We start from the raw sequence: 144,179 nt of genomic DNA on the forward strand, positions 1-144,179 counted from the left end.
ATATATATATATATATATATATATATATATATATATATATATATATATATATATATATATATATATATATATATATATATAGTATACATATATAAACGGAGAGAGAGAGAGAGAGAGAGAGAGAGAGAGAGAGAGAGAGAGAGAGAGAGAGAGAGAGAGAGAGAGGGGTTGGAGAGCGGCTGACAATGTGTGTGCGTGTAGTCAGCCCAACCTTTTCCCCAAATAATTAGGAAATGGTCCTTTTATTCGTTCGCTCTGAAGACATTTATCAACTTAATCTTCCTCTCCCTCACCAAGCTCCTCCCTATCTCCTTATACGCCCCTCCCCTCCCCCAAATTCTCCCTACCTTGACTGTGGCTCCCTCGATACTATTTGTGAACGAGTCGCCACCCAGTTCAAGGTCTAGGGGGGAAAAGGAGGTCTGTTCACCTTTGCCTCAAAGTTCGACCGAGTTCGAGCATGGAGTCTCGCCGAGAACAGACGGGCTGTTGTCCTCTCAGTCAGGTCAAGGGTCAAGGAGTATAGCGGAGAAAAGAGGTGTTAATGCGACTCTGATTTTATTTTTTGATTGACATTTGAATTAAACGTCGTCTCGTGAATACGTCGGGTCCCCGTAGGTGCACTGTAGGCAATACTTAAGGTTCTTTGCAGCGTCTCTTCGGCCCCCTAGTTGCAACCCCTTTCATTCCTTTTACTCTACCTCCATTCATATTCTCTCTTTTACAGCTTACTTTTCACCCTCTCCCAACAGTTATTTCATAGTGCAACTGCTATGTGTTCCTCCTTTTACACCTTTGTAACCTTTCTTTCAATTTTCCTTTCAGCGCTGAATGACCTCATAGGTCCCAGGGCTTGGCCTTCGGCCTAAATTGTACATTCTATTCTATTCTAATACCGCCGAGTCAGTGAAAATTTGTGAACAAGATAGGATATTGCCATTTCAGAAAGGAGTGATTAGCTCTTCAAAGTCTGTTTAAAATTTATAGGCAATACAGTATTAAAGTCATACGCAGAGAATCAGGATATGTTAGAGCATTATTTTTCTCGTTTAAGACAAATGGAGGGATGTTACGAACATCTTTTCCTTGGACCTAGCTCCAGGTGACTGTAGTCTTGCATCTGATACGTATTCGAGTACATGTGGCACTTATTCCTTTCCTTATGCTTCGTTTCTCGGTCTTTCCTTAAAGGATGTTCCCAAAACCCACCCCATCATCCTCATTGCTTTTCCCGTCACGCCTGGGTGGGCGCCTTTGGTCAAGTTGTGCTCCATGGCTACTGTGTAAACATACGCTCACCGCTTTCTATTTATTCGCTTATCACAAACATCAATCAACAAACACCTTCCCCTTTCCATCCACAAACACCTTCCCTGTTCTTCCAAGAAGCTTTCACTCCCAAACGGCTGCTGCTGCTCAGTCTGTTTTTTTTTATTTTTCTTTTTTTTTTGTTTGTCTATCGCTGTTTCAGTTTTGTTACCAGTTTTGGGTGAAGATCTCTCCTGTCTCCTCCGCCTCTGCTTTATTGGTTTTCATCTCTCCTGTAGGGAGTTACTGCCGTTAGTACACCTCATGCGGAGCACTGTAGGCCTTACTTAAGGTTCTTTGCAGCGTCCCGTCAGCCCCTAGCTGCAACCCCTTTCATTACTTTTACTATGCCCACGGTCATATTCTCATTCTTCCATCTCACTTTCCAGCCTCTCTTAACAACTTTATAAAGTGCAGCTGCAAGGTTTTCCTCCTGCTACACCTTTCAAACCTTTTTACTTTCAGCGCTGAATGACTTCGTAGTTCCCAGCGCTTGGCCTTTGGTCTTAATTCTACATTCTAGTCTAGTCTATTCTATTCTATTCTATTGGTTTTCATCTCGAGCGCTCTAGTTTCCGAAATCTATTGTCATGCCTTAATTCTCCTTTGTAGATCCTCGTCTTACTGGTATGACTTGAATCATCACCAAAGAGCAATTCAGTGATCCTCCCATTCTGATTGATTTACATTGAGCATCCTCCGCATTAACTCAGAGATAGTGACTTCATCATAGAATTTCCTAAGTAGGTTTTTTTTCTCTAGGTATTATTGATTCTTCAAGTTCCTCAGAGGACACGTTTTCTCAAGCAACATTAGACCTACAAGCCTTCGCTTTTAATATTTTTTCGTGAAACATTCTTAAGAGTGCACGTTACAGGTACATGTAGCAGTACTTCTTAAAACCAGTCTTAGGTATATTCTCTCTCTCTCTCTCTCTCTCTCTCTCTCTCTCTCTCTCTGACTAACATAAACATTAATCAAGTACTTATTATATTTTAGACAGTTACAGACTCCTTTTCCTAATTGTCTCCTCTTCCCCTTTTGTGGACATAAGTCTATTTTCCGGAAAAAGTGACAATTATTCATTACACATACTGTCAGGAAACAGGTCCATCACCCAGTGGCGTACTATCCAACGTGCTTTCGTTATATTATATGAGATTTCTGGTAGTCCCCCAGTTCCTCATTGGACGAGTCGATACCGTTCTCAGCTAGCATTCTGCTGGTCCCGCGTTCGAGTCTCCGACCGGCCAATGAAGGATTAGAGGAATTTCATTTCTGGTGATAGAAATTAATTTCTCGTTGTAATGTGGTTCGGATTCCACAATAAGCCGTAGGTCCCGTTGCTAGGCAACCAATTGGTTCTTAGCCACGTAAAATAAAATCAAATCCTTCGGGCCAGCCCTAGGAGAGCTGTTAATCAGCTCAGTGGTCTGGTTAAACTAAGGTATACTTAACTTCTGGTAGTCCCTCTGCGCTGTCTACTTCATTCGTAATAACATTGTCAGTTGAATTTCATAGCTGGATATTTTAAGAGTGACCTTCTCAAGCTTCTCTCAAATTTTCAACATTCAACATTTCGTCGTTTGACGTTAAACATTTATTTCCTTCTTGTTTGGTTCTTATGTTGGCTTCTTCCCCGTAGGGGGTTAGTGCCGTCAGTACATCGCATTACTAAAGGTTCTTTGCAGCGTCCCTTCGGCCCCTACTGAAACTCTTTCATTCCTTTTACTGTGCCTCCATTCATAATATCTTTCTTCCGTCTTGCTATCCACCCTCTCTTAACAATTATCGCATAGTGCAACTGCCAGGTTTTCTTCTTGTGAAACCTTTCAGACCTACCTACTTTCAGTTTCTTTTCCAGCCCTGAATGACCTCGTAGGCCCCAGTGCTTGGCGTTTGGCTTAAGCTCTATATTCCATTCCATTCCTTATGTTGACTTCTTCCACCAGTCATCAACATATCCCGCGCTTATCCATTTTAATTCTCTCTCTCTCTCTCTCTCTCTCTCTCTCTCTCTCTCTCTCTCTCTCTCTCTCTCTCTCTCTCTCAGTACTTTTTTGAATGTCAATCTTTACCATAAATGGCAACAGAACCCCGCCTCGCCAAGGCAGAGTTCCAGAATCGATCCCGGACGAGGAAAAATGAATTGGCTCCGTTGCTTGAAAAAGTCCACCGTACCTCTGTTGACTTAAGTCATGAGAGCTAAATACCTGGAAGCTAGTGGACTGTGGTGTGTTGTAGCCATAGCTATAGTAACTTGGCACGCGGACACACACTGTGCACATGCCCATATATATATATATATATATATATATATATATATATATATATATATATATATATATATATATATATATTATATATATATATATATATATATATATATATATATATATATATATATATATATATATATATGTATAACTGAATCACGAAAATATGGAACATGATGAATATATAAATCAAGACAAAATCCACGAAGGACGACAGTCGAAAGGCCTCGCAGCACTTAGTGTTTCTCTTTTCTTCGTGGATTTTGTCTTTGTATATATACATATGTATAAAATATATGTATATGAATATATATAAATATATATGTACAGTATATATATATATATATATATATATATATATATATATATATATATATATATATATATCACATATTACCACAGGTGAAAAATAAGAAACGGGGTGTAGGACCTACACCCTGTTTCATATTTTTCACCTGTGGTAATGATAAATGAATTACGTACAAAAATGATAAATAATTATTATATAAAATACAAAAATATGATAATATATATATATATATATATATATATATATATATATATATATATATAGAGAGAGAGAGAGAGAGAGAGAGAGAGAGAGAGAGAGAGAGAGAGAGAGAGAGAGAGAGAGAGAGAGAGTTAAGTATGTCTTAGTTTAACCAGACCACTGAGCTGGTTAACAGCTCTCCTAGGGCTGGCCCGAAGGATTAGACTTATTTTACGTGGCTAAGAACCAGCTGGTTACCTAGCAACGGGACCTACAGCTTATTGTGGAATCCGAACCACGTTATGACGAGAAATGAATTTCTATCACCAGAAATAAAGAGAGAGAGAGAGAGAATGGAAACACCCTTTTTTTTTTATTATGATGTCGTCCATTTTATACGCTTGCTCTAGTCATCTCAGGCAGTTTGACATTTTGGCACCTGAGTAGGGATGCTGTTTGCGTCGGTTCGTCTGCGGCCTTCCTTTGTGTCTGTATAGTTAAATATTAAGCGATTTCTCAGTATTGATCAAATGGGTAAAGGTCAGGGATACATGTGCCTAGTTCCAGAGTCCGTTCGGAGATCAAAATATTTATTGCTGGCGGTTTCTCTCTCTCTCTCTCTCTCTCTCTCTCTCTCTCTCTCTCTCTCTCTCTCTCTCTCCTGCGCGTGTAAATAAGTCATAGGCTGTCATTAAAGCAGCTTGCCTTGGAAGCATGAATAGCCAAAGCCCCCTGGTGGTAGACGCCGAAGTAAACTTTGATGTGAAGTCACGTCTTTACAGAATTCTCCCCCCACCCCCACCCCTACCCCCTGGTCTTTACGGAATCACACACAACCACCCCCCAACCGCACACACACACACACACACCATTTCACCAAGCTTCGTCCTGCCTTCCTCTCTAGGAAAGTATTGCTATAAGCTCCCATGTTGATATAACAATTCTTTTTTGGTTGGAGGTATTTCAAGTTTTTTTCCTTTAGCTTCTTACCTCCGTAGGGGGCTTGTGCCGTCAGTTCACCTCCGCACGTGGTGCACTGTAGGCATTACTTAAGGGTCTTTGCAGCGTCACTTCGTCCCCTAGCTGCAGCCTCTTCCATTCCGTTTACTGTACTTCCGTTCATATTCTCTTTCTGATATCTGACTTTCCACCCTCTGTAACAATTGTTTCATAGTGCATCTGCGAGGTTTTCCTCCTGTTACACCTTTCAAACCTTCTTACTTTCAATTTCCGTTTCAGCACTGAATAGCCTCATAGGTCCCAGCGCCTGGCCTTTGCATAAATTCTATATTCTATTCTGTTCTATTCAGCCTCTTACCGCTTTGTATGTTTCGGTGCTTTTTCCATCTTTGCTTTTTCCATCTTTGCTTTTTCCATCTTTGCTTTTTCCATCTTTGCTTTTTCCATCTTTGCTTTTTCCGTTCATCTTTCTGTAGGTTTCAGATGGTTTCATATGAGAAATTTGGTTCTTTACATTTAATCCTTGACCTGGACGCCAAAGGGCGAAGGATGTGCTGGTATAAGGCCAGCTTTATCTAGACCAACCAACCGTTACGTTTTTATGTTCAACATTTATCTCTGATCTCAAAATATTTGTTCTCGTAAATTTGGATGTTGGCTCTCGATTTCCCCCGCGTTGTGTTGTGCTTTGTTATTTATTTTATCAATACTTTCTCTATTTTCTAATCTTTTTTGTGATCTTTGCGCTTTAGCCTCGTTGATTTTTTATCTTTTTTTTTTTAATTCGGTTTTGGAATTTCACACATTATCCAGCGATACGATCATGTCATAGGCCAGTGAAATCTGATACTGTAATTTAACGTGTGATTTTCTCCACATTTTCCAGATCTTCGAGAGATGACTGGATAAAAATGCCGTGACCTCATTTTATTTTGACCTGTTTTCCTTTAAAGGGTCTCTCTCTCTCTCTCTCTCTCTCTCTCTCGTTTGATCTGAAGCTTGTTAGAATTCTCTTGCCTTTGATTTGTGATTTTAGTTTAAAAATTCTCTCTCTCTCTCTCTCTCTCTCTCTCTCTCTCTCTCTCTCTCTCTCTCTCTCTCTCTCTCTCTCTCTCTCTCTCTCTCGTTTGATCTGAAGCTTGTTAGAATTCTCTTGCCTTTGATTTGTGATTTTAGTTTAAAAATTCTCTCTCTCTCTCTCTCTCTCTCTCTCTCTCTCTCTCTCTCTCTCTCTCTCTCTCTCTCTCTCTCTCTCTCTCTCTCGTTTGATCTGAAGCTTGTTAGAATTCTCTTGCCTTTGATTTGTGATTTTAGTTTAAAATTCTCTCTCTCTCTCTCTCTCTCTCTCTCTCTCTCTCTCTCTCTCTCTCTCTCTCTCTCTCTCTCTCTCTCTCACACACACACACACACACACACACACACACACACACACACACACACACACGTTTCCATGCAAGGAAAAGCCAAATAAAAAACAGCCAAGAAAGAAACTTCAACTGAAGATCTTACCAATAGATGGCTGCACGGGTCCAGGCAGCGGCGTCTTTTGCAGGGAACGTCGAGATGCTTGGCTGGAGAGATAAAAGTGAATAACGAGGAGGGAAAGGCCCATGACGTTTCTGGTGGGGAAAGGGAAGGGAACGGGAGCTAGAAGGGAGGAAGAGAGAAGGAAAGGAAAGGGAAGACGGAAGACTTCAAAAATCGAAGGGAATATAATGGTTGGGGTGGGCGGGTTGTATTGCTTTATTAGCGGATTTGCAAAGTCATCCTTAGCGACACACTTTCACGAGAATTTCTCCCCCCCCCTTTTTTTTAATGGCTACTGGGCTGGTGGCAGATCACTTTCGCCATCGTTATATTAAGTAATTTTGGTGTAGGTCTATGCGAAGAGCTTAAAGTTTTTTTTTAATCATTTAGATATGATATTTTAAATGTGTGCACCCTTCCCTTGTGTGTGTGTATGTATGTATATTATATACACACACACACACACACACATATATATATATATATATATATATATATATATATATATATATATATATATATATATATATATATAATGTATGTCTGTATACAACATTAACCCTTGTATTTCATGAAAGTACTCCGTGGCTTCAGTTCCCTTTATGTCGTTTGTGTAAAATGTACCAGTGATTTAAATAAAGAAAAAGATCCAAGTTATGCCTGTTAAAAATTCGTTACCTCTAAACCGCTACTATTTTTATCCGTGGAGTGGTTCGTGTCACAACGATATCAGGGAATTTAGATTTTTTTTCCTCCCAACGTATATCATTGTTTTGGTTTTATCGCCGTGTGTTCAGACCTGGTTTTCATGACGTATCTGAATATGGACGTTTGGCCTGCTCTAGGTAATTGACTATAGCATTGATTGGACTCCCCATTCTGAAACTTTTCCGCTGCCACCCTGAAATTGCTGACAGAACTGCCTGCGTTTCTCCTGGAACTGCTAACAGAACTGCCCGCGTTCCTCCATGAACTGCTGACAGAACTGCCTGCGTTCCTCCATGAACTGTTGGCAGAACTGCTTGCGTTCCCCAAGGAACTGCTGACATAACTGCCTGCGTTCCTCCGGGAACTGCTGACAGAACTGCCTGCGTTTCTCCAGGAACTGCTGACAGAACTGCCTGCGTTCAACCAGGAACTGCTAACAGAACTGCCCGCGTTCCTCCATGAACTGCTGACAGAACTGCCTGCGTTCCTCCGGAAACTGTTGATAGAACTGCTTGCGTTCCCCCTGGAACTGCTTACATAATGCTTGCGTTCCTCCAGGAACTGCTGACAGAACTGCCTGTGTTCCTCCAGGAACTGCTGACAGAACTGCCTGTGTTCCTCCAGGAACTGCTGACAGAACTGCCTGCGTTCCTCCAGGAACTGCTGACAGAATTGTATGCGTTCCTCCAGGAACTGCTGACAGAACTGCCTACATTCCCCAGGAACTGCTGACAGAACTGCCTGCGTTCCCCCAGGAACTGCTGACAGAACTGCCTGTGTTCCCCCAGGAACTGCTGACAGAATTGTATGCGTTCCTCCAGGAACTGCTGACAGAACTGCCTGCATTCCTCCAGGAACTGCTGACAGAACTGCCTGCGTTTTCTCCAGGAACTGCTGACAGAACTGCCTGCGTTCCTCCAGGAACTGCTGACAGAACTGCCTGCGTTCCTCCAGGAACTGCTGACAGGACTGCCTGCGTTCCTCCAGGAACTGCTGACAGAATTGTATGCGTTCCTCCAGGAACTGCTGACAGAACTGCCTGCGTTCCCCCAGGAACTGCTGACAGAATTGTATGTGTTCCTCCAGGAACTGCTGACAGAACTGCCTGCGTTCCTCCAGGAACTGCTGACAGAACTGCCTGCGTTCCTCCAGGAACTGCTGACAGAACTGCCTGCGTTCCCCCAGGAACTGCTGACAGAACTGCCTGCGTTCCCCAGGAACTGCTGACAGAACTGCCTGTGTTCCTCCAGGAACTGCTGACAGAACTGTATGCGTTCCTCCAGGAACTGCTGACAGAACTGCCTGTGTTCCTCCAGGAACTGCTGACAGAATTGTATGCGTTCCTCCAGGAACTGCTGACAGAACTGCCTGTGTTCCTCCAGGAACTGCTGACAGAACTGCCTGCGTTCCTCCGGAAACTGTTGGCAGAACTGCTTGCGTTCCCCCTGGAACTGCTGACATAATGCCTGCGGTCCTCCAGGAACTGCTGACAGAACTGCCTGGGTTCCTCCAGGAACTGCCTGCGTTCCTCAAGGAACTGCTGACATAATGCCCGCGTTCCTCCAGGAACTGTTGACAGAACTGCCTGCGTTCCTCCAGGAACAGTTGACATAACTGCCTGCGTTCCTCCAGGAACTGCTGACAGAACTGCCTGCGTTCCCCCAGGAACTGCTGACAGAATTGTATGCGTTCCTCCAGGAACTGCTGACAGAACTGCCTGCGTTCCTCCAGGAACTGCTGACAGAACTGCCTGCATTCCTCCAGGAACTGCTGACAGAACTGCCTGCATTCCTCCAGGAACTGTTGACAGAACTGCCTGCGTTCCTCCAGGAACTGCTGACAGAACTGCCTGAGTTTTCTCCAGGAACTGCTGACATAATGCCTGCGTTCCTCCAGGAACTGCTGACAGAACTGCCTGCGTCCCTCCAGGAAATGGTGGAAAGCATTCATTCCGAAACTGCCGCAGGAGACATACTTTCGAAACTTGCTTTGGAGGAGATTTATCTCCTCCAAGCGGGTGAAAGGAATTTATTCCTCGATGGCGGCTGATAATATTCCCCTAGAAACCATTGGGAGAAATTGGCTTCGCTCTTGGGTAGGAGGGGAATGTGTATTCATTTGCATGATTTGTATAATCGTACAGACTTTTTTGTTTATTAAATGATGATATAAATAAGAGTAGATGGTAGTAATTGGTGATATATTTTCTTTTCGTCGTCACCAAAAGCAAAAAACATCACATCTGTTTGACGAGAGGCAGAATTTATGCTTGACTGCCTACTCGTTCTGTTAACAGGTTTTGCTCTAGAAATTTTACATGTTGTATTCGTCGCTGTTTTAGTTCACCCTTTTTACTTTTGACATTGCTGGTGCTGGTCAATTTAGAATTTTAAATTTGTTGTTGTTGTTGCTGTTATAAAATGAAATGTAATGGTTTTCGATTCAGGTAGCACATAGCTTTTTAAGTTTCTTTTTAATTTTATTTCCTCTAGTTCTTAATTGTTTCCTGTTCTCCAGTTTTTTCCTACTTTCCTGATTATTCTAACTTCCCTGCGGCATGGTAATCGCATTCAACTTCATTAGCCAAATATCCTGGAAGCTCACCAAATCTGTTTTATCATATTCCTCAGTACTAAGCGGGTCCGGGATCGCTCGTGACGTAACGGTATACCCCAAGTGGAGTTGCTCGCTCACCTGTAAAGTTCAAGTTCGGGTCGCCGTCTACAGAGGTCAAAGGTCATTCACTGCGAGCTGTCTTTTTCCTGTTGTTTTGCTTTCGTTAACTCTTCTCATCCCTCCCCCTACCCATTCATATTTCTGCTATTACAAACGCTTTTGTGTGTGGGTGTTTGTTTTTTTTAGTCTGTGTTTGTTGTTACGTATATAATTATTGGCTTGTGTTTTTTGCGGTGGAGATTGTTCGTGTGTGGTGTGTGTGTGATTTTTTTATATAACCATGGATCTGTGTGATTTTCTTATAATACTAATGTCGTGGTGTGTGTTGTTTTCCTTCCAGACTTAGAGATTGAGAGTTGTTCAGCTGTGACGTACTTTTCTGTGCTATTAATTTTTTTTCCTCCTTCTCCAAGAATAGTTATGTTATTCTTTGTTTCGTCGACTGTTCGTCAGTAGGTTTTCTCAGACATGACAAATTTCCGCACTCACGTTCCCCTTTTCTCTCTTAACATGACATGGTATCGTTCTATATACATATTTTTTTCCGCATGGAATGTCTGTTTTCACTGTGGAAACATTTGGGCGTAACGCTGTAGAATTTTGATGAGAGAATGGTGTCTGTTTACGAAGACGAATAGTTCAGGCTGGTATTGTTTTCATTTTTTCGACGTGTCTCTCCACTTTCGTCATTTGATGTTGCGTAAGTGAGAAGACTTGCACACACACACACACACACACACACACACACACACACACACATATATATATATATATATATATATATATATATATATATATATATATATATATATATATATATATATATAACATATATATATATACATATATATACACAATATATATATATGTATATATATGTATATGTAAATGAATATATATATGTATGTATGTATATATATATATATATATATATATATATATATATATATATATATATATATATATATATATATATATTATTGTAAATTAAATATTATATCCTATTGTTTTTTTATTGCTTCGTGATGAAAATATAACAATTCGTGTTAAATTATTAATGTACATAAATATATATTTATATTTATATACAAACATTTACATACATATATAATATATATTTTATATATAAATGAATATATATACACATATATTCATTTAAGTATGTAAATATATGTGTAAAAATAAATATATATTTATATAGATAATTTAACGGTAATTTAACACGAATTGTTAAATTTTCATCATGAGGCAATAAAAAAAACAGGATATATTTAATTTATGGAAAGAAAGTAAGCTTGTTTAAAGGAACTATTCTATTTTCATTACTAGGGAAGTCAAAAAACAGTAATATCTAATATTTAATTTGGTTTAAGAAATTAAAAAGTCCATAAATTCTAATTAAAGGGAACCGTTCTATTTTCATTTTTAGGGAAGTAAAAAACAGTAATATCTGACATTTAATTTGATGGAAGTTTTTTAAAAGATTATCCGTAAGCTCTTATTAAATAGAACTGTTTGTTACTGTCGCTAGGGAAGAAAAGTAAAAAAAAAAAAATGAAAGTAAAAAACTAAAAGGAAAAGAAAAAGTTAAAAATCTAAATTCAACTTCTGTTTAGGAATGAGTAGACGAGAAGGGCTTCCTAGAAATAGCCTTACATATTCCAAAAAAAAAAAAAAAAAGGCAGCGAAGAGGAAAATGAGTGGAGCCAAATTCCTAGGTAAACGAGAGAGAGAGAGAGAGAGAGAGAGAGAGAGAGAGAGAGAGAGAGAGAGAGAGAGAGAGAGAGAGAGAGAGAGAGAGAGCATAGTCATTCCTCTTACATACTCGAGTGTCTTTAATTCTTAGAATCGTCCTTATGATAAACATTTACTTACCAACGAACATGTAGAACCATAATTAGAGAGAGAGAGAATATGTATTCTACAGTTCTGTTCATTCCCTTGTACGATAGCTATCTACTCGAGAGAGAGAGAGAGAGAGAGAGAGAGAGAGAGAGAGAGAGAGAGAGAGAGAATATGTATTCTACAGTTGTATTCATTTCCTTGTACGATAGCTATCTACTCGAGATAGAGAGAGAGAGAGAGAGAGACAGACAGAGACAGAATTTAAAATATGTATTCTACAGTTCTATTCATTTCCATGTACGATAGCTATCTGAGAGAGAGAGAGAGAGAGAAAAAAAATTTTAAATATGCATTCTACAGTTTTATTCATTTCCTTGAACGATAGCTATCTACCCGAGAGAGAGAGAGAGAGAGAGAGAGAGAGAGAGAGAGAGAGAGAGAGAGAGAGAGAGAGAGAGAGAGAGAGAGAGAGAGTTATTGTCAACGGAAGGTCAAGTTATATCAGTAGGAAAGAAATGGCTGAAGTTTTCCGGTTGGATCCTCTAATTAAAATGTCAAGATTCTAAAGAAAGAGGACAACTTAAGAGGCTTTGCTTCCTTGATTGTTCCTCTGGGGTCTTAATTAAACGCTGTCAAGAGCACTAGAGGCGGGCCTTCACTAAATTGCATGCTAAATTATATATATATATATATATATATATATATATATATATATATATATATATATATATATATATATATATATATATATATATATATATATATACACATATACAGTATATATATATATATACAGTATATGTATATATATATACAATACATATATATACAATGTATATATATGTATATAATATATATATACAGTATACATATATATACATACATGTTTTATATATATATATATATATATATATATATATATATATATATAATATATATATATACAATATATAATATGTATATATATTTGTATATACTGTATATGTATATATATGTATATATACTATATATATAACCTGTATATATAATATACAGTTATTCATATATAATTATAATTTCAAATATTAGTCCGCACACTTGCGTGTGCAGAATTAATGACATATTTTCATAGATATATGACCACGTGGAAATGACTTGAATTCTGTATTAAGTACAAACCACGAATTTAGCTCGTATTATGCAGCAGAGCCGAAACCAGTTCCTCTCTTCTTGGCCGAGTGGGTTAAGTCTTGGTTTTTCCATGTGCCAACCCTAAAATGCATGGGTTCGAAACCGTTCACAATAGGTTGTAGATCATTACTAAGTTACAGTGAATTCAGGACTAATAGTTTATATATATATATATATATATATATATATATATATATATATATATATATATATATATTATATATATATATATATATATATTATGTATATGTCTATATTTATTTAATAAATGTATATATATTTATATATTATATATATATTTATTTTAAATGTATTTATATATTATTATATAATTTATGAATATATATATATATTATATGTGTGTGCATATACTGTACACATAAAAACACATTCGTAAAAAATGCCCTAGCACACGTGTCCTAGTAGGAGACTGTGCTTACATTATTCATTCAGTTTCTCGTAATGTCTAAACATAATCGTATAGCTAAGTGCAGGTAGCGTCGACTAACAGCATAAGTTGGCGGCGAAAACAAGATGAAGAAAAAACTTTTTCCTTCTCAACGCAAACATTAAAATTCTCAGGTTGGACGCCTGTAAGCGCTTTGGGCGTTCCTTGGATGGGCAGGTGTACTTTAAAAACCCCCTTCTTTTTTTTTTTTATGTAGGACGCATTCAACCTTACATCATCACCTCTCCTTTCAAACACACACACATACACACGCACACACACGACCGTGTGACATCATGGATCTTCTCTTTTTGTTTAAACGTGGAGGTGAATTGAGTATTCAGGGCGTGGGCGTGCTGGCGTTAAATGAATGGTTGGTCACTCATGGGAAACAGAGTTACGGGTCGTGCAACAAATTTGCAGCAGAGAACAGGCTTATTTTTTCACGTTTGAAAAAAAAAGGGGGGAAAAATGAAATGGAAGTCACGAAAAATATCATGCGTAATGTTGAACGTTTATTTTACTGCTTCCAATTGAATATATTTTGAGTTTTTTTTTTAAACAGATTCAAATGACGTCATGCCTCGAGGGACTGTAACGGAATTCCTGATGTGACAGTTTCATAATTTTCATAAATGTATTGCAGAATGAAGCACTGCAATGCTGGAAGAAATTAGCTAGAATGGCGACCGAGGAAAAATGTTCCTTTGCGCTTGCAACATACTCTTTTTTTTTTTCCTCTCTTGTAGCAAATTTAAATGCCGTTTAATTAAGTCTTGAAATCCAGTTTTCCAAGTTCATATTTTCAGTGTGTCTGTTCAGTAGTCCCTCCACATCTGAAGCTTGTTTATAAGGAGAAAGTGGAAAACAGACTTTCAGGTAGCAGGAAAATATTGGTTTGGAACTGACATAGTTCAGGTTAATAGAAAATGAGAAAACTGCACTCATTAAGTGGGAGGAAATGAGCGGACCGTCATTGTGCCTTGGAATACTCTGGTGAAAAGGTAGAGAGAGAGAGAGAGAGAGAGAGAGAGAGAGAGAGAGAGAGAGAGAGAGAGAGAGAGAGAGAGAGAGAGAGAGAGAGAGAATATATATATATATAGAGAGAGAGAGAGGGTATTGAGGGTAGAGAAAGAAAATATTGAGAGAGAGAGAGAGAGAGAGATTATTGAAGGTAGAGGGAGAGAGAGAGAGAGAGAATGTTGAGGGTAGGGAAAGAAAATATTGAGAGAGAGAGAGAGAGAATATTGAGGGGGAGAGTGAATATTGGAGAGAGAGAGAGAGAGAGAGAGAGAGAGAGAGTAGAGAGAGAGAATATTGAAAGAGAGAGAGAGAATATTGAGAGAGAGAGAGAGAGAGAGAGAGAGTTTATGAATACTGAGGAGAGAGAAGAAATGGGGAGGAAGAATATTGTTACAGGTCTTGGGTAAATTGTGTTGCAGGTCCTGGGACCGGTTTCCTGTCTAGGTCACATTTTAGCGGTCCAGCCGCCCAGAGTCTTAAGTGCTGTACTGTACCAAACACAGCCACGGCTTTCTTTGCCTACCGCCAAAGCGTTGTAGAATTTGCGGTGTTCAGTTCACCCTGAGTTAACTCTAAGAAGTTGTTTTACACTGTCTTGATAGTTATAACTATTTATCTTATTTATAGTGGTTATAGAAGTTTTCATTATAGAACTAGTTGTCATTTGAAATTACCACAAATTTTTTTGTTATATTTATAGTGATTGAAATTGACTTCTTTTGGGGATATTGTTGAATAAAAGGGATCTTTACATGCTAAATATATTAACAAGGAAATTCTCTACAGTTTTGCCAGCTCTTAAAAGTACAGATTTATATGAACTCATTCATCTCAGGACCGCCTTTCCCTTTGGTATAATTCATCCAAAAATATCATCTCTAGCGGAATGCGTTCCGTTCGTAAACGGCAAATCTCATTCAGAACTCAAACCTTGCGTATCGTTATGCGATGCATTTTTAGTTTTCTGTAAAAGAAAAATATTGGGCCGGCTTTGTCTGTCCGTCCGCACTTTTTCTGTCTGCCCTCAGATCTTAAAAACTACTGAGGCTAGAGGGCTGCAAATTGTTATGTTGGTCATCCACCCTCCAACCATCAAGCATACCAAATTGGAGCCCTCTAGCCTCAGTAGTTTTTTTTTTTTATTTAAGGTTGAAGTTAGCCATAACCGTGCTTCAGGCAACGATATAGGATAGGCCACCACCGGGCCGTGATTTAAGTTTCATGGGCCGCGGCTCATACAGCATTATACCAAAATCATCGAAAGACATGTATTTTCGGTGGCCGAGATTATACGCTGTAGCGGCTGTACAGAAAACTCGATTGCGCCGAAGAAACTTCGGCGCATGTTTTACTAGTTTTTAATAACGTTAAATTGTAATGAAAGAGAGAGAATCTCCTCCTACGGTTAAAATTTCAGTCGGGGCGAAATTCGTTCTGGTTTTTGCGAGCGAACATGAAGTGCTGTCAAGCGCAGTGCGTTTCGTTTTTGTTCGTTTAATCGCAATTAGGCGAGATTCATATGTTACGGCATCCTCATTTCGAAAGGTTTTTTCTTTCTTTTTCTTTTTCAGTGTCCTGTTGGGCACGCATGATCGATGGGGGTGGGGATGGGGCGTAGGGGAGGAGCTGGATTGTAAAGGGCAGGGGGGGTGGTGACAGAATGCAAGTTGGTCAATGGTGTTCCAGATTTTTTTTTTTCATGCTTTTGTTTCGTCCTATTTTTTCGTCCTGTAAATTAGAATTGATTCGGTTGCTCATGTCGTCGAGAGAGAGAGAGAGAGAGAGAGAGAGAGAGAGAGAGAGAGAGAGAGAGAGAGAGAGAGAGAGTGTGTCAGGAATGAACAGTGTGAAAGAAACGCTTTTCCATTAACGTTTTTATTTTTTATTTTCCCTCGCGCACCTTTGTCAACCAGAGCTAATTTTTGTAATGTCTCTCAAAAGGGAGTGAGGAAGAAAGAGGAAAGGTAATTCTCCTCCACGCGAGATCTCTTAGTCTTCGAAGCGCTGCAGAAGAGTTTGTAAATCGAGCGATATATTTGGGAATTAAGCCGGGATGGTGTAAACGACAGAAATGTCTGGCTGTTGGTGGGAGAACCTATTTTGGCCTTCAAAAGAAAGTATTGAAAATCAATAACGGCAAACGCCGTGGTTTACGTATTTTGCCAGAGAGAGAGAGAGAGAGAGAGAGAGAGAGAGAGAGAGAGAGAGAGAGAGAGAGAGAGAGAGAGTGAGAGTGAATACTGAAAAGAGAGAGAGAGAGAGAGGGAGAATATTAAGGGTAGAGTGAGAGAGAGAAAGTTGAGGGTAGAGAGAAAGAATATTGAGGGTAGAGAAAGAAAGAATATTGAGAGAGAGAGAGAGAGAGAGAGAGAGAGAGAATTTGAGGGTAGAGTGAGAGAGAGAGAATTGAGGGGTAGAGTAGGAGAGAAGATAATATTTAGTGAGAAAGAGAGAGAGAGAGAGAAATGGAAGATGATAGGACTCCGAATGCATCAAAAAGGAAAAGTTTTCATGGACCCGGAGATTGTCGCAGTGCGCATGCTCTCTGCGATTCCATACGACGATGACTGCCGCGTCTCAGAAAAAGAGAAAGTGTTTGAGGTTATTCAGTCAAGTCGGGGAAAAATTGCCTTCAAGACTTTGCGAAACGACAATCGTCCCTTCTCGATGATGATGACGATAGAAGAAACTTGCGCATTCCTGAAGGTCGTAAATGAGTAAAATAACACAGTTAAAAGTCTTAAGTATCTGGAAATTGTGGTGCTGAGTGACCCTCATTCTTGATTTACGAGTTTCCTAGTAGTATGGAATGTGTTGTTTGAAGGATACTGGTTATATATATATATATATATATATATATATATATATATATATATATATATATATATATATATATATATATATTATTTGTCTATCTATCTATCTATATATAATGTATATATATACACATATATACGAATATGAGCAGTTCTTTAGTTATTTTCCAATTTGATTGCTTCATGCTTTATTTTCACCGTGACTGCGACCCACAACAGTCACCATACCACCAAGTACAAATTCATTGTTCAGGGCGCAATAAATCTGTCAGGTAATAGCAGTCAAGCCGTTTCCCCTTCTTGGGATTGAACTCCGGTCGCTCGCCTGTTTGGACTGAGTTGGAAATATGGATCTCAACTAATAATAATATTAACTTACATTAAATCAGCCATATGACGATGCGAACGTTAGGAATAGATAAAATTAACATAAATATCCTAGAAATTTTCATCCTAGAATTTGAAAGAATGTAGGGACCTAGGATTAACTCTACTTCCACGCTTATAATATCCTAAATATTCTCTTAATTCTCCACTTGTAACCGTTTTATAAAAATCTTTGCATTTTTTGTGTGGATAGACTTTGAAATATGACACCCGGAATAATTAAATTTGCGGTTTCAAGAGATTATGGAAGGCTTAGCAACAATCTCTCTCTCTCTCTCTCTCTCTCTCTCTCTCTCTCTCTCTCTCTCTCTCTCTCTCTCTCTCGTACCTAGCTTTTTATAACGTTATTTGATACTTGAAAGTTTCTTTATATTCTCCACTTTATCACACACATTCTAAAAGAGGTTTTACTTTACATTGCGGTTTTAATGTTACTTTCGCGTTGCTGAATATTCTACCATAAACGGATTTATTGTATCATTTTGTTGGTGGCAACAGGTATGTGAACATGGTAATCATTCAGATGTCTTTATTTTGTTTGGATAGCGGTATTTATGATTGAAAGAACTAAAAATGAATAATATAGTTATGAATCAACGCCGTCACATAAATCAACTCCGCTCATTAGAAACGACAAAGATGATAAGGTGATTAGGTTAACCAGGTTGGTAATTCTGTTGATATGCCTTCCACTTCCTGATGAACATTGAATGTACCGCAGTAGACTGCTAAATATCATGTTATACTTGTAAAAGTTGTCACAGATATTGCGCTGACATCTAAAAAATTTTTTTTTATTTTAGGAAACGGTGTGACAAACAATTTTTGTTTTTTTACTTGATCCCCTAGATCCAAGGATGGCTCTCATTTGATGTAACTTGCTAAACAGAAAATTTACGCAGAGTTGTTACTAAACAGGAAAAAAATGTCATATATTTAATATTTTCTTAAGCCACGAATATCTTTTTATATCCGGTTCACTATACCTTGGGGATGACTTGCACCCAAGGGGAATTGTAACTAGTAAGCGCTGGTGACGAAGCACTTATCATTTAAAACTCCACTTCGGTGCAATATATTCCCAAGGTGTAGTGAATTTAATATTAAAGGCTGTGTATGGCTTAATATTTGTGATTTTAAAAAAGTCTGGATGTATGTGACAAAATGTATGTATATATATATATATATATATATATATATATATATATATATATATATATATATATATATATATATATATATATATATATATGTATATATATATATATATATATATATATATATATATATATATATATATATATATATATATATATGAACAAGTGATGTGTGTATGAAGATATATATACATTCAAAATATGAAACCACACATATATATATACATTTGGTGTATGACTTTTCAAAATCCAAATATTAAGCCACAACTGGTTTCTCCTTAGTTGTATTAAAAACAATATCAAGTCCTCTTGAAGATGCCGTAGGAAAGATATAAATTCGAAAAACGTCCTTTAATAGGATTCACTATCCTCGGAAGGAATATATTTTTTCATTCCGTGGAATTTAGTTGATAAAATCGTGAACCAGCGAGAAACATTTGAGGGAATATATACTCGGGTGTTATCTAGGCGATATCCACCCCACCTCTGCCATATCTGTATCTGTATATATCTATTTATCTATCTATCAATCGATCTATCTATCTATATACAGTATATATAATAATACCGTCCCGTGGGGGTATATATATACTGAATACCATCTCCCATCAACACAAATACATATACCTCTGCCACAAAACACTTTGTTTTTCCGTGCAAAGCATCAATTAGCATTCCAAATCACCGCCCTTTCATCTTCCCACATTACGACTATTTTTCTCCCCTGCATTTCTCCTCTTCCTCGAACCAGCGACCCTTATACTCTCTTTTCACTGGTTTTCATCTAGCGTCGGCGTCGCTGGTTCGTCCTCCTTCCTCTTGGTTCTTTCCCCTCTGTTCTTCCCTCAATCGCCTCCGAAGGTACCTCCTTACCCTCGAATTACGTGGCCAATGTACAGTAGGTTCCCTCTCTTTGTCTCTCCGTCATTGCTGCCAAATCCTCTTTCCCTGCCCCTCCCCGACTATCCATAGACTCTTTAAACTGCGTGAGGGTTCTATGAATGAACCACGGTGATGTATTATATATATGTATATATATATATATATATATATATATATATATATATATTTATTTATATATTTATATTTATATATATATAAATTATATATTATAAATATGTATATACCGTATATATATATGTATATATATGTATATACACTTGTATGCCTGAACTAACAGAACAAGTGATGTGTGTATGAAGATATACCACATTCAAAATATGAAACCCGGGAGTATGCATCCTAACTGCTTTTCTCTTTAGTTGTATTAAAAACAACTTCAAGTCCTCTTGAAGATGCCGTAGGAAAGACCAAGGGCGAAAACCCTCAGGATTCATATCCTGTTTCATTCCGTGGAATTTAGTGGAAATCGTGTCTAGAAACATTTGAGGGAATATATATATCTAGGCCTATATCTATATCTGTATATATCTATCTATCTATCTATCTATCTATCTATCTATCTATCTATATACAGTATATACATACGGTATATATATACTCGTACACACAAATACATATACACAAAACACTTTGTCTTTCGGCAAAGCATCAATTAGCATTCCAAATCACCGCCCTTTCATCTTCCCACATTACGACCTTTCTCCCCTGCATTTCTCCTCTTCCTACGACCCCTCGTTCATTTCATCTAGCGTCGGCGTCGTCGTCGTCCTCCTTCCTCTTGGTTCTTTCCCCTCTTGACTACCCTCGAATTACGTGGCCAATGTACAGTAGGTTCCCTCTCTTTGTCTCTTTCATTAAAAATCCTCTTTCCCGCCCTTTATAGACTCTCTAAACTTGAGGGTTCTAGTGAATGTATTATCTGTATAAATTATATTATATATATATATATATATATATATATATATATATATATAAATATATATATATATATACACACACATGCACGCATAACAATGTAATTGACCTCATTTATGCATTAAAATGTGGTTTATTCTTCTCTATGTCTAGCATAGTGACATATTACAGTCGTAGCACGGTGTTATATTATGAAGCTCTCTCTCTCTCTCTCTCTCTCTCTCTCTCTCTCTCTCTCTCTCTCTCTCTCTCTCTCTCTCTCTCTCAATTTTCAGGTGGTGAGACTCCCAGAATGATATTTATTTTTTATATTGAGGTTTCCCCAGATAATTTCTACCATTTCTCACGCATAACGATGGCCATTTTGAATGACCGTCACGCTATTGTAAGCATAAGACTTTCTCCCGTAGTGACTTTGCAAGCATTGAGTGTTATTCCAGACATCTGAACCGCCAAATGCTCTCTCTCTCTCTCTCTCTCTCTCTCTCTCTCTCTCTCTCTCTCTCTCTCTCTCTTCTCTCGCCGTCCATCACTTAAGTTTAAAGGCCTTTCCTTGTCTTGACCATCTGAACCACTATCTTGCTGCACTTTTGGGATTTTGTCTTGGTGTGGAGTTGATTCTCTCTCTCTCTCTCTCTCTTTTGTGTTCCTTTCCTTGGATTCTCTCTCTCTCTCTCTCTCTCTCTCTCTCTCTCTCTCTCTCTCTCTCTCTCTCTCTCTCTCTCTCTCTCTAGTGTTCCTTTCCTTGGAAGCCGCTTTCCTCGAAGGATTGAATTCGCGTCTGTATAAGGGCGCTCGCACCCGGCTGAATTCATGCATTTCGGGATGAATCTCTTGATTGTTTTCATAGTCTCCACGCGCGGATGCTCACTTTGTTTCCGCAGTAATTGGTTTTGAAGACGATGTTTTCATGTGTGTGGACAGGTGTACGTGTAGGTGTATGTATGTGTGTATTGTGTTGTGTAGGCTATAGTTAGTATGTGATATTTAGTGTATGTTCTCTTGATTGTTTATAGTCCAGTAACACTTATTTCTGATTGGTTTTGATGATGTTTTCATGTGTATGCACAGGTGTAAGTTTAGATGTATGTGTATGTGTGTATTGTGTTGTGTACAGTATAGTTAGTATGTGGTATTTAGTGTCTGTTGTATTGATTGTTTATGGTCCAGTAACACCTATTTCTGATTGGTTTTGAAGACGATGTTTTCATGTGTGTGCACAGTGTACGTGTAGATGTATGTATGTATGTATGTATGTATTGTGTATTGTGCTGTGTATTTAGCATGTGATATTTAGTGTATGTTCTCTTGATTGTTTATGGCCCAGTAACACCTATTTCTGATTGGTTTTGAAGACGACGTTTTCATGTGTGTGCACAGGTGTACGTGTAGATGTATGTATGTATTGTGTATTGTGCTGTGTATTTAGCATGTGATATTTAGTGTATGTTCTCTTGATTGTTTATGGCCCAGTAACACCTATTTCTGATTGGTTTTGAAGACGATGTTTTCATGTGTGCACAGGTGTACGTGTAGATGTATGTATGTATGTATGTGTGTGTGCGTATTGTGCTGTGTATTTAGTATGTGATATTAAGCGTATGTTCTCTTGATTGTTTATGGTCCAGTAACACTTATTTCTGATCGAATTGAAGCAATATACGATGGCAGACCGTCCGTCCGTACCACTTGACAAGTGACAGTAGCCACTTCTGGTGGGCTTCCCATGAGAGAATTCCTCTTGCCAAATAGCCGAGAGATTATCTCTGTCGAAAATACGATTTTTGTCTTCCTTTTTCGTCGTATCGGCCTACCTCCATCTCCTCTTCTCCCTTCTCCTCCTCCTCTTCCTCTTACGAAAGAGCAACAGGAGGGAGGAAGGAAGGTTGGACGGGAATGTTAATTTTGAAGTGCTTTGAATATTGGCCCACCATCTCTCTCTCTCTCTCTCTCTCTCTCTCTCTCTCTCTCTCTCTCTCTCTCTCTCTCTCTCTCTCCTCTGATGTACGTAACATTGTTGGCAACAGTGGTCATTTTCCCGATGCAAGCAGCTGTGACTTATTGCTGCTGTAATAAATGGGTGTGTGGTGTTTGGTGTTTCTCCCGTTTCGAGTTTCTGCGGAATTTCGTGTGGCAATTTTTTTTTTATTTGGAAAATTGCTGCCGATAGAAAACAGAATTGTGCTGAACAGGATTGCCTTCTGCTCATTTATTGTTTATATATACACACGTGTATGCACACCCTAACACATATATATATGTATATATCATATGTATATATTATATATATGTATGTGTATATATATACAAAAATATATACACATATATATAATATATATATATATAAAATATATTATATATATACACACATACACACACACACACACGTACACGTACACGTACACGCTTCACTGAATATTCAATAAAAATTTTTCCTTTTTACGTTTGGAAATTGTTTTGGGTCAAGATTTTTATTCTCGCTGTTTTTCCACTTGCGCGAGCTAATAAAAATTGAAATTTGCCTGTGTCCACTTTCCCTTTTTTTTTTTTTGTATAAGCCAGAGAGGAGAGAGAAAAAATACGTTCAATTTCCTCTGTGGTTTCTTAAAGCTTAGGGCAGCTTTAAACGCTCTATACATTTCCATACTTCCTTTGTCTCTTCTTTTGAGTAGGCGACTTCTTTTCATCATTTGTTAGAGCTGTGCCTCTGGAATTGTTAAAGCGTTTATTTTTTTGGTGTCCTCTTGATGATGGGACTTTCATTAATATTTATGGTATGTATGTTGAGAGAAGAACGAGTGTGTACAGACACACACGTACATATATGTAATGTACATAACTTATGTATGTATATATACTATACAGTATATATAATATAAATTTTCATCATTATATTTGTATAATGAGGCTATCAGTCGATAAACACGCCAAGCGCCATCCTGGGTCAAAGTATTTTTTAATTTAATTTATTATATTTTAAAAATGGCACTTGGCATGTTTCTCGACTGAAAAGCTCATATATTTTATGTATACCTGTGTATGTATGTTTGTACGTATATATACGTTTGTGTTAGCACACACACACACACACACTTGCCATCTCAAATGCCCAAGTTGATCATGGCATTCGTAAACAAAATGCTGAGAGAGCAAAGCCCACGTGCGGATATTCCACGTTTATCTTGCGTCTCGCCAATACATGAATTTGTCAGGCGACGTAATCCATTTCCCGAGGCGAGTCCGCCATCGGTCGCGGGTCTTGAAAGAGAAGGAAGTCTTCCATTATTGCTCCTTGAGAAGATGACCACAGCTGCTGCTGCTGCTGCTGGTGACCCCTTGGTTAAGTAGGACCTCTTGCGGATGCGACAGAGAACTACTAGCTCTGAAGGAAACGAAGGAACATCCAGGAAGGGACTCTTCAGGTCACGAAGTAAAGTGGGTGACGCCATTGTCGTAATTGGAGTCTCCTCTCGTTGTTTTCCAGCAAGGAACAGAGAGGTTGTGATGAAGGTGGCGAAAGGACAGTCATTTTGGAGAGAGAGAGAGAGAGAGAGAGAGAGAGAGAGAGAGAGAGAGAGAGAGAGAGAGAGAGAGAGAGGTCTTCAATATCATGTAATCTGTGTGGTAGTAGGAATCTTGGGAGTACTAACGACTAATTAAGCTTCGTCGTCATTTAGTATTTCGTCAAAAATTAGTATTTTGCAAGATTCCAGGAAGCTACATAAGAAAGCAAAGAAATCACGCACAGCATGTGGTGAACCAATTTGTGATGCCTATTGTATCTCTGTGATGCCTGTTGTAACTGTGATGATTGTACTGTACATCACATCTGGATGAGGTAAAAGTCAAACTCCATGTTAATGGTGCTTCTGTGTACAAATATGACTTGTGTTATGCTTTCTCATTAATGATGTATGCTGAGCTAACCTAGAGGTAATTTGTTTGACTGATAGAGGCATTTTTAAGTACTAGGCAGCATAGATGAAAGGTTTGACAAGTCCGATTTCATGCATACTGCAGATATCTGCCTCCGAAAGTTAGAGCCTTTGTTGGTCTCTCGTGTAATTCTTGGCCCCCCGGTCCACGAGGGGTTAATGAGGTTATTCGTAATCCCAGATGAGGTAGACTAAGAAAATGTTCCCCACAGTATTGACTGACCCGGTTCGTTGAGGAATTAACAGCAGCAACTAGCTTTCTTTTTCGCTCTACCACCGAACCCTCATCATATCTTGCTGTAAAGATCTGTATAGTTTTACTTCTCTGTAAAAGAAAACTACTGTGCCGGCTTTGTCTGTCCGTCCGCACTTTTTTCTGTCCGCCTTCAGATCTTAAAAACTGCTGTGGCTAGAGGGCTGCAAAGTGGTATGTTGATCATCCACCATCTAATCATTAAACATACCAACTTGCAGCCCTATAGCCTCAGTAGTTTTTATTTTATTTAAGGTTAAAGTTAGCCATAATCGTGCTTCTGGCCGTGGTTAAAGTTTCGTGGGCCGCGGCTCATACAGCATTATACCGAGGCCACCGAAAGATCTGTTTTCGGTGGCCTTGATTATATGCTGTTTCGGCTGTACAGAAAACTCGATAGCGCCGAAGAAACTTCGGCGCATTTTTTACTTGTTTGTTAAATCAGTGATTCACTGTTTTGAAGGTCTGCCGATCATTATCTTAAAAAATATCTTAATTACTTCTCCCTTTAAGGTTTTCTTTGCTTAATTTCAACGAAGAAGGGAAAAACTGTTTTGAGTCTCTCTTGGTACATTAATGGACAGAAAGGAAGCTGCATTGACTTTATTTTCAGTGATTTTAGTGCTTTGAAAGCAGAAGTGTTTTTTTTAAATTAACCTTGGATTTTGCTTCCGTTTGGTTGCTTAATAAACATAGCAAAGACTTCAGTGATAAATAAAAAAGTTGTACTAGGAAAGCAGTAAATGAATAAGTTACAGAGTAAATAGAAAAAAAGCTGTACTAGAAAAGAAATAAATGCATAAGTTACTGAGTAAATAGATCCTTTAACTGAGTAAATAGATCCTGTAATGAAAATGTCCAAATGCTAAAAATTATAATTCCGAAGGCCCCTAACTTAAAAGAATAATATTTACAAACCCGTACAAGTTACAGAACTGTAAGTATTATTATGCGGGAAGCAGACAATAATACATATTTGAAAAGACACCTTGTTACATGCAGTAGCTCAAGCATTTAAAAGCGTTGTTCGTTTTGAAACGAAAGTTTTGGAATATCACTTCAGTCATTGGTGATGGATAGAGACAATAAAGAAAATACAAGTCAATGTTCATGCACAATGCGCCTTTTGAAATCCAGTGAATGTGAATGTGAATGGACCAGACTTACATAGGTAATGCATACTTGAGTCGCTGTTCAAAAGGAAAGTGGCAATCTAGGAAGAAGTCTTAAACAAGAGCAAATATTTACTACAGGGAACGAATTGTGTACGTCATCTGCACTGAATATCGAATTTTCTTAATAGTTGGTAGACTCAGCTGAAGTAAATTTTATTCTTAATATTAGAAAATACAAATCCAGGGTCGAAAGTAATAATCATATTTAGATCGTGAGTAATGCAATCGTGTAACCACAATTGAATAAATATCCTTGCCTCCTGTTAGGCACAATAAACCAGTCGCTTGACCGCAGTTGATCCCCTCCCGCTCCCCCACTCCTCAAGGATGCCTTCCCCCTCCTTGACAGACCCTTCCTCCTTCGATTCGGTGACCTCAGCCAAAAGAGCCACCGGTGAAAGGAGCAGCAAGTTTGTCCACAAACGCACGAACGAGTCAACCAGCGGCTGAAGATGATCCCACATCCCATTCCCTTTCCCTCCCTCCCTCCCTCCCTCCCCCTCCCCCTTCGTCCGAAAACAAACACCTTTTCTTTAGTCTAGCGCTGTAGCAGTTGTGGTGTGGTTTGGTGTGGGTGGCTTGCGCTTCCAGGATCCTTTGGATCGCGCTGCCCTTTTATTGGATCATGGTTCTGGAATCCTTGGGGACTTTCCTGGAATATTCCGCGAAATCTTGCGTGGCAGCGATGGGAAAGCGGCTCGGCGTAAACAAGGTAGGATTTGAATTCAATGGAAGTGGAGAGGCGAAAGATATTGAATTTTCTTTTTTTATTGGGAGGGAAAGACCACTGCTTGTGCAGTGAGATCGCAAAAAATACTGTCGAGAGAGAGTTTCAGGAGCAGCTAAAGAAGTAGGTTCACTGTAATAGCCAGTTCTCTCTCTCTCTCTCTCTCTCTCTCTCTCTCTCTCTCTCTCTCCCAGTGGCGAAAGTTGAAAGCAGATTACTTTGGGCTTAAAATACAATTGAGAAAGCATTTATTTATTGTTTCGTTGTCGGAAGTAAAAGTGTTTTCCACGTTGTTGTGTTAAAAACTAATGGGTTATTTCCTTGCGGTGCGTTAAACTTCCGGTGTTCAACTCTTTTGGTGTGAGGTTGCTAGCCCCATGCCCTTTTCCACCAAGGCTGTGACTCATTACTGTTGACTGGCCGCCATGCACTTAATTTGCTTCTTAGGACAACAGAAGCACTGTCTTTCAGGAAACGGACCCAAGTCGTGTGAACGGGATCACATTTATTATTTCTTTTATTGACAATAGTTTTCTTTTTGTGACTTTTGACGTTTTCGCTAGTAAGACTGGATACAACTTTGAAATGCATTTTTGCTGCTACCTTGATTATCGTTTGCTCTTGGCTGCACAGGTCTTAATATGGAAGAAGAAGAATGTAGCTATAGGATCGTTCTCCTGCTCATCTTCACTCAGCACCTTTCTTAATTCACCAGTGTGACTACTTTCTCCTGTCTCTACTTAGGAATGCGGGAGGCCTTGGAGCAGTATTAGGCTTCGTTATTAGTTGCTGGCAACTCACCGCCGGAGAGCGTTACCAGAAATCTTTTCCTAACCTATTAGTAATATGCTCAGATCATCATCGTTTTCGTTTTAATTTTGTCGCAGCTTTACCACTTTCATTGGTCTTTTTGTGTATATTTCGATATGAAACAGTAAGAGATTTGTTGAATGAGTATCACTATTTGATCTTCGTGGAAACGTCACAAGACTGATTTAAATGTAAACTCGACGTGTCCGGGATAGCACGCTCTGGTACATTACCTAGACTTAGTCGTTATTCCAGACATAATTGATTTCAGGGGAATGACTTGTGTTTGTATTTTCGCCTATATTCGGTTGGTTATTTTAGTAATAAGGGAATTCTCTGTAGCTGCAGTGCTCTGCTTATATTTTTCTTAGTGCGTAGGGCTTTCTTCATTGCCAAGTGTCCTTCGTTCTTCCGTTTTTTCTTTAAATTTCCCGTTACTTTGTCGGTATTTCCCGTTAAGGCAATTTCTGTCAACACCTACGCCTCTTACAAATTAAGTTTAAAAGTTGAGGTATGAGATGTTCATATCTCTCTCTCCCATGAAATGTTTTCTTTTCGGTATTGTGTGATAGTGGGCTGTAATTTACAGAATTTATTCACTGAGCAAACGGTTAAACTATTTTGATAATTAATAATAATAATAATAATAATAATAATAATAATAATAATAATAATGGTGTAAATGTACTCGTAGTCATTTTGCTCCTTAATGTGAATAAATTGCCACCATAATTTTTTTGGTCTTACCACATATAAAAAAAGTAAAACAAAATAAAAAAGTATGCCTTTCATGACTCGCCAAAGACGAAATAGGTTTCAATTCAGTTTTCGTTTGAAAGTGCCGGAAGTTTTTTTTTTTTTTTTTTTTTTTTACCGATCCAGGTTATTTGATGGACAAATTTGTAAAAGTCCAGTTAGTGCTTTTGACAGTTTGGTCGGGAAGAAGGGAAAATGGAAATGTGTGAAAAAAAAGCGTTGGCTTCGTAATACTTTTAAAAATATAACTCAATCTTTTGGGTGACTGATCAGTTTATTTTCATTTTTTTATTTTAAACCACCCATTATGTTGGAAGTTTAGGAAATGCAGTAACTCTGGAATTGGCACGGCTCTTGCTTCTACAGCAGATCATAATTTAGTTTTCTTACTTTTCAGAAGACTCCTCTCCTATTTTTTAAAAATTTCCTGCGCTTCAGATAGAATGCCGTTTTCCAGAGGCTCCGCTTTTAATAAAGTAATGAAAATCCATAACAAAACACTTTATTTCCATGTTATTCATTACTATGGCCTCTTTACTGCGCCAATTTGAGGACTACATATCCGAAGAGTAGACTGTAACTTGTTATGTTATGCGCACTGAGTCAGCGTGAGGCTTCAACCTCAGAGTTTTCTTGAAATTACCTCCGTCACACTCCAAGATTGCAGAGAGATTCCCGGGAGAGACTGATAGTGTTGTTCCCATGGGGTTGTTTCCGTAATTTTCGTACATCGTTCGTAGTTTCAACTCCGTCATTCCTCCAAGGTTAGTGTTCGTAATAACGACATGTTTGTGTGGCGCAAGCAGACTAATAAAAACTAGCGAAAGGGGAAGGTTAGAAATGTATATTCATGGATATTTTATGTCATTGGATAAGTAGTAAAAATAAAAGACCAGTATATGTTTTGATTACAAATGATAAACGAATACACAGATTATAAATAAGTGGGTCAGTGAAAGCAAAAAAAGTAAGAGTAAGCGGAAGAGTGCACGTGAGTGTACTCCAAAGCAAGGCAGTTCAAAACATGTAATCTGTGGAAGCCTATTGCACTTAGGCTGTGGCAAAGTCCATGGTTTTGAGATCGACAAAGAAAATCCAAACAGTTGAGCAAAACAATGCAAGGATGGGATGTCGCCCTCACTCGACCCAGCTACCATGTTATCTTCATTCAGCATAAAATTCCAAACTTTTGACTTGCAGACACACTTCCGTGCAAGAGCATTTGCGTCATACTGAAAGTGTTGGCAACGCTTCGTGGTCTTTTAGCATTCCTTTAAGATGCTCACTTGTTGCTGTAATTGTTGTTGTCTGTCTAACCCTAGAGTAGTCCTGCTTATCGCTTGCCTTTGGCAGTCATTTTCGGAAGCCCTCCCATGGACACCCACTTTGTCTAAAGATATGAGTTAGTTTCGTAAAATGAGATTGCATTTGCATCTTACGCAACATTGTTACACATCCGTTTGTTATTCGGATCTGCTGCAAGCATCAAATCTGTCTCCATCTTGCCGTCATAAGTTATTAGAGATGTGATGTTACGTTATGGCCTCTTAAATAGAAAAGAATGTTATACATATCCATGCAACCCATCATTTCAATGCAGTGTATTTATTCTCTTGATAAATCATTGCGCCTACTCATCGGTATCATTAAATTTATGTTGATTGTAGTTAGGCTTGAATATAATAATAATAATAATAATAATAATAATAATAATAATAATAATAATAATAATAATAATAATAAATGGCCCCTACACAGTCGTAATAAAATACTCAAGCCAGTCATTTCATTGGAAGCCCCGTGCATTTAACTTTTTCCTTAAGGCTTCATTCCTTGTGTAACATAAACTTTCATTCACTGTATTTGACCAAACCCAAAGTTTTACCATGTTTATGAAAGTTGTAATTTTTCATTGATGTTTTCTTAATTTGTTTATTGTAGACATTTTGTCAGTTAATTTTTTTTTAACTTATTTAGGGCGATGGAGAATCTGCACCAGACACGCCTCCACCAGAGACTTCTCCAGATGAGGCCATGCAGACATCCTCCGACTCGGCCTCCACCCCCACAAAAGTCCCTGGCACACCCACCAGAAAAGACACCAAACAGAAGTCGCAAACATCCAAAAAGTCCAAAATCAAGACCAGTGCCAAAGAACAACCTCTCAACTCGCCTCTAGAACTCAACCTGCATCTAGATGGAATGTCTGTCATGATATTTACCGTGTCATTCCTGACGAGGATTTTCAGATTAGAATCTCCAAAAGGCATTGTGTAAGTGGAATACAGTCGTTATTAAATGCATTTGCATACCTGTTGTATACAATACCGTTGCCTTATCAAAGCATAAACAGCCTTCCATAATGCATAAGGCAGAGGCATGTACTTGTTTCGATTTTGTTGTTTAGTGTCAATTATTATTCATATAAATCACTAAGGTTTACCGTAATAGTGATTTGCCTGTATGGTGTATAATAGCGATGACCTTTTTATTAACTTACACTACTCTTAACTTTTTTAAAGAACAGTTACTACAAAGTCAAATGTATTTGTTTTGAAGGCAACTATAAAAACTAGTGCTTAGCACGAGTATTTGTCCATCTCCCAGGAATGCTGTATATGTAAAAAACTGATAATAGTAAATTTTCAGCAACTTTATTGTAATCTTGGTTTTAGTGGCTGAATTGATGATTGTTGATAGCTTCTTGTCAGGTTATACATTATCAAAGGTTCTCTCTGTGTTTTTATTTTGTGTGTAGTTTTTGTATGGGCATTCTTTATTAATATAAGACATTGTTTATTGCATGATTTCCATTTCAGTAAATTTAGTCCAGCATCAGTTATACTTTTAATTTGCTTATTAAATTTGTGGCAGTAATAACTAAAATTTATGTAACTTTCTTTACTTGGTAACTGGAGCTCTTTAATAATTAACTCATTTTAGTTTTCTTTAGGAGAAAATTATTGTGCGGGCTTTGTCTGTCCATCCGCATTTTTATGTCCGCCCTCAGATCTTAAAAACAACTGAGGCTAGAGGGCTGCAAATTGGTATGTTGATCATCCACCCTCCAGTCATCAAACATACCAAATTGCAGCCCTGTAGCCTCAGTAGTTTTTATTTTATTTAAAGGTTAAAGTTTGCCATTATTGTGCTTCTGGCAGTGTTATAGGATAGGCCACCACCGGGCTGTGGTTAAAGTTTCATGGGCCATGGCTCATACAGCTTTATACCGAGACCACCGAAAGATGGATCTGTTTTTGTTGGCCTTGATTATACGCTGTAGTGGCTGTACAGAAAATTCGGTTTCTTCTGCGCATTTTTTACTTATTTATATATGTCCTCAGGTTTGATGAGCTTCACTACGGTAAATATGCTGGGCTCTACATGCAGAATACCTTCTTCTTCGATTCTCAGCCACCTCTTGGCAAGCAGTTGATTGCACTTGCTGCTTATCTTGCTGGTTTTGACGGTGAGTCTCTGAACTGCTGATTATTGCATTTGCAGTTCTGTATCTTCTTTTTGATCTTCCAGTGAGGCTACTTTTTAAAGTATTCTCACTTTGGCTTCTATGTATTGAACAAATATCTGTCTTCATGTGCTTCTAATTTTCTCTTTGAATTGCTAGTTGTAAATAAGTACAGATATGTAATTAATGGAGTTTGTCATGAAGAATTTTCCAATGTTGTGTAGCTCTGTTGAGCTACATTAGTTGCTGTACTACTAAAAGATTGTAACATTTTAAGTATACATATAAAATTTAGTTCCAGCTGATATTCCTTGTGTTTTGACTGAAACAGAAATAGCATCAGAGTTTTGCTCTATTATTACAGTATATGAAAACTTTCAGTCCTGAAATATGTCATTTTGATATTATAAAGCTAATCTATACCTTACAGGGAACTTCAAGTTCGATCGCATTGGTAGCCCCTATGATATGACCGTCCCAGTTTCTGCCATGCGTTTAGTACCATCATTCTTTGGTTCTCTTCTGATGCCTACTGTGTACAATGTGATGTTGGAGCTTGGTGTCTCTCATTATGCTGGTGCCCTTGCTACTTTCTTGATGATATTTGGTTAGTAAAGATATTGTAATGAGAATCTTTGTTTCTACTGGCATACTTTTCTAGCACTGTGTAAATAGTTTTCCTGAGTTTTATGTATTTCACTTATGTTGGGTAAGTTGATTGGTAGATTAATTCCACTGGGATCGTATTTCTTGGACATAAAGAGTGCTTAAGAAACTTATTACCAGTTTTATGTTATATTATCACCTAATATGTATTAGTTAAAAGTCAAGATTTTTCCAAATTTTGCAATATATTTTCAGATAATGCCATTCTTGTGCAATCTCGCTTCATGTTAATGGAAGGCATCCTGATGTTCTTTGGGATGTTTGGTCTTCTGTGTATCTTGAAGTTCCGTCATTTTTATAAGCAACCATATAGCTTGCCTTGGTTTGGTTGCTTGATCATGGGGGCTGCGTCTTTAGGTGCTGCTGTCTGGTAGGTCATTTCCCATTGTTTCACATATCTATTTTAGCCCCATGTTTTTATGAAAAGCGCCATGTCAGTCTTTTAACCAACAACCTACATCAGGTATTGGAAACAGATCCTTTTGCCAAAATTCTTAACTCTGTCAGGCTAAATTTCTCTGACTGGATTATGGTAGTAAAATGTGAACTGTGGATTGATTTTGGTTTTGTATTCAGGATTAATTGTACTGCAGTTCTTATGCTTAAGTAAACTAATGGTCATGATTTATGATGTTGATATTTTAAGTAAGGCTTTTTTTAAGTACTGTTGTAAGTAAGTATTAATTAAAAATCTGATACATTTTTAACTGCCTAGAATCTGTCGTTATTGAATGTAAGAAAGTGAGCAATAATTGTTCATGTACCCAGCTCCATATATGAATTGTGATATGTTAAGTTTTGAAAATCTGTATATGGAAGATTTGAGTATGTAACTGATGCAAATTGTATGGGAACGACAAAATCAATTATTACAGTGATAGAGTTGAATTGACCCAAAACTGGAAAATAATACCAGATTATTGCTAAAGCAGGAGGATTTTGATGTTATTAGAGAGAACTGCCAATGGGGATTATTTCCTTAAATATGGTAATCCAGTTATTGTACTGCACATAATGAAGGACAAGACCATAGATGAGAGCTGAAGGTGCCTCAGTAGAATTTGCATAAAGGCCCTAACTGTATCTGAGTGACAAATATGATAAGCAGCAATATGGACTGATACAGTTGCTGTTTACTTTCAAGCCTAGTGCATTGGCAGGTTTTATAGGAAACAAATATAGTAGCATTAAATGTATAAAGAGTGAATCTAAATAATCCTTAATGAAAAAGGTGGTAGGAAAATAAATAGTCATGTAAGATGTCGCTACAAATAGGGTAAAGTACGTGTAGCCCATTTGATTACAAAATAGTGGGAGTAACCAAACAGACAAGAAACTGAAAACTTTTATTATTAAGAAATTAGACTTTAGGTAGGGAGTCTATCTTGAAAGGTCTTATTCTAGATCCTGTCAAAAACATTGAAATGCTAAGGGAAGGGATGTAAAATTTCCTAAGTTTACAAGAAAGAGCTTTAAATAATAGGAACAATGTACTGTATTATGTACCTGTTATTAGTTTTATTAATTAGGCTATTACAGTATTTTGTATTTTATCAATTCCCATTAATCATGCAGAAGAGCCTTGGAATAAATGTTTGATTTTACTCTACAGGTATTTTGATAGAGAATGTTGTGATTGTACCATAATATATATTATTAAATTAATTTAATACAGTGTTAATTTATCCTCAGTGTTCGCTACTTTGGAATCTTTACCTTCATCCTTGGAGTGGGCATCCTGGCGAAAGACTTTTGGACTATGGTAGGAGATCGTCTCGTTTCAGATCGTCAGCTTTTGGGTCACTTTCTTACAAGAGCATTCATTTTCATCACCATTCCAATGGCTTTGTATGTTACCTGTTTCTGTATTCATCTGAATATGCTCTACAAGGCAGGACCTAATGATAATATTATGACCTCTGCTTTCCAAGCAAGTCTTGAGGTGAGTGCTTGGACTGTGATAAAAAGTTGAAAAACTCCACATTTTTATGATGGCTGATTATTGAAAAACCTGTCCTAATTATCTGTATAATTAGAATGTTATGGAATACTTGGTTTCCAGTTGCAATACGTACTCCTATTCTTGTCATGGGTTTTAATTCCAGTTTGAGTGAATACACTAGTACAGTACTGTGCTGAATGGTAAGAAAATATATTTTGTTCCTCAGGGTGGATTAGCTGCTATTGTTGCCAATCAACCAGTGAAGGTGCTTCATGGATCTCAAATTACTCTACGACATACTCATGGACGAACTTGCTGGCTTCATTCCCATGATGCTGTTTACCCTGTCAAATACCCTGATGGCCGAGGATCTTCTCATCAGCAGCAAGTAACTTGCTACAGTTACAAGGATGTAAACAATTGGTGGATTGTTAAGAAACCAGAAATGTAGGTATTCTGTTCTTAATAGTTACCTGTAGTAAGATTTCGTATAATAGCAATATGTTAATTTACTCAATTCTTTAGTATTATAGTAAAGTATTAGTTGTTTATCGGATACATGAGGGTTTTGTGTGATTCATTTTATTTTGAGTGATTTGTTGTACAGAAAGTAATTTATTTTGCAAAACTTGAGAATGTTATATTTTGACAGTTATATTTTGATATTTCTTTTCATTAACAGTGAGGAACTAGTTGTGAGTGAGCCTCATGAGCCCATCAAGAATGGAGACATCATTGAACTTGTACATGGCTTGACATCTCGTCTACTGAATGCTCATGATGTAGCAGCTGCCATGTCTCCTCACAATCAAGAGGTAGAAGCGAAATAAAGGGTTGCTAAATATTTTGATGCTTAAAATAAATGCATATTAAAAGAAATTTAATGGAATATTTTTTTATCTGTACAGATGCAGTGAATATAGATAAAACTTTATATGTGGATTTAACAGTATTATATTGTTGAATTCTTATTACTTGTAAATACTGTATGATAAAGAATGTGTTCAGCTTTCAGCACATGTAGAAGCCTTCTGATTACTGTTTTTTCTATTTACAGGTTGCTGCTTATATTGATTATAATGTGTCCATGCCAGCTCAGTCCCTGTGGCGTGTAGACATCCTAAATGGAGATGCAACTGATGGTTATTGGCATGCTGTTGAGAGTCAGGTAAGAAAAATTGTCTTAAAAATCTGATCCACTTATAAAAGTAGAAATGCTGTACCTTTGAAGGAGTAAAGAACTGATTTGTATATCTATTTTGACATATATAAAACACTGATTTAGCTGTAAATCGGGACTTTTGTATTACTGCATAGTGCATTGGAAAAATGGAAAATTGAGCTTGTCTTTATCATAGTACAGTAATATGATTTTATGTTTATATTTATTAATGCAGTAAAGATCTCATGAAAATATCCTGTTTAGGAGTTAGGGTGAAAAAGAGATCACAGTATATATTCTGTAGTAGCAGAATTTCTTTGTAATTCAAGTTATTGGCAGTTTGTAACTTCAACTTATTGGCAGTGGTTGCTTAAAAAGTAATTCTTCCACAGATTCGCTTGATCCATCTGAATTCAAGCCAGGCTCTTAAATTCTCTGGAAGGCAACTTCCAGACTGGGGTTTCAGGCAGCATGAGATTGTTACAGATAAAGTAACTGATCAAGAAGACACTATTTGGAATGTAGAGGAGCACCGCTATACTCGCAGTAAGTAGCCTACAGCACTAAATTTTTGGTTTTTTACTCAATTTATGTTGAAATACCCTTTAGTACTGTAGTTATGTGAGCGTTGGATTATGGTTTAGTTTGACTGAGGTATTCTAATCTATGGCCTTGAATATATATGGCAATTGGGTAAGCCTGTGGTGGTTTGGAGGTCATTTAATTAATTTTTTATCATATTCATAGTCTTTTGTTTGTATTTTTAGTGGTTTTCTGCCATTAGAATAAATATTCATATACTGTAATGCAACCAAATTAAACAGAATTACTCTTCCATGCATTTAAAATGTTCCTTTTTTATTTTGTCAGTTTAGGGGCACCAAGCTCAGTAATTATATTTGTAATACTGTATACATAGTTGCACTATCCATTCATGTATTTGAACAGATTTTTATATCAACAGAAATATGAGGAAATGAACATTAACAAAGGTATTTTGAAAAAGTGAGGTGCAAAAAGATTCAAAAGAATTAAATTCAGATTTTAGTAATGAGGTCCTATTTAGTGCTTGTTTAACAAAAATAATTTTCCTGAACAGTTGACGACAAGAAAGAGAGAGAGAAGGACCTGATTCGAACTGAAATGATACCTATGGAACGCAAAAATTTGACATTCTGGAACAAGTTTTATGAACTCCAGTATAAGATGCTGTTCAATAACCAAGAAAATGTAGCTGGTCACATGTATGCCTCAGAACCTTTAGACTGGTTACTGCTTAAACGGGGTGTTGCCTACTGGATTTCTTCTAACAGCAATGTAAGTAATGCATGACTTGTATATTAATTTGTAATACCATATGAGTAATATTCACAGACTTTAAAGGTTGTACCCTTGAAGCAGTTGTAACTTCATATAAGCCTTTTCGTAGGGGTAATGAATTTGTTTGTAATTTGATTACTGTAAGTAGTATTTTGTTGCAGTTCTCACGTTTTTTGTCTTTAAGTATAGAAGTGCAGTAAGTCAGACAGTCTATCATACATTTTTATATAGAATTCTCTTATTTTTTACAGGCACAAATTCACTTCCTTGGTAACGTGGTAACTTGGCTGTCAGGCACATTAGGGTTGGTTGCTTACCTTGGTCTTTTTGTGTTGTATTTGTTGAGAAGACAGAGAGCTTGCTATGACTTGCCAGATGATGTATGGAATAAATTTTGCACTTTTGGAGAGGTAAGATTTCTCATTTTTCCTAGTACAGTAATTTTTCTCCTTTTTTAGGTTCCATAGGTTTTATGCTTATGATTTCTTGATGAACAAATTGAAATTTTAAGAGAAATATAAGACATTGTGTTCCAAAGTTTTTACACTGCTAACTGTAATCATACTTTCAATAGTTGTAAAGTATATTGAGACTTGATAACATCATAAGCTTGTGTGTACTGTTTGCTTTTTAACCTTTGAACAGCATTTATTACAGTACCAGTTTATTGTAATTTCAAGTATTCATTCATGTAACAGTTAAGCACTGCCAGAGTACATAAATACTGTAGGGTTTTTTATAATTTACTAAGTATTAGACTTAGTTGAACTTAGAGTAAATATTAAGTGTGTATAGGGTCTTAAGACAATGATACATTATTTTAGACTCATGATTTTATTATCTGTAATGAGTATACTGAGGCTTGATAACATCATATGCTTGTGTGTACTGTTTACATTTTAACCTTTGAACAGCATTTAATACAATACCAGTGTATTGTAATTTCAAGTATTCATTCATGTAACAGTTAGGCACTGCTAGGGTTCATAAATACTGTAGGGTTTTTGTAATTTAATAAGTATTAAACTTAGTTTGACTTAGAGTAAATATTAAGTGTGTACAGGGCCTTAAGATAATGATACAGTAGTTTAGACTCATAATTGAAAGGCTCGTTACCATTTTACTAGTGTCTTTCAAGCTAGACATGAATGATCAGACTGTTAGAGAGATGGGGCTAACAGGATAGTGATGAATGGGGAGGCCCAGAAAGTAATGGAAAAAGGTCATACATGGGGGCTTGGACCAGATAAAAATTTAGGTACAAAACGACATGAGAAGAGGGAGATGCGATTTTAAAGAATGTCTAACCCAGAATAGGGAAATTTTGATGTGGAACTGTTAGTGATGATGATTAAGGGTAAACATTGCTAAGTAAGTCTGAGGACAGTAAACCATAATTACTGGTCATTAGTAAGCTTATAACTTGAAATATCTTAATAGCAACAAGTGTGTACAAGTGCATAATTCAACTTGTATTGGAGAGTTTATATGAATAGAGTATAAAAAGTTAAATTTGTGAATAGTATTCACTTAATCACATCCGAAATGAACAAGTTTTCAGATAACACAAGGTAGGACAAAATTATAAAAGGGCAGTAAATTTTTATTCATGTGTAGAAAGTTACTTGAGGTTATGGGGTAGTTATCTGAGTCCATCTAATAAAGTGTGTATATACTATAACATTGGTCATTATACATACATTAAGATAATGATATAGAATCCTGTTATATTTTGAGATATCCTCACTTTCAGTCTTTTTATGTATGCTAAATTACTTGGTTACCATTAGTTAATTTAAAAAATTATCTCACACTTGAAAATTCATCCATCATCCTTTTCAGTAGAGTAGCTGCCTATTGAGTTCTCAGTGGATTAACATATGCTTAATTTTTTACTTTTCCAGGTACTTGGTATTGGTTATGCAATCCATTATTTTCCCTACTTCCTTGTTGACAGAACTTTGTTCCTCCATCATTACATGCCTGCCTATATGTTTAAAGTAAGTTTTCTTTGATCAGCATTGACATTTTGCCTTTCAGTCTTACGATGCTGAAGCATGTTGTTAATATGTGTGTGTTCATACAGTAACCAAACTATTGCCATATGTAACTTGTGCTTCACTTTGAAGTCTGTAACCAGATACATACGAATGTTTAATGAAATAAAAACAATTTCATGCCACGCTATGGGAAAGACTCCCACATCTCTTACCTTCATGTTATTACCGTCTGCATCACTTGCTGTAAAGTTTTTGTGCCATTCCTTTCGTTCTGCTTTGTTTCCCTCCGTCTGTGTTTTGTGGTTATATTTGTGTATGGAATGTCAGATACTTCCCCACCACCATCATTCATGTTTACATCACTCTTAAGGGGGTTGAAAAAATAAGATGATGCATGTTTTGTTTCCTGAAATATCAACACTATTTTTTTTATGGCAGTTTGCCCAGTTAAAGAAATATACAAGTGTCAGTGGCAGCTAATGTAAAATGCTTATATTTAGATGAGATAGGTCACACAAATTGCTCTAGTGTATGAGAAATCAATGCTGTATTTATGTGTCACGTGTGCCAATTTTAGCCAAGATCTGTATTGATTTCAGAGACCACTTGAAAAGCAGTTAGGTTAGTGTGGTGGTGTGTACCTCCCTCAGTATATCATCCTACTTATTTTACCTCAATTTATGATTCTTTTGTCTTGCTTGAACTTATAACTGCAGTATTTTTTCTTGAATTGGTTTCAAGTCCTGAAAGATGTTTCTCTCTGATTCCTTTTTCATCCATTCATCCATGTTCTGTTTCTCTTCTGCTGCTCTGTACCTATCTTGTGCTTCTGCCTTTGCATCTCTTCATGCCTCTGCCCTTTGTCATATTGGTCTGTCTCCTGAAATGTAAGTCTTCCCTTCTCTTCATTAATTGGATGCCCAAATCTTTCTCGCCTTTCACTTACTTTTCATTCTCCTATTACTCCTTCATTCGAAGATTGTGTTCTGAGTCTTTCAAAATCAATTATAGTCAACAATATCTTTCCAGACTTTCCTGCCACTTTAGTTTTGGCCATGGTTTCTTCAAAGAATCAGGCAGAATCTTTCATCTCAAGTAAGACCACTGAAGATGGACAAGGTGCTCAGATTAGTAGTAGCTGCTTATAAACCTGTGATCTGGAACTCTCACTGCTCTTTCTTTACCATGCTACAGTATTTGCCTTGCCTCTGATTTTGCTGCTTAACTATTCTAACAGTGCAACTGTATGAGCTACTGGCTGGTGATCATACTTCTGACAGAGCCAAGAGTCATGCTCTTGTTAAGAAATTTTGTTTTTGAGGTACCAGAGACCACTATTCTGATTACCAGGAGTTTTGTGATACTCACTTGTACCATGGAAGTATTGCTGCTATTGCATCTGGATCTAAAAGGTGCTTCTATCCACTCATCTACCTCTGGTGGTGATAAGATGATCTGATGGAGGTAGCCACTGGTTCCCTCTGAACTTCTATGTTAAATTCCTTGATAGCCTTTTTAAATTTTACTAAATTGTTTTCTCTGGATATAAAGTAGGCAAGGGAACTTTAGAAAGGCAATTCTTAATGTCTGTTTTATATTTCTATATCTAATAATTCTGCATACTATGAGCAAAAGCTAAATTAGAATAAACAAATCATATTTTATTAAAATTTTTAATGTGGTGATTCAGAATCTTAATTTTTTTTTTTTTGGCCTTTTCTTTTTGAAAAATCTAAATTTTCGATTTAGTATTTTAAAAATGTGTTACAGTAAGATCTATAAATAAATATTTTTATACTTTTCAGTTGTGCCTTCTAGCTGCAGTGGTGGAACATGGTCATTACCTTATTGCAGACTACTTGAAGGCTCCTAGGTTAGCCAAAGTTTACATTGGTGCTGTAGGGCTATGGATGGCTTCAATTCTGTATGTGTTTTGGGTCTTCTCTCCTGTGACATATGGCACTGTTGACCTTACTGCAGATCAAGTATTGAGTTTGGCTTGGAGGGATACTTGGGATCTCATTATACACAAGTAGTGATATTATACATTAGGATAAGATGTCATATTTATATCATGTTGTGCTGTACTTGCATAGTATTATGCGGAACTATTTTTGTATGTATGCTGCATACTTTGAAGTTATATAAAATGTGTGATTGGCAGTTGTACATTTTTAATTAAAAAGTTTGCATCAATTGTTAGCATACTTTTACAATGTAAATTCTATAGATTTTTGGTCATTGATAGAATTTGATATTTTTGTCTTCCACTTGTTTCAGCAAAAGAATAAAAATTCAAAAGAATCTCAAGAACCGGAAATAATGAAATATATGTAAATTGAGCGATGAATTAAATTTTTTATGAAAGACCTGTAAGTGGCCGTGTTAGGTAAACTGTGTGTGATAGTGAAGTGAAGAAGAATTGTACATTTTACCTGATTATGTGATATTAGCATGAATGTAACACTTAATACTACAATTTAGGGTGTTGGGATCAGTGTTATTCTTTATACTTAATTTCTATTTTTGTACTGTTGTTACTTTCAGTAATAAAACTTTTCTATACAGTTATTTGCATTGACCTTTATTTATCCTTTTTGCATTTTATTATTATGCTACTATAATGCAATATGCAAAAAAAGAATTTGAAAACCAGGCCATCTTGGACTTGCTGTATTTTCAAAATGTCGCATTAAAGTGGTAATATATATTCTGCTGTGTAGTTCCATTCCATCTATGTTGCCATGGTAAGTAATTTAGATCTTTACCTTTGCTGTTGAGAAGTAGCATTTTATAAGCAACTTTTTTTTTTCCCTTGCTTGTCATAACCATATGTTCCAATATACTTAATCTTTGATGTACTCTGAATCTTTCTAGCTATTTCTACAAAATTCTCCTCAGATCTTCTGACCATTTCTGTTATTTCTGTAACTAATTTCTCTTTATCTAAAATGATCTGTTTTCCCCAGCAAAACTGTATGCAGTAAATTTGGGTGTCTTTATTATTAGAAACATGTCACCACAGAAATAAAATGTTTAACCTTAAGTTTTATGTGACACATAGTAGATGTATTATATGTGTTTTGCAAGATACATCCAGCCTGAGCAACATTGCTTACTACCTTTTGTTTTTCATTGTTTCTTTTGCCCTCTTCCGACTTAACTGCTCTACTTTCTAAACTTTACCTTGTTCAGTTCTCAATGCTCATTTAAGAACAAATCCATCATCTGATCTTTGTGAAAGTCTGTCACTTTCTTGCATTGGTTTTGTTAAATTTGTAGATGAATGGATTCAGTTACCTCCCCTTTGACATTTAAATTTATCTATTAGTATCTGTATACCTATTGAAAACAAAAAACTAGGTCCGTGTGTTTCAAAGAAAATCAACCACCTCAATCATTTTCAAGATGCATAGCTCTTCTTAGCTAATTCTTTGGGAAAATTATTAAACTTTTTGCAACACTCAGTTTTCAAATATTTAGAAACAACAGTAACTTGTTACATACAACCAGTAGAACTACTGCTTGGCATATGTAGTGGGAACCTTTCTTTTGTTTATTTAAAACCATTGGAGAATTATATAATTATAATGCATATTGTCGTGCTGTAAAGCAATTGCTTTTGGTTTGCCTGTTTCAGTTGGCTGTGATGTGCTTGGTACTACTTAAGCAAATAAACTACATTTTATTTAGCCATGTCTGCATGGCTTGGTAGTTTTTCAAAGTGAGTTATTCACACAATGTACCCATGACTTTACTTTTCCTCTCTAAACTTGTTTGTTGCTTTTTACCCAAATGCTTTCCACCTGCTACTGTAGAGCAGCATGTCTCTCTTCTGTATCAATGGCTGCCACTATTCTACATTTCTGATTGGGAAGAAAGAGCTAAGGGTTAAAATCTAGAGAGACTGGGTCAGAGAAGGCTGTGGTGCTGATGAAGAGAAGAGTGTCCAGCTAGCTTGTCGAAGCTGTAGTTATTTATGTCTCTCTTGCTGAGGATTTACTCGTTAATGTACTTCCTCTGGCTTTGCCTCCCAGACAACCTGTGATGCTTGCAAATAAGATTAAGCTGGCTACATGCTAGTGCAGGCTTATGGTCAAAGAGCAAGCCCATAAGTCATTCAATATGAAGGTGATAATATGGACATGAATGAGTTTTATAGTGATGGATGTTTTTTCGCATACATTACTATAAGTCTCGTTCATGGACGGCTATGGTCATACGAAAATGATGGTCTGGACAGCATGATCTTGTCACCTGAAATCAAACCTAACAGTAATCAACAAAGCCAATATAGTTAGGTAAAGTATTATTGCATGAAGATGGCTGTATTATGAGTGGTTTATGTGAAGTTAAATCACTATTGAAAAGTTCATTCTGCTGAATCTTTGAGCTTAGGTAGGCTATAATAGAATTACCGACACGAGAAACGTAATGTATGATACGGCTTGCACTAAGAGCAAATGTCTGTGCTTGAATAAAGCCTACTTAATCTACAGCAGGGAATAAATTCATTAGAGGTAAAGTCAGACCCTATATATAGTAAAGCCTTAATTTTTACTCCAATTTAACTTTTTCTTTATTTGAACCTTATTTTATGGCCTTTTAGTGTGTTGTTTTACCTAAGTAAATGCATAGATATTTTGCAATGTAAAATTACAAGTATGCAATATACGCGCAAAAATTAACAAATGACAACAAACAGCACTGATCTAAAAGTGTCAAGAGTGAGACTTCCTGTACAAGCATATGGCAAACCGCAAGGTCCATTGAACCAGCGCAAAACGAGGAAATGAGAAGCTTTACAACAAGAGGAGATTTCCTAATTCAGCTAGGCTGAATATATTGCAGTTCCCTACATACGTGGATTGTTTACGTTTATTGTTATTGCTGGTAATTGACCTTTCTGCCTGGATGGTCACATCACCAACAACGAGTACAGTCTCCTCGCTAACGAAGAAAGAATAAAACGCCCCAGAAAATGGAATACAGAAAGGAGACGATGTTCCACGCATGCGCGCTCGTTCAGCGTATTCACCCAAGTGTAAAGAATGTCAAGATGCTCGTTGAACTAGCAAACCCCTGCTGGTAACTAGCTGAGAGTTAGCCAAATGCAAAATATTTAAGTTAAAGAGTGTGAAAGAATAAAAAAATAAACCAAAATTACAGAAAAAAATGTGTGCGTTTGTGAAGCCAGTCTATGACTGAAATATGAGTAGATACACGAGAGGTGACACTATAAGAACAAAACTAATCCAGCCGTCCTGCTTTGTTAAAATTCTGTTCTGCCGGAGTAAAATTACCCATCCGGTTTTAACAGGATTTCTAGAACAGTTTCTGTAGGAAGTTGTGCTGGACTCTCTCTCTCTCTCTCTCTCTCTCTCTCTCTCTCTCTCTCTCTCTCTCTCTCTCTCTCTCTCTCTCTCCCCTTTTTGTAGACAGTCATTCAATATTCCCAGTTTATTGTAATTTATCGTGATGTTGCTTGTTCTCATTTACAGTGTCTTTTTTTGGACTCTCAGTGTGTGCTAAATAGCAGGATTATATGCCTACTCCCGTTTCGTTACTGTTGTTTCTTTGGACAGCTTACTATATCATTCCTTGCATTTTAACTTCGGTTTTGTATTAATCACATACTATATTCCCATCGTAAAGTGTGATCGATCTTTTTAATGGTTGTCTTTGAGTGTCTGCCAGCTTTCACATCAGCAAGTGCACTTACTTGGCAAGGAAGAACTTAAGAACTAATGGATGAACAATTAAAGAAATATTTATGGTTTGTGGTCTGTGCAGCTTGCGAAGTCCTGCACTCTGCACTATCTTATTTCTCTGTTTTCTCTGAAACTGAAGATTTTGTGGAGAAGTATTTATTATTGCCAGCCTGTACACACACACACACACACTATATATATATATATATATATATATATATATATATATATATATATATATATATATATATATATGTGTGTGTGTGTGTGTGTGTGTGTGTGTGTGTGTGTGTGTGTGTGTGTAGATAGTTAGATAGATAGATAAATACAAAGGAAGACTCGACTTTCTACTCACACTCCTTACCTCAGGATACATCCTTCAGTCTGGAAACCTTGAATTCAAGGGCATTTGATCGTAACGTTAGCTCTAATAATATACTCATCAGTATCTATGGAGTGTATTTACTAAATACTTTCGGGAAACTCTAAACGAGAAGTTAGAAATTAATATATATTTATATTATCCAGAATTTCAATTCTTTACATACTAGTAGTGAAAGACTTCTGACCTTGATAGGTTTTATGTTATCGCTGCTGATTTTGTTGTTACCAGTTTTATAAGAGACTGTGTGAAGGAAGTGTTGCACAGATAAGATTTTGTCCAGCAGTGTGTTTGGTTTCTTCATATTTAACTAGTTTGAGTTGTCTGGTGTTCATCTCATGCTACTTAGACATATACACACATGTTTGTTTGCAATATGTTACGTGTTTATGTTCAAATACATTGTACAGTAGGCCTATATGTAAATTTTTGACACTCACTGTTTAGCTGAATAGAGTTTATGTTGATATACATATGTAGGCTACATTTGTAAAGCATGTTACCTGTGAGTATATATGCATTGTTTACAATAACTTTCCGTTCTGTCAAGCGAGACTAAAAAAAAAAAAATGTGGTTTCTTTCCGTGATCGCGGCGTGACTACCTGTGGCGCACGAGTCTTATAATTGTGAATTGTGTGCGATTTCTTTGATACAAAGGGACTTACTCTAAATGAAGTTAGAGATTATATTTGTCCCGGAGACGCAACGACGGAATCATGGAATTTTAACATATAGCAAATAATCAGAGCGCAAATTATTATATGTTTTCATTTTGTCCTACACCCAGTATTTATTTATCTTATTATCTGCTTGGGACATCTGCAAGCATTTGTAACTTTTATCGGTACCTCAGATAACTTTTCCGCTCCTTACGTTTAAGACTGAAAAGTAAATGCACTACGTACAGCTTGGATTGACCTTGTTTTTTACTCTCGCATTCTCTTCCTCTCCCTTAGCCCTTTTTTGATTTTACACCTTTCTCTATTCAAGAGAGGAATAAAAAAATATATGTATAACGAAGAGGCCTCACTAACGACATGGATATGCACTAAAATCTTAAAAGTGCTCCAGAAAATATAGGGCTTCACATAATCGAATCCTTTCTTCACTTACATATGGTGATGTTAGGTCACAGTTAATATGGAAAGTGACAATCCTGGGTCATTTTGTAGGAAGTTTTGTGAAGAAAAGAACGAAATGCAAATACACATAGGAGATTTGGTAATGTATTCTTGCTTTGATTTTCACAAATAAAATCAGAGGCGACCTTAGTTTTTTATAATTACCCCTTTCAACATTTGTATTTGCGATAGCAAAGTATCTTACGTTATGCCATTTCAAGTTGCGTTATAGATTTCTGATTTTAACACTTCATCAGCGAACTCTCCATTCGTTTCCATATCCAGCCACATAGGTGTAAATGTTCTCGCTAATTTCTTGCCATGTAAGCCACTTAACTAGAATCTTAAGAGTGAAGAATACAATACATGTTTTGTCACTTACAGTAGGCTATATACTAAATCTGATGGGGGTGAAATATTATACTTCGGAGGAATGGTAAGCTAATAGCACTTTTAAAAGTCAGTGGAAATCGTACATTCTTTGAAATTACTGTTGAAAGTAAAACTGGAGGAAATAAACTTAAAAGAGGCAAAATCTATGTAAATCTTAAGAAAATCTGGGATTTCCTATCAGTCATAGAGAGATAATACAAAAACATGGCATTGCCGAGTGAACCTAATTGTAAAGCGTAGAATTTAGTATTCATCACTTGTCATTCATAACAGCTGGTAAGAGCTCCGATGGCGGAGTTACCCAAAATCTATAGTCGATCGAACAACGTCACAGGTGAGTTAGGCTCGCATTGTCACATGAAAGAAATAAGTCTGGTGATTTATATGTGTAGAATGTTGCGGACTTCCTTATGAGAGATGTGGCTTGTTTTGGATACCATTTTTTTTCATCGAAGTATTTGGCTACGGAGAAAGGTTTGTGTTATTGGTAAAGCCAGCCTATTTGGCCCTTTGGTCACCTGATACCACTCGTGAAGCATTTAACCATCGACATTCCATTGTCAGTAGGCTAGTTAGGAAAATAGTGAAGCTTATATTGGTATTGTCACACGAGTTACCAAAATATTGAAACAACGCAACCTAATAGCCTACTTATCTTTATTTCTTGAATGGGTTATTGGACAGCTCCCAGATTTACTTTAAAGGTGCTTTCAGTATTAGAATTGCTGTTAAAAGTGGGACCTCAATGCCAAATTTAAGTAATAACGTGTTCAGAGTTTTTATTTTAAGTTTCATGCATTCAGATTTGTTGATTATTGTATTTGTTAAGAAGTACCTGTAGAACTATAGGGTAGCGCCGCGTCGCCGATGGCACTATAACTTGACTTTTTCTACAGTTTTTTGGTTGCTAATAAGAATTTATCTTTCATTTTTGGTGATCGAGTCTAATTAACCTGTAATTAACCCCTGAAGTCCATCCAACAAGGGGTTTCCATACGCGATCTTCACAAGACAGAGCACGGGTACATCTGTTTCGAACGGTTCATATCCCATCCGGCAAGTGCAATAACTTGTTAACATATGGGTACCCCCCCTGGGCCAGTACTAAACACGGCGGAGGGACATTCCATTTGGCCGACAACAAACAGATGCACCGCCAGTATCAGAACCCCTAAAAGTATAGAAAAAACCAGTTGAAAAGGTAAAAACAGGCGCGGAGCTAATATATAGAATTACCGATGTACCTCTTGACATGTAGGCTAGCCTTTGAACTTAGGCTAACCTCCAGTGAATGGGAAAGAAATTGATCATATTGATCAAGAATTATTGCGAACATTACATTGAGATATGGTAACTAGCTTAGTGAGCTTTACTCATTTAAATATACACTTAACTTTACTGCTAATATTTAAAGACATGGCATATGTAGATGATACTTGGCAATTTGGGAGTTCATGATCTTTCATGATAATCATAATTGTAGAATCTGGCGCTGACATTTTATCTACCTTTGGTTTTAATCTGTTAAGAATACTCTCAGCTTCACTATCTGGTAGTCTAGAAATGATGAAAATTGTCCATAACATTATGATTTTCCACATGGTTCTATAACTCTTTACACTCAATTTCCTGGGACGACTCTGCTTAAGATGACATGCACTTTTCACATTTTTACTTATGCTATGTGATGTCCTGAATTGAACAGTTCTTTTTATTGCCATTTCCTTGAACAGGTAATATCTATGAAATCAATGTAACAGCCCTTCCTCTGGTAGAGTAATAAATTGCCTGTTCCATGTTAGTATGTACCCCTCTTGGTCTCCATTTGAAGTCCTGCGTCAACTTGCTCAATTGACATATGAAAACCCTTAATTTAATTTGAATTATCAGTAAGATACACCTTTTATGAGTATGACTGATCTTGACAGACCCTCAGATTGTTGGGAAGTGGTTGACCCTCAGAACAAATGAAGATATAAATACAAAAGGCTACAGTTTAGACACATTTACAAAAAAGGTTATTAGGTTACATGACAAAGTAACTGTGTACAGGGTTATAATAAAGGCCTTCCCTGATTATCAGCAGTCATATCTGAAACTGTGCTCAATAGAAACGTATGTTGTGGCATTGCATAGACCATTTCATATATTTTTTCTGTACATGTAGTGCTGCAGTTACCATTATGAAATGGGAGTCCATGTATTTTATGGTATCACAAGCCAAGATTGCCAGTTCCAATTCATAAACTACCAGTCTAAACTTTTTATACCAACCTTTGACATTCTCAGCACTGGGAAGATTTTGTTTCATGATATCACAAAACACCTTGGAGGTTCTCTTTCATGGACATCAACCTTATATTGGTAATTACACCTCCACATATATAGAAAAACTATTCTATGGATTGGATTATGTAATGACAGAACATTCATGCTTCTTTTATGACATAGATGTTTATGATCAGGGAAGGACAATATGATCACTGTGCATACTTTTTGTAATTTTTTAATCATTAGGACTGGTATAACTAACAGGCTTCTTTTTTCCTTAGGATTAGGAATGGCGAGGCTGCATCTTCTCGCGTAGGTAGAGCTAACAATGGAGGCAGGAGGAAACAATGTGAACCTAAAACTCGGGCAGCAGTTTGATGGACACACCAACCTTAATAATAGTTCAGAAGTTTTTGATGTTGTTGTTGATCCTTTGACAGATTTCAAAGTAAGTTTTGTCTTACTTTTTATCATGAATCTTTGCAATACTGTAGCTACTGTATTAGATATTTCTTTTACAAAGAAAAAGAAAAAGAAAAAGAAATGTGATACAGGCAGTGTGATGTTTACTGTAAACCTTCTGAGACACTAGGGGTTCCCAAATTCATCTTCGGCAAATCACTCTCATTGACTGCTTATGGAAATAGTAGTGTTTTAATTTTTTTGCTTTCTGTGTATTAATTGGTCTTGGGTATGCTGTCATATTTAAGCTGAATACACAGGAAAAAATAAAAAGTCAAAATGACACATTGAAGTTATCCAAAAATTTTTTAAGAATATTAGTGGAATCTCAGTGCTTGGAGATGGGATGATGTCACTAAAATCATGAAGGGACACAGTACTGGCCATGCTTATTTATTTTATTATTGAGTATAATCATATTGTAATTTAACAAGGCATTTAGGCTGTTGGTGTATGTTGAAAAGTGTTGTGCCCCACACCTTGTTACTTGAATTATTCTTCTTTGATTAATTTTGAGGTGTTTTTATTATTATATTAAATTTAGTATTGCAATACACTCCCTGAACACCTGAATTAGCCCTTAATCCCACTAGCCCAAACAACTCTTAACTACCCATCCCACTATAGTGGGAATTTTAACAGTCAGCGTTACCAACGCTGCAGGTAAAATCTTGTCACTTGAGCTACCATAACAAATGGTTGGCAACGCTGACACAGGTGTGCGCCGACACGCCCCATTTTTGTCAATTGCTTTTTGTTCGCGCTGCTGGAAGGTTGTTTCCTTCTGCAGTGCGAGGTTTTAATCCTATTGCCTGACTTCTCTTTGTATTTTGGACTTGTGGTGAAGACCTGGATTGGATTTAACGGTTTTTTCTCCTGGATTTTCTGGATATCTTCGACGTGGAACGTCTTTTGGATTTGGACCCGCTGGTTCCCGGTCTTGATTGTGTGTCACGGACTTTTCACTTTCTACTACTGTGCCATCGGCTTCGACGTCGGCCTTGACTGTCTACGACGGTGGACTCTGGCGCTCATCGCTTCTTCCTGCAAAGACGGATGAGTACCTTGAGACACGATAGACATTCCGTCAGGTATGTAGGAAGGTTAATTGTGATGTCAGACTCATTGCGATGAGTGTTCCCATTGGAAGGCACAAGAGAGGGATGATTACATTCGTCATCGCAAGTCTTTGGCTCGTAACGGTGGCAGACGTCGGTCAGATTCTCGTTGCCTCAGTGTCTCAGACTTCTGCTACAGATCAGTTGATGGGTTTAGTGAGTTCAATGGTAGTCAAACAGATAGAGGATAGGATTGCAATTAGTAAGGAAAATTCAATAGCTAGTCGTCTTCAACATTTCTCAGATAGGGATAATAGTGGTATTAGGATGTCTAATTCTTCTTCCTTTTCAGCTCCCCTGCCTGTTCCAGAACCAGCCCTAACGGGTGCTGAGGGTAATGGCAGAACCGCAAGCCTCCGAGTGGGTAGGGTCTGCCGGCCCCCTCGGCGCGGAGCAGGCAGTGAAGGATCCCCCCCTTCCAACCCCCTTGTAATATTGATAAATGTAATGTTGATAATGTTTGGATCAAGATCTAGGTGTGATAAAAGAGGATAGGTTTGGTAGTGAGGAGAAGGTTTTAACGGTGCAGTGTTGTTCTCCTGAACGGGTTCTGGTTTCGGGTTCGAGTGGTTTTTGTTGTGTTCTTACAAGAGTTTCTCCATCTCTTCTTTCGACCTGGCTCAGTCTCAAGTCAATGTTTCAGTTACGTGGGGCAGAATCCTTCTGCATTTGCTTCTAACTCACTTCCTACTGTTTTCTAAATCTCCTACTGTAGTTTCCCCCTTCCCTGTATTTTCTACTCCTCCATTTAGTAGGGCGGATTATGGTGTGTCCTTTTGGCTTCTAAAGTAATTTATGGACCTGCAATTGGCTGTATGGGTTATAAGACGGATGGCGGGGTTTTTCGACGGGTATAGACCTTTGGCGAGAGGATATATTTTTTCTTGAATGTTTTCTCTAACATTAGAGAGTATGTGACACAGTAGTGTCCAGAATTCATGTTGGATATGTTTTCAGGATTATATAGGGAGGCCAGATTCGGTGTACCTTCTTTCCTTTTTGTTCTAAGTTTTCTTCCTCGTTATCTGTCGCTTCATCTCCTGCTCCCACATTCTCTGTTACCCCCTTTTCAGTCTCCTCTTCGGCCCTTTCTTCTTCTGCTCCGGTCTTTCCTGCGGCTTCTGCATCTTCCGTTTTCCCTCTTCCTTTGATTTTGGTTTTCCTCCTCTCAGGTAACTTTTTTTATGCATCTGCTATTCCTATGCCTCCTGCCTTTTCCTTCCTTAGTACAGTCTTCTCTGGTAGGAGGAGCTTCCGGACAGGCGAAAACCCTGTTTTTGGCAGATTTTGGCCGCAGGGGTCTCTTGTTCCATCCCTTCGGGTATGCGCAACCCCGTGCTTCCGCTTCATGCAGCTGTCCCGATAGCATCAGGTATTTCACAGGGTCTTCCCGTCGAATTCCAGTTCGGGTTTGCGCTCCGCGGTTTTGGCAGAGCATGCGGTACTTTCTTCGAGCGGTCCGCGGCTTTCATCGCCTGCATTTTCCGTGGCGGTAACTCAGGCTAGCTTCTACCTCTTTCATTCTCTCTCCTTCATCTTCTTCCGTCCCTCTACAGCGGTTTCGTTTGTGCATCCTCCCCCAAGATTTAACAATGTTGGTTTGACTACTCTCACTTGTCTTCCCCTTGGTTAATAATGGGGAATCGGCTCCGGGTTTTTTTATTGGTTTAGCCTTCTCTTCCCGGGTGCGCAGCATTCTGGTTAGGCTGGTCCGATTGCGGACTCTTCATCGTTGTCCGGGGCTTCGTCCAGTGCCTCCTCCTTTGTCGGTCTTAGACCGTTCGGACATTGCGGAACAGGATTCTTATCCGTAGGTGCAGGAGATTCTGGCGGACTTAGAATGTCCTCTTGCCAGCAGTACGATTACGGACACAGGCTTGAGTATGTTACTTCATCATACCCTCAAGCAAGAGCTCCGGACCTCCCGATTTTGAGGTTTTTATGACACTAAACCAGCTCCTGCCTCTTTTTCGTGTTGGCTGGTTTGGTTCGATCGGGTTAGCCAGGCTTTGGAGGAGGCGGATGTTCGCTTGGCATCAGTAGTTGCTTCTAATAGACAGCACTCTTCTGTTCTCTCTCCGAGTAGGACGACTTACGCAGTCGAGGTAATCCTTCGGCAGGCGCCAGGTTGCCCTCAACGAATCGGTTGAGGCATTCCTGTTTAAGTCTCCGGCATCGTTTCAGCTCGTAGGGACTTCTCTTAGGGAAGCAGGTGCTTGGGGGTATGTGTTGCGCAATCAGACTGAGGCTCTTGCGCATTCTTTCTGGATGCGGTTCAAGTTATTATAATGCGGGTTCTAAAGAGTGACGGCTATGTCCCTTCGGATCCGTGGCTGTTGGCAGCCTAATTATTTATCTCGAGGGGTTTGGCTCACCAGGCGAAAGCTTTGGCTTCGTCTACGACGTTTGGAGCAAGAAAAGTCGAAATTTCTATCTTGGTCATCTTCCCCCTCAGTATCCGGACGTTCATAAGAGGGATTGCTTAGAACACCATTAGCCTTAGCTAATTCTTGTTCAAGGATGATGACGTAGCCAGTATGATGAACATGGTTTCTTCTAACTCATGTCTCCGGTGTCGGCAATTATGCATCGTCGAGGATACAGTGTTGAAGTATCGAGACGATATAGTGTGTTGAAGTATCTAGACGATACAGAGCGTTGAAGTATCTAGATGATACAGAGTGTTGAAGTATCTAGACGATCGTTTAACTGGCCTCCTCTCCAGAGGAGCTAGTAAGAGCGAGGGAATTCTATGGAATTCTTAACATATTCAAGTTAAGCGGATTCTCTCTCTTCCTCTGAGGGTTTTCACAACCCTAGAGAGAGTCCAATCGGTCCTTCAGATAGAGGGTTCCCGTCCAACAGGGAACGGCCATTACCAGCTTGGAGAAGCTTCTTAGGGAGAATGTCTCTCTCTCTCTCTCTTTTAATTCCAGGGTCTCGTGTCCGAATGCGCTCTCTCTTCAGGTATGTCTCAGGAATCGCTGGGACTTCCACAACGAGAACGCTGTTATAGTCGGGAGCGATTCTTGCCTGTTGGATCGTTTGTGGTAGTCAGAAATGCATCTGACAGGGGAAAGGTCTATCGACTCCCCTCTTCTGACGTTCATCTGTACACAGATGCCTCTGATCAAGGTTGGGAATCAACCTTGGAGGAATCCTGGCCTCGGAACGAGAGTACAGTAGTCAATAAATCTTCGAGAAAATCAATGCTGTAAAGGAAGCCATCAGTTGTTCTCAGTCTTAGCTCTACAGAGTAGTGGCTATGTTTAGCGACAGCATAATTGCTGTGTCGTATCTGAAGAACTCGGAGGGGAACAGGCTCACAGAACTCAATACTATACTATAGCACATAGTCCTGAGAGGGTGCGAAGAACGAAAGTGTATCTTCTTCCCCAATTTATATTGGGAGTCTCAAGGTACGGGCAGATTCGCTGGGTCGCTCTCGTTCAGGTATTAGGGGGAAGAGTGGACTTTGACTCTGGAAGTAATATGTCAGGTTCTCCGGAAGTGACCAGCAACTGTCGACTTATTCGCGACATGATTAAACCATCGTCTTCCGGATTATTTCTCTAATGGTATCCCTATTTCAATAGTCACCAAGGTGACGTTACAAGTTGGAATCACATGCAAGTGTACGCCTTTCCTCCATCCGGTCTCATTAATCAAGTAATAGGGAAATTACGGGAGAGTGTCAAGATGACCTGGACTCTAATAGCTCGCCTTAACACGCTTGGTTTCCGGAACTCCTAGAGCTCCCTACGGAAGTTCCGTTGTTCCTACCAATGCGAAACTACTACTTCTCAGATGACTGCATTCTTTCTGTTATTTTCCAAACCCTCGCGTGCTGGACCTAGTTGCAAGGCAACTGTAGAGAGAGCCGCTAAACAGTCCGGACCCCCTAAAACTGTGCCTAAATAGTTTTCTTTTAGATTAAGTCAATCCGCAAGCCTTACCAGGTTCAGCTAGAATGGTATAGAAGTTAGTGTCGTGAGGAAGGTCATTCCATCTCTTGACCTTCCATAGCCAAAATAGCGGATTTTTCCTTTATTCCTCCGGAAAATCAAGTCTTTCATATTCGGCCATTGCTGACTACCGCTCAACGATTAGCGGTATATTTAGTTTCCCCATTCCTGAAGTTTCAAGTAGTAAGATAATCGTTGATTAAGTTCTTGTAAGATTGAACGCCCTGTTTTTTTTGGAACCCTTTTGGGACTTACTGGGAAGGCCCTTTTTGGGACTTACTGGAAGTATTTCAAATATTTATCTTGCTTTCCCTGCCGGTTTTGAACCTGTTGAGAAACTAAAACGTTAATAACACTAATTTGAAGGTTGCCTTTTCCTGCACCCAGAGCATTTAGCTTCAGAAACGGTTGCCACGACGATTTTCGGTTACGGTGGGCGCAAGCTTCAGAAAGACCGCCTGTATTTATCTTGCTTTCCCCTGCCTTTGAAATGAAACTATAATTTGACACTATCTTTTCCGACGGCTTTAGCTTCAGCTAAAGGGTTGGGTGAGCTTCAGGCACAGAGTGGGTTCCTGTGTGAGAATGATACATATTTGTTAAAACTCTGCGACAGAGTCGAAGGTTCGTTTCTTCTTTATCTGCGAGTGTTCATTACTGGTGATCCAGCGGAGATACCTTTATGTCCGGGAGGAGCATTAAAGTCTGTTTATCAAGGGTTGCGAAACTCCTTCCGCTTCCGCACACTTGTCTCTCCTCGAATCCTTCCCGTCCACTGTCTGAGGATGTGATTAGTTACTTTGGAGGGCTTCTCAGGATTGTTCTTCGTCGTCTTCAGCTCTGTATCTTTCCCGACCGCACAGTATTCGGAGTATGTCCAATTCATCTTCCTTTTCCCAGGAATTATTTACTGCCGTCTATTCTGGAAGCAGCTACTTGGAAGTCCATCTCAGTGTTTACTCATTTTACTTAGTGATGTTCGATTCGCCTCACAGCGTTTAGCGGCGAAGTCTATTATGTAGGGTGCGTTCATTTAGCTGAGGGGGTATTAACACGGAGGTTCGGAGGGTTATTCTCTTAAGGGGGGTTTACACGGTCAAACGGTTCGTTGAACGCGGTTCGCAGACCTGTGTTTGAAGTGATGTTCGAACGTGTGAATCGGGTATTTGGTTGTCGAACGGTTTGAAGAAGTCTGTTCGAGCCTGACTTTGTAGGGGGGGCTTCATTGTCCTCAAACCGTTTGAATGTGAGAACGCACGTCGAACATCAAACTTCAGTTTATAGTTGTAGTAGTAACAACAGTAGCAACACCAATGACTCTGAGATCATGAGATGTCGCACTATTTTGCACGTGTAGCAGCGAAGTCTATTATCTAAGGTGCGTTCATTTAGCTGAGGTGGTATTCGCTTAGTGCGGAGGGTTATTCTCTTAGGCCACATTAGCGGCGAAGTCTATTTTCTAGGGGCGTCTATTTAGCTGATGCGGTAGTCGCATAGTGAAGAGATTCTTAGGTTGACCAGATAGAGGAATTCCTTTTAGTCTTTAGAATTCTTAGGCAACAGTGATAATATAATCACATGAACTTAGGTTTAGTACGTTTTAAGTATCTTAGTCTTTGATAGTTTCCCTACGAGAGTCCAAGGGGGTACTCTAGTAGGCTAGGCTATTTCGTTGGCACCGAGATACTTCTTCGCTCGTCGATCGTCAGACATTATCCGGGGGATCAGCGGCTCGGCACACTGCTTCATTTCCCTCCATACATGAGAGGCTATGAATAGCCACATGGGAGGTCACTGTACTCCTCCATACATGAGAGGTTCTGAAGAACCACATGGGAGGTCAACGGACTGAGACAGTACGGATCTGACTGGCAATCAAAGTACTTTCCATCATGTCTCATCACCAAAAGCAACGATTGATAAGGTGAGTGTTTAACTAGATAGGTATCCTAGCCGAGAGTACTGACTTGACTCGATCAAGGTACTCTCCAACATGTCTCTTCACTGAAACCATTGATTGATATGGTGAACGTTTGGCTAAATGGATATCTTATGCAAAGCAGATTGGTGAGCTACCATCTCTGCGGTTGTCAAAGGGACGTGCAATAGAATTGATCCCTCCTCCTCTAAATGTTGTTAATCGGGCTAATTCAGGTGTTCAGGGAGTGTATTGCAATATGAAGTTTTCATAATAAAACTAATATTGTAATACTTACCTGAACACCTGAATGATTCCCACCCTCCTTCCCCACATCAATTTTGACCTTGAATAAAGCAATTAACGAAAATGGGGCGTGTCGGCGCACACCTGTGTCAGCGTTGCCAACCGTTTGTTATGGTAGCTCAAGTGACAAGATTTTACCTGCAGCGTTGGTAACGCTGACTGTTAAAATTTCCACTATAGTGGGATGGGTAGTTGAGAGTTGTTTGGGCTAGTGGGATTAAGGGCTAATTCAGGTGTTCAGGTAAGTATTACAATATTAGTTTTATTATGAAAACTTCATATTTTCACACAACAGTTATTATACATGGAATTTTGCGCATAATCTAAACACAGTACTGAAGCAATTTAACATTTTAATTATTAAGTATAAAATTTTTTAGTGACTGTCCTTTTGACAGCTTCTTGAAAGACTACAGTACTATTATTTTAATAATTTTGTATTTCATAAATTGTTCAAGTGTATCACATTATGATATGATAACCTTCATGCTGTAGAGTTTATAAATATGAAGCTTTCTATTATGTGTTTGTGTCCCGGAAACACTGACATTTTTGTAGTCACAAATAATGTCATAAATGTTTAATAGTGAATCAATATGAATATTACATACCAGAGGGGAATTATAATTGATATGTGTGTCTGTCCCAGCCAGGGTTTCCAAATGGTTAAAGTAAGCCCCTTATAATTGTATCTAAACCAAAGGCTAAAATTTGATTCCTTACCAGAGCAGATGCACTTACCAATTATAGTTCCCCTTGTATGCAAGTTGTTACCAATGTATAGAGAATTTGATATTAAATGCTTTTGGGGGATGTATGCGGTTCATGATTTGAAATGCACAATACTTCCCTCTATTTACAGTTATGACAATAATTTAAGATATTAAAGGAAAAGATAAATGGAAAACCATTTTCCACATGAAGTGCATGAGTAAAACTTTATATTTATTGCACCAGGAATATGTAAATATGTATGTAATGGGTAATGCATGACTTAGCTAAAGCAAACAAAATTACCATACAGTGTTTGTGTGTAAAACTGTTTGTTGGTAATGCAGCTTAGTGCAGTGCTGTACTAAATACAATAAGATTTTAATGTGATTTGTTGGATTACTCTTGCTAATTTTTTTTACTTTTTTCTATATTATATCTCATCAGGGATTTTTTACTAATTAGTATTAATCATCATATGTAATATATTTTATCAGATGTCTTTATTGAACTTATAATTTATGTTAGAAATTAAATGCATACATTTTTTAAAGTATTAGTGTTGAAAATTATCTCAGTACTGCAATGTGTGGATTATGATGGAGTGTTCAGTGTTAGTACATAGCATGCAAGTTTTATATATGTAACTTACCAAGTAAGTACATAGCTATTGTTTCTACTTTCCGGGGCAGCTCAAAATTCAAAAATCATGGTAGCGGTCTTTTGATGATTGGATATCTTCATTTAGTGAAGTACTTTATTTTTGGTAGTGTTCAGCTGTTATTTAGCTTAGCTGATATTCAATTATCTTTATTGATTTGGACCTTTTGACCAATTACGTTAGATTCTAGTTTGTCTAGCGTTAGGTATTGCAGCAAAGGCTGTAAGATTAGACTCGCTTCAGCAAAGTACGACACTCATACTGTCTGTAGTTCTTGTAGGGAGCAAATTTGCTCGCTTGATCTTAATTGTGAGGATGTAAGGACTGGGATAAAGGGAAGTGGAAGACTTTGCAGATCCACTTAGATGAATTGCAATGTGACTGACTGAGAAAGGTTATTGCTGAACTAAGGCTTCCGCTAGTTCAATTAATTCTCCAGGAATTGATATTGCTTCCCTGCCCATCCCTTTGACACCTGTGACGGCATTTTCTCCTATTTCCAACCCTCCAACTTTTCCTGTTACTCCGTTATCTGGCTGTCATTCTTCTGAACCCAATGCCATTGCCAGCTTAGAAGTGCGTGTGGATCAAAAATTTAATTTATTGGTTAATACTGTTTCCCAGACAGGGAATTCTCTGAAAGTCCTGATGGACAAATTTAATAGTGTTGGTCCAGTGTTGAGTGCAGTGTCAGTGGAGGGGGCGGCTGTTCGTCCCACTGATGCTCCTAGACCAAGGTCCCTGCTAAACTCCCCTTGCTCACCTGGGAGGAAGCAAACTGGCAGTCCAAGGGAGGTTAGTGGGGTTTGCCCACGAGCAGTTGGTGCCTCATCCGAACCTGTTGTCCTCCAGTACCAGGCTGCGGAGGACCGCTGTTGGAAAGGCGTCAATTTGGATGTTCATACTTTATCGTCTAGTGATTTGGACTCGCTTGGGCCCAATAAGCGCAGTGGGCGCTTTGCGAAGGTTTCGAGGCCATTGAAAAGGCCGGGTGCTTCATTAGAAGTTGATTCGCCCCATCTTGTAAACAAGCTTTAGAGAGGGAACATAGCACACTCCCTTCGTGTAGCTTTTGGGAGTCGCCTATTAAAGATTATCGCACCCATTCAGAGTCCAATGAGCGTCCTGACTCCAAAAGAGTGTATGCCAGTCCCATGTATTGATGTAAAGTGTCTGAGTGCCCAGAATCTGAAAGTGTAGTATATGAGTGCCCAGTAGAGGATCATTCTGTGTTCGAGCACCCACCGTATGAGCATCCCATGTCCAAGCGCCCATCGTATGAGCACCCTGTGTCTGAGTGCCCAGTGCATGAGTGTTCAGTGTCCGCGCTTCCAGGTCGTGGGTGCTCAGTGTCTGAATGTTCCGAATTGGAAGGTTCAGTGTATGAATGTCCAGTGTATTGACATCAAGTCTCCGAACACCCATCGTATAAGTACCCGGTAGCTGAGTTCCCATCATTCAGGCGCCCAGTGCCCGCTAAAAGTGTTGCGGTTTCAAAATATGCTGTGTCCGCTCTGTTAGTGAGTGGACTTCGTTGGCGCTGATTCAGCTCTGACTGGATAGAGTTCTGAGCTTACTTCAGAAACCAGCTCCTGTAGTTCAAGAACCTACAGGCTCTCCGATGTCACCCGTTTCCTCCGACGAGGAACCAGTGGAAGAGGAACAGTTTACGTTGAATTATTCGGCTGTGCTCAGATATTCCCTGGTATGCTATCCTTTGTTCTTCTCTCCAGCCATCCCTTCTTCTCCAGGATCGGCTTTTTGATGTGACAACCTGCAGGAACTGCCAGATTACCCCGTATTGTTCTGTCTCCCTCATTGAGGAAAGCCTTTGCCCATATCGATGAATGGTTATCGGAAAAGAGGGATGTTTGGAAATTGGTGTTCTGTATGCCTCCCTCTCGTTTGATACGGCAGAAGTATCTGTCATATGCAACTGGAGAAGCACCTTCCTTGGGAGTCTTTGCTTCCTCTCAAGGGGACTTCTCCAGTCTCATAGAGGCTTCTCGTCGCTCTGCTTTCTCCTGGGCAAGAATTCTTTTTACTGCATTGGAACTGGACCATCTTGTTAAAGATATTTTAAAGACTTCGAGATCATCAGCTTTCTTGATTGGGCAGTCAGGGCTCTAGCAAACAAGATAGAAGACTCCACCACACTTCAGGAGAGCTTCGCTTCAGACTGGTTGGGGGTCCTGGCTTGTGCTGATAGAACAGTGAGAGATGGTGCTCAAGAGTTGGTGACCCTCTTTACCACAGGAGTTCTGAAGAAACAGACTTGTGGTGCTTGTTTACTGTGAAGGGAGTCACACCCTCTCAGCGCTCATGTCTTCTGTTGGCCCTTTAGACAAGACTAGTTTATTCCCGCAAGAGGCTCTGGAACGAGTAACAGCCAAACTCCAGAAGAAATCTACACAGGACCTTCTCGCAGAGTCCACCAAGAGGACTAGGTTCCCTGCACGAGCTACTTCAACTGCCAAATCTGCTAGGACATCTTTTCCGTTGCCGCAACAGCCCTTTCGAGGTACTAAAGGTCGATTCCAGTCCCATCCTAGATCCAACCTCCAAACGACATGACCCGTCAAGAAACCTATCACTACGTCAGCCCCTCGAAAGTGAGTTATCTATCCTCTGTGTTCCAGTGGGAGCAAGACTTCTTCATTTTTGGACCAGGTGGAAGAACAGGAATTTAGAGCCGTGGGTACTAAAGGTCTTAAAAGAGGGCTGTGCAGCCTCTTTCAGGGAGAAACGTCCCTTAGTAACCTCTCCCATCAGCTTAACGGCCTACTCAGTAGGCTCGGAGAGGTTTTCGGCCCTGTCTCAAGAAGTTTCAGCTCTACTCAAGAAGGAAGCCGTGGAAGTGGTTGAGGATATAGACAGAGAGGGGTTCTACAACTGCCTCTTCATGGTTCCCAAGTCATCGGGAGGATGGAGACCTGTCCTAGACGTCAGTGCTCTGAACTTCTTCGTTCAGACAACAAAGTTCAGAATGGAAACGAGCCAGTTGGTCTTGTCAGCCATCCACCAGGGAGACTGGATGGTCACGATTGACATGTAGGATGAATACTGCCACATTCCCGTTCACCAGGATTCCAGGAAGTATCTGAGGTTTGTGTTCCAGGACAGTCTCTTTCAGTTTCGGGCGCTGTGCTTCGGCTTCTCCTCCGCTCCTCAAGTCTTTACTAGAGTTGTCGCCCCTCTGACAGAATGGTTACATCCAGTGGGGATAAATGTCTCTCTCTGTACTTCGACGACTGGCTCCTACGCTACCCCTCGAGATCTCAGTGCACGAATTACCTGCAGAAGACACTTCGACTTGCTCAAGAACTATGACTATTAATAAATTTCAAGAAATCTCAACTAGTCCCAACTCAGTGTATTCTATATTTGGGGATAGTGACAGATTCTCTGAATTTTTGGGCTTTTCTGCCCCAACAAAGAATTCAGAATTGTCACAGAAAAGTACAAGACTTCATATCTTGCCCATCCTGCTCAGCCAACCCTCTCTTCCATCGAGAAGTTTGTACCGTTGGGCAGGTTGCACACCAGAGTGTTGCAGTTTTACTTCAAGGCCAACTGGCTCAGGAAGTTTTTCCCTGGCTCGTTCATCTTCAACATTAACCTCAAAATCAAAGAGGACCTTCGGTGGTGGTTGGTGAAGGACAGGTTTGCAACAGGGAAGTCTCTGTCTCCAGTGAGCCCCGACCTAACATTGTACTCAGACGCCTCAGATCTGGGTTGGGGGCCTCTTCTCAATGGCATGGAGGTTTCAGGAACGTTGTCTCCAACTGAAAGGAACCCTCACATCAATGTAAAAGAATTAAAGGCAATTCATCTAGCACCTCAGTATTTTGCAGCGCAGACTTTCAACAGGACAGTGGCGGTCCATTTGGACAGCATGACCGCTCTGTCCCACATCAAGAACCAAGGAGGGACTCGTCCTTTTTCGCTTTACAAAGCAACCAAGGTTTTTCTTCCATGGGCACTAAGCAACAAGACCCGAGTTGTGACCTGCTTCATCCAGGGGAAAATGAACGTCCAGGTGGATGAACTGAGTTGTGGCAAACAGGTTCTACCGACGGAGTGAACACTCAATTCACAGGTGTGCATCAACTTGTGGAAGCTGGGGAGGAAGCTGTCAGTAGACCTGTTTGCGACGTCAAGGAACCATTGCCTTCCTCTGTATTGTTCTCCTGCTCCGGATCCTCAGGCATGGATTGCTGCAGGATTGGTCAGATCTCGACGTATACGCCTTCCCTCCCTTCAGCATGGTGAGGGAGATATTGAAGAAGTTCAGCACTCACAGCAACGTTTCGATGACTAGTCGCTCCCTTTTGGCTGCACAAGGAGTGGTTTCCAGATCTCCTAAGCCTACTGACGGATTGCCCAAGACTACTTCCTCAGAAGAGAAATCTTCTCAAACAGCTGCATTTCCACAGATTCCATCTAGGGTTATCCATTCTCGCTCTGACGGGCTTCAGACTGCCAGGGAGCTTGTCAGAGCAAAAGGATTTTCAAGGAAGGCTGCAGAAGCATATTACTAAGTGTAGGCGATGATCTCCTGCTGCAGTCTACCAAGCCAAGGGACAGTCTTTCAGACATCTGTAGCCCAGATTGCAGATTTTCTGTTATTTCTTAGAACCTCGAAGGGGTTAGCAACATCCACCATCAAGGGTTACTGGGCAATGTTGAATTCTGTATTCAGGCATAGAAGAGTAAACCTTTCTTTGAATCAAGACATTGACGACTTGATAAAGTTTTTTAATACTAGTAAACAAGGAAAACATTCAGAAGTCGCTTGGAACTTGGATTGTCCTTAAATGGCTGTCAGGACCACTGTTTGAACCTTTAGAATCATCCTCGCTTAGGAATCTGATGAAGAAGACTATTCTTCATGGCCCTAGCTATGGCTGAGAGAGCTAATGAGCTACATGCTATTGATAAGAGAATAGGTTTTACTCAAAGTAACGCTGTATACTCGCTGATTTTGGGTTTCTTGGCCAAGAATGAGGACCCGACTAACCCTTAGGCATGTTCCTTTTTGATCAAGAACCTGTCAAATTCTGGGCCCAACCAATCAAGAGAGAGTCCTCTGTCCTGTAAGGGCCTTACGAGTTTACCTAGAGAGAACCAAAAGTCTTAGAGGTTCCTCCTCACACCTTTGGTGTTTTGTGAAAGACCCCAGTCGTCCATTATCCAAGAATGCATTGGCATTCTTGTTAAGGTCTGTAATTTCGGAATCACATTCAGGGGTTCAAGAGGATTTTCTGCCCTTATGTAAGGTCAAGGCGCACGAAATAAGAGCGGTGGCTACGTCTTTGGCCTTCGTAAGTAATCTGTCTCTCTCTTTAATCTTGCAATCAACATCTTGGAGATGCAAGTCAATGTTTGCTATGTTCTACCTATGTGATATCAAAACTGTGTACGAAAGATGTAGTACCTTAGGTCCGTTCTTCACAACTGGCATGGTATTGGGAATGAAGGATAGGAGGAATGCCTTCTTTTTCCTCTGTATTCTTGAATAAGGATAGTTGCACTTCTCGGGAAGTCTGTTGAGCACTGGGTTGTGAGTGTCACCAATCTTTGTTTTTTTATGGTTTTGGTTAAATGTTGTGATGGTGTAGGTTAAGATTTTATTTGGTCTTTTTTCTGTTGTACTGCAAGGACATATACACATATTTATTTATGTGTCTTTTGGATTGTAAGCTTTAGCAACCTGCGATAAACTCCTACGTTGCAAAGCACCCACTTAAGTAGAGGCGACTCTTCTACAGGTTGGGAGGAGCTTTGACCAGAGGCAGTGCCTGTCTGCTGTTGCTCCCTCGCCAGGTAAGGTTACAATAAGCATTTCATGATGCTTGCTAATTTTTTATTCCAAATTCTTCTCCATATCTAGGTTCTTTTTTGGGTAGTATATGTCCATTCATCCCACTGCCTTTCAGTGTGGGATTCAGCTATGTAATTATATGGTAAGTTACTCATATAAAAATGATATTTTTATATTAAAATAAAGTCTTATATGTACTTACCAAATAATTAATGATCAGAGCCCTTCCTCCTCCCCTCTCATGGGCATAGAGCATAAACGAATTGAGCTCTTTATCTATGTTGTACCTGTTCTTCCCCAAAAGTGGGTGGGACAGTCTACCTACACCCAAAACAAAAGAGCGCTACCGCAGTTTTTGAATTTTGAGCTCCTGTGTAAAGTAGAAACTATAGCTATGTAACTATTTGGTAAGTATATATAAAACTTTATTTTATTATAAAAATTTTTTAGTTTAGGCATGATTTGCATGTGTTCACTTTTATGAAGTACTGTATGAATTTTTCTTGCTTCATTTTTGTAACACAGTTATTTTGTTTTAAAAGGTTATTGAATTAAGCAGTGAACCATCATCACCTCAGCAGTCTTTCAACTTACCGTCATCTGTTACCAGTCATCATTCAGCATCTGAAGGTACGCTTCAGAATTTGTCTCCAAAGCCACCAACACCCTCCCCTGAAACTTCCAGCCAGTTGATGACAGGAGAAGTCAACAAGGCATCCTCCCTCCCTTCTAGTCCCTACCATCCTGGCCGTACATTGCGTAACATTTTTGGTATGAAAATGTGTGATGAAGAGTTGTGTAGTTTTAGCAAGTGTATACTAGAGAGTGACAGCTAATCCTTTATTTTTTATTGTAATAATGAAACATAAGTTTACAAAATTCCCAAACTGCTACTCTCAGATGTGAGCAAAACATCCAAAGTGAAGTAGCATTTCATGAGGCAAATTGCTGAGGTTAAAGGAATTAGTAAGCCATTACAGACAGTTCTTTACTTGCTTGTTGCTTGAGACTTTTCTACCTTGTCTTACTCTTCAAATTTCTTACTGCTTTGGCTGATTTTAGTTTATTTCAGAATCATTTTGGAAATTTGTCATAGATCTCATTTTGATATCAGTAATATAGTAATTTTGAAACACTAAGTTTTGGAGATTTTTAGGTACAAAGAGAACAAAGGTAATTGGTGTAAAACAAGAGGTAGAAATAATAAAGTAATACAATTGAAGTTGTCGTTCCATTTACCGACGTCCTCAAGGAATATTGGCTGCTATTATCTTGCTGCACCTGGATAGAGATGCAATTTTTCCACTTTTTATTTACCTGTTTAGGAGGATTTGTCAACTCCTCCAAGAAACCTTAGGCGTTGCTTGCATTATGTGCAGTATCCTTGAAGTTCCTGCTTTCATGATAATCCACTGCCTCTTTGGAAGGAGTGGCAACTATATGTCATGGGAAAGAATTATGTATTCTCTGGCACCTAATCGTTTTACGTAAAGCAATGTATGTTTTACTGGAACTAGAGGTGGTGTTCAGAGGTTTTTTATTGACTTGTTTTAAGATGTGTTGTTGAGCTTTAGTGAGTGATTTATGGGATCCATTTGAGGAGAGGTGGTTTGTTCCTAAAGAAAATTGGCAGTTGAAGCAGGATCAGACAGTTTCATCCTGTCCTTAGAAATTAGGGCCTTTTTATGTAATCATGCTGTGCCTGATAACTTGTTCATTATCTGGAGTTCAAGTATTCGCACATCCATTGGTTGAAATAATGATTTTAGGTAGTACTAAAAGAGATGACCATGGAGTTCTATTATTATCAGAAAAGCCTAGATAATTATATCTTCCCAGTATTCAGCCAAGATTGGAATGGTAGCCTAATTGACTAAATACTCTCCACTTTGCCATGTCCAGTGTAGAAGTGTTATGCAGAGCTGCTACAGCCCTCATGAGATTAGTTTCATTATTTGCATGTGATTTAGCCAACTTTGTCAGCTTACCTTATGCTTGTACTTCAGTTGCTAGATGTTTTTCAGTCAACATTTGCCTCTCTTCATAGATACAAAAAACTAATGCAATCCAGAAATCCGTAAGAGTACTCAAACCTTCTGTTTAGGTTATGTTGTTAGATGGTGGGAAGATTATCTAGTAGATAGCCATATTGCTGTATATGGAAATTTATTACACATCTCTAACTTATCAATTGCTACTTTCAGTAGGAGTGAGCAAAAATTTTTTTAGGTTTTTTAGTCCTGCCATTTGCTTAAGAGACGACATATGGTTTTTTGACACTAGTCTTCCCGATTCCAAATTTTCAGTGACGAGCTCACTTTCCTCTGGAGTGTGCTGTTTTTTCTTGTGTAAGGTAAGAATTTTTACTAGTTTAGGATCCCATATGAAATTTAAATTATTCTTCATGTTCATGTAAAATCTGTTGTTTCATATAGACTACTGATAACATCACGCCATCGTATAAAATACTTGTTACAATAGGCAGTCCTGTAAGTTAGTGACATTCTTGGGTCTTTAGTATTATAGACAGATGTGTAAAATTGGTACTGTACTGGTATTTCTCCCCTGTAATTTTCTAATTCTGCTGTAACTGCTGCTAATTTCCTCGTTAGATGAAGCTTTCACTTGGATGTTATACCGGAGTTTGGGAACAGTGTTGTAGCAGTTATAAACATTTTTTTATAATTTTTTTATTTTTAAAAGTAACTAGGCTAATTCTGTTAGTGTTGCAGGTTAATTCACAGTAGAACTCACTGGGTCTGCTGACCTCTTGAAATCTTACTTTGACTAGAAAAGTTTGGAGTTGCTTAGTTTTTTGCAGTAGTACTGTATATGAATATTTTCCTATTGACTTTTTGGCCGTGTCATAAATGATAATTGTGGGATATGAGTGATACTAACAATGAGTGCTAAGTGTTTTTTATATGTATTAAAGTTTACAGGGTGCATGTGTGAAGGTTCTATATTTTAAGTATAATTTTTTCTTCAATTAACAGAAGTGTTCTCATTGTGTGGCAATACTGTAGTAGTTGTATATAAGAATTGGTTTGCTCTGAAATCAACTAATGTTTAAGAATGATAGCATTAATGGAAATTTAAAAACATTAATTTTAACAGTTTCATTGAATTATTTAAGAGGTAGAACTGCTTGGTTTGCTAAAATTTATGAAAATTAGTACTAAATTTGTTTTGGAAATGCCCTATGAATATGGTTGTATCAGTGCTCATAGTATTTTTGAAAAAAATTAGTTTTTTGTAAGGCTGTTAATATTTAAAAATTTTCTTTTTAAAGCTGAAAAATTGAGTGATTTTTTTTAGTACCACTTATTTTGTAGTGTATTGATACAATTTTGGGTGGGTTTTATTTTTTGAAACCTTGTGGAACCCTGTACTCCTAGGAAAATACATGGTTAAATTAGCTTTCATTCCTGTATTTGAGATAAAAATTGTAAAAGAATTTGTGCGTTGGGGTTTTAAAGACTGCTCTTTATGTCCTGCTCTTTATGTCTTAGGAGTGTCATATTATAAGTTAATTTTTGAGGTGAAACTTACCGTCTATCATTTAGCTTTATCTGCGACTACTTAGGCGCGGGTTCGACAAGTGCTAAAATTGAAACAATCGTTAACGATCCCTCCCAGTAGTTACTACCCCACCCTATAAAAGGGGGGGGGCGGTAAGACAACGAATGTTTTGGCTGCTCATTCTACTCTTGTTGATACACAGGATGGCTGTGTAGACACGTGCTCTGAAGTTTGGTTTGTTTTTTCATGGTTATTGAATTGGATCGTCTAGACTGAAGTTTGTTGTTTCACTATGGATTCTTCTTCTCAATCTTCCTTATCAAAATCTGTTAGATTTTGCAAGGTAAGTGGTTTCAAGACCGGATTGGTTTCTTTGAAGTATGATACACACGAATTATTCGTTGACCATAGTGGGGTAACTTGTTGAGATCATTGCAGGGAATGGTCTTTGCACGAGATAGAGAAGATGGCCTGATAGTCCTGGGGTTCCCAAACGAGGACTAATATCCCAGGATGTTCATGGGCTGTGCCTTCTGTCTCCTGCCTTTGCTTCTTGGTCCTTGGTGGTCAAATGCAGATTGCTCTTACCTAAAGACATTCATGGTAGGGTGAAAAGGTCTAGGCCTTCGCTTTTGAATCCGTTATCTCAAGGTTATTATAGCGATTATTCCGAACCAGGTAACTAATTGAGTTCAGCAGCGAGTGATGCCACTGCACCTGCTGCTGCCTCAAGGAGTCTGGAGTCCTTAGTTAGGCATTCCTGTAGTAAGCGTTTGAGCCCAGATTCCCTTTATGCTGACGATAGTCCAAGTTTTGATTTCATCAAGGATGCAGGTATGTCTGCTTCCAAGGCTTTTGTGGCTTTTATGGGCTGTCTTTCTGAGACTAAGCGTGTCAGACATTTGAGGCCACAGGAAGCACTGAGTCCTCGAGAGCTTTTGCATGGGTCTTCGTCAAGGCTGTGCCAGGTGTATTCTAGGCCACATGCCGCCTCAGCGAGCCTGCACTCTGCCTCATCGAGTCTGTATCCTTCCTCATCAAGTCCGAGGGAAGAGTTGGTGAATCCTCAAGAGATAGTAGGCCGTAGAGTTTCTTCGGGGCTGCAGTCAGTGTCAATGATATGTGAGTCTTTGAACAGTAAGAGGACTGAGGAGGTAAGTGCAAGCAGATGAGTTCTTAGTGGCATCAAGGTGACAAGTCACGCTTCTCATGTGTTGGAAGGTAAATCACTGTGGTTAAAGGGTTCTCACGCTCCTGTGTCAGCTGCATTTTCTCAGTCTGATCTTGAGAGAGACCGTTCTCAGTTCAAATATTTACCAGAGTGGATTAGTAGAATTTTAGTGCTGGGTCTTTCAAAACCATCTGGTTCTGAGGCTTCTTCGGTTGTCACAGATGAGGAAGACTTGTTTATTAGGCCCAGCCCTTCCTCTCAGTGTTCTCCTTCTCTTACTTTACCCTCGGATAAGGAAGAGGAACACTTAGAATCGGTCACCTCAGGTTTTAAGGAACTGGTTCAGTTGTGTTTGGACAGATATCTACAGTTCTTTTCAGTGGAGCATTCTAATACTGCTCGCTCTCTAAGAGCTTCCAGGTTGGGGTCTGATTATTCTCCTCTCCCTTCCTTTTAGGCTATCAGACTCTATACGTGGGAGATCTGACTCTATTGTTAAGGCTTTGCTTAAGAAGATCTCCTCTAATGGATCCTCTCTTTTGTCTCCCTTCATGCTAGGAAGTCACTAGTGTATTGGACAGGAGAGTTTCTCCGTGATTTTTCTGACTATTGCATCAGGTAGGTTGCATTTCGCTATTTCAGAGGCTGAGAATATGTATAAGAGTTTGATTAATGCTATCAAAGCTATGCCCTTCAGTGAAATTGTAGTGAACATAGTTGAACAGTGCTTGAATAAGTTTGGTGAACTTCTTCCTCCTTTGGCCAGGGATCCATTTGTTAAGGCCTCAGGGTTTTTAGCTTCCCTAGACAAGGTGTTTCTTGATGTGATATGGGAGCTATCCCATGTTGTGAGCAACCTTCAAGTTCACAGAAGAGAGCAGCTTTGCTCTTTGCCAGTTCCTTCAGCCTCTCCCCTTAGTAAACAGTTTAATTTCAGCACATCTTTTGGGGAAGATTATTGATGAAAAATTGTCTGTGTCCATAAGCTCAGAGACTGAGAAGATAGAGAATAGGTTTTTTATCCATGAGTCCCAAGCATCTTCCCCCTCTTCTAAAATTTTAAACGTCCTTTGGGCAGTGCTACCTCCTTTACTAGGTCTTCCTTTCCAAGTGCTGGAAGGAGGAAAGTATCCTTTTGCCAGCAAAGTTCTAAATCCTGTTCTGCAAGGGAGGGAAGTTTATCTCCTCTTATACGTATTAAAAATTCAAAGTCTAATAAAGATAGCTCCTTGAGCCCTTAGGTACCTGTGTGGGGGGCAGGTTAAGCCTCTTCACTCAATTATGGGATTGCTTAGGGTAGATGCTTGGTTAAGCAAAAATACTTTTGGAAAGCTGTTGCATTCCTTTCAGGAGTTCGCCTCCTCTGTCAATCCAGCCCATAGCCTTTCGGTCTTAGAAAGGCAACCCAGAGAAGAGAAGGTACATGAGTCAAGAAGTCTCTTCTCTGTTAGGGAAGGCAGCCAAAGAAAAAATACCGGATGCTTCACCAGGTTTTTACAAGAGGCTATTCCTAGTTCCAAAGGCAACGGGAGGTTGGAGGCCTGTCTTGGACATTTCCAAGCTCAGTCTCTATGTCCAACTGTCTCCTTTTTCCATGGAGTTGGCCTCCACGGTCTTTGCCACCTTGGAGAAAGAGGTATGGATGTTTATGGTGGACGTGAAAGATGCGTACTTTCATGTCCCCATTCACCAACGTTCAAGAAAGTTCCTACGCTTTGTCTTTTGGGGAAAGACTTACCAATTTTGAGCTCTTTGTTTTGGATTAAGTTCAGTACTTCAGGTTTTCACCAGGGTCTTATCCCCCTTCACGAAATGGCCTCACTTACTAGGAGTAAAGATACTTCTGTACCTGGACAATTGGATTCTCATTGCGAAGCCCAGGGAGGATTGTCTGAGGGCAAGAGAGCTAGTTCTAGGCTTAATGAAAGCTCTAGCGTCACTGATAAATGTAGCGAAGTCTTCACTGGAACCATCTCAAAGAGTGACCTACCTGGGCATGGTGATAAATTCTGTTTTTTTCAAGGTTTTTCCTATACGTGCTTGAGTAGGCAATCTCTTGTCAATCACTAGCAAATTTGCCTCCTCAGGAAGCATGCCAGGCAAATGCTGGCTGTCTCTTTTAGGTGATATGTCTTCTCTGGGGAAGTTAGTCCCAGGTGCTTGACTATGGATGAGACTGTTTCAGTTGAACTTGAGGAAGCACGGGCACAGAGAGTCACAGCAAATCCATGAGTTAGTGCCCTGGAACACAGATCTGTTCTGTTACCTTAGTTGGTGGATGTCTTAAGTGACACTGCTTGCAGGGAAGTCTATAGAGCCCCCAAGCCCAGACATTTCACTGTATTCAGATGCCTCGGACAAGGGCTGGGGTATAGTTATGGCGAATCAGATTGTTTCCAGATTATGGTTACCAGTTGAAATAAATCTGCAACATAAACTCCAAGGAGTTGTCGGCTACCCAGAAGGGGCTGCAGAGGCTGGAAAGTGCAGTGACCAACAAAGTGATTTCTGTCTTCTCGGACAACTCGGCATCTCTGTCGTACCTAAGAAGACAAGGGGCCATGAAATCAGAAACATTAGTAGCCATTACCATGGATTTACTCCTCTGGATGGAGGAGAGGGACATTGTCCTAATGCCTCAGTTTGTACCCGGTCAATTGAATGTTCTGGCAGACAAGCTAAGTCGTCCGAGACAGGTACTCCTCCACGAATGGATGTTAAACGCGACTGTGTGCAAGGCAATTTGGAAAGAGTTCAGCCAACCTCCCTTCAGTCTCTTCGCAACGAAGATGAATCATCGTCTCCAATTGTACGTCTCACCAGTTCTGGACCCTCAAGCAAGGTCAGTAGACGCTAAGGCTTTAGACTGGACAAACCTATTCGTATATGCTTCCTCCGTTTCCGGTGTTGAAGGAAGTGCTCAAGAAAATGAAGGAATCCTGGAACACCACCATGACTCTAATCACACCTTGGTAGCCAAGTAGGCATTGGTTTACAGACCTCTAGAAATGTTGATAGAAGTTTCCAGACAAATGACCTTTTTTGGACAAATCTACTTCGACAGACAGGGACAGGAAGGCTGCACAAAAATGTCAATGTGCTTCGTCTGACCGCTTGGAAACTGTCGACAGGCTCCTCAGTGCTAGAGGCTTTTCAAAGTCACCTAGGGACTCTGTCCCCGCTGCAAGGAGAAAGTCCACTAATATATTATATCAGAAATAGTGGGAACTGTATAGATTATGGTGCAAGTCCAGGAGCAGTTTATGTCTTCACACCAGCATTGATAATGTAATTAAGTTTTCGTGATTCTTAAGATATGTGAAAGGTTTGTCTGTTGCCTCCATCATAGGCTATGAATCCATGCTTGCTTCTGTTTTAAGGCATACTGGATTTGATATTTCAAAGGATGTTGACTTAAGTGAAGCTGTTCACTCATTTCACCTGGAAATGCTGAAGGTTCTTCAGAAACCTCTTTCATGGAACCTAGACGTCTTACAACACCTTAGAGGCCCTTCTTTTGAGCCCCTGAGAGAGGCTTCTCTCAAGGCTTTTTTTTTGAAAACCCTCTTTCTAGTGGCCTTGGCTTCAGCCAAAAGAATAAATGAATTGCAAGCGATATCATCGTTAGGGTTTTCATGTACTGGAGCAGAATGATCTTTTCTGGCTTCCTTTTGTGCCAAGAACGATGTTAAGGCCAAAGCTCTTCCTAGAGTTTTCTCTATCCCTTCGCTAGAAACTCTAACTCTTGCGGAAAGAGAGCTAGTTTTAATGCCCTGTTAGGGCTGAAGTATTATATGTCCCATCTTAAACCTGTCAGGAAGCTGTTTAGGAACCTGTTTTGTTCAGTCAGGAAGCCTGAGTTTCCTATGTCTACAAATGCCATGGCTTTCTTGGTTAAGTCCTTAATTCTGAAGGGACACCATGCAGTCTCTCCAGAGGTTTGTCCTCTTTTGAAGGTGAAACCACATGATGTCAGAGCAGTTGGCTACATTTATTAGTTTTCACCAGCACCTCTCTCTAGACCATCTAGTCTTGGCAGCACAGTGGAGGTGTAGCTCTGTATTTGTTTCCAACTACTTGAGGGACATTGAGATCCAGTACGAAGGCTGCCGTACGCTAACACCTCTGGTTTCAGCAGGGGAGATTATCTCCTAGTCTTTTCTTTGTGTCACAAACAGATAAGGTTCTCTCTAGCTACCTTTTTCCTGGGTAAAGGGGAACTGTATGTGATGAGTTTGTACATGGTAGTTTACTCAACTTTATTTGGATCATTTTGTCTGTAGTTATCCTTGCTTTGTTTGTTCTTGGATGAGGGCAAACAGTCTCTCTTTTTTTTTTTTTAGGGTAAATTATGTTATTTTATGTAGTAGAGCCATGGAGGAAGCTACCCTGAGATGATTAAGTACCACTTTTCATCCAACTTGGGCTTGTTGTTTTTGGTGTGAGGTGCCACAGCAACTTGATTAAGTAGGTGGTGACTCTTGAGGGATCATAGTTTAGTTGTTGTTGTAGCTCCCGTCAGCTCTGCAGACACAGGGGCCAATAAATTGCCATTCTGAGTTGAACATCATCAACCAATGGCCACATTTGGGGTTCACATTCCACCTCCTAAGATAGCAGATCTCACTTATAAAGATCCTCATCTGACAAATACTTGCCATGGAACCACATTCCTCAGGTAAGCAACAGTGAGGATAATTCAGTTATAGGGAATCTCTTGTCCGCCTCCAGCACACAATGTTGGAGTCAGCTAAATGATAGAGGATAAGTTTCACATTAAAAATAATGATTTTTATGACAAAGTCAATATTTTAGGTACTTACCCTCTATCATTGAAACCCTCCCTCCTCCCCTCTTAAGAGATTAAGAGTAGACTGAGCAACCGAAACATTTGCTGTTATGTAGGGTGGGGGAGTAACTATTGGGAGTGTTCATTAACGATTGTTTTAATTTTAAAACTTGTTGAACCTGCTCCTAAGTAGTCGCAGATAAAGCTAGATGGTAGAGGGTAAGTACCTAAAAAATTGATTTTATCATAAAAATCATTAGGTATTTTTAGTGATGGGCTCCTTTATTTTTGTCTATCCACAAGTTTTTTATCTTGACTTTTGGTGTGGACAGAGGGACTTATAAATCACTTTTTCTGTATTAAAAAGTTTACTTGCTTGAAACATTTAAAGACAAATAATGATAATGTAGATGCATAATTTATGACCCCTTTTAATTATCATTATAAATTTGTATAATGAGACCATTGTCCCATCCCCAGACTCATTTGGCTTCCCCAAAGAATTTGTGCTTGGATGAGTAAAAAATAGAGTAAAAATAAAGAAGTTGGACAGCTAGATAAGAAGAGTTCAGACGATGATAAAAAGTACTGAAATGCTTATACACATGAATGATTGTTGTGCAAGTGGTGCATGGAGAAGCTGAATTTAATATGCATGTATGCTTATGCAGAGAATTATATTTTGAGCCAGCCTATGTTTTCTTGTTTATATTGGTGTAATTATTGTTTTGCAATGATGTTAGCAAAGCCTTAAAGAGGTATTTTCTTATTGAGTCAGCTGGTTTACAGTTTCTTATTTATTCATCATTTTACAAAAAATTTGAAGTGGTAATGGTATCCAAAAATTGTAGGAAATTTATAAGATGAGCTTCTAATTTATGGCTGGTGTACATATATCCTTAAGTATGCATTTTTAAAGGCTCCAATCTGCTTTCCAAGTCCAACAGTTTAAGAGCAGCATTGTGCACAGTGGATTAAACTTTTTTCAATTCTCCATGGGCATTTTGATGTGCAAGTCAGAGTTAGGTTTTATATGAATTAGAAGTTTGTGAAATAAGGTATAAACTATTTTGTCTTTTGGAAAAAATTTCAAGGATTTTATGTCACATTAGGAATCGTACTTAGTGCATAAAGATATTAGCAAGGATAATGATGACAAGATTATTAACTGCATAAAGAGGTTAGTGAGGACAATGATGAAAGGATTATTTTACTGTCATTGATGCATATTGTGTAAAATTTATAGTTTTGGAATGTAAAACTGACTAGGGATGTGCTTTACTGCAAAAACAATGACACCCCAACAGAACACCTATATGGGCTGTAGAGGGTCACCTTTGCCAATTGCCCCTCAGACTTTTCCCCATTTAGCTGTCCAACTTCTTAGACATGGTTTTAATTCCATTTTCTTGTTGCTTAAAACCAAATCTTTCGAGTAAGCCAAATGAATTTAGTAATGTGACCAAGTGGATTTGTTAACCTGTGAGGTATAAACAAAGCTCAAGCTCTTTCTTTACCTTACATTAAAATGTAGTCTATTCAAGTTTTCATAGCAATACGTGGTACTGAGGTTACTTATTAAATATCAGTTTTTGGTGTTTTCTTAAAAGAAAATTATTTTTGGTACAATAATGCTAGGCATTTTAAGTCTTTTTTTCTAATTACACACCCAGTGGGTTAAACTCCAGTATGTACTTCATAATAATGATAATATTACAGTAATGATGATGTACTCTACCCCTAATGTCTTCTATCCCCTCCAGCAAAAGTGACTGTTATAATGAGAGAACCAAGCACTGGAATGTAGTGACACTTTTTTGTAAATTTTTTAGTTACGTTGTAAAAATATAGCATTGCAATGAAGTTCACATTCAAATTTTTGATTGCTTTTATATATATGTATGTATTGTGTAGTTGTTGCTTTATATCAAATGTTTATATTTCCTGTTAGACACAAACATTTGGAGCAGCGACGTAAGCTTATCTAGCGGTAGTGGCACTAGCAGCACTGGTTGTGCGAGGGATAGGGCTGGTAGTAGTGGTGTTGGTGGTGGAAGTAGTAACCATCATCGTCTGGTAGTTCCTGAAGTCCATCGATTTGGCTATAACCCACCATGTGCAGGTTCTCCCCATGACCTGGCTTCCTGCCCTGTAGCCTCAGTTTCAGCTACTCAGAAAGGTCCCCAGGTGAGGAGATCAACCTTTGGAATTCTCTTTGGTACCCTCTATACTTTGTGTCATAACCAGGAATAATTTGATCCTGTACAGTCAGATAAAAATTCTTGATTTTACCATTGACTGTAGATAAAGTTTTTCATTCATAAGTACCCATTTTTTATTTGATTTTGAAAATGAATTTTAAAAGCTTGCTAATTATTGCTTGCATGCTGTCACTACTGGAAATACACCACAAAAGTTTGCAAGTTTTAGTGTTTCTAGAACTGCCATAGAGTTAGTCCAAAAATTTCCTTGGCTAGCAGATCAACTACTGTACTTCTCATGAAGCTAGATAAATGAATTCTGCTGAATCCATGCTCATGTTGGCAGTAGTATAGATAAGTTTAACTTATAAATTCTCGTAAAATAAAAACATTGGTTAAATACATTATGCTTCAACACATTTTTGTCAAATTTCACTTTGTTTATCCTAAGAAAATCTAATTCCAACTACTGCTGCCACTTTATTTGTTGGCTTAAATTCCATACTTTCTACCATGAGTCTGCTGTCCTCTTGCTTGAAATCTGTATTGTGATCCATTTTGCTGTAAAGAATCGGGAAAAGACCATTAAATGCCAAATGCTTGTTTCAAAGTACAGCTACCATGTGTAAAGAATTTTACAATTTTTTATTTCTCGCTGAATATAAAATTGGGCCTAAAATATTTGTTCTTCTATCCTGATTTTTCTAGTCCTGGGAACAGTTTCTTCAGTTATTCAAGAAATTATTTTTCTGCCAATACTTATTTTTCTTTCGGTTTAGCTGGGTATTACTGTGATGAGCACTGAGTTTAAAAGATTAGTTTTTTATGATATTGAGAAAATCCAGTGTTTCTGTGGAATACAAGAACTGTTTGGCATGTTTAGGATGATTTTGTATATAGTAATCCATTGGTTATTCAAAGTACAGTAATTGGGCCAAGCCATATTGGGATGTTGGAAATATCAGATATATGTACAGTACATAGTCATCAAGCTTTGCCTATCACAGACATTAGCACAGTTATACAGTATTTTGTGTTCTCATGGGAAGATTATAGAAATGCAAACAAAGGAAAGGAAAGGTGACCAATTTTTTATATGAAGTTTTACAAAATACAGTAGTGCTGTATGTTTAATATGACAGGGAATACATTGTGCTGCCAGTTCACATTTAATTTTTAGATTTATGCCTTTTTTTTGTTTGTTCCGACACTATATACAAACCGTCGGTTCTTTACATTAGGAATTACTTTCAGCATAGGCTGGAAACAGCCGTTAAACTCTTGAGCAAGGTGGTTAGGCAGTAACTACCGCCAGGTAGGCGGGAATACCTGCCTGCCTGGATGTAAACATTCCAGTTTGCCTTTGGCTGTCATGTGTTGCAGACTTGGCTTCGGATCTCTCTGCCTGACTGTCGTTAAGCGCTTATTATCTTGGTGGGATCTTAATGTATTTTTCTGTATATATTACGTGTGTTTGATATTTATTAATACAAACCCACGATTTGTGATAACCTTGCTTAGCCATCGTTCCCCTGCGCTGTGTCTTGGGTTTGATGGCCAAGGGCGTATTTAAAGGAGCGTAACCGAGTGGTAATGCTTCTCTTCCAGTAGTCCTTTATTTAGATACTGAAGGCGTTCCCCTGTACGTTCGGAGATATTAGATTGGGACGTAATATCTTCGCTCCCATACATTGATTGGGAAGTAAGAGTTCACTTCCCTTCTGGGGCTCCTGCCCTCTGTGTACAAGGGCATGACTACTTCCTTCCTACTTGTGCTGAGTGTTGTTTTTCACCGCCTGCGCTTAGAGGGTTGCGGGGTGGGTGGGAGGTTGCAGGCGTCGTCTGTAAGTTATGCTTCCATGGCGCCCTTGGTGGCCTCCCCCCCCCTCCGTCTCCCCTTTCTCCTTCTCCTTTGCCCTCCTTGCTTGCTTGTCATGCAAAGGCTGCGAGGGGGGGGATGGCGGGCGGTCGGGTGACCTCTTCTTGGGTACCTCCTCTCGCTGCGTAGAGCAGTTACCCTCGTAGCGAAAGGAGTTTCCCTCTCTAATCAGCTTTGCTTTTCTTTCTGGTTGACGGTGAGCATTTCAGACAGCAGTAGTTGGCTGGATATCTCAGGGGATATCTAGCATGAAAGAGTCCCGACGTTCATTTAGTGTTGCTTCGGGATCGACCACAATACCTGACTGGATGACATAGTTCCATGTCGGGATCGTTCCGACTCTGTTCCACCGATGTGGAGCGATCGCTGTCATTGCTGGCCTTCATATATGCTGTGGCAATTCCTCTGGCATATCTGTGGTCCATCTGCTCCTGCTGTTCCCTGTGTTGTACTCCTGTTAACTCGATGACAGTCTCTGGGCGGCTCTTCCTGGTCTCCTGCTGCAGCTGTCCTGATCGTTCCTGTCACTGCAGGTGACTTTCATGTGACGTTCCTGGCTGTTGCAGTAGCTCCTGCCTTCCAAACTGCTTCCATAGCTCCTGCATCGGCTGTCTTGATCATGCGTACTGCGTCTCTTGGTGGTCGTACCCTGGGCCGCTTCCGTTGTATTCCTGCCAGCTGCCCCGGAGGTTACGATGTCCGCCATCCTGTAGAAGATGTTGGCATGAAGGTGAAGGAAGTCGCCCTGTGGAAAGTGATGTTTCTGGCGGTTGCAGTAGCTCCTGCCTTCCGAACCGCTGCCGTAGCTCCTGCATCAGCTGTCCTGATCACGCCTGCTGCTTCTCTTGGTGGTCGTGTCCTGGGCCGCTTCCATTGTGTTCCTGCCTGACTGCCCTGGAGGTTACCATGTTTCGTGTCCACCATCCTGTTGGAGATGTTGGAGTGGAGGTGAAGAAAGTCGCCCTGTGGAAGTAGCGCCGTCTTCTTCATCTTATCTTCAATTTCGTCTTCTGCTGCCCCTTCCCTTCCTCTCCCAAGGTCCAAGGGGGTCCCGGGAATTGGACAGACCTCCGTTGGCCGAAGGAGAGGAAGGCTGCTTCTTCCCCTTGATGCCCTTGGACGTCTAGGGACTGCCTCCTTCCGAGGAGGCAGTGGGTCTCTCGTTGGCTCTTCCCGACCTTCAGGTTAAGAAACCGATTTGCATACCCCTGGGTTTAGTGTTTCGGGAGCCACGGGCGCGCAGACCCCGGTTTGCGATCCCGTTCCCAGCCCTAGAGGTTTGCCTCTAAGACGGGGGCTGCTTAGGGCACTCATTCGTGAGCCGCTCTGAGTCCTCGAGATTCTATGGAATGGAAAGAGAAACCCACAAGATTCTTATGTATAACTTGTTTACTGGTTAATATTTACATATTACACTGATCTCGAGCACTTTCAGGTCCTAACTGTGACCCTTTTTCAAGAGATGAGGTAGTCAGGCTGGTGCTCGAGATCAAAGTAATATGTAAATATTTACCAGTAAACAAGTTATACACAAGAATCTTGTGGGTTTCTCTTTCCATCTTCAGAAGAAAACTGAAAGAAGTTTTTGTTTGGTTCATTCTATGGAATATCGAGTGTCCCAGTCTGGTCTGTAGAGTATTTCCTCAGCCCAGTTCGGGAGCAGTGCGAGAGAAAGGGCCGAGGCACCCAGGTGTCTCAGCTCTTCCTGACAGCACCACAAGCACTCCCCAAGTGCTTGCCAGTGCTCAGTCGGGTTCCCAGCCTGGTATCTCGATCCTGTCGGTTCGAACACCAGAAGAAGCAGGGAAGAGATTCCCTTCGGGAGTCCTGTGGGACTTCTAAGGGGCTGACTCTCTTTCAGGAGACAAGTTTCTCTCGTTGGCTCTTCCCGCCTTGGGGTGGGAACCAATTTGTATTCTCCTGTGGGGTCTGGCGTTTCGGGGGCCGCGAGAGCGCGGCTTCAAGAGGCCTCGCCCTCGTTGCCAGTCTTGGAAGTCTGCGTCTAAGACTGGTTCTGTGCCTGGCTCTTTCGATCTCTTAGAAAAGTGAAAGCAGCCGCTCCCTATTTTTGGGAATCTTGTGGTTAGCTCGAAGTCTATGAATCATGAGCGCTCTCCTGACAAGAGGCACAGGACGAGAGAAAGTGCTGAGATACCCAGGTGTCTGGGAGCCGAGACACCAGGTGTTTGGGAGCCGAGATGTCAGGTATCTCAATACTGCCCGCCAACTGCTTCGGTTGCTCGTCCGGGTTTCATACTTGTGTCCTGCACCTTAGGGTTCTAGCATGCAGGGTAGCAGACACAGAATTCCCCTTTGAACCTTCTTCTCAAGGGGCCTTGGCCTCGAAGGAGTTTAGGGTTCAGGAAACTAGCAATAGTTCACGGCAGACGAGTTCCGCCCTGTCCAGTTCCGATTGTGTTCGGGCGATTGGCTCGGCTCGGCTCGGCCCCTGGTCGTGCTTACGAGACTGGCTTGGCCCGGCTTGCTCGGCTTGCTTGCTTCGCCCAGCCCTTGGTTGTGCTTGCGAGAAGACTGGCTCAGCTCTGCTTGGCTCGGCTCGCCCCGCCTGCCTTCCAGTCCACCGCATACCTCCCAGTCTGGATTGCGTTCGCTTGATCGGCTCGGCTCGGTGTGGCTCGGCTCAGCCCCACTCGGTTTTTTCCGAGTCGGGTTCTCGGCTCTGTTCGAGTGAACTTTTTGCTCTTCCCAGGAAAGCACTTTGCCACGGCACAAGCACTCTTCTTTCCCCGTGTAGTGGTAATCTCCTTCGGTTGATTATCGCTCACGGTCCACTTCTCCTGCTGGTCTTACTGGCAGGACAGGTAGGGGTACTCTTTCTCCTCACCTGTTCTCTTTTCCCCTCGTTTGTTCTGAGAGGCGCGAGATGGACAAAGAGAGCTCTTCGGAGTTTGGCTTCCTGGCGTGCTTTGGTTGTCAGTGCCCCAATTGTCTCGTAGTACAACCAGGTAGCCGAGGAGGGTTTCATGGGATCTATCAAGGCTCCCTCCAAGGGGAGAGGTACAGGAGTTTCATGCTTCAGAAGTTTTGATTGCCCTCGTTTTTTTGGAGAACTTTGTGCTGATTCGTCAGCGCGAGGATCCCCGGGACAGGACTGTGACTCCCCCAATGAATAATCTTCATCGCTCGCAACCCTTGCAGTTTCCGAGGGGCTGAGAGTGTCGGGGCCACCGTGGTCCTTGGACAATGGCCAAGCCCTTGGGGCCTTAGTTATCTCGACTCGATGTAGAGTTCAAGCCAGCTCCCCTCAACTCCTAAGAAGTCCCAGGCTTTGATAGAAGATTGCGGAACATAGCCTCTCCTACCCTTCTAGGAAAATGCGCATAACTGTGTCTCTTCCCACCCTCTTTCCCATAAGGGAGGTGGGAAGAAGGGAAGAGAGAAAGAAGTATCGACCGGGAAGAAGTTTTACTACTGCAGATTCCTTGATGCAATGATACTTATCAAGTCTCTGGAGCTGGCAGCGACATTACTGAGACCTTGGAATGGATTCCTCCAGGAGAAGTATCTATTTCCCTTAGGTCTTGGCAATTCTTTTCATCCCACTTCCTCTCTTGTGCTCCCGATTTGGGAAATGCCAGCCCGGCTAGAGCTAATTGTCTCGGTATCCTGTCATCTTGCAGAAGCTTCCCCATGGCGGAGAATGGAAGTCTGCTTCCATTCCTCTGTCCATCTTTCCTCTTTGAAGTATGAGGAAGTAGGTAGGCTAATGCTTGATTGAAGGAACCTTCGAATATGCTTGCATATTCCCCTCACATCATGTGTCTACTTACGGATTCACTGATCGAGGAATAGGCTCACACCTGTAAGACTTTGTCTTGAAGGTGTGTGACTGAGACCATTAGTACCTTCTCATTACCATCCTGGGCTCAGGGCAGCCTTCTTGCCTTCCAAGAATTCAGGATGAGTTTTGCGACTGGTTCGTTGAACAACAAACTGCAGTAGTGGCATTTGTTGACAAACAAGAGAGAATCGTTTTTTCCTCCTGTTTCATCTGTCAACATTTGCAGGTACTCGAGTGTTCTATAGCTCACTCGACATCTCAATTAGCCAGATGCATCCCCGGTGGGGATGTATTGGCAGGCGAGCTTGGCCTTGGGTTTGAGTGATCGGGATGGAACGTGCTGCTCACTTGAAGATTCACGAAGAGATTGCTCGACTGAGAAATCCCTACCATCTTTGTGTTGCCTCCCTGCACAGGTCGGTAGTTTTTTCTCACTCCTTCATACCAGACCCAGGAGCCGCTACAGCGAGGCATGCTGTCTTTATGGGAAACTTGATATCTACATTTTTCCCTCTGTATTTGTCTGTTTCGCTGGGGGTTCTCAAGCATTGCTCACCCCAAGTTACAGACAAGTGCTGGAAGACTTCGCCTCTCACCTGACCTGATAGCCGAGGCATTGAGAAGAGTTCTGCTTGACCCAACCTCCTGTAGCAGGTACACAAGAAGCAGTTCTTTGGGCAGCACATCCTGGTGCGTTCGGGACTGGGAGACCTTCCAGCTTCCCTTGCAAGCATAGGCTTTCTCGCCGAGTGGCAGCGGTTATAGCTGGATATCTCTTGAAGTCCTCTGCAAGACTCCCAGGGACTGGAGCCATCTTCGCTGGTGGGTGTCGTTGCGGAACTCCTTCACGGGTCAGAGTCGCTCTTCAAGTCTGGACTTCCTCATCTTCTCTGCTGAGGGTTGCTTCTTTCCCTTTCATTTGTGAAGAATGTAGTCCCTTGTGACCTAGTCTTCTATCTGAAGTAGCCTTCTTCTCCTCAGTCAAGATTTAGCTATGGATGAGAAGCTTCCTCAGTCTTGCTGTCCCAGGGAACTGTTCCCTGGGTGGCATGTGACTCTCGTTTAGGGTTCCAGTCCCATACTGGAAGCAAGACGTGGTCTTATAGACCACACTCGTCTTCCTATGGTCTTGCCCACAGGCCCTTGGAACCTTTTTTCCTTGGCCCTGTGGTGGCTGCTCAACAAGTTGTGTTTTCTTACCCGGCTCCTTCAAGAGGACAAGTAGCATCTTGCCTAAGGTGTTGGTTCTGGAAGTGAGAAGGATACCGAGAGTGACTGGCCTCTCTTCCTCTTCCTTCCCTGTCCTTCTACTTCTCCTCCTTCGGGATGAGAATAGGACTCGAACCAACACGTTCTGGACCTGGCGCTGATGCGGTAAGACTACACATCGAGCACCCGTTCTATTTTTCTCCTAGAATCATAGAAGCAATTCCGCTCCTTCCTCTAGCAAGGGGAGGAAGGAGAGTCTGGCAATAAGGGAAACCCTATCTCAGCTTTTCCTTTCTGCCTCCGACTCAAAGATTCTTCCAGCCTATTTCGTATGAGTCACGTTTCCTCACTCATGCGAAAAGGTCCAGTATCTGACATTTGATCTTGCAGTTCCTACACTCCGATCAACATGTCAGAGGTTCGGGTACTTCTCCTTGCTCTTTCGACCAGGAGTAGCAGCCCAGGTGTGCAGAACCCCAGTCAGTTCAGGAGATTCACTCAGATTCTTCCCTCGAACCAGTGAGTCTTCCTAATGTAAAGGACCGACAGTTTGTATATCATGTCGGAACAAATCACAGTTTTTGAATGTAAATTATATTTTTCCTAACTATACAAACCTGAGGTCCTTTACATTACATATTATGCCCACGTCATGCCACCCCTCAATCTGAACCTGGACCGAAAGGCAAACTGGAATGTTTACATCCGGGCAGGTGGGTATTCCCGCCTACCTGGCGGTAGTTACTGCCTAACCACCTTGCTCAAGAGTTTAACGGCTGTTTCCAGCCTACGCTGAAAGTAATTCCTAACGTAAAGGACCTCAGGTTTGTATAGTTAGGAAAAATACAATTTACTTTAAAAAATTGTGATTTTTGTTTTATGGGTTTAGTCAGGTTAATCTGTACTATAGTTTCAGGTATTTGGACAAAAATTCCATTGTGACTAAGTAATCAAGTCTTCTGTTATTTATAAGAATGCTTAGTTTCAAAACTGGGAGGTTATGAAGGTTGCTCTATATCAGTTTATCTGATAGGTATTGAGTTTGTTGTTTCCTCTGTTATGTACTGTAAAATGGCACCTCCTATTGACTAACTGAAGGACTGAAGTACAGTAAAGTACCTTATTCTTCATATCTTGACATTTGCTTCTAAGTAACCTTGATTGCATATTGTAAGGAAATGTGCCAAACAGTCTGCAGCCAAGTTATTTGCCTTTTTTTATTTATACATTCTAACATTTTCTTTCTGTTTACTGTTCACTTATAGTTTGCCATAAATATTATGGTGCATTGTATGTGTGGTTCTTCCCGCTTCTGTGGTGGTTTTTTCCTTTTCAGCACAGGCTTGTTGCTTTTCATTGTATGTGTTATAATGTTTTTTGTGACTATATATTTTGTTTACGGTACTGTACTGTATATAGTATGTACAATATATTCATGCACTTTTTCTACATTAGGAAAATATTACAGTACTAACTTTTGTGCAGGGTAGTATTGCTTACTCATGCCACAAGCTTAGCTAAACCTCTGAGTGTATGCAAAGTCACTCGTGCTGAATGATTCTTATTGTAGTCTTAACAGACATCAGTGTGGTTGGTTTTGATATTGTGTGTTTTAATGTTTGATATTGATCACTGTTTGTTTTTATTTTGGGTGAATTGTAAATTTATAGTTATTAGCAGCCATATTCAAAGTGTTTTAAGTTATTTAGCACTTTTAACAGTAATTTTATGCAATTAATTTCAGGCTGAAAGACTGAGTGCAGGAAATAAAAGCCAGCTTGATGAGAGATACGATGCACTAAAAGCTCTTAGTCAAGCTTCTTCAGCTTTGGCTCTCACAGAGACATTGATAGGTAAGTTACTCTAACTATTTTTTCAAATTAGTAATCATATTTAGTTATGGTAAAGGAATGGTATTAAAAAAAGACCTTTTGATCATTGTGATTTGATACTTTTATTAAATTATTTAAATGATTATTGATAGTATTATATTTATATCGGGTGGGGGGTTCCGTTTCGACGGCATGACGATAAGCGAAAATTGCCAGTAACTGAAAATCGGCGCTCATTGGCGCCAATAACTGGGTATTGGCGTCGATAACCAGAGATCGGTGCCTCTGTTAGTTGGAAATCGATACTGAAAATTGACAGTTTTTGTCGCCAGACAAGCCCCGTAAAATCGGGAACTGTCTGTACTGTACATATAGGCAAACCATTTTACTAAAAACTTTCATGTTAGTGGGAAGTCTCAGTATAAGTAACTGTGTATAAAGATGACTATATCTGAAATTCATTCAAATTAATGTACAGTATTGTTTGTTGGTGAGATGGAATATTTATTAAGACCACCATACAAAGTAATCTTATCAAGAATTTATTACAGTATTATTTAAGCAAACATTAAAAAAAATACATTCCATTGATAAAAATCTGCATAAGAAATATACTTAATATGGCTTAATTAAAACAGTGAAACTGGAAAAACTGAATGACACTGAATGTAGTAGATTGGTCTGAATTTTAAATGCTGTAATTTTATAAGGTAGTATGCAGTATTAATAACGCTCCACTTTTTTACAAAAGTGAAATTACAACACAGAACTGTAATTTAATTTTTTATTAAAGTTTTGAAACATTTGGTTGCAAAACATTTGAAATATTTAATTGTAAATTCTTTAAAACATTTGTATGTGAAATATTTGAAAGAGCTGCTTGATTGTTGATTATAACATGGTGTTGAAACCTACTTTTCAGGACCCTTAAAGATCCCACCTGTCTCACAGGAAGTCATTGACGAGGTTGTGTGTAACATGGAAAAGAAGAAATCTTCCTTGTCATTTATTTACAATGGTAGTGCTCCAGAAAAAGAAAGGAATGCTAGTAACAAAAATCCCACTGGAGGAAGCATTGTACAAGCTCCTGAAAATAACGCAACCCCAGACTCAGTACTTTTTAATTCCTCCATTGGTGGGAAAAACAGTATTGGAAGTACAATTTATGGAGCCAAAATTCCAGTGAGCTCACTGTCATCTGTTCTTGAACCTGATATACATAAGATTTCAAGAAATGGTAAGGTACAAGACTCAAATTCTGTGCCACACATTCAGATAAACGCAAACAACACAAATAAAATAGATGTGAAAGGTAGCAGTGGTGATCCAGTTTTACAAATTGGAAGAATGGCCTCCTCTAGGGAAGGCTTAAGTACTAGCAGAGTGATTGCTGTTCCTGTTGGAATGAGTGATCATGGACCTGTAGAAGTGTACAAGGAAGTTCATCCTTATCCTGCTAGCTCTATTACCACTGTTGTTGAAAGATGCTCATACATAGGCCAGACACAGGTAGGTACACGACCTCCTTCTGGAACAAAGAGACGCAAAAAACTTAAAAATAAAAAGGGCAAGGAACCATATCTCTCACATTCATCTTTGGCAAGTGGGTCATCGGCCTGCTCTTCAGTTGCCAGTGATTGTACTGTGGTCTCTAAGAATAGCTCTGAGCTGACACCCACCACAAGAAGTGTAACATCTTCATCTAAATTGAGTCTTAATGACTCCCGAAGTGATTGTGGAGGTCCTGTAAGTAAGCCTATACTATCAGCTGCAATTATGCAAATGCGTCAAGCTTTGGAGTCTGTTTCTAATGTTTCTGATAACCGTTCTGATAAGTCCAGTGGCGGAGGGTTAGAAATTGCCTCCAACTTTTCAGATACTTCTTCAAACCTTTCAACACTTTCAGATCTCAGTGGGTATGAAGATGAGTACATTAGAATTAAAAAATTAGTGTCTGATGCTGTGATTCCTCCTGAGGATTATAAAAAACTTCTCGATAAAACAAATGCCAAATCCCAAGTGTCAAAGCCAGTGCCTTCAGTAGATTATGAGAAGATTATTCGTGATTTACATGCTCAAAAGGAAGACTTAGAAATTCAATTGCATAGACTCTCCATACAAGTCCAAAATGCTGTTAGAGAGAAAGAGCTCTACCAGCAGCAATTAGAATTAATGAATACCAAAATAACTGAAACAAATCAGAAACAATATTTTGAAGTTTTGAAACAAAGAGCCAACGTGGAGGGCCAATTGGAAATGCTGAAGCAGGAACTAGAAAACTCAGTTTATGAAAAGAGTCAGCTCCAGGCAAAAGTTACTGATTCCCTAAAAGAGGTTGAAACTTCAAAAAGTATAGCTGCAGCAGCAAAAGAAGCAGAATCTACTATGAGTGCAAGATTGCTTAAATTTGAAGATGCAAATAAGGACTTGGAAAAACAGCTAAAAATAGCTAATGATGAACTTGAAAAAATTAGTAGAGAGTTTGAAAAGACGACAGATGATCTTGCAGCTGCTCATGATAAGAATATAAACTTAGAGCAGAGTGTGATGCAATTACAAGAAAAAGACAGCTCTATGATGGCAGAAATAAAAGGGCTTAAGTCCCGAGTTACTCTTTTACAAGAGGAATGTCAGACCCATATTCATGCTGAACACAAAGCAGAAGCAGTTTCAAGTAAAATCTCTTCTGAACTAGAAGCTGCACAGAAATCAAGTCTCTGGTATCAAGAACAGTTGCACTTGTCTCAGACAGCAAGATCATGCTTGCAACAAGAATTGGTAGAGGCTAGGTCAAGTGTTGCCAAACTAACATCAGAAAAAGAGGCACTTGACCTGAGAGTGCAAACCCTTGTACGTGAAGCCGAAGATGGACAGGCACGGGCTGTTAGGGAGAAAGCTTCCCTGGTTGCACATCTCGAAGCACTGCAAGCTGATATGGCTGAACGTGAAGCTTTAGTGTCGCAGATGGAACGCGATCGGGGAAATGACACAAAGCTGATGGAGGATAGGCGACAAAGGTTAGAGCAAGACCGACACCGGATTCATAAACTGCGTCTTGATCTTTCAGATGCGGAAAGGCAGCTTGAGTCTCTGAAGGATGACCTGAAACACAAATGTATACTTATCTCAAAATATGAGAAGGAGTTGAAGGATTTAAGAACTTTGGAAGCAGTGAATCAAGAAGTACTTGCAGAAAGAGATGCTCGTATATTAAATCTTGAGCAGGCTCTTAGTGAAAACAAATTGCTTTTAAGCAATGCACAGCATGATGTGAAGCAGAAGGTCATTCTGATCAGTAGCTTGAAGGAAGAAAAGTCTAAACTTGAAGTTTCACTTGTAGCAGCTAACAATGAGAAGAGAGAAGTTGATGATGCTATCATCAAAGTTCGAGAAGACATGACGAAGTTATCTTCTAACTTTTACAGAATGAAGCATGACATAGCAGCAAAAGATAGGCAGCTGGAAGTTTTCAAAAAAGAAGTTGAAACTTTAAATCAATTGAAAGATAGTACAGAGAAAAAATATGAATTGCTGGAATTGAAAATGCAAGATAAAGTTGAGGAAAAGAAATATGCACAAGAGATTGAATCTCTGAAGAAAGAAAGTAAAGAATTACTAGATGAAAAAGTAAGAATAAATAAAGAATTAAATGAGGCCCTGCGCACCCTGAAAACATTAGAAATAGAAAAGAAGGGCTTAAATGAAGCTGTGAGATTAAGAGAAGAGCAGATCCAAAATATGCAAGGAAGCCTTGAGAACTATAGAGAAGCAATTCTTAAAAAGGATGAAGAACTTTATGTCATAAATGAACAGAACTCATCAATGGAAAAGTCATATGCAGAATTAAGACGTAACTGGGATGCTTTAAAGGAGGACAACATAGCTTTAAGGCAAGAAGCTGAAGCTTACACAGAACATGAGAAAGCTCAAAAGAGGGAATTGTTTGATTTGAGAGAGAGTGTGCAGAAGGAGAGAAAGTTGAAGCAAAACCTTGAAAAGAAAATGGAAAAGGCACTCAAATCTCAAGAAGAGGATAGGTTAAGAATGGAAAATGAAAAGTCAGATTTAGAAAAGAAATCACAGGAAATATCTTGTGCAACTAAGGTACTAAAAGAGGAAAATTTAAGGTTGCTGGAAGCAATTGAAGAGTTGAAAAATGACCATGCTGAGGTGTGTCGAGAATTACTAATTGAGAAGGAAGAGAAAGACAAAATAGAAATTAGATTAAAGGAGTGTGTGTCTGAATTTGATACCTTTAAGCAGGGTTCTACAAATAGTGCTGAAATGGTAAAAGTTTTAGAAAGTAGAATGGAAGTTTTGTTGAGGGAAAATAGTGAAATAACAAACAGGTTGTCATCAGTGCAAAATGAATATCCGGTAAAGATTTCTGAATTAGAGAACTTGTTGCAAGTGAAAGAAAAAGGCATAGTTGATGCAAACAAGATAATAGTGGAAAAAGATTTTCTTGTTGCAAAACTTAACCAAGAGAAGGTCCAGTCTTCAGCCCAGGTTAAAAATGTTTTGGAAGAAAATGACCAGCTCAAGAAGAAAATACTTCTTTTTGAAGATCAGAATAAGGAGAGTAAGAGTCAATTGGAACTCTCAGAGTCTTCAGGTAAAAAGCAAGGGAGAAATAAAGATTTGCTAAAAGAAATTAATGTACTTCAGGCAAGATGTCAGGACACAGAAACAAAACTTAAAGAAATGACTAAGCAAAAAGAAAACTTACAGACTACTATGAAAAACACCAAAAGGGAAAGTTTGTTAATGAAAGCCAAAATGAAGGAATTTGAGTCACTGAAAGCCAAGTGCAAAGAGCTTGAATCATCCAAAGTTAGCAGTCAAGACCTGCAGGCTTTTGAACTTAAATGTACCGAGATAGAATCAAAATTGAAATCTGAAGAAGAGAAAGTCTTATCCTTGGAAGCATCTTTAACTGACAAGGAGCATGTAATTGATGAATTGGAACAGAAAGGAAAGGATTTGGCTTCACAGATATGCAGTTTGAATGAAGTAAATAAAAACTTACAGCTTAAAGTCACTGCCTTGGAAGATATTTGTCAGAAATCTAAAGAAGAAATTACCCAATATCAGACTCGACTCAAGGTTGTAGAAAATGATAAAGATGAGTGGATGGTCAAATATGAGAGCTTGCGTGATATCATACCTGAGCGTGATACAAGCACTCAACCAGCTGTACAGCTTGGCTTTTTAGATAGCCAGGTGCTGAGTAGCAGCCAAGAAAGGCTTTCAGTGTCTCCACTAGACACCAGCACTGCAATTAGTGGTGCTCATACAGGTGTGGGGTTCCTAGGTGATATGTCAAAAGTAACAATAGCTAATGGTTCCCAGTTTGATAAAACTATGGCTGACCTTCAAGCTCAGGTTAACTTAACTTCCAAAGCCCTGCAAAGTAAAGAACAGCAGATTTGTGAGCTCCAAAACCAGATTAGTTTGCTTCAGTTGGGTGAATGTAGTAGCTCTAACCCAAGTGTCAAGTTGGAGGACCTACATGCTTATAAGGGAGAAATGATACCCATGCAGATTCACCAACAGCAAGTACAGTCTCTCTTAGAAAAAGTAAAGGAACTACAGGCTGTGAAAGAATGTATTGGTGCAGCAAAGAAAGAACCTGTTAGCGCAAAGGATGTTGTTAGTGATGAAGTTCAGGAGTTACTGAAAAAAGTAAAGGACTTGGAATCATCTCTTGATTCAAAACAGAACGAACTCGACAAATCTGAAACGAAAATTTCCGAGTTTCAAGAGAAACACCGACGGTACGAATCCAATGTTCGACTGTTGACTAGAAAGCTTAAGGAACACATGAAAGGAAGAAAGTCAGCAGAAAAGGAGATTCAACTTCAAGCAGAAAATCACCAGAGCTTAATGAATGAAGAGCATCAGAGGTACTCTGTGCTCAGGTGCAGGTAAGATCCTAAATGATTTCTGTTTAGTATACTGTATAAATTACTAATAATGTCTCATGCACTTTTAATTTTCTCTTACTAGAGGTCAGTAGGTGGTATCCTATGTAAAATATTATGTAGTTTTATGTTTGACTTTTTAAGAACCTGCATCATACAATGTCAAAGTCTCTTTTGAGTGATATTTATCAACACATACAGAAAAATTGTTTTGAGACTCGCCATAAAAAAATATATGTGTAACAATTGGCTTTATTAAGACTGAGATCATCAAACTTGTTGAGATTAGCCATAAAAAAAATAGTGTGTAACAGTTGACTTAAGACTGAGATCATCAAACTTATTGAGGTTAGCCATAAAAAAAGATATAGTGTGTAACAATTGGCTTTATTAAGATTGAGATCATCAACCTTGTTGAGACTAACCATAAAAAAATATATGCTGTAGTGTGTAACAGTTGACTTAAGACTGAGATCATCAAACTTGATTTTTATTGGCACTAAGATCATCAGACTTAAATAATTTCCAGTAAATCTTATATTAGAAAAATAAAGTGTGTAACTAATGCAAGAAAGTTAAGACAAATTCTTCTGTATAACAGCTGTATTTACAAAATTAAAAATCATAAGGTATACTTGTAAACAAGAAATCATAAGACTGTAAACTTTTGACCCATCACTTGTATACTTCCTGCATGTGTGGTCATTGAATGTCACAGACACAGCAGTCTTAGGTCTAACAGACAGAGAAAGTGGTGCAGGAATATTATTGAGCATGCACCATGTGGATCCTCAGCTCCACAGCACTTTTTGTGCTGTCTGGAGCTCTAGTTGCAAGTGCATTGACATCAAGATCATGTTTAATAACTAAAGATGTGGAGAGAGCTCTGTTTTCATGGTGTGGACTTGATTACATTGTTATAGGGCTTAGCCAATAATGATGTTCCTCGTTGGGCGAGGGTTTGCACCTTAGCCTAATGATAATAGGAATGGTGTTCCTCGTTGGGTGAGGGGGTTCTGTTCTCAGCTAGCACTCTGGTGACTGTGAGTTCGAATCTCCGACTGGCCAATGAAGAATAAGAGGAATTTATTTCTGGTGATAGAAATTCATTTCTTGCTATAATGTGGTTCAGATTCCACAATAAGCTGTAGGTCCCATTGCTAGGTAACCAGTTGGTTCTTAGCCACATAAAATAAATCTCATCCTTCGGGCCAGCCCTAGGAGAGCTGTTAATCAGCTCAGTGGTCTGGTTAAACTAAGGTATACTTAACTCAATAGGAACGGTTTCTAGAAATTGCATTTTTTTGGGTGTTTTCTGGAAAGTAGTCTAGATAAATCACTGGTCTGCCTGAGGTAAAGGCAAACTGCTTTCACCTGGTGCAGAAAATCATTTGTGGAAGAAGCAAGAGAAGAATGGTAGTGAGTAATGGGACTGTCTCAGCTGCCTGAGGTTTGTCCTTGCTGTGGAGTCATCTGCAAACAACAGTCCTCAAGAGCGTCAATCTCTAGTCTGTGTGAATCTCCTTGTTGACCCATTTCAAAGATGCAAAGGCTAGAAGATTGTCTTCTGTGAGAGATCTAACAGTGAGTCTTCATGCCATTGTTCATATGGTTACTTGATGAGGCTTCTCAGACCAAGAGACAGGTCTCAATTGGAAGTTTTGAACAACATACAATGAATGCTTTCTTCAGTGCTGGATGAGTTTTGTCAGAAGCCACCTTTATAGGTCAAGTTTTAGCCCTTTATGGTTAATACTGATATCTTCTTATGGGATCTAAGAAATATAAGGAAGTCTTCTATTGGAGGGATTGTGGATTTGATGGGATTAACACCCCTCTCACTACCCCAGCTAAAGAACTGGTTCTACTTATCTTGGTAATATTGATGGTTAGAACTCTAAAAGTACTTGCAGATGCTTTAGTTGCCTTAGGTGAAAATTCTGTGCTTTTGAGTCTCTGCTGAATAATTTTCACAGGAGAAGTAGTATCATTTATAGATTCCTGTGTGGTTGGTTACTGTCACCTAGATTGCAATTTTGGCAAATAGAGGGTTGATGAGATTGAAACAAACTTGAGTTTTTATATCAAGTTTTTTACAATCCCATCAGTCATATACAGTAGTGAGTTCCCCCTTCCCAACCCCATGAATAATGCAGCCTCATTCAAAATCTACATGAATTGTGAGGTAGGGATTGAGGGGTACCTATGCTTCCAAATGATACTGTACAAGTACTGTACCTTGAACATCATATTGTCTGTTAGACTGAAGACTTTTGATTCTGGATTTTTTGAAACTCCTAAATATGGGCAAAAATGGGATTTATTGGTTTGTATAAAAAAAAAACTAGTTTTCTATTATAAAAACTGTAATATGTTATGAGTTTGGGGTTTTTAATGTAAAAAGGAAAGTAAAATAATTGCAATGTATTTTTTAGGGACATGCAATTCCTGTATAAAAAAAAACATTGAGATTTATTGTAAAAAATGATATGCAGAAATGGTAAAAAGTGGTTTGGAATAGTTGTAAGCTTATTCACACATGAACTTCCATGTTTGGTCTGTGGACGCCATCAAACGCCTATTCATAATTAGCAAGAGCCATCTGGAGGGGTTTTTTAAATTCCATACATTTTTGCACAATGATAATCTGCACTTAAGTTCATTTTATTAAAAAGAAAAGAAGAGATTTTTTAACTTGGGCAAAGAATACAGTAGTAAGAGATTATTGTAGAGAAGCCTTTAAGGAGAAAACGTAGGTGATAAGGGCAAAGAGCTAAAAGTGGAAAGAATGGGATTAGACTCTTAATGCAGTAGAGAAAAAAAAAGAAAACATCTGGATGGCAAAGTGAATGTACCTTTTCTAGTGTTACTTATCCACTAGAGAAGGTACAAAAGGATCAAAGTATATATAGCTTGAAAGTAGAGTTAATTATGTTTTACAGGAAATTTTTGCATGATGATTCTCTAGAGGATCCAACACATGCATTGTAACAAGAATTATTTTACCTTTCTTGCTTTTTTGTTTTGCTGTCTTTTCTGTTCTTGTAAGATAAAATTTGTGTAAAAATCTGCTGGAATTAAGGTTGCCATATGACATGACTCCATTTTCATTTCTGTACATGTTTAAGCATGGCATATCACAGTCATTGGTGTAAGGACTGGTGTGGTTTAGTATAATTTTCCATTTATAGATGCATTGAATTAGAAGGGCGTTGTGAATCGTTAGAAGGTCAAGTTGGAAGTCTGGAAACAGAAGTAGAAGAAGTGCGAGCCGCTCTTAATTCTTCACGCCAAGAAGCCCAGGAGCATCACCAAAATACTTTGATGTTACAGAAAGAAATTGGAAGATTACAGGGTAAGTTATGAAAGTCGGTTATCTTTGGTCATTTCAAGAGCTATTGCGTTTGAGTTTTCTTGTTACTTTGATCTTACAGAAATTCCTTTTACCAGTGCCAGTAGTTTTTATAACTATTGATGTTTATTTCAACATTGTAGTATTGTAAAGATGCATTTTTAATTAGTTAGTCATCACATAGCATGAAGTTTTTGCATAACTGATGATTTATGTTGATCAGAATTAACGAAGACTGCAGACACCTTAAGATCAGAAGTTAGCAAGTGTGAAAAGAAGTTGAATGAAAAGGAAATTAGAATAAAGGAACTGGAAACCGAACTTCAGACACTGGATGGGCAGTTCCAGGAAAATCAGACTTCTACTGAAGCTTTGAAGTGCAAGTTTGAACAACAACAGTCAGAGGCTTTGCAACTGAAGAATCAGGTTTGTAATATAGGTGTTGTTAACAAAAATTTAGATTTCCATTCATAGTAATACTTGTACTTAACCTAATATCAACTTACATAACATTAAGCTTTTTTGATGGATAAAGTTATCTTTTGATGAAATAGTTGAGATTTTCATATATTTTGAGGAAGTAAATTCTAAAGAATGACATTAGCACAGACATAAGTTATGATACATTTTCTCTGAGTGATAGAGCATCCACAAAATTGAAAGAAGTAAAAGATTACAAGTATTTTGTTATATGAAGTAACTTGATACAGTAAACACCCCGTATTCGCAGACTCACCTATTCACGGATTTCTCTATAGAATGTATATATGTATTATTCGCTGAAAATTCGCCCATTCACAGTATTTTTCACTGAGAAATATTCACTAATTACTGTATTTTCATCTCATTTTCATGACTAAATGCACTTTTTGTGATAAAACTATTAAAATACTCAGGCAATGCTCGACTTACGATAATTCACCTTATGATAATTCAGTTTTCTAATGGGGTAAACAATTAATACCGATACGACAATATTTTTATAAAATATTTTTAAATTTCACGCGGGTGCAGGCAGCAGTGTAATCAGGCAGTGAGAGAGACCAAATTACAATAGACAACTTTTTCTCCATCTCTTTATCCCATCTAGTTAAAAAAGTAACAGAGAATGATAAAAGTATTGTTAGGAACGTTATAGTCTTGCGTAAATGTGTACAGCCATAAACAACCGACCGAGAAATTGTTGTTGTGCATATCACTGAATCGGATAACAACAGCCGTTTACTGGTATTTCAACCAACGTACGGTAATACACAATTACCCTAGGTTATAGCACAAATGACATTAAGTAGAACAGGACTGATATATTTTTACATTATATACCCTTATTCGGTATGGATAAAAATCATCAAGGAAATATACTGCTAAATTTAAACTGCAAGTTGTAGCTGAAGCTGGGAAAACAATGTTCAAGCTGCTAGTGACTATAAATTATCATGCATCAGCAACATGGATGAAACTCGACCGTAATTAAAATTGGAGTGAAAGTATTTTAATCAAAAGTACTGGGCATGAAAGAACACATTACTGCTATTTTTAGGCCGATAAACAATAAATATGTAAAGCTCGTATTGTGATGAAATCAAGTGAAAATAGCGAACAGAATCTTGATTTTTCTTTACACAAAACCAACGCCCCCAAATGGCCATCGTCATCTATTAACAAAAAAAATAGCTAAATTAATTTCACAACAAGACATATTTAAGTTATATATTTCGACTTAAAAACACTTTGTACAGTGTAACGAAAAATAACCTTGCCCATATAAATAAAGTACCAGTATCTAGAGATTCATTTACGCTAACTAGAAGCAAGAAAAGCGCTCTGAACTGAGTTAAATGCAGTGAAATAAACACCACGTAAACATTTCCAAACCAAACCATTGATCGCTATGATCGCAATTTATAATACAAAAGTAGTATAAGAATATATGCAATATTATTGGATACAGTGAATTAAGGCATAACATTTTAAAAGATGCATGGAAAAGATGCATATTCGTTATGTTGATGTTTTCATAATACAACATGTGAATCTAGAGTACAGTATAATGTAGGCTACGCTACCATATATGCCTACGATATACCATAGTGTAGGCTAAACTACTTCTTGTTCGTTATTCAGTTCCCCTTTGTATTGAATTATCATAAGTCACTCTGCATGAACCTCCAGAATTAGCTGATATTAATAATCACTATACCGTGTATGTGTAGAGTATAAGTTATAATGTAGGGTAGGCTACCATACATGTATACAGGATGCTGAATACCGTAGTGTAAGCTAGGCTATATTCGAGATATGTTTCTTCCAACAAACGATGGGTTTTTGCGGAACCTAACCCCATCGTAAGTAGAATAATACCTATATAAGCATTTTTAGTGTTTTTTGTGTGGTTGAACTATCAAAATAAGCAGTTCTAAGTGTTTTTAAAAGGGTTCTAAGTATTCATGGGTTCTAGCTATTTGTAGGGGGGTGTGGTACGCATCCCCTGCGAGTATGGGGGTTTACTGTAATATAATAATACTAAAAGAGCTCCTAGTAGCATCTTGCACTATTTCTGTTTGAGAAGTTGGGATTTATTACTTCCAGGTTATTAACATAACATTATATTGATGGAATGGCCTCCCCATCCTCAGTGCATGGCCATATTGCCCAAATTTCATACATTCATTTATTCCACCATGAGAACCTATGATCTGTTGATGTGTTCATAATATTTGACCACTTGTGCTCAATAAATCCACATGAATTTGCTTGTGAAGAACCTAGGAACCAGGAACTTCAAGTTTTGTAGTTATTTCACCACCATTAACTTTAACTTCCTCAATTTTCTCAGCTCATATATAAGAATAGATCCTTCAGGTAATCCCTATGAGTCTGAAAAAGTGATATTTTGGTCTCATTAGCACTTCTGATAGTCATATACATCTGGAAGACTTGGTACCTCAAGGACCCAAAGGTTGCAGTAAAACTATATCCCCACTTTTTGGTTTCAATAAAAAAATTAAGAAATGAATTGAACCTGTGAATTTCAAATATATTTTTACAGCATCCCCGTAGAACCTGAGGTAACTGAACTATTATGTCTCCGTGCCAGCAAATCAGATCCACGTGCCATAGTTTTTGTATTTCATCTTGAAAACAAAATATATGTAAGGTCTGAATACTTTGATGCAGGAAATTTGGTGTTTTAAGGATTTGGTTTAATTCCCCAGTTTACTAAGTTGTTAAGGTGTATACCGTGTTATTTGGTATGATGACTGGAAGACTAATAACTTGATGTTGTATTTTGGCACTCACCATTCCAGTTATTATTATTTTTATCGTCATTATTATTATTAGGTAGTGTACTCAGACTACTGAGTAGTAAGAATACTTGATTCTCTCAGGGCTTATATCATTTTGATCATAATGCCTCCAAGTGCTATATAACCAGTTATGGTATAATAGGTTGAGAACTGATATACAGTACTTGGGACTATGAGTACTCTTTGTCACCAAGACCTGGATCTAAATCATATGAGATTTGACACCACCATGGCATTGTGACGTACTTTCCACATATCTTTCATCCTTTTCAGTGGGGTTATTTGAGCGCTACTGTACTGGTTAGAGTACTCTACTTCAAAATATTGTGGAATACCTATTCTTCAGGGACAATTTTGTGTATACTTAATATCAGGATTTGATTGTAAACCCTTATTAAATTCATTTAAGTATTGTATAAGTTTTTCATATATAGAAAATGGATTGTAGGTCCAACTGTGGCATTTTTGTATAATTTCACCTTTTTTCTAACTTTTTTTTCAGTGTAAAGATGTTGAGGGAAGACTTGCCAAAGCTCTACAGGATTTGAAGAATAAAAGTTGAAGAAAATATTGTTGTCAACCAAGCTTTGAAAGACTTGGAGAGCAGTAGATCTGAACTGAGTGAAAAATTACTTCAGGTTGAGGAGAAGTATAGACAAAGTACAGTTGATGTCCAGGGATTACAGGCAGAACAATTAAAGCTGGTAGCAGATAAGGAAATTCTTCAAACACAATTAAGGGAGAGCATAGCCAGAAATAATACCTTAGAAAATCACATCAAGGTATGTAATTGATAATTCTGTTATCTTTATTGGTTTTAATTTTATCATCAAGATAATTCTAAAATTATGCTCTTGGTACAAGTCCAGCTGTAGTGAATGTAACAGTTAATAAGGCACACAGAAACTGCTGGTTACAAGAAATGCATGGAACCTCATCTTTAAAAATATCTGCTCATTTGTTATAGTTTGCTATTCATTTTACATTTTTCATCATCATATTTTTTTTTACTTGATACTTTCCAATTTTATAGTGTTATCTTTTATTATATACTGACAAGTTGTTCTTGTAAACAAATTTATACTGTGTGGAAATTACCCTGTGAGCTACCTGACTGTATACAGTAGTTCAGTTAATCTCTAAGGATAAAAACATCAGGTGTTTATAATAAAAAAATGCAGCTATGCTGCTAATGTTTTCAGCACTTTATGGATTTATTTGAAAGATGCTTAAATTTTCTAGTTTAAGAAAGTAAGGTTGTTATGTACATAGAGTGGTCGGTAAAGACCTATATGTTTGCTTAATTACAGTGGAATTTAATTGTCCGTTGCACAGCCTTTCCCCTTCGTTAATGTAGCTGGCTGTCATATATCCTGTGTCTATCAATTTGCTAAAGTACTACAGGTATCCTCTTCTTACCATGTTGCAAAGATATAGTATTCATTCTTGAGTTGAGTCTTGAAAATGGTACTTTTAATATGAGAGAAATGCTTAATGTATGTGGTATGAAGTACTGTGTGCTGAATAATGTTCTTGGTGCTGTTGTTTCAGTGTCCAAGCTAAATTTGTAAGATGTTTCTTTTCACCTCTTAATTAAAAAGCTGTAACATTATGATGTGTACACCTACTTATTTGTACACCAGGGGTAGGGTTTGTAGTGTATAGGGTCAGCATTAAGATGATGAATAGTGTGTTACAGTTCAGTGTTACTGTTTCATTTCAAAATGGAACAGCTTGAAATGATATTTATGTTATAGATCAGTTATACCTCAAAGCTAACTGCACTTAGTTCAGTAGACCTATTGCCATACTCCTGGAGTGTGTTACTTCAGGACTGGACCAAATGGTAAAACCATTGTCAAAATGTTATTTTAATTGAATATTTGTAATAACAGGACTTACCTACCCATCTGCTCCATTTGTCCTTGTGGTGCAAACCTATGGGCATGGCTCTTAGTAGAGAATATAAAAATAATGTGATACATTTTCTTTTCAAAATGTCCTAAACGAGAAGCATGTTATATATACCAAATGAGTTTCAATTTAGTAGATTATGAAATTATGTACATGATAAGAAGAGGTCATTAGGGTAAAAATGCAATTGTGTTGGAGGAACATCTTTTAATTCATCAAATGAAGGGTTTCTTGGGATAGGTAAAGAAAAGTTAATTTAAAACCCACGGCAGAGCAGGGTCAGTGAAGTCAGAATGGAAATATTTCAGAATATTATAAAGTATACAGTACAGTATTGTGAGATAGGAAATAGGTGGTGACATATAAAATGACTGAATGTTGCAGTATAGGACAACACTTGGTTTAAAGCAAACACTTTGTGTATGTGATGCAGTACAAGACAACACTTGCTTAAAAGCAAACACTTTCATTTAAGACAATATATTGTAACTTGCCATACTTACGTGTAATGGAAGTGTTACTTTGGTTATAGGATTTCTTTAATCTGTGTTTATTGTGGTTTGTATCTTGAAAGGAGGTAATATAACAGACATTAAAAAGTTTAATTTATTGTTGAGTATGCCCTTTATTGAAATCTAATCATGTTTTCAGGTTGTAGATGGTGAATTAGAAGCTTCAAAGAAAGATGTTCTTCTTTCTAAGGAAAGGCTTCTGAACCTTGAATCAAGTCATCAGGCAAAGATAACCCAGTTGGAGGAGAGCATCAATCGCTCAAGGCAGGAGGTTGTCACGCTTTCAAGTCAGTTGGGTCAAGTTCAGAAGGAGAGAGTCAGTTATCAGAATCAGGCAACTGAGCTACGTGTGGCATTACAATCCACTTTGGCTCAGCTAAAGGTAAATGTGCAACAGCCAGGTTAAGAATGATGATTTATAGGTAACATCTAAACTTAACAGACTTTTGTTCTTCATAGCCACTTTATTTTTATGATCTCTTTTTTATTATGCCACCATTTTTTACACATACACATTTTTAGATAATCTCTGAAATGGAATGTTAAGTGTAAAGTACAAATTAGTTTAAGTCAGGAACTATGTTGAATTACTTTTAGCTGTGAGATATCTAGAAATTAGATAATTCCAGGGTATAATATAGGGTCGTTGTTACTTACAGACTGTATATTAACGGTACTGTACTTATCAGAAAGCCAGACTCCCAAAGTGTCTGATAAGTTGAGCTTTTACGGTTCATATTAGTACAGTTGAATTTCCATGATGGGGTTATTGAAACTCCAGTTGATTTGCTCATGGGCCATCCAAATCTTTACGTAATTCAGAGATTGCAGTGAAATAAAGTAGAGAAATTTCAGTTGTGTGAATGAAAAAATAACCTCAGAACTGGTTAATTATATCTTACTGAAAGTTCTTACAAAAGTTTAATCTGCTGTAGTTTAACTGCTTTGTTTATGTTTATTAGAATTTTGAAGCTGAGGAAGAAGCAAGAGTGGCTATCCAGACTGAAGTTGGTGTCATACCTTCTCCATCACCCCTTGATCTAACTGCCTTGACTGAGCTTATGGAAAGATCTGTTCGTCCAGTTCGATCAGAAGCACCATTAAGTAGTTTGCAGTCCTGTTTATCAAGCTTAAAAGCTGAAGTTGCGACACTTCAGTCACAGCTTCAAACTAAGGGAAAAGAGTTGGATGAAGGGTAAGTTTGATATATGAAGAAAATTTTGTGAAGTCATGTGTTGAAATCACTAGGTCAGGTAAATGTAATATTCAAATTCAGGTGAAGTTATGACTATGTTTCATGCTTCACCATAGCATAGTTAGCATCTTGGTGTTCCGGAAAGGAAGTAAGGATAGTTAATTTTCATAAAGAGCATCATCCATGTTAAACACATCAGGGGACTTTCCTGAAATTAACCATCTTTAATATACTTTACCATACACTTGGTGGAAATATTGTTGAAACAAAGATTAAAGAGTTTTTGGTGTTTTTGTTTAAATTTCAACCACACCAAGTCAGAAGCAGTGTCCATGCCAGTGATGTACATAGAGGTGGATAAAAACATGATATTGCTTTTGTCAGTGATAAAAATACAGTAGCAGTGTTTCCACAAAAGAACAATTCTGGAATTTTTCTAGCACTCAGTTTGACTCGTAGCAGACAATAACTAGTAGATACTTCATTTTGATGGTGTATAAAGACATTATATTTTAAGAATATTTGTCTGTCACAACCTCATTAATCATCTATATGCCCACATTCAAGGTCTGAATGTCCCCAGGCACAACAGTCTTTTTCCCGGTATATAGGAGGATAATAATCTCAATGCATGTGCCATGTGGAAGCACAAGTAACCTTAATCACCTCCTCACTTTTTGTAAGTTTGCTACACTGTTAACACCACTGTTTTAGGAGCAATGGTTGGTGTGGGTTGGAGGGCATGGTTCCTCCCCCCTATGCTCCTTGATTACCTCCTTTGTTATCCAGATCACAGCTGGTCCAGTGCATATGCTGTGGGGTACTCCTTATATGAAAGTGTATGGTTTGTATACTTAGGAAAAATGCAAATTACTTTTTAACCCATTCCTGTCCAATTGACGTAATATTACGCAACAACCCCCTACCCCCCTTCTTTTCTGACTGACGTAATTTTACGTAAAATTTACCGACATTTTTCGTACATCTGGTAGGGGTAAATTTTTTTTATTTTCGAACAGTTGGTGGTTTCCATAGGCTAAAGCATACCTTGGACCGTGTAACTCAGGCATCGATACGCCAGGCAAGCAGTCCGTATACTGCGCATGCACAAATCCCTGGCATAGTAAATTTCTCACAATGAAATCAGCTGATCCTACCCACGTTTCTCTCTCGTATCTTACATTTTTTTTTATAAAATGTAGGATTACATTATTGGAAACACTCTGTTTCGTATCCTCTATTTTCTATAAATTTTTTAGTTCCTCTACTGTGCATGCGCAAATCCATGGCGTAGTAAAATTCTCACAATGACATCAGCTGATCGCACCCACGCAGGCCTGGCAGGCCACACTTCTGTCAGAGACCATGCGTACGAGGTTGGGTAAACACGTGTGGCTGTTTACATACAGTGACGTCAATCGAGAACAGTTTCCAACATGCTTTTGCAAAGTTTTTACGGTAAAACTAGCGGAAAACGCGTTAGTGCATCACATAAGAGACGTCTGGATTTTAGGCAGGGCTCTGAATCTCATTTTTCATTATCATATATATCGATATTTAGAGAATTTTGTTGGCTTTCTCATAAAAAATAATTCATTCACCTAACTGTTATAGCTTTCGAGCTACGAACGATAATGTTGACAACAGTAACATTTTTTTTTCTTTTCGAACAGCTTATAACGTCAAAATGAAACTGTTGCTGTTACCAAAGCCATTGTTCTTGACTCTCACTTTATTCCTCAACCTTTCCTCTACATGTTTGTATATTTACAAAGTAATTTCTATGAAAAAATCCGAGGTAGGGCTCTTCAAAAAAAATTTCTAGCGATAATTCTCACCGTATGCCTGGCAGTGCGCTCTGTTTCTTACCCACTTTTCTATCAATTTTTCACCAACTGGACTTATTCGTTTTTCATTGTTTTATATGTCGATATTTAGAGAATTTTCTTGGCTTTCTCATGAAAAATAATTCATTCGCCTAACTGTTATAGTTTTTGAGCTACGAACAATAATGTTGACAACGGTAACTGTTGCCGTTACCAAAGCCATTTTTCTTGACTTTCCCTTTATTCTTCAACTTTTCCTCTACTTTTTTGTATATTTACAAAGTAATTTCTATGAAAAATAACCGAGATAGGGCTCTTCAAAAAAAATATTTTCTAGCGATAGTTCTCACCATAGGCCGGGCAGAGCGCTCTGTTTCTCACCCTCTTTTCTATCAATTTTTTCACCAACTGGACTTATTCGTTTTCCATTGTTTTATATGTCAATATTTAGGGAATTTTATTAGCTTTCTCATAAAAAATAATTCATTCGCCTAACTGTTATAGTTTTTGAGCTACGAACAATAATGTTGACAACGGTAACTTTTTTTTTCGTTTCGATCAATTTATAACGTCAAAATGAAACTGTTGCCGTTACCAAAGCCATTTTTCTTGACTTTCCCTTTATTCTTCAACTTTTCCTCTACTTTTTCGTATATTTACAAAGTAATTTCTATGAAAAATAACCGAGATAGGGCTCTTCAAAAAAAATATTTTATAGCGATAATTCTCACCATAGGCCGGGCAGAGCGCTCTGTTTCTCACCATCTTTTCTATCAATTCTTTCACCAACTGGACTTATTCGTTTTCCATTGTTTTATATGTCAATATTTAGGGAATTTTATTGGCTTTCTCATAAAAAATAATTCATTCGTCTGACTTTCATAGTTTTTGGGTTACGAACAAAAATATAAAAATAAGTAAAGAATTTTTTTTTTCGTTAAATAACTCACATTTTTTCGTATTTAGAGGGCTGGGACTCTTATTCTGACTATTCCACCATAAAATATAAACATTTAGAAAAAAAGGACAGCAAAATGAACATTGTTGGCATAAAATTTCTATTTTTGCTGAATTTTCGAAATAATTATTTTTTCGCACTGTCGAGCGCTCCCAGACACATCGGGGCTCATGTACCCTCAGTGATGTGATAACTATACAGATATGAAAGGGTTAAAATTTGTCACTTCCTTCATTAATTTTATACTGTAGTGTGAGCAGATGGAATGTGTTTATGTGACTAGATAGGCTGTGTTCTTGCATTTTGTAATAATTTTGTGATAATTTTATGCTTTTTGTGCACAGTACATTTGTGTAATCAGTGTGCTTCTCTGCTGTGCCCCAGGGTAAGTGTAACGGTCTTCTAGTTAAGCCAGTGTTAACAGGGACCTGCATCTCTTCTGCAGCAACTGTTGCAGACAGGTGTGTTCACCTGAATTCACCAGTAGGATGCTTGATGTTTGGTTACTGATGAGTAGAAACACTTTTCCAAGAATAGGATGTAAAAGTCATGATGGTTCAGGGCTGCTGCCAAAGGTACGTTTCTTCTGCCTTCATTGTCTGTATTTAGGATGGTAATAGAGTTGTCATCTTTCTAGTAGCAGTGAAGGAGTGCAGTTTTTAAGGAGATATCCCAGCAGCCCAGTCTAGCAATGCTAGGTCTAGTGCCTAATTTTAGAACTGTCTTGTCCTTAGTTCAGTCTGCCTGCTCTTTTCCCATACTGTCTACTGCTCATCATGATTGTGTGTCACCTGCTGTGCCTGCTGACTGGCATGCTCACTTGACTCCCACGCTGCCCACCAACCATCCTGTTTATATGCTTGTGACTGGGAAGAACATGAAGGTTGTCCATGATGTTGATCAGATTTAGCAGCAACAAAGGCACATGATTAATGTGGCCATCTCTTCCATGCCTTTGTCGGCAGTGAATATCTCCATCTGGGACCGCATGTGCCGCAGTGACTGGTCCTTCAGCAATGACTGGTCACATTATAGGCGGGATCCACAGCCAGCCACTATGTATAGAATCCCTAAGGAGAAACTTGCTTCTTCCAAGATGTCTCTGTCAAAGGTGATGTCTTCAAGCAAGTAGAGTGCCATTCAAGATGGTAGCTGTCACTGGGACCATGACTGCAACCATTAGAGCTTTTATAAGTGTTATTCATCCAGTCTTTAACATTCATGGCCATACCCACAATCATAACAGTGGCTATAAAGGACCATGACCACAGCAGAAACAGTGACTGACTGTCTTCTTGCACAGAGGAAGAGTAGCAGTAATTTCTCCCATGGCAAGGAGAGTTTCAGCTCAGGCTGTTAAATGCAAGCACCAATCTCAAAATGACTGGTCAAAAGACCACCCTCAGAAGGATGCCAGATGTACACACCTAATGAAGAATTATACTGACTACATGTATAATCACATGAGTGCCAACTCTTAGAAAGGTAGGGCCAGCAACATCTCTTCAGGTCTCTTTTGATTTTCACTGAAAGAAGCCGCTATGTAGCAGTAGGTAGAAGCTGTGACACTATGAGGGAGAGGGATTCAGCGTCAAATTCTGTTCCAGGACACTGTCACACTAGCCAAAGAGAAACAAACAGATTCTTGCTGCAAAGATGGACAGACACTCTGGCCAAGAAAAAGTTGCCACTATCCATCCCTCCTTCAATATTAATATGTCTTCCAATGATATCTCCATATCAGTAGCTACCTCACCGACATCGAGATGGGTAAAGAAGAGGCCTCCATTGTAGCCTGTGACCTTGAGAAGCCAACTAGTCTTCAACCAACCACACAGATGTGATCAAGACTTATTTGCTGCATGTCAAATATACTGAACTCAAACTGGAAGCAACCATGGCTGTGTAGGATGAGGTCTTCTTGGAAGTCCTCATTTGGGGTTGTAACATCTTTGGACTCTACAGACAGCAGAAACCCAAGAAGGATGTGACGGACACAGGAATTTGGACAGGCACCCCATGAAGTAATCCAGCCACCTGTACAGTGAACCTGCCATGTCACTGCACCAGTTGACATAATCAGTGCAAGACTGAGGAGGTGGGTAAGTGGGACAAGCTAGATATATGAGAAATCAATAACCTCTTTATGTTTTTGTGTCCATACCAGATACTGGCGAGGTTTCCTCATATCTAGGGCTGATTGTCACAGACATGTTACCTTGCTTTTACTTTGGATATGTTGAAGAAGCAGGCTTCAGCTTTGCTCACCCAGTCATCATTCAGATTTTTACTGAGGAAGATCAGCAAGATGGTTTCTCCATGTTGAATTTTTTACCTTGAGATAACTACTTTCATAGTTACGATCAAATTGAATCCAAAATCTATATTATACTGGTGAAGTTGAATTTCTTCTACCTTTTCCCCTTCACAAGATTAAATTCACATTTCAAAATCCTTTACATTAGTAATCAGTGTGCCAGACTTCATGCTAACTGCTTATATTAATTTAACATTGAACTTCTTTATACCGTATGTTACATTTCAGTTCATACATTCTTGTGTTATATATTTTTACTGAAATCATGCATTATAATTTTGGTTAGCGTAGTAGCTCATGTTCATGAGCACTGTATACCAGAGACTTGGGTGTGAAGTCCAGCTTTATCACTCCTCAAAGTGGTGCTTTTTCTTGTGACGAAAATTGATGAGCTCATTGTCCAGACAATATGAATTCAGTACAAAGTCCCCTGGTGCTACGATTGACCATATTGTAGTGTAATAAACTAGCTGCTTGCTTTAAGCAGCAAAGAAAATGTTGTAAGTCCTTTCAGCTATGTTGTACATCAAGTGATCCAAAAAACCCTGCATTTTTGAAAGCCTGTTAAGCTTCCCCCATTTGCAAGCACTTTTAGGTTATTTGCAAATTATCTTGAACTAAAAATTCCAAATTTTATTTAAGAAAAGTACTTTGATATATGCTTTGTGTTTGAGTTTATATTTTGTAGGTTATTCTTCACAGCTTTTGGTCTTATTAATGTTTTATAAGAATAGGGGAGACATTTAAACTGTGTTCTCATATTTGTTCCAGATCAGGCATAGAAGAAAAATCTGAAGCAGCTTTTCTACCCACAAATGCAGTAAGTTCCCCAGCCCCGAGCTCATCTAGTACTGAGATTGTGTAGTACCCGTGGAAGAGTCTTTGTCACATTGGTATTTGTTTAAGGAAAGTATTACCAAGGTAAAGTTGTAGAAATACAGTATTGTTAGTTGTGAAGTGGTACAGGTAGTTATGTATGCTATTTCTTGTCACATTGGTTGGAAATTTCTTGTAATGATAGCCTTTTCTTCAATAGGTAACTTACTCTTCATGTTAAATGACATGTAAATAACAGATATTTTATATAAACATATATTTACTGTATACAGAATTATATAGTATGTATAGTGTTTTGAATTTTAGGTTGTAATATAGAAGCTGATTTTAATTGGTTGATTTGATCTGGATTACAAAGTATGCAACTTATTTTTGTAGATATTTTGTTGTTAATGAAATCTGTGTTTCCTCTGTATATTAGTTGGTGAGCATGAGTGATGACCAAGAGAAAAGGTTATATAATATATCCAAGTAGATATTATGGTAGAATTTCAATCTGTGTAGAATGTTCTTTTAGTTGGAAATCTTATTCTAGATTCCATTGTATTGGTGAAATGTTGCAATACTTTTATGTAATATACTGTATATATTTTCCTGGTGAAATTGTACTAGTATCTAGAAAGTTATAATTTCCAGCAAATTGTACATTTTGTGCTGTTAGCTATTTAAAGGTTATATTTTCCCTCCATGAAGCTTGCAGGGTTTAGTGATGAGTGGGATCATATTGAAAGAGTCCCTTTGTGATAGTTCTTGTTCTCATCACTCAAGCTTCCATACTTGAATTTGATATTTTTTCAGTTGATTAGGTGTAAACTTTTGAACTGAAACCAGATTCTCAGAGTACACCAGATAAACATTAGTCCATAATTATCCTTCAAACATTTCAACCACTTGTTAGATGAGCAAAGTGTTGATGTTATCTGATACTATGGATCCACGCACAAAGTTACTAGAGAATAGTAATGTTATTTAGCAGCTGATTTTATTGAAAAGAACTTTTTATATGGATACATGCAAATTTGATAAACATCATTTTAGTATGGTTTTAATAGTTATATGTATCTTTTCTACTCTAGGTAGCTTATGCAAGGTTAAGATACTTTTTCTATCGTGCCAAGACAGATTTGTGATAGTAGACCCCCTTTTTACTGGGGACAAAACTTCCAGTGAGAAAAGGCACTGTTAAGTATGTTTTAACCACAGTATGACTGTGACCAACAGTCACAATGGTTTATAGTTAGTAGCTATGCAATGAATCACATTGAAAATTATAGTAAGATTTGCACAACAAGGAAGGGTTCTTTTTAATTCATTCTGGTATTCTGTAATTTTGAATATGAATCAGTATGCTATCGTGAGTTTTGTTAAAATCGGGAGTTTAGACTAGGTGGATTCATTGTGATGGAGCCTGACCCTTTACTCTTTGTTATGAGAAGTTATGGGAGTATTATATTGGACAATATATATTTTTCTGGCTTTATTATTCTGTTAGCTTTATGTTGCAGCTTACCAGCAAATTTTTAAATATATTGATTTTATAATTGCAAATTTTAATTCTGTCATAGCTTAAATTTCTTCTTGTATACACACTGGTAATTTCATGAGAATGACTGTACTCATATGAAAGACAGGAGGAAGCATGAATTTTTTTCATAAAAAAAGATTGCTTGGCTTATAGAGAGTTAGAAAGACAAAACATTTTAAAGACTTGAGTTAAAAACCAGTCGGTTAGCTTGTGGTTGTAAATTATGAAATCAGTTCCCTCATTGTCTGTGTGGTTGAACTTTGAGAAAGACATCAGTTTATGAGTGAGATTCTTTCACAGATAGAAATTTCAAGTAATATCTTGTTGTGCATTAGTTTTTTAAGGTTTTGGGGACTTCAGTTTCTTTTCACCTCATATTCATTATCTTAATACTTAATTATCTCAGACTATTTTAACCCGACTCCGGCAGACTATTTTAACCCGACTCCGGCAGACGCTAGAGAAATTCCCCTATGTTAAGGCCGCAGGTTTGTTAGTTATGAAAAATACAAATTGATTAAAAATATATTTTATCATCAGTCATTTAAGTTGGCATTCAGTTTTTTTTTTTTAAATAGTGGTTTAATATTATGACCCTGGAGTCCCATGTCAGGTAAGGGAAAATATGAGTTGTGCGGCTTTTCTGTATATGTTTTTTGTCTACAAAATTGCTTATCAGAGCTTCATTAGTATTGTATAAAATGAAAAAGGAAACACTTGTAATTTTTGTCTTACAATTGAATTCCTGTTAATTTTTAAAGTTTATTTTTGTTCATGAACTGTTGTGGGTTTTTTGTTGTACAGTTCAGTATAGGCAAGTAGTATGGCTTCAAATATAATTTGATACATTATTGTAGGTTTACTTGGGAGTACAGTTATTTCAAGCTGAAAGAAAGTTTATGTATTTCACAATTAGAAAGGTTAGTTACCAGTCAGTGATATGCTGAAGTAATAAGGACTGTAGGAGTTAGTTTGTGATTTATTTTGAAGATATATTCTAAATGGAGATCGGAGTCTTCAGAGTTTGTATTTTTATTAATTCCTTCCAATCCATGTAAATGGAGTTAACTCTTTTACAGCACATTGTAGAAGGTACTAGGAGTCTTTGCAGAATCATTTTTGGCTGCCAGCGGCATTGATTTTGGCCTTTTACTTATCATCTATTCCCTTTTTACCTTTTTCCTTAGCTGTCCAAATTTCTAAGTTTACCTGCTCCATTGTCAGTTCTTAATTAAAAGTGAATTCTCTGGATAAATTCTGAGAGTTAAAACTCAGAGGCTCATTAAACTACTTTCATTAAAAAAAGTTTTTGAATGTCTTGCTAAAAATATTCATATGGCCGTCTGAATTTTTAACATATTTTCTCCATGTAGTAGTAGTTTTGGAAACATTGACTTATTGCTGATATTTTACATACTGTTTTAGTAAGTAGGTTGGAAATTTAGTTCTGTTTCGAGTAATGAAGAAACTTTCAGTCTTTGTAAGTTTGTTGTAAATTGGTGATTTAAATATATTTGCTCATACCAAAGATATAATTTTAGAATGAATTATTTGAACCACATATTAAATATAGTTTTATTTTACGGTAGCACAAATTGAAAGGAAAATAAGGTGTTGATTTTCCAACATTGCAAATGGACGAAATAGGTGCTAGTGTAGGTTTTTGATATTGTATACATTTTTTGGATAGGGTAGCAAAGGACAGATAGTGTAACTAATGCTTTCAGTAGTGACTGAAAAATGAGGTGGCTATTTGCCATGCTACAATTCATGTGTTTTCTTTAAGGTTGAATCCTGGTGCATTGAGCAAATACAGGCAACTTTTATATAGCTTCCCCTTATTCTTTCTGTTTATATTTTAGGAATCTTTCCAAATATTTATTCCTCTATATTTTAAGATCTACAGCTTTATAATTATTGTATGACATTTTCCCTGGTGGAAAAGAATATTAAGGCTGCTGCAGTAGCATTTTTTTTTTTTTTTTTTTTTGCAAATGTAAAGCAACAGTACCATATCTTTTCATTGTAGTTTGTACCATATCTTTTCATTGTAGTTTTGTTAAGCACTGAATGATTAAGGGTGCTTAAATAACTTGCACTCTGATTTCAGTAGCTGATACTGGTATTTTTGATTAATGATGCACATGACTAAAATAATCCAATTTAGTTATATTTTTTTTATTGATAGTTTCAGATGCTGATATTTTAATAGTTCTGTATAGCTTTGCTAGTTGGTGAATGCTTCAGGGTCATGCAAGGAAGATCTGCTCTTTGGTAATTTGTTTTGCTCTGGACTGGAAGTATTTAGCCTTGAGTGTACATTAGCAGTATACATGTTTTAGATTTCAAGCTCCTTTTTTATTTGTTTGATTGTAAAACAGTATTTCAGATGGTTGAAATTTTAACAGATGTAATAGAGGTTTATACAAATAGGATTCATTAGCAGCATTAATGGACTTAATTTAACCCTGTTTCTGAGTATTATTTTCCAACAGACTTGAAATGCTAAATTGTTGAAAACTTCCTTTAGGTAATTGTATTTGGTTATAAACATTTTATCTTGTTATAACTTTGCTTAAATTGGTAAATTTTTCATTCACTATATTTTAAGCATATGCTAATTAGGCTTCCCCTAATTGCCATTTTAAATATTTGAAATCATATGCAGTTTTATTTTGTAACATGCCAGTTGATTGATAGACAATAATTTTGTATGCTTAAATCTTGACAATAAATACCTGCTGATCATTATCTATAGTTGATTTATTTTTGTTTTGTTTTGTTTTTCATTATTCCAAATATGTCTGATTGAAAAATTGCTGAAATACTTCATTTGAGTATACCCAGATGTTGAATGTTTTGTGTTGTTCCTATTTCTGTAGATCATTTGTTCCTTTTATATAATTTCCAAGACTTTTGTAAATTGAGGTTAAAAGTATTCAATGGGGATACTGGTTTCCTAAATTTAGTGTAATGAAAGTTAAGAGGGCACCAAGGTGTAGAAGTAAGTAAATTTATTGACAGTTGGAAGAATACACATCAACTCAGTATGGAACAGGTCACTTTGGAAATAAGGTAATTTTGCTCTCAGAGTGTAATTTGACTACTGTATTTAGTATTTAAATGATTAAGTCAGTTTGGAAAATTATCAGAAAAGTTTTGGCTTACCATATTAGAGTAACTACTTTTTCCAAGTATGTAATGTGATAGTTTCCTATGAAAAAATGAATTTCTAATAGAGGTTCAATATAGGTTAAAAAAAGACTGTGATTGAAACTGAACTTTTATGAGTTTGGAAGTACTATACCTGTACTATTGTTTAGTATTGGCTATGGATGTTGAAATTTCTGCACTTTTGTATAGGAATATTTTTCCGTTTTTGTTATCGTATCTAGTCTATTTTTGTTGTATAACCAGAAATTCTGTTCCTTGATAACATATGAGCTCCAAAGTATATATGCAAGTGTGTATGCTAACAGGTATGTACACAGAAATTTGACATATGAATAAAGCTTTAATTTTTATTTTTTTTATTTATTCTTGTTCATGTAAGAATCTTCAGGCATGTATTTGACTTATTTTCCCCAGTGGAGGCATATTCAATTGAACTTGAATGTTCTATCATCATCTGCTGTGTTCAAGAATGGACGGACTCATAAGAAATTAGAGGTATGTTTATGGGCGGCACATTTCTGCTTTACTTCTTTTAGTATAGAAAAAATTGTTTTTTAGATTTTCAGTTTTGATTATGTCATAAATATTTTTAAGTGAGGATCTTGTCAGTAGTACAGTGTTATTAGCTAAGAAAACTCTCTCCCACTATTAAATCTGTTGATATGTAGATATGATGTTTTCAGTTCTGTCAGAATAATCTTGAAACTGATTTTTTATGGATATAAATTTTTCACTTGTTTTTCTGTATTAAATTTTATAGATTTTTGTTTTTCCTGCAAAAGTATAACTATATTTATCTCATTTATTTTGTAATGATACTTGTATAAACATGGCATGATCACACACCTATTTCATGATTGATACTAGGTGTGTTATTACCTAAAGTTACAGTATTGAGTTTTATAACACAAAACTGCATTTGTTGTTACACACACACACCAGTCATCTTTGTACCTACATTCATGGTCTTAGAATGTCCTCAGACTTGAGAGTCTTGTCTAACAGACTGATGATAACTGGAGTGTCACAGCACATGCAGTACCTGGACCACAGGTACTCATGTCACCTTCCTTCTCTTTTTTTGTGTAAACGGGAAATGAGGCTGCAAGATAAGCTGGGCTGGAAGGAAGATATTGACCTTTTATTATTGATAGGTTTTTAAGAAAAAACTAGTTTTATGGTATAAGAGCTCAACTTCATCAAAACCCCATCAATCAGATATGCCTGAATCGCATTTCAGTGGGAAGACTAATGTGATGACTATCCTCAGGGTGTGTGTATGCACATGGAGGATTCAGGTGAACACCGGGGACGTTTAGTTAAGGACTAAAGTTTTGATTACTCATAAGGGGCTATTCAACGTACCTCGGCCTTTGGGCACATCTCTGCCATTTCATAATTCCTGATACAATTGTCCCATTGCATTCTGACCACGAATCTCAACATTCTATAGTCATATCTTCTAAACTCAAACTCAGATCTAAGGACCAGGTTTAAGTGACACATGCAGAACCTCCTTAAAAGTTCTGGATGAACCTCTTTAGTTCCCCTGAGGAACTCTTGTTTAATCCACAAATTTAATTACCTGTGATAGGACACACTTGTAACTTTATTGGCAGAGATGGAATTTCATGCCTTGTCAGAGAAAGGTAAAAATCTTCAATCACAGGAATAGTGGAGTTGACTGGATCAATGCCCCCTTTTACTACACCATCTACAGAAGAACTGGGTGCACCTGGCCTGGTTGAGGATGTTGGTTGAAGTCCTATAGGGTCCTAAAATGGCTTCAGTTGCTTTCTTTGAAAAACTTTTGCTACCTCTGAGACCTTGGTGGATAGACTCCAAGTGTAATGCTTAAGCATCAGGAGGTACTGCAGATTATAAAGAAGTGTGACTGCTTGAGTAGGTTCTTTCAGGTTTGGAAGTGCCTGGGATTGTTATTCATCGTGGCTAACATGTCTGTGAACCTCTCATATTGAGGTCAGAGGGAACTATAGGAATCATCTTTGCATTTTGGATGCTCTAAGATTGATAGATTTTGAAAAGTATAGCATGTTTGTTGTTTTTCTTCACATGATAGGAATATTTAAACTTGCATGGTTATAAATCATACAAAAAATTTTGAAGTACATTTTATTACTAATATATCAATACCATTAAACCAATGGATTTTCAATGTTAATAAATTACATTGGAAGAAACTTTCATTAAAATTTGAAAATTATTTACAAAAATAGATTGCACAAAGCCAAGATTTGCTGTTTGAATTACATTTAATATTTTCTCATAGAAAATCTTGTGAGATATATAAAGAAAAGAACTCTAGCCTATTCCAATTTGGTCTCAGTTGTGGAAGCACCTGTCATTATTAGAAGTACTAATAATGGAAATGAATTTGTAAAGCATTGTTCTGACAAATTTACAGCTGATCAGTGTATAACACTGAGGTCTATAATAAAGAAAAATATACAAATACTGTACCTACTGAAATATCACTATTGCTATTTAAGAAAGTGATTAAGATTTTTCTTGTATTTTGGACACAAAAAGTCTTACCATAATCCATTATGATATCAAAGTAACTAAAATTATAAAATTAGCTATAATGATTATTGGCTCATCAACTTTCCCTTGTTTACATTCTCTTAACAGAAATGAATAACATTTGTTGACCGATATGTTGGGTTATAAATTACTATTTTGTGCCAAAGAACTAGTGATATTCTTGCTCAATCAGTTGTCTAATTAGGACATTTTTCTTGCTGTCAAATTTTACTCCAAAATGTAAATGGTTTTGTAGAAAATTAAGTTAGTGAATACTGTATTAGTTTAGAAATATTAGACTATACTAAAACTGGGGAAATCAAAACTATATTTTCTAACTATAGACATATTTCAAATTTTCCTTCAGGTTTCAAAGTCAAGTACGGTATCATTGATATGGCAAAAATTATAACACTAGTAAAAATAGTTTTTTCCTTTGGGGTATAACTTACAGTCTTGGTATTCATTTACGTGTTTTGTGAAAAAGACAATATTCATAAATATTGTAGCAGTAACTAATCATGTTACACGAAGTTCAGTAACCCTTATCCATTAAGGTGTATATAGTAATATCTTAGATTTCGGCTTCAGTCAAGCAAACTCCTGACCAATTGATACAACTAACCTTGCCTTTCTAAGGACTGGTTAACGATGCCCTTTATAAATATCTATGTGACAACAAACAATGTACATATTACAAACAATATAAGTGTAAAATGTAGTAACAGCAACATATCTCGGACAGAAACATGTTTTAATGATAAACACGGCTCTATGTACAAAAAGATTTTATGAACTAACATTACATTACTATCACATATGAGTCTCAATGTATTGTATTTACATAATGATATAGTATGATAACAACTGAACATTAAACATAAACATTTAAAAGTAAAATTTTCTTGATTTACTGATGAAATAATTGAGTTGTGTTATGTTTTCTCATTTATAAAAGATTAAAAATTTTTTCCATTATGACACATGACTGAAAACATTTATTTTTTAGATTACAGCATCTATAACTCCCAAAGGAACGACAGAAGTAATGATCTGCAAAAGCAAAGTTTCTAATCTCCTTTGGAAGTTATAAGTAATTCTTATGACCTTGAGAAAAACAGGTACCATAAAAATTACTTTGAGACAAATTCCTTAACATTAATGTTGTGACATACCCTGGGTATGATCTAGGAATTAATCTACAGTATTGAATGAATCACAGATAAATCAGGAGTTCTACTGCTGCTGCAGGGAATGAAAAAAAAAAAAAACTTCAAAAGTTAGTAAATAATATTACAAAAGGGCTTAATCTCTGAATAAATGTAATATGTACTTACTGTCCTATCCAAAATTGCAATTTTTTTACTTAACCATTAAGTCTGGACTCCAATAATTGGCTTGTTTTACAAATGGATATGATGCTAAAACTTGAAATTTGAATGTAAGCCCAGCAGTTTAAGCAAACAAGCTTGACATTTTCTTTTATTACAGCACATGTATATGTACTGTACCACTATTCAACAAATAAACTTTGTGCTTTTTGATATCCAGAGCCTGTATCTTTGAACACTGGCATAACAATATAGTGATACAGAAAGACACTTAGATACTGTCATCATCTATGATGCATGAGGCTCCAGTGAATTCAGGGCAAGTGTATCTTCCTTGTCATCTTTCAATTTGAAAAAGGTATTAAGGAATAATTTCTTGATGCAAACATTTTCTAGTAGGTTTTGATATACCAATACATGGTGAATTAATATACACTTCAATAGACTTGAATGAAAGCTTTAACTCACAGGCACCATAACAACAGTACGATTTTACTGAATACAGTACAGCTAATCTTCTTGAATATACTGTACTTAGCAAACAATTCTTATAATCTCCCTGCTGCAAATTAACATAGTGATATGCTGAAATATTTATTAAGTATTTAAGATACAGTACAACCTACAGGAAGACTCCAAAATGACTTGCAGGTACAAAAGTACATTAGTTAACAGTAATGTTGATCTTGAGTAGAAAAATGAAAAAAAAAAAAAAAAATGGTGACATAAAACACTAAAGACTAATTAATTTACTTATTGTTAAAAGTAGACAGTAAGGTTTGGAGTATCTGAACCAGATGACTGAGGCATTGGGGTAACGCTGACTTCAGGATCTAATTCAGTCTGTAAAAAAAAAGTATTGTTTTAACTTCATAAAAATGCTATAATTCTCATATATCATATGCCGCTCACTTGATGAGCATATTTCAAGTGCACTTTTCAATATATTTTCTTTTCACCTTAAGCTATCTACTAGTTTGCAATTTGTATTATATCTATTAAAAAATATTTCAATGCTGATGAAACAATGTTATTCAGTTTGCAAGTGATGTATTCACCTAAACATGACTGCTTCATATAATTTTCTGAGTATCAATTTTGTATTTTGTATTTTACAAACTGCCTTTTTCTATAATATTTAATGATAGAATGGGTTATTGATTAAATATCTGTAGGCAATAGTTGGTAGATATGTGCTCACTTTCACTTATCTGTAATTTTTGCATTCCTTATTAGCAATCAAGGTTATTCTTATGGTGTATGTGTGGCTTTGCAGAAGGTAGCTCATATGGGTTTCTGATTTTCAAAAAGTACCTGATGTACAAAGGTACTTTTTGAAGATCAGAAACTTGCCCTACCTTCATCTTTTACATTCACTTAAACTGTTCTTGCACAGATGGTGATTACTCACAGGGGCTTTGAGAGAGACTGAAATGGAAGAAAGCAAGCAAAAGTGCCAGGGCACTAAGTCAGAAAACTATATGACAGTTTCATGAGGTGCTCTCTGATAGGATCATCTGCTGCTATTCTGTGTAGGAATGCCACCTCTGGAGGAGCCTTAGGCATCATCTCCAGTGATAAGTCTATTAATTTACCAGCACTGCTGTGATATTTTTTCCACATATTTTTGACATTTATGCAATAGGCAGAGTTTCTGTTTTATTTGCAGTTCCAGTTGGTGCAAGTAAACTCTGGAAAATATTTTTGTTCCCATGGAATTACAAAGTATCACCTTTTATATGAGAATCCTTTAGTGTGAGCTGGAATCAGTTGTTGAAAACTTGGTAACAAGGTAGTTATGAGGTGGAGATGGGGAAGAGGTGAGTGACTATTTCTCACTCGGTAACTGTCACACTAATTTTCCTATCAGCCACTGTAGAGCACAGACATGTGGCACTCTGCCCTACTTAGTTGTTGAGAACTGGAATGAGTACTTGCATATTGGTGTTGTTGAGAGCTGGAATGAGTACTTGCATATTGCTGTTTAACTGGGTTTTTGTTCTTTTTCGTTGTTGGGCTTGCTGTCTGTTATTTTATCCAGATGGAGAAACAACGTGAGCAACATCATTGCCGTTATGTTGTGTGCAACAACTGACCCTCATACTGTGCTGCCTGCAGCAGAAGTCCTGCAAATGGAGGGGGGGGGTTTATGCCTTTGGTAATGCCCTGTAATCCCCAAGTTCCTTCCTTCCTCCATGTTCCATTCCTCATCCACCTCCTGTGAGTGCTACTCCTAGGAAGGAAAGCACTAGGACTTTTAAATCTGATCATGACCTTTCGTTGGAGGAAAAAGCAGCTTCTGATGGAGGTGCACCTTATGCAACTGTCTTGCCGTCATCTAAAAATGACATCCAGGTACACATAAGGCATCATTATCATTGCAGTACCTGGTGAAGATTTGGCCTACTCTGAGTATTACAGGTAGCTCTTCTTTTGAAGCCTTCCTTGATACCCTGGGGAAGAGAACTTGACACCTGAGCCCTCTTCATCTAAGGTAGTTACTGATATGTCTACAGCTGCCCTGACTTCAACTGCTTTTTTTGAAAAGGAGGGGGGATCTTCCTTTGTTCATATACAGAACAAACCCTTGGCCTTCACGTAAGGGGATTTTCTCAAGCGCCTAGCTGGAGCCTGGTTAACAACACAAGGATTTGGTGGCAACAGGAGATAGTCAATGGGGAAAGAGGTGGGACGAGCCCGACCTGGTTTCCCCCTAGCAGATGCTGTGATGCTTCGGTTCTCTCTTAACTGCCTTCCAAGCAAGACAATCGCTGTCTTTTTAGTTATTCCTGCCCTCTTTATGCCTTGGCATTCTGGTTTTTCATACTCTTTTTTTTTGTTTGTGTGATTCTGCTTTATATTGTGTGTTTTTTGCATTCCCAGAAAATGCAAACCCATGAATTATCTAAGCAATCCAGGTCTCAGAGAAGATGCCTGGGTAGTGGTAAAAATCCATGCTCTTGTTATTTAGCCACCTTGGATATAGACCCACATACCATTTGTAGCAGATGCAAATCTAATGATTGTAATGTAAGAAATCCCTATCCCAAGTGTTGTAATTGGTCTCCAGAGCAATGGAAGAATTTTGGTAAGAGAGGAAATAGGAGAAAATCAGTTGCTCCGTTTTGAGAAGGTTTCGCGCCTCCAATGGCGGAAGACACCTCCACTCCTTGTTTTACCTCCTCCATGCCAAAACCTCCTCTCGTTGCATCTTCTTCTAATGGAGATTTTACTCCTTGTTCTTCTATCCAGCTCCCCCATGTACAGTCTTTTCAGTCATGGATGTGCAGCAGCTTTCCGAGTGTTGGGCATCATTTGGCCTTCCAGGGGTACCTTCCTTGGGGGGCCTACTGTCCCACTTCATGTCTTCCTGCACTCCAGTGTCTACCGCCATGACGGTTTCCAAAGCTAAGCTTTCTGTGACATCTTCCCACACTTCCATGGGCTTCCATCCTGGGCCTTGTATGTCTGCTGCTTCCAATTCTCTTGTTCAAGCTCTGTTGGATAGAGTTGAAGGTGCTCTTTTGAAGAAGTATGGTCAGACCGAGTTGATGAAATCGAAGAGGAGACATTGTAGATCTCCCTCTTCATCTTCATCTTTCTCTTCCTCCCCCTTGTCTGTTTGTTCCATCCCTATCAGACATTGGAAGAAGACGACTTCATAGCACCTCCTCACAAGAAGATTCACTGGCCCTTTCTGGATTCACGCTCTGCTTCTCCTGCAGCCAATCATCGTTTTCAAGACACATCCGTGTCGAACTTGTTCCTGCTTCACCTAGAGCTGCCCCAAACTTACTTGCTTTGCACAGACGTGCACCTATCAAGTCACACAACCTTGTGTCTTCAGCTTTAGCCAATGAATGTCGCCCAGTTACCTACTCCTGGGTGGAAGCACACGTCGAGAGAAATCTCCTCTTAAGAATCACAAATCTGCGGATCCAACTTCTCCACAAGTAGTCACAATTATCTCATCTTCTACTCGTTCTGCTCAAGGAATTAGTGTTATTGCCACGGCTATGAAGAAGGATGACAAGGTTCCCATTAAGAAGTCTATGTTGAGGGAACATTCTTAGGACCAGGACCATTCTCCTCTTACATCTCATAGTCCATGTTCTCGCTCACGAGGCTGTGACCATTCTCCCTGTAACGAGAGCCCTACATGGATGTGCAACCATCCACGGCTGTCATCTCCTCACTGTAATACGTGCTCCTGTTTTCATGGACGGGACTGTGATCCACGCTCTCGCTCACGGCCGTGACTGTTCTCCATGTAACAGGAGCCTTACACGGCCACATAACCAACCATGGCATTCATCTCCTCATCATAGTACACGCTCCCGTTCTTGTGGACGGGATCGTGATCAAGACAAGGCACCTTCTCGTTCTGCAGAAGTTTATGCTCCCAAGAAGGTCTTGGGGCCTGAGTGAACTTATGCCCCAGTTTAACAAGGATATTTTTGTTGCCTCCGATTCAGTTCACAGGACAGATTGAGAACCCCACTGACTGGAAGTTGAAGGTCCTCTCCCCCTAGATGCAGAGAATCAAGAACTTACGACAACCTACGCAGAAGTCATTGAACTCAATTGTAGGTAGAACAACTGGGCTGAAGAGACTGTGTCTACCACTTCAGATTTTTCTTTGAGTCTAGGTGAATTCTCTCGTCTCTGGACAGGACAGTTTGCTTCGATCTAGTAGGTCTTTTAAGTTGCTCCCTCCACCACTTGCATGGCATAGACATTTCTACATAACCCCCAAGGCTGTGTTACAAACAAGACAAGTGGATCCAGACCTGGATTGATTAGGCCCAAGCCTATCATTATACCAATTTAAGGCGGAGGGCACCTCCTTCACACACCAAGAGTCGGCTACAGTGGAGATAATAGCTTCTATGGCGTTTCAGGCGGTTTCATGGCTTGACCTATGGTCGACAACATTGGGCAAGATCTTTAATGCCTCCATGGTTAGCGACAGTGAGGAGAGTGCCACCTTCCTTAGACTGTTGCAGTCTGGTAGCAAGACTTTTTCATACTTGGCTCACTTAACAGCAAATATATGGGCCAATTGGTTACTGAAGAGAGATTCTGCCCCCTCTAAGGTCTCCAGATTTGTTGGCACGGATTCCATCTTGGCATTGAGAAATGGAGATATTCTAAGCTCCTCATCTCTTTTTCCTAAGGACCAGGTTAATGCGGCAGTTGACAGACGGAGAGCAAACAACAGTGACCATCTTGTGCACCAAGCCATCTTTAAATCGTCTCGTCCTTCTCATGCTGACATAGCTAAGCCCAGATCTCTGGCTACGTACACTTCGCCTAAAAGACCTCAAAACACGACGGTCCCTCATGGGGGCCTCCAACCTTCTCCTACTCCAAGAAAACTCTTCAGCAGCATCCCTTTCAGCTCCATTCTTCCAGACCCAGGAGAAGAGGCAGAGGCAGGGCTAGAGGAGGAAGACAGTAGAGGTGGCGGCCCTTCCCACTCGCTGCCTTTGTTGGGGGGTGCCTGGCAGGTCACTGGGCAACTTGGCAGCAGTACGGAGCGGAGACCTGGGTAGTAGATGTTCTACGGGTTGGATATCTACTCCCCTTCGAGTTTCCTCCTCCCCTCTCTGAGTGTCCACTTCACCAGGAAATGTACAGTATACTCAAGGCTTGCTGAAGTATCTAGCTCTCCAAGAAGTAGTGAGGAAAATGATGGAAATAGGAGCTGTGGAGGTCATGAAGGATTGATCCCAAGGCTCTACATCAGTGTCTTTCTGGTTCCAAAAGCATCAGGCAATTGGAGACCAGTCATAGACCTATCTACTCTCAACCTTTTCATCAGAAAGGCTCGGTTCAAGATGGAAACTCCTTGCATAGTTCTAGCAGCCATCAGGAAGAATGACTTCATGCTCACAACAGACCTGAAGGATGCATCTCAGATTCCAATCAACCATTCTTCCTGGAAGTTTCTTAGCTTCAGCCTGAGAGAGATAGTTTACCAATTCAAGATGCTGTGCTTTGGCCTTTCAACTGCCCCACAGGTTTTCACAAGTGTGTTGACTCTACTTTCAACCTGGGCCCATTCTCACAGGATATGCATCCTGAGGTACCTCGATGACTGGCTGGTCCTGGCAAGTTTTCAGGTAAAGTTAATCCAAGACAGGGACCGTTTACTCCAATTTTGCCACAGCTTAGGCATAGTGATAAATTCGCAGAAGTCAAATCTCATGCCCAGCCAAAGGATTCTTTACCTGGGCATGCATATAGACACAACAGCAGTGAGGGTCTTCCCATCATACCAACACATTGACAAGTTCAGGACCATCGTTCAGTCCTTACTCTCCAGACAAAAGCAACCAGCACGTCAGTGGCAGATCATTCTGAGTCACATGTCGTCCCTGGAGAAGCTTGTTCCTCACGAATGTCTCTCCACCTTTGATCCCTTCAGTGGAGACTGAAAGAGTTTTGGTCCCCTTCAAGGGATTTTACCTTTTGGGTTCCTGTCTTGAAAGAAGTGAGACAGGACTTAGCATGGTGACTGAACGGTAGGAACCTGACCATAGGAGTGCCTCTTCATTCTCCCCCTCCGGAGATTCTTCTGTTCTCAGATGCCTTGAACAAGGGTTGGGGTGCAGACTTGGAAGATCTTCTGACTTCAGGGGTGTGTGATCACCAAGACAAACAGCTTCACATCAACATCCTGGAGCTAAAAGCTTCAGGAATTTCAGGGAAGGTGATAGGGCACTCAATGGTCCTCATGTCTGACAATATCACGGTGGTGGCGTATGTCAACAAATGGGGTTAGTTTCCTGTCAACATCATGAACTGACAGTACAATTACACCAGTGGGTGGTGACTGACTCAGTGGATCTCTCAGCCAAATACATTCCAGACAAGTGGAAGGTTATGGCAGACAAGTGGAAGGTTGTGGCAGACAAGCTGAATTGTCGGGGTCAAGTGCTAGAGGTATTTTTTGTTTGGTCGTCCCAAATCACTGGGCTGTGTCAGAAGGCGCCCTGCAACACCCTTGGGACAACCTGGATGTTTATGCCTTTCCTCCCTTTTGCCTGTTTCTTCAAGTAATCAACAGAGAAATGACTTCTCAGAACCTTGGGATGAACCAAGGTACTGAGAGAGATTTCCCCCCTGGCACAAACTTCTTTGCCAAGCCAACCACACATCGAGAGGTTCCACTAATTGGTAAGGTTCCTATCTCTTCATGGCTGGAGACTATCCAGTATCTTCTGCAAGCGAAAGGCTTTTCTCGCAAAACAGCAACAGAGATGTCTGGCTATCCCAGATCATCATCTACAGCTGTGCCAGGGAAAATGAGCCGTCTACTGTGATGGGTGTCATCAACGGAGTTTCTCTCCAGTCGGAACTTCTATTCAACAAGTAGCAGACTTCCTCATATTCCTCCATAGGGAGAAGCTACTCTCTGTGTCAGCCATCAAGGGCTATAGAGCTGCTCTAGGGTTAGTTCTGCGTTTGAAAGGTGTACAGTAGACCTTTCTGCCTCATGGGAAATCTCTATACTTCTCAAAAGTTTTGAACAGTCCTGTTCCCTGAGAGATCTTAAGCCTCCTAATTGGGATTTGACCCCGGTACTTAGCAGCCTCACTCGTGCTTCATATGAACCTTTACAGGGTTCATCAGACAGAAATTTAACCCTCAAAACGATCTTCTTACTGGCCGTGGCTTCATGGTCTGTCTTTTAATGTTAAACACTCGAGGAGTTGGGATCCATAGCCTTCGAATTCGTCGCTAAGGCTCAAAATCCCTTGGTTGATGATGACAGGTTTGAGTCATTCTCAATCCCCTCCCTTGGAGATTTTGTTGGTAAGGACCCAGACAAATTACTTTTATGTCTTGTCAGAGTACTGTGTAGCTATCTAAAAAGGACTCGACATCTCAGACCTGATTGTCGAAGCCTTTTTGTTAGTACAGGCCGGAATAAGAAGTATCATCCAAGAACACCATCTCCTTTTAGCTATGTGAAGGGATTAGACAAGCATACAATATCTCTTCACATACAGATGCCAGTACAGTTTGCAAGAGGCCATGATGCTAGGGGCTTTGGCCCTTTCATCACTTTCAAAAAGAACTTGTCGGTTCATAGGATACTGAAGGCTGGTACATGGCTTCGCCAAACGACCTTCACATTACCCATAAGTCCTTGGAAACTTTTTCCTTGGGGCCTGTGGTGGCTGCTCAACAAGTTGTGTAGGTTATCTGGTGTCCATAGAGGGACAGTGTATATCTTACCTTAGCAGTGTGTATCTTACCTAAGATGTTGGTTATGAAAGTGAATGGGATGACTGACCTCCTTCCTTTCGATTTCTTTTCCTCCTCTTCTGGCAGGCAGTGGAGAGATTTGAACCATCATTTGCTGGAATTGGTTAGACACAGGTGAGTGAGCACTCATTCCATTTGTCATATCTGATTGTTCCTACACAATACAAATTCTTTAGTAGAAGCAAGTCCCTTCCCCTCTCTTACAAGGGGAGAGAGGAACTGACAACAGAACAAGGTTGGTAGCTAACGTGAGTTTTGTTGTCTCCGACAATTACAGGTTCTTTTTATTCTTCCAAGACACAATGTTGACAGGAGTTTCCATTGTCTCTTAGCCCAGATGTCTGGCTGTTGAGTAACCCTTCGCTTAACAGAATGGGCATACGACTCATTCCTATGATCTAACAATTTGCCAGGAAGAGAGCCCAAGTGAGCTGAACCACCAGTCAGTTCTAAAGCTTGCTTTATCCTCCCACTAAAAGTAAGTCTCCCCTTACGTTAAGACCAAGGGTTTGTTCTGTATATGAACAAATGACAAATTTTAAATCAATTTGTATTTTTCATAGCTAAGAAACCTGAGGTCTTAACGTACATGGCCCACTTCAAGCCACCCCTCACACAGGTACCTGGGCTGGAAGAAAACAAGCATCACAGCATCCACTAGGGGGAAACCAGGTTGGGCTCCACCCACCTCTTTCCCCATTGGCTATCTCCCATTGCCAACAAAACCTTGTGCTCTTAATAACCAGATTCCAACTAGGCACTTGAGAAAATCCCCTTATGTTAGACCTCAGATTTGTTATTTTGTTTCATAATTGATTTAAAATATTTTAGTCATTTTTCTGTAGTATTTCCTGTAGCAATCCTCTGGTAGGTATGACTAAGTCTTACATTCTGGTCTTGACCAGCCCTTTAGTGTGTAATCACAAGGAAGACAAGTGACAGGAAAGGGAAGAAGCACCCATGGCACTCTTCATGTAATTGTTCCTGGCAATATCCTTTGTTGTCATCTTCTTTGTCATTGTCGAACACATCTTTCTTCTCGTACTTGCGCAGTGGAAGAGGGTCTGGGGACAAGGAGGAAGATGAGCTCGACAATGACAAAGAAGATGACAATAAAGGATACTGCCTCTTTTAAACTATGAAAAAGTCCAAGCAGGCTACTTCCCTGTGCTCTTCCCTCTTGGGGAGGAGTGGAATTGTGCAATCATTGGGTGGTGATTGGTCTACCTCTGGCATAGCTGGCAGCATGGCACCAACTCGCTTAATCTTGAGGTCTGCTCTGACTTTGCCCCACCATAAGCTCTTGAGCTCATACCAGGATGAGTCCGTGTGTCTCGGTAATTGTCCAACCTTGGTTGGATGATCAGGAAAGGGCAGAAAGGCAGTTGCAAGACAACCCATTTTCCTACATCTCCAAGGAGTAACACAGAGGGGGTTGCACAACCTGCACACTCGTCTAGGGTTTCATCTATGGATCAGATTTGTGCTGGTGAAGGGAGATTCTCCTCAACTTTCTTAGGGAGACTTTAGGAGGGAATCTTACTCTTTTTCCACACAGTGTCTCTGCACTTTCTGGAGTGTTCATGATCCGAGTTCTCACTCCATGAAGAGGTCCTTTCACCTCTTCTGCCTCTTGTGCATAGTTGCCATGTGTGTGAGAGGGGTAGTGAGGGCCCTTTCTTCCCCTCTGTGTATTGGCTCAGTGGCTACTGAGTTTAGGAGCAGGCAAGTGGTGGCATCTGAAGTTGGAACTCCATTCCAACAGCAAATCAACTGAGTCCTGATCCTTTTTTCTGACAAGTCTTTTTGGGCTTGGTACAGGACTGGGAATGGCATGACTCCTCCTTTGTCTGAAGAAGGTGCAACTCTCGTCCCAGGGATCCAGTCCTGTTCATCCAGAACCACCTCCCCCCCAGGCCAAATTGGAGCAGTACTTAAGGAGATTATTGCACTCATTTGTTGGCAGAATACTTTTGGGGAGGTGACCTTGGCTTTGTACTTGCCAAACATCTAATCTACTGAGCTGATCGTTGAAAACGGTAGAAGCAAGGCCTTTGGTCAGGTAACCATGGTCTCAGTTAACATATGGCATTTTGGAGGTGAATGCCCCAATCTGTGGGTCAAGGAATTCTCTTGCCTTTAGCAAATTGAGAAAGCTCCTTTCCCCACTGCTATCACATCAGAGGAAATACAACATGCTGGAGTCTGCTCTGTTAGTGTTGGACAAATGACCACCTGCTGGATAGGCTTCATCAGGAGGGTGCGTAGTACTCTGCTGCAAAGGCTACTGCAGCGGAGACAGTATCCACGACATCAAATCTGGACTGTAATGTAGCTCAACCTTTGGTTGAACACGCTAAAGGACTAAGTTATATCAGGTCTCTTGTCTTGGAGCAAGAAGGCATTTAGGAGGGTTGCTGTTATCAGGAGGTAGGACCCTCACCTTCCTGGCACACCAGAATGCCAACCAGTGGGTAAACTTGGTCCTTAGAAGGAGAGACCTCTTTTTTTCTTGGCTGGTGTTGCATGAGAGTAGCCTTCCTCATGTCCGGGTCATTGCTACTCTTCCCAAGGAGTAGTGTGGAGGCCATGGTTGAGTGTAAAATCTCCGAGTCCTGATAATCCCTGATCACCTGCACTATATTCAACCTTCGGGTTCAAATGCAGTAGCGAAGCCCTCCACATCTGAGTTTACATACTAGCAATGGGTTCAGGACTAAACTTTACCATTTCCTCCTCCCACCCCACCTAAGTGAGGAATAGAGTACTCACTAGAAAGAGGACTCAAGACTATTGCTGCAATAGATATGGCTCTACTCTTAACTAAGATTGTGCTACTTTTATAAGGTATGGCTTAAGTAAAATAAGTGATCATAAAATTGTTCTAAATTTTGTGCATCTCTGGGTGATGTCTTTTGTGTTCAGTTGAATGATATGCCTCTAATATGCAGAAAGGGATCATGGAATGAGGGTATGTAATAAGATACAAGGACTCCCCATGAAGGTGGATTGCACTTATCCATTGCTACTTTAAGCAATTATTTTGCACTTGCTGGCCACCCACCCTTGGGTAGGTAGTATTTCTTAAAACTTACCTTTTAAATTTATTATGTATGAATAACTGTCTCTGAAAACTTACCTTGTTACTAAGTTCATCTTCCCAAGAGAGCTTTTTAACTCTCTTTGGAATTGATCCATGTGGCCAGGCAACTTTACTAGACTGATTAGACCCAGATGAACTGGGCTGGCTATCTGGCGAAGAAGCATCAAAGTATGGAGTGTTTGGAGGTGTAGGAGCAGGCCCCACTTTATTTGCAGGAAGACCTCCAACAGCCCTAGCAGACCCAGCAGGTGATCCACTGTGAAATACAAATACTGTATGAGAAACCTGCACGAGCTTGAGATGATTACACATGGAAAGTCAGTTCAGATTTATTGCATATGTTATAAAATATTAAAAAGATTGTATTTATTAACTGTAGAAACAGCATTTAACCTCTTAGATTTAGCACTTCCACTTCCTGGTGACACAGAGCTGCGATTACTTCCTCTCAGTCCACCTTTTATTAAAGTCCCTGTGGCTGACCTGCAAGGGAAGAATAAACATAAAAATTCAATTCTGGCTTTGAATATCTTTTCTCTGAAGTAAGTCAGATTTTTTTTTCAATTCATCACATTAACAAAAAAGCTGTATTTTACTAATATTTTAAATGAATTAATGCAAAAGAAACTTTTAGATATTAACAAATATATAAACGTTTATGTGAAGTTAATCATTATTATCAATTCAACGTATAGTTTAAGTACAATAGAGGTAAGTCCATTTGATTATGTTAAAATTTATGGGTAGTAACATTTTATTTAAAAGTACCAGTGCAAATAGCATTGAGACATATTACTGTATATAAATTTCCTTGCTGAAATTAAAACTTCTATAGATGGCCCAGCAATTTTATTTTTGCTGGGGCCTTGATGGGACAGGTAACCTAATAGAGACATCTAGACCAGGCCTGACTGACTTAAGAATAAGAAAAGCAAAGACACAAAAGAATGGTCCTAACCCTTAAGGAAGTTTAGCATGTTTTGGAGAGGGTTAACTTAACTGAACCTGGGAAAACAGAAGCGAGGAAAGAATTCCAAAGCTCATTAATAAAGGAAGAGAAACAAACATCGAACCAAAGAATACAAGGACTAGAGATTGCAGCCGAGTTGCCTGGAAGGTGTTTCAATGCTTCCAGCACTTTTCAATTCAATATATGTGGTTAGAGTAATACCTTTGAAAGAATAACAAAGCTACTAAGTAGCAGAAAGGAGAAGGATCTAGAGACAAGGTAAGAGTGGGGGTCAATTATTAAGTACACTGCTTTTAATTTTAACACTGTTAAGATGAAAAACAAAAAAGCACCAAAAAAAGGAGAGCATATTATTAATAAATGGCTGTATGTATATATGTAGCCAGTAGAAACACTGACACAGTAACAGGATTATTTTTATGGATATTAGCTTGAAGTACATATATTTAATCTGGTTGTTACATAACTTTTATTAAAAACACTAAAGAGTAGATACCAAGCAAAATAGATTAATAGGTTATGTATGAATTCACAGTTGTTATCTTTGTACATAATAATTCTCTCCAAACTATCATAACACGGCAAGCAATGTCATGAATTCCAAGAGGGAATTTTGTATAAAAAAAAATAGTATGTCATACTTGGATGAATGTGCAGGAGGCTCTGGTGTTCCACTAAGGGAAGCAGTGGATGCTGTAGTTGAGTATGATCTCACTGTTCCATTAAGGGATGAACCATCCCCAAAGCTGCCAGGAATAGCTCCATTATTGGAAGTCTCTGATGGAGTTGGAGGAATATTTGTGGATGACACTGGAAATGATCCATTGGCAAGGGGATTCTTCAGATACCTGCGACTGCTTTGCGCTGATCCGTCTGTAATATTGGAACGATTGCAGGTATGAAGACTTTTTTTTAAATAGAGGTGACGATAATATTTCCCATGAACTAAAGTTAAAGGAAATTATTGCAGCACGTAGGAGTTAATGATTACTTACTTGTGCTGGCTCTGATACTGCCATTACTATAATTATTGTTAATAGTTTGATTATTGTTATTCTCAGGAGATGGGAGCTCAATGCCTGTGAGTCCATCCTGTTGCACAGGACTTCCCAAGGGAGTCATCTGTCTACCATTACCCTGCATCTGTTAAGGAAGTATTAAAAAAATATGATATTAAACATTTTTGAAGTGCATATAAAAATATAATTCAGAACATAACCAATTTTCAAAAGTATCCATCCATCTACATATCTTAGGTTCTTAAATATACAAGTTAATAATTGTATCCAGCAAATATTTGACACAAAATCCTTGTGTTAATAAGTAAACCCATAATTAAAACTTGACTAACATACTGTACCACACACTTGTAGATAATTCATATCTTCTAGTTTATCCCTTTAATCCTTCAAAACTTTTCCATTTAAGGGAATCGAGTGGGGTAAAATCTAGTCCTATTAAAAAATTACTGAAATACTGATTTAATTAAATTAACATACCTGATGATTCAGAGGAGACAGTGGATCAAGCTTGGTGTGTGGAATGCTGTTGGATACAATCTGGCTCATTTTTGTTGGTAGAGCTGCATCACTGTCATCTCGGTATTTTTTGCTGTTTTTCAAAAGTAGAAGTCCATTATCAACTTTTGTGGTTTTACATGGAACATTAAGAAAACTAGTAGAATTCTTTGAAAAATAAAATGAAAGCTTATACAGTATATCATTAGATTCCTGAAATTTGTTATGAGGGAATTTAAGTCTGTACATAAAGACTCATTTAACACTGAGTTTTTGCCATGGGCAAAAAAAAAAAATTAAAAGCTTGAACACTTTCCCCATCAGGTATTTTTCACAATACTCTATACTGTATACTGAAGTCGGTTTATAAAATCAAGACCTTTCCTTCAAACAAAAATGTGACTTAAGCTAATTGCTCTCAAAACATAAATATGGTTAAAAGAACCCTTGCTAAATTTTCTGGGCTACTTCCAGGAACTTATTTTATTGGAAGGTTTATGAAAGTTTCAAAGCAATACAAAATAGTTTTGAATAGCATCACCGAGATGTCACCGTAGGTTCAAGTTGACAAGATGTGTAATAAGAAATTGTGACAAAAACTTCTGGAATATGCAGAGAAAGAAAGAGCTCACCAAGAAATTCTTCTAAATTAGAAACCTTACTTTTCCTGTTTAAGAAAATAGTAAACAAGTATCCTAAGAAAGCTACCTAAAAAAAAAGCTAAGAAATGAAGACTGTAAATCAAAATTGTCTTTGCTTAGTCTTAATGAGAGAAATATCTACATCTCATGTCCTTCTCTGACTTATAATTATTACAAAGCTGAAGACTGAATACAGTGGTATTCATCACAATCGCAATAACTTTACACTATCATTAAATGATTAAATATTATTAAGTAGTATACTTGGATTATAAAAAATTTTAGCCATCATTAAAAAATAACTACTGTAATCGAAAGGAATATGCATACCTTAACATCCTGACTATATCATCATAGCTAATGTTGTATCATTTATTAAATAGGCATATGTTCTCACTTATCAAGTTACTGACTTGATTAGCATGTTTCCACATTTAAGGCCTCAGTGTTTCTTTGGAAATTAAAATGGTGACCTACCAGTAAAGGCCAGATTTTGTATGACATATTTTAGAATTTGAAGCCTTCTTTGCACAAGCCTCTGTTTATATGTATGCTTCGGCTTGGTCATGCAAGTTTAAAGAAAGCACAAGAGCAAATTTTTAAATGTAATAACAAAATATAATGCAAAAATTGCATATCTTAACTGATTAAGATCTTAAATAAACAAGTACTTTAATATTTGCTAATCCATGATCCAATCTATCATTCTACTACAGTTAAAAGCAGTCGCATACTAAAACACTGAATTTTATGTATCATGAGAATTTATTCGGATATTCCCTTTACGTGTCACAAATAATACTTTGCCATGTAAGCAGAGTTGATGGAATATGCTGACAAGGGAAAAAAGAGACTGCATTAAACTTGAGATGGATATTGGCATTTAATATCATTTATGATAGTGGTCACGGAAGTACAGTAGTGTATTTTAATTTAATTTTGCTTATATCTGCAATTCTGTAACAAACTATCTTTTTTCATAAAGGCAAGAACAGCAGAGGAAAATTTTCTAGACTTCAAATTCACCCATACTACTACAGAAGTAAAGTCTGTGGTAAAGAAGTCTGTAACTAAAGATAAGATGCTGATCATTAAGTGCATCATAAAGGAAAGACCACACAACCCAAAACATTCTTTAGTAACCCACTTACACAGATCCTACATTCCTCATTTTGGTTGGGAGAGCTGCATTTTGATCATCTGTGGTTTTTTTGCTGCAAGAGGCCAGTTTTCCATTGACAAATTGAAACCAAAATAATATACTAAAATATCTGGTTATCAGCAATAATTTTTTTACAAAGTGCCTGTACTGACAACTGTGCTATTAACTGAAAACTCACCACCTAACAAGTTACTTACAACTTGTGACTTTCTTTGCTTAATTTTCCCCCCTATTTTCCTTTCTTATTGTTTCCACAAAAACTTAGCAGTTAAATTCATTATAAAACAACATACCCACTACCATAAAAGAATAAGGTTCTATACTTACTTTTTGTGGATGTAAATGGCAAGGCAAATGATCACAAGAATGAAAACTCCAAGGAGAGCCCCAAATATGACCATGAGGAGAAAACTGGAACCAGCTCCGAGAGGCGACGAACGAACAAGACCATCTGGGAAATTGATGGTGACAGGAGCAGAGGCCTGTTGATTGAATTACACAGTTATAGAACATCAATACAGTAACCAATACCTTGCACATTAATTAAAGTACTGTATCACACTTTTGAAACATACAACAGAAGTACAAGTTCAACAAAATGAAGAAGGCTCACAGTTCTAGGTGGAATTCCTGAATCCTTGGCAAAGACGACAATGTGCGCTTCTGTTGAATTGAGAGATGTTAGGTCTCTGATTCTAAGCTCACCATCACTGCCTATAGTGAACATCCTGAAAAGCAAATATATCAATACAATATAAATGATGTATGAAACCCCCTATTCTGCATGATAACTACAATCACAAAAGTGCCTGTTGTCCCCCATGTCTGTAGGCATGATTAGTTTCATTTTCACTGTGTACCACAGTAATCATACACCAATAACAGCATGCGTTTATTTATAAGTAGATTATTTAGTTTTCTGAGCTGAACACAAAGTAAATACAAAATAGAAACTTCTCATTCAACTGTAGATCACTGTCAACTCGCATTTCAGAACGTTTAAAATCAGGAGGTGATAGCTAAATCTTACTTTGCATCCTGCCCCATGACAGTGAGAGTGATCTGATCTCCCCTGTCACCGTCGGCTACTTCTACATTGCCAACACCATCTCCAGGTCTAAGTGTAGTCGAAGTCACAAAGAATTCATACTGAGGGTATCGAAAACGTGGATCCCAGTCATTTACATTGAGAACCTGGACCTTCAGTGTAGCAGTGTCATTCTGGGAAGAACAAAAGAATTAGTTGAAAGGTTAATTATTCACATAACACTTGTTATTTCTGTATTGTGAAATTGTGAAGAGAAGAAAATTTTACTCCTTAATTTTCCTAGGACTGTTTCAACACAACGTCCACATACTACCAGTAAAAATATACAGTAAAATATTTGATAAATGTAATGAGGTGTAGAGTACAAATTATTAAAATTTCTGAAAATCGCTTTTATTAACAATTATCTGTACCCAAACGCCTTGCTCTGAGAACCTGAGATGAAAAGTCTTTAAGGGGACACCGAACCTTCTAAAAAAATGTCCCCTACCACACATTTGGGCTTCGGTCTATTCTATTTCACCACGGGAATTCAAAAGGACATGCAGATTACATTACTTACGAATGTTCCGTCTGTTACGTAGACTTTGAGGTTATATTCTTGTTGCTCTTCAAAGTCTAATTCATGGTCTAAGAGAATCTGGCCTGAAGGTGAAATACGGAACACTCCATCTCCACCCCTTTCCAGGCTAAATCGAATGCCCTGTTGGAAGATGATACGGTTTTAATAATTTATTGGAAAATTTTGCCGTGGAACACGACGGCGTGCTTCTATTGTTTACTTCAAAGAGAAATATTCTTGATGATATCATATCATCAATTACTTTCTTAAATGGGAATAGCGTTACTCATAAAAATTGTGTGCCTTGAAAAGACGATAACTTTCTGAGAGGCATTCTAAAGAAAACAGTCATATGCATTTAATATTGTGTAAAATTTTAAAAATACAAATCATTTTCCTACTTTTTCTAAATTTTTGTTTATGATTGTCGGAGCAATTAAAGAGTGTCGTGGCAGATTTTCCAACACGGTTGCTACGTAATCCCTCTGCACGAACTGCAGCTGCGTTGAGTGATATCCTCTCCTTGACAGGGTCACAGTTGTCAAAGCGTATCTATCTGGATTGTCAACTTGAGTTGCCTGAAGGAAATATTTGAATGTCAAAATTAATACGGTACAATATGTGGAATATTTTAAATATGAAAGTGGACACAAAGATGATGATAATTGAAAACAGGTATTAAAATTCAAAGTTAATACTATCTCAAAGAGCAGACATCTTGTATTGAAGTCGTGTATAACAAAATTTCTTGCGTTATATAAATGATAAACATATACAATTATTTTATGAGACAGTAAAGTGACGGGATAACACACCCTGACTACAAGCGTAGTGGGTTGAGTTAACTTGTCATCTGGGAGGTCTTTGGCAATCGTGATCTCCCCGGTTTTCGGATCTATATGGAACCAAGCTGCTTCCGCTTCATCTGTAAGAAATGAACGATAGTGATTTAATTCATATTTACTTGAATAATAATATTCCAATACATAAAAACCTAGCCCTTAATTGTGCAACTGCATACAGTATGTGTTCGTGTGTGATTATATATATAAATATATATATATATATATATATATATATATATATATATATATATATATATATATATATATATATATATATATGCACACACACACTTATAAATGGTCTCCTTTTCTGTCATGCCATTACACCTCAATTTCTTATCTTTGTATTAACCGAACTGCTGCCTCATCGCTCACGAACTCATAAACACTCACCTCTACTGAATGAGTAAACAACTGGAGCTTTGATTCCCTCATCACGATCGACGGCCCGAACAGTCTCCGGTTGCACTTCCACTTTCGTCCCCTGTGACAGTAAATAATTAATATTTGTGCAAAATACCTTGTTACCCCCAAACAAGATCCCGTATTCAACTACCACTAAAATTCCATAATTGGTTACTCAGCGAAAAACTCTGATGTTACCATCCAAACGAAATCAGAGGTTACCTTTCGAGGGTCTTCGGGAAGCACAGCCATGTAATGGTCTCTGGCGAATGCTGGATTCTGGTCGTCAGCGTCCTGTACCTGGACAGTCAGGACTGTGCTACTGCTCTTGGACACCGCGCCTTGATCCTGATTATGTAAATGAAATGGTCAGTATTGTCCGAAGTTATACTATATTTTATAACGCGTAACATAACTAGAAATACATGAAATATATAGAAGATGAAATTATTTTCTAGCGACTGTATTACATGAAATGTAGAGATAAAATTGTAAGTAATCCCTGCAGTCACACTAACTTGAAATAGAGAAATAAGTATATCACACACAGTAATAAGTATATCACTCAGTTTAATTGTTTTGTGATTCTCTTGTACAAGGCTTTTTACCTGGGCAAGGATGGTGAGGTTAAAAATAGGATTTCTTTCGTAATCCAGAGGTTTCTTGAGAACCAGTGAACCCCGCAATGGAGATTCAAAAGCAAAAGTGTCCTGAAAAAAATAAAACATCTATTTTCACTGGTCTGTCGAAATTACCAAATGACCTAGAAACACCCAGTTAGTTTTCTCTTAATGGATAACAATCATTTTGACTCTAAACCAATTTGAAGTTTAATTCGTCGTGAATGTACTGCATTAGAAAATACACAGAAAGACTAAATATAATATTAGCTACAAAAATGTTCCAAGTTATAAGCATTATTACTGAGGTAAACTTACAGAGTGAGGTCCGGGGAGAATAGAATACTGAACTGTCGAAAACGGTCCCGGTTGATCATCATCAACAGCCTGGATGTCTCCCAATATCACAGTCCCAACAACAGTCACCTGCAGCATTCAAATCCATTCTTTTAAGATCTTTTGAGATTTAAAGTGCTCAATATTTCGATATTTTTTTTACGAATACTTGAAATAACTACATTCCAGTGGTATTCAAGTAAGAGATGAAATGCTCAACAGTTTTACACAAAGACTAAAAGGTACCTCTGAGACATTGACGTAATATGGAGCGTTGACGAAGACCGGAGCATTGTCGTTATCGTCAGTCACACGGATGTTGACAGGAATGGTGAAGCTCTGCAAAAGAAATGTAACGTAATTAATCTGATGTTACAAAACCATGAGGGTAAAACACAAGAGAACGGAACGCAAGTGAATCATCCGGCATTACACAAAACGTTCTTGGAAAAAATCTGTTTAGTTTGCACATATTTACTGCATTGTCTTTAGACGACTGGAAAAGTATTTTACAAAATGTGAAGTTTACAACAAAATGGTTACTTTATCAAATCAAAGCTTTTCTCAAAGAACATAAAAGCTGACTCATATATATTATACAAAAAAGGGGGAAAAATGGCAACTACGAAAATAAAGTTTAGGGTACATACAAAATACAACAAACCACCTTTAACAGGTCTGCCGGAAAACTGGCAGCATCCCGGGATATACAAACGCCACAAATAATTTTAAAAAGTAGGACGACCCCACCTTCGCCTATCGTCTCATCTTTCATGTCGCCCTGATCCGATAATGGCATCTAATGATGCCTATTGAGTAATAATGTTCCGTTTATTGTCTTGATACCCCGTCCCCACCCACTCCCCCTCACACCCTTACAATCGAGAATCTCCTCCTTGCGTGGCATACATAATTGAGTGCTGTGAAGTACTCGGAGAACACCATATACAAAGGTAAAGGTAAGTAAAGTCTATGGTGAGAGGTCAACGACATTACTCTGTAATAACAGATAGTTATGGAAATGGTAAAGGGATTTAATGTGCAGCTTCATACCCAGTGTCTTTTGAGATGATAACTTTCCCAATTTCACAACCCTTCTCTTCAAGATTTGTACTTCTTACATTACAAATATTCAACAGTTCTACGTCATACATGAGAACTAGGTAGCTCATCTACAAGGCAATAACATTTTTCTATGTTAAACCACACTAATTTCCTTTGGCTAATAATATAACGACATCACTCTGAACAAAGCTTTACGTACATCGAACTAAACCATACAGTGGCAAAAATCGAGCTTATTTTTCTGATAATGACAAAATCGTTTCGTAATCATACGACTGTGTGAGATCGCAGGTAAGCCAAGATCATAGATATAAAAAATGTTTAGAGTAGTGCGTGAAATGCCTTCTTAATTTTCATGTAACATCATAATTTTAACGATTTGACCCACATTCCAAAAGAAACAAGAGTTCGTGCCATATGCCCGAAGACATTTTTGTATTGTCAAACTGGGCCTGTTCATTATCATAAATTAGGTACACGTCCATCATAAAATTCAAGTAAAATCGACATATCGACAGCAAAATGAACAGACATGAAATGTACTAACCGGGTCGGTGGTGCCTCTTCTATCACAGATGACGTTGACTATGACGTGAGCTTCACCGTCTTTCCCCTGTAAAAAAATTATGAATAATGATGATGTGTTTTAAAAACTTTCAGACGTTAATTTAACAAAATGGAAATGGATTAATGGGTCTCCAAACTGTACGTATTTGGCAATGTCAAAACGAAATACATGAACAAACTATTTTACATAATATAAATAACAACTTGAAACATCTATGGAGACAATTTAATGAAATAAAAATAAAAATACAGACAGACAAATTAGATATACAGTATATATATATATATATATATATATATATATATATATATATATATATATATATATATATCAATATTTTCTACTTGATTTTATAACTGCTTTTCACATACATTTGCATATGAACAACTTGTATTTTGCCGAAGTGCTTCTCGATTTAACTGTGGACAAGAAACCCATCATACAATCAAAATAAATAAACCAAAAACGTTCCCTTAATAATATTCACAGCAAGCAAAACCCAGCTGGGGTGACTCACCTCCTTATCCAACTTTTTCGTGAGCGTGAGGTTTTTGGAATGGGCCGAGATCTGGACGGGAGAGTTGCGCTCTTTTAATCTAAGATAAATGTCGCCATTTTCACTGGCGTCGCCCTCCAGTCTTAACGTTCCTGAAATTACAGAGAGAATTAACAAACCTTATTCCGTGCGTAAAGAGGGAAAGTGAAAGAGGCAAACTGGGATACATACATTCGCAACCTGCATAGATATTTCACTCTTTCTGTACAAGTTGTGATGACGGATATACTGTATGGCTGCACTCACGGAACGCCAATATGAAAATGACACCCTTGTGCTTTCCGCTGCTTTCCAACATGAACGTGTCACGAGAGTTTCGCGGAAAAAAATCAATAATTTTTCCCAAGCGTCATTTTTAGCTCCAGCCTTCGTTCCCACCCATAATCGTGAAATCATTACTTGGCTGAACTTAGTTTCAGTCAATAATGTACTTTGCGACTGGAGTAAACTGTAATATATTTTTGTGAGTGTTTCTGCATTTCTTCCACTATTCTACCGAACTGCGATGTTCACACTTACAGTAAGTGGTTCATTTAAGGACGAACCAACTAGGTTGCACATTTCCAAAGCATCAACTGCTATTTTTTTTTTTTTTTTGCTAAGAATCGGCGGTTAATACTCATTGCAGCCACTCCATATACGGGGATAGGCCTATGCTTAAGTTATATATACATATACATACATACATACATACATACATACATACATACACACACACACACACACACACACACACATATATATATATATATATATATATATATATATATATATATATATATATATAATTTACACATTCAAATCTCACAAATGTCACAAACTGTCTCCTTCCCAACTGACAGACAGCCAAGAATTAAAATAGCATCATAAATACAGAACTTGATTCCCAACAAAACTAGCTTACGACGGTGCCAAACGCTATTCTGAATTGAGACATTTAGAACATGCGACCACTTGTATAAAAAGGTTTGTCAAAATCGAGGATAACGCTAATGTTGATATAGGTAATGCATATTCGTGCGCATACGAGCAATTTACCCAGACGACCGTGTCAGAAAGGCGGCAATGATTTGAACCCAATCAATCTAAAAAAAAACCTATACAAAGTTTTTGGGTGAAACGTTTCATGTGATGTGTACATAGGCGTTATTTTCTTTTTTACTAGTGACGCATAAAAAAACCAGGGTGCGTACAAAAAACTACATATACTGTATGCATGTATGCATATATATATTGGACCCCATGCATTTTTCCCTTTCGAGAGTGGTAGCGCCAGAAAGGTAACGGCTCTTAGCAGGTTTTGAGAGAGAGAGAGAGAGAGAGAGAGAGAGAGAGAGAGAGAGAGAGAGAGAGAGAGAGAGAGAGATTGTTAAAACAGTAAAAGTCTGTTGAGAAATGACAAGGAGTGAGAGATATGAATTTCCCCACTGCACAACACGCACACATACACACACACACACACACAACCAAGTCAAAGGCTTGTAATTATTTTACGCGAAGAAACTTTGGTGTCTCACAAAACTGTGCTGTGTGCATCGTGAACGACCGGCCTATTCACCTGGCTGCAGCACAGGAGGATGGATGAGAGGTCAGAAATTCTGGAAGGGATGACCCAAACCTGCCCCTTTACAAGTGGCTTTACATAGCTTTCACTTTTAACTGTAAAACCATTAAATACCATTTCATTTTAACGGTAAATGATGCAATGTAAATGATTTTACTGATAAAATGAAATGTGAAATTACCTCTGATTTTAGCTTTCAATTTGATTAAATCGATCGACTCTTTCTACAAAATCAATCGAATATTTGACAGACATGCAAGAAGTAAAACACAAATAAAATCACAAAACTGGAGACGACAAAAACTAACGAAAAGGCTAAACCAACAATGACGATTTTAATTGTTCCAAAGTAATCAGTCTTGTAATAAAGTTAGGCGATCTAATAACAGCAATCAAATTTTTCGAAAAAGCGCGTAACTGTTTGTGGCAGTCTTCATATTTTTTCACTAACACGAATTACACTTAATCTTAGATCTTCCACTCTCGGGCTTTCGACGATATTTTCAAAACACGTCTGATGTTAAACAAAAACTTTAACGCATACTATAACTCTTGGTACATCTGTTAGCGAAGTTACTTCAAGAAAACTGTTTTCTTCAAGTGCGATAAGTCCCTTTTCGGTGTTCACTTTTAACCAGTTTACCATTTTAGTCTTATGCACTAACCTTAAAAGCAAAAGAGAGAGGAAGAGAACATCCACTGTTTAAGAATTAGTATTGGAAAAGGGTTTCCCGCCGATTTCAAGGAAGCTCCTCTCATCTGGCATCATGCTTTTTCCTCCTGTTTTCTTTTGGCCTTAATTTCTTTTTTATTTATTAATACAGGCTGTTCATTTGTTAGGATACTGAGTTGTTGGTTTATCTGTTTATTTATTTATTCATTTATCTATTTTAATTTGTGTTTTACTATATTGCTTTCGTTTTATTTTTTCGTGTTTCAGCATTCGATTCCGCTTAAAATTACAGAGCAAGGCCCGAGTCCGTTTGGCTTGTTAATAATAATAATAATAATAATAATAATAATAATAATAATAATAATAATAATAATAATAATAATAATAATAATAATAATAATACTTTTCCAAATATTGTGACGCCTGTTAAATACACGAAAAATTCAAATATTCTCAATTTCTTTAAGAATGATAACCTAGAAATAACAGAGAATCTGATGAAAATGAAATTTTGATACAACTTGTTTTCCACATTGTACACAGGTAAGAGGTTAAAGCAAAAATCATCAAGAATATTTTTTTTTTTTACCTTGCAACGTGGGAACCTCGGTATTCACTTTCACAATCAAGAAATGACAGTTTTTTTCTGAAAAAAAGCCTGGTTTATCCCCATAAAACACATTCCAATAAAAAATAAATCGCTTTTTATTTCTAGGTTTACCAAAATGGTGCCGATTTTCAATTACTAATATTCTGAACGCCTTTCACTCGAACTCGGTCTTATATGAAAACCTTTAATTCTCTCACTTTTCGCGATCGTAATCATCACGTACATCATATTAAAAACTTTGCTCAGATTGTGATGTCAATCTTCATCGATAAATTAAACAATCAAACCAATTTACAAAGGTAAACAGGACGGAGAATCTGCTTTCGAGTCAGCCAGCCATCATGCCATTTATCATACATGTGACCTTTGCTCACCTTTTATTCCAAGAATCTTAATGCTCCTGAGAGAGAGAGAGAGAGAGAGAGAGAGAGAGAGAGAGAGAGAGAGAGAGAGAGAGAGAGAATAAATCTGACTTTATAGTGACTGGAATGAAAGAGGTCGGAAGCAGTGCGCGTGGGCGTGTAAATTTATACAGTATATATATATATATATATATATATATATATATATATATATATATATATATATATATATATATATATATATATATATACACAGTACATATACACACAGAAATATAAGGCATTCCTCGTAACAAAGGGTGGCTCATCAGAAAAGCAAAACAACAGCCACTACCACATTCATCCTTTTAGTTGCATTAATCAGTTCACTGGATACCTTAGCCTTTGCTTGCCAACACCTCATTCACAAAATACAGACAGCCCTTTCGTATCCTTTTATTTCTTACCGTTCCAGCCCCTTCTTAGTACATATTTGCTTCATAAACAATTCAACTCAAAGGCTTTTACTTTTTCTATTCTTACTCGCTTTCAACACCCGCGAAATGTAATCAGCACAGCATCCAGAAGATATCTTCCACTAAATGGCACGGACCTGATAATAAGCGTTTCTTCTCAAGCGGAATAAGTTGCGAGGCAAAAACCCGGCTGTTTGGAAAAATGGGCGGCAAAGAGAGGAATATTCAATAAAGAATAAATAAGGACTCTAAACATTTAATTTCATCATCCGACTCGTAAAGGGCTTTGCTGATCATGAGCAGAGTGCTAAAGATGATGGCATGAATGAAGTTTCTCTGAATCGTAAGTAGATGTATTAAAATTCATTGCGGTCCCGCTTAGTTATGATTCCTAATTATGCTTAGAAGGCTGCTAAATTATAAAACGCAAATACTTGCTGACTAACAGACGCGGCTTATGTGGTTAATTTTATCACACCACACGAAATAGGAGAGGTTCATTTTACGGGAATTGACTTCAACAGCTCATACGACGCTCTGACAAGGGTTAAGATGTAATGTTGCGCCTATGGCAAACGGATGCACAAGAGAGAGAGAGAGAGAGAGAGAGAGAGAGAGAGAGAGAGAGAGAGAGAGAGAGAGAGAGAGAGAGATGCTGAGTCTAAGCTTTCCATCTCCCTTTCATCATTATCTCATCTACATATGAAACGTTCGTAATTTCCCTAAAGGTTTCATCTCAAATTCTGTCATTCCAATATTCTTCTTAAAGCTTTATTCTCCAACACACAAGATGTTTTAGACACAGTTTCAATGTCCTGTCAGTATACAGCAACACATACTGTAGCCTACGAGATTTTTGTTTAATCTTAATTTTGCATGCAATTTCAATCTATTTGATCTCCAAATATTAATTACTACTCAAATATTAGTCAGTCCACTTTGCAGGTATTAAATATTCACCAAGATATACCCTAATCAATGCATGGTACAACTCATGATCCACCTCAGATTAAACGAGTGTGGAATAATTTGAAAACATTTAGTATTATTTCGCCAAGAAGCACCAGACTTTTTCATATGTAATTCCTTATCTTATACCGCAAAATACTAATAAAAATTCTGTATAAGAAAAATAAAATAATTTCAGCCCCGTCGACAACTAAACGACATAATGAAACGAATGAAAACAACATTCAAAGTCAGCACGTCTTAAGGTTTAAGCAACACACTTTCTAAACCTATTCATTTAAGAGAAGACGACTTGCAAGCACAATGAAGTTGTACTACGGAGCTAGTAATAAATTTAGCGGTTAACTCACTCACACACACACACACATTCTCTCGGAGCTAATACCTTGATTCGCCTTTTGTCTGACAATGCAACATACGCATTTTAAAACATTAGTATTTTTTTTTTTATTAGTGATTTCTGATAGTTTGATATATGTATATATATATGACATAATAATATATATATATATATGTAATAATATATATATATATATATATATATATATATATATATATATATATATATATATATATACACGCAATTTGAAATTCAAGAAAAACTAATAAACAAGAATGATAGATCAGATCAGCTTCTTAAAAGTCAAAGGTGCGCATGAGTCTAGGAAATCGGGAGCGGGAAGATATTTCCAAAGCTTGGATGTATAAAAAAAAAAAACCCACGCATGCCCTAAATTTTCAAGTCCAGCAAACGCAAAGCCCCTCGACAAAACATTAATTTTCGGCATGTGTTCCTTTTCAAGCTGAATCTTTAACTATGGTGTACAGATATTAATATTCGAGAGGCCAAAGGCAATGTTGTATCTGCAATCAAATGCCCATAGTCAATTAGCGTATGGCTCACACAGAGAGAGAGAGAGAGAGAGAGAGAGAGAGAGAGAGAGAGAGAGAGAGAGAGAGAGAGAGAGAGATTTAACAACTCTCTCCCGAGCAAAATCGAAGAGATATACATGGCTCGCTTTCAAAGCCAGCAAAGAAGAAACTTCGCTGTGAGACTTGCAGGGTATAATTATAAATTCGTGCAACAAGATATTATATTAAAGGCGACTTACCTATGACGCTGCCAACTGGTAAACTTTCTTTAACGAAGAAATTCTCCACGGATCCTCCTTGAGATAAAAAACACCTCGAGTCTGCAAAGGAAGAGAGAAAAGAAAAGTTAAGCACATAATCAAACTGGCGTTAATTGCCCATTTCTCATGGAAAAGGGTATTCATTACCATTCAATATTATGGCAAGAGATCACGACTTAACTTTCATCGGAACACCCCCGCAGAAACTTATATATGGACATAAAACAATATATTTAAATTTCATACTCAGGCTATTGGAATTTACAAAGAGCAGGGAAATTGCTGCTGGGTTGCATACCATGAACAAAAGCCCTTATAAATAATAAGAAAAATGGGGGGCTTTATTTTGCACCTGGTTTCCGATAGGCTTAGGGCGTGTAAAACAATTAGACCTTTATGTGCCAAGGCTATTAACGCTTATATACACACTTCCAGTCGCTCGTAAACTTCTGGTGAAATGAGGTTGTGTGAGCATACAAGATATATCCATATTACCTCCATAATTCAGAACGAATACATTTCTTCCCCTCCTCCTCCTTCTCTAATGAGTTTATGTTCCAGTTATGTTTTTTGTTTATTTAAAGTTCACTTTCTCCACTTTAACCTTGGCAAAAGTGCTCACGCATCAATTACCAAACAACACCTCACTCAAAGTGCTAAGCTAACCCAACCTCGTGTACTGCATACTGCTTCTTTAATAAACAGTTACTTTCTCCCGAGGGGTCAGATTGGGGAAGGAAGCAGAGGGTTGGTCAGTTTTAAGTTGCAAAGGATGCAGAAAGGGAAGAAGAAAAAGAGGCTTGATGAAGGAGGGAGTGGCGAATGGGGGAGAAGTACCGAGTTCTCGAGGCAGATGTTACACCAGAAGTATGCATGCATGACGTACTCGGGAGTATAAATGTGGTAAAACTGCTACACAGTCGTACGACTCTTTAAAACTTCCAGGTCTTTCTATCAAGCCACGCCTCTTCCAGTCTGGGACCGCGCCCAAAGTGATATGGAGGCGGCAATGTCGGTAGTTGCTACGAGAGCAGTGTTTTGAGGAAACAGTAAATATGGTCGTAGTATGCCTATTCGTATGACGGGCGAATAGGTCAAAATGGGAAATGGTATGGCAAATATTCTAATTTAATCTCGGGCCCCACCCATCGAGGTGGAGCGAGGCGCTCTAGGGTTCTGCTGTCGTTGAAATGGTACGACCTCCTTGGATGCTGATTTAGTATTCAATAACAAGGGCACGAGGACGATGCGGCGCGTTTGGTGCTATTTGATGTGTTGTGAAGGCGATACGCAATGCGTTTTTTAATGTAGAATCGTGGTTTGTGGTCTTGAATAAAAGATGTTTCTGGGGTCTCCTTATCTACCACGTACAACAGATAAAATATACAGGTGAAAATGAATTCTGCTCCTAAAACAACCTCAACAGCAACAATAGTAGCAGTAGTACAACTGTTGAATACACAGCTCTGTTTCTACCGCGTACTTTTACCATTATCGCCATCATTCCTACAGTTATTATGGAAAGGATATTCAGTGAAAACAAGTCAGTCATTACTCTTACTACTGCCGTACAACGACGCTGCTATCTAATATCGATCATCTCATCATCATGTCATTATAAGAGCAAAGTATATCATTATCATAATCACAATGAGAATTATCCAGTCCATAATGGTGACCCTTAAGCCTGAATAGACGCAATTTCATTCACTAAACGTAGCACGAACACACAAAATTTCCTAAGTTCTCTTATTTAATGGAAAGAGATCAATTAGTTTGACAGCTTTTAAATTCCAAACGTTTTCAGATCTTTGGAAGAAGGGGCATGGTTTCAGGTAACAAGAAATGCGAATAATGAAAATAAACGCCAAGATAAACATTGAAATGCTATGAAATCTGTTGAACACAGTTTAACAAGAACGAAAAAGTTTCTCTTGCGCCAATACTAAAC

At 38.4% G+C, this 144,179-nt stretch overlaps 3 protein-coding genes across 8 annotated transcripts in view; 2 read left to right on the forward strand and 1 right to left on the reverse strand.

Moving 5' to 3' along the window:
• rt (Protein O-mannosyltransferase rt) overlaps positions 1–41,392 on the forward strand; it is a 74,945-nt gene extending 33,553 nt beyond the window's left edge. Inside the window, exons 1-14 of one of the 3 annotated variants that reach the window (XM_067083988.1) lie at positions 9,899–10,005; positions 30,243–30,538; positions 31,610–31,734; positions 32,162–32,338; positions 32,593–32,767; positions 34,090–34,339; positions 34,566–34,786; positions 35,022–35,154; positions 35,397–35,507; positions 35,894–36,047; positions 36,601–36,818; positions 37,073–37,231; positions 38,726–38,821; positions 40,627–41,392. In XM_067083988.1, the coding sequence (XP_066940089.1) occupies positions 30,300–30,538; positions 31,610–31,734; positions 32,162–32,338; positions 32,593–32,767; positions 34,090–34,339; positions 34,566–34,786; positions 35,022–35,154; positions 35,397–35,507; positions 35,894–36,047; positions 36,601–36,818; positions 37,073–37,231; positions 38,726–38,821; positions 40,627–40,857 (2,289 nt within the window). In that variant the 5' untranslated portion in view covers positions 9,899–10,005; positions 30,243–30,299 and the 3' untranslated portion in view covers positions 40,858–41,392. Of the gene's footprint in view, positions 1–9,898; positions 10,006–26,509; positions 26,685–30,242; positions 30,539–31,609; positions 31,735–32,161; positions 32,339–32,592; positions 32,768–34,089; positions 34,340–34,565; positions 34,787–35,021; positions 35,155–35,396; positions 35,508–35,893; positions 36,048–36,600; positions 36,819–37,072; positions 37,232–38,725; positions 38,822–40,626 lie in introns of those variants that run through there. The other 2 variants (XM_067083987.1, XM_067083986.1) reach the window with 2 other exon arrangements.
• A 5,270-nt stretch (positions 41,393–46,662) lies between these two features.
• On the forward strand, positions 46,663–111,260 carry LOC136826835 (early endosome antigen 1-like). Its single transcript, XM_067084315.1, has 12 exons — positions 46,663–46,763; positions 48,982–49,148; positions 64,208–64,436; positions 75,099–75,334; positions 83,983–84,091; positions 84,993–89,997; positions 93,186–93,349; positions 93,570–93,772; positions 97,203–97,436; positions 99,220–99,462; positions 100,043–100,275; positions 106,148–111,260. Exons 2-12 carry the CDS (start codon positions 49,029–49,031, stop codon positions 106,239–106,241), a joined length of 6,870 nt encoding a protein of 2,289 aa, XP_066940416.1. The 5' UTR covers positions 46,663–46,763; positions 48,982–49,028; the 3' UTR covers positions 106,242–111,260.
• Positions 111,261–113,031: 1,771 nt separating this feature from the next.
• The window catches only part of Cad96Cb (protocadherin Fat 4-like Cad96Ca), a 372,880-nt gene continuing 341,732 nt past the window's right edge, over positions 113,032–144,179 (reverse strand). For all 4 annotated transcript variants that reach the window (XM_067083989.1, XM_067083991.1, XM_067083990.1 and 1 more), the window contains 20 exons: positions 142,208–142,288; positions 136,424–136,554; positions 135,886–135,951; positions 134,520–134,612; positions 134,256–134,363; positions 133,926–134,027; positions 133,540–133,665; positions 133,306–133,396; positions 132,883–132,992; positions 132,469–132,645; positions 132,068–132,208; positions 131,488–131,678; positions 131,071–131,185; positions 130,785–130,939; positions 128,637–128,748; positions 128,133–128,280; positions 127,779–128,010; positions 126,561–126,650; positions 126,204–126,423; positions 113,032–115,630 (listed from right to left, as the gene is read on the reverse strand). In XM_067083989.1, coding sequence (XP_066940090.1) covers positions 115,547–115,630; positions 126,204–126,423; positions 126,561–126,650; positions 127,779–128,010; positions 128,133–128,280; positions 128,637–128,748; positions 130,785–130,939; positions 131,071–131,185; positions 131,488–131,678; positions 132,068–132,208; positions 132,469–132,645; positions 132,883–132,992; positions 133,306–133,396; positions 133,540–133,665; positions 133,926–134,027; positions 134,256–134,363; positions 134,520–134,612; positions 135,886–135,951; positions 136,424–136,554; positions 142,208–142,288 — 2,573 coding nt within the window. In that variant the 3' untranslated portion in view covers positions 113,032–115,546. The remainder of the gene's footprint in view (positions 115,631–126,203; positions 126,424–126,560; positions 126,651–127,778; positions 128,011–128,132; positions 128,281–128,636; positions 128,749–130,784; positions 130,940–131,070; positions 131,186–131,487; positions 131,679–132,067; positions 132,209–132,468; positions 132,646–132,882; positions 132,993–133,305; positions 133,397–133,539; positions 133,666–133,925; positions 134,028–134,255; positions 134,364–134,519; positions 134,613–135,885; positions 135,952–136,423; positions 136,555–142,207; positions 142,289–144,179) is intronic.

The sequence above is a fragment of the Macrobrachium rosenbergii genome, chromosome 41 (genome assembly GCF_040412425.1).
Source record: "Macrobrachium rosenbergii isolate ZJJX-2024 chromosome 41, ASM4041242v1, whole genome shotgun sequence".
Classification (NCBI taxonomy): Eukaryota; Metazoa; Arthropoda; class Malacostraca; order Decapoda; family Palaemonidae; genus Macrobrachium; species Macrobrachium rosenbergii.

Bases quoted from the DNA above. Each gene is read 5' to 3' on its own strand.
- LOC136826835 (XM_067084315.1), top strand. From the start codon at position 49,029: ATGGAGGCAGGAGGAAACAATGTGAACCTAAAACTCGGGCAGCAGTTT. The intron at 75,335-83,982 runs GTGAGGAGATCA...AATTAATTTCAG, and splicing joins CTACTCAGAAAGGTCCCCAG to GCTGAAAGACTGAGTGCAGG. The intron at 93,773-97,202 runs GTTTGTAATATA...TACAGGATTTGA, and splicing joins CTTTGCAACTGAAGAATCAG to AGAATAAAAGTTGAAGAAAA.